Raw genomic sequence first — 105583 nt, 5'->3', positions numbered from 1 at the left:
AGCCATCCACAGATCTCTGAGCCAGAAGCAATGCAGGAAGTAGCCCCTCTGGGAGAAGGTACCTTACCTCCCCGACCCTGGTGGGAGGGGCTCAGGGAAGGAGGATGGCCCCAAGGATGTATGCTCACACCTGCTAATTTGTAGTATGACAAAGAAGTGAGGGTGGGGACCCAGGAAATGAACCTGGAACCAAGAGAGCACCCCTCCCACATACATACACACAGCTGCCTGTCTACACATATTGGTCACAGATGAGCAAGACCTAGAAGTCTCTCAGCCCAGATACAGACCGCCCCTTCCCCTCCCGGGCCCCCCCCCCCCCCCGCCCCCCGCCACAGACCAGAAAGGGGCTTCTGGGTCTCCAGCCAAATTACTCTGAACAGACTGAAGGCTGAGGTCTGAGTCCCCAGAGTCGTGGACTTTAGCCCAGAGAAGCGTATGGGTATGTTCTGTGTCTCTCCCCCCACCCCCCATCTTGCCTGTGTCCAAAGCTGACTCAGTCTGGCTCCCATGGAATTCCTGGGAAATTGGTATAGAGAGAAACAGTCTACGTGGAAGCAGGTGTAGTTTGTGTCAAATTAGGTGCGTGCCCTCCATCTGAGACAAGCTCTTCCACATTGGACTGAAGGAATCGCCCATTCCAGGGGGCCCCTCACCTGCTGGCCATGGTCTCTCCATTAAGGTATATTTGTTGGAGAATAGTCTCCATTCAGCAGCTTGCCAGATGGTAATGTGTGTGTTCAAGGCCCTGCCCACACCCCTCCCTGGACCAGTGCAGGCCGGACAGGGCAGGCTGATGGGTTCTGGAGGGCCATGAGTGCCAGTGGAGGAGCCTGCCTCACAACCCAGCCAGGCAGGCCCTAGGGCCTCACCCTCCGAGCACTTCCAGGGGTGCTGGTCCTAGTAAGAACCTGACCACACCTTTCCCTCCCTGTACTGTCTGCTGACCCAGATGTGGGGGATGGGAATCAGTTATGCAGGGGCTGACTGAGGCTCAGCCTGGAGGTAGGGGTGCGCGCCAAGAGATATGTCTCTTCTTTCTCTAGAATGTAATTTCTCAAAGGTGAGGGGACATCTTCAGTTTCTCCGAGGAGTGGCTGGGAGTGGGTCACTATTTTGATCTCATTAGACTTGTGCCTTAACTTACTTGGCAAATGCAGCCTAGTGACCACCCGGTGACCCTGGGTCTCCTTATCCCACTTCCTCCTCTGCCCCTCCCCCAGCCTCATCAGTAGGGGTGCAGAAGCGAGGGGTGCTGGGGGAAGGCGGAGGGCAGAAACGGAAGGAGACGTTTAATTTTGCGTCAACTTTTATTACCCACACTTGGTCAGGGACTTGGGTGGGCAGCCCTCCGCGCTGCTGCCCTGGTCCTGCCTCACCCACCCCGCAGGCGCAAATTCATGATCAGAGTGCACTGGGGTGTGAGTTCATACTCCCCAAGCCGGTGCTGGTCCTCCATGGGCTTCCCCTCGAAGGTCAGCCAGAACAGGTCGGCCTGCACATGCTCCTGCCGGCATATCTGCTGCTTGAGCTCAGCCACCGTCTGGGTCAGCCGGACCTCGTAGGCAATGGCGCGACCCTTGTGGTTCCTCACCAGGATGCTCAGGGGGTCCTTGCAGCTCTGCACCACCAGCAGGACCGTGCTGCCGGGGCTCAGGCCCTGGCTGAGGAGGGGAATCCCATCGCGCAGCACTGTGCCGCCAGGGTGGGTGGCCAGTCTCTGCTGGAATGCGGGCACGCCAGTTTTCTGGGCGATCTGCTGCTTCAGCTCCGACACCAGCATGTTGTCTCTCAGGGGCACCAGGAACTCGTCACCCCCCAGCATTTTCACCTTCAGGTCCCCGCCCTGTGGACATCACACAGACTTACAGACCCTGGCATCAGTCCTGGAGCCACTGCATGCATGGCATTGGCCACAGGGCAAGCTCCTAGGGGCTGGGGCTGCTGCTCTCCTCCTCACCCACCAGGAAAGGGACCCCAGGTGCTGGAGGCGAGCAAGGAGCATTTCCAGAAGAAAGGCAGCCACTCGCAACCATCCCCTCACTTCCCTTAACCCACGAAGATGCCCCTCTGTGCCAATGCCCAGGGATCTCGGGGTTAAACGCTGGGCAAAACACACTTTCCAAGACTCAGACCCTGGCGTCAGAAGGAGCTCTGTCCACCACCCCGCACGATTAGGGACCTGAGGGAGCTCTGAGCACCTCCACTTGCCTGGCACACAGTGAGTGCTCCACCCCTGGGAGACCCCAGCGATGAAATGGGAAAATCGACTGGTACAGAGCCCACCTGCCCCCACCCGGCAAACCCCCCTCACCATGGCTGTAGGCTCTGGCACCAGGTCTTCCACAGGAACAGTCGAGGAGGCTGCCTCTCAGCTTCCAGCTCCCCTGCGGCTCAGCCCTTTTATGAACCTGAGCTGTGCACGTCAGGGGGCAGTGTCGGGAAGAGAGCCTCACCAGTGGCTGAATTCAGCTTCAGTTTCAGTTTCCTTTTCCCAAGGTGTGCCCCGTGAGTGACAGAAACAAAACAGAATGACAAGGGTAAAAGCCGGGACTATCCACTTGCCCCAGCACTCAGGACCCTGCCCCTGTGTGCATTCAGAAACCCCCTAAATGTCCATCACTTCAGGTCCTTTACAAGATGCACAGAAGTCGCAATAACACGAGCTAACGATTAGAACTTTCACTTTCCATTTACCAATTTGCAAAATTAGTAAGTACGGAACACATTGCCACATTTGATTCAGAAATAACAAAAGAGTGGCAATCCAAACTACCCAGAGATAATCACCATTGGTTTCGGACAATGTTTCCTCAGATAGTTTTTTTTGTTTTGTTCTGTTTTGTTTTGTTTTTTTTTTTATAATTTTTTTTTTCAACGTTTTTTATTTATTTTTGGGACAGAGAGAGACAGAGCATGAACGGGGGAGGGGCAGAGAGAGAGGGAGACACAGAATCGGAAACAGGCTCCAGCCTCCGAGCCATCAGCCCAGAGCCTGACGCGGGGCTCGAACTCACGGACTGCGAGATCGTGACCTGGCTGAAGTCGGACGCTTAACCGACTGCGCCACCCAGGCGCCCCTGTTTTGTTTTTTTTAATGAAAGAGATGTATCTCTTATTTTCTATAAAAATGAACTAATGGTCACTATCCAGAAGGTGAAAAGATTGTTCTCAAAATGGAAGAAAATGTTTGGAAATCATATGTCAGATAAGGGTCTAGTGTCCATAATATATAAAGAATTCTTATAACTCAACCATAAAAAGGTAAGCAACTCAATTAAAAATTGGACAAATGTTTGAATAGATATTTCTCTGTAGAATATATAAATGGCCAAAACCACATGAAAACCTGCTCAACTTCATTAGCCATTAGGGAAAAGCCATTAGGGAGATTCAAATCAAAATCACAATGAGATGTTATGTCATACCCATTATCATAGCATAACTATAATAATAATAATATATTAGTATAACATAATAATAATTCAAAAAGAACAATAGGAAGTGTTGAGGAGCATGTAGAGAAATTGGAACCCTCATATTATTGCTGATGGAATATAAAATGGCCCAGCCACTGTGGAAAACAGTGTAGTCACTCCTCAAAAAGTTAAACAGGAGTTTCATATGACCCAGCAATTCCATTCCTAGGTATATGCCCAAAAGAATTGAACACAGGTGTTCAAACAAATATTGTAACCAAATGTTCATAGCACCACTATTTACAATAGACAAAAGGTAGAAACTGTGGGAACAACCAAATCCATCAACAGATGGATGCAGAAACAAAACACGATACACCCTTACAATAGAATGTTACTGAACCATAAAAAGGAATAAAGTACTGATAACTGCTACAACACGGATGAACCTTGAAAACATTATGCTAAGTGAAAGAAGACAGATACAAAAGGCCACGTATTATATGATTCTATTTATATGAAATACCCACAATAAGCAAATCCATAGGGCCCAGTAGGGATTTCCAGGCATTGGATGAGAGCAGGAACAGGGAGTGATTGCTTTATGGATATGAGGCCTCTTTTGGGGGTGATAAAATGTTTTGGAACTAGGTAGAGGTAATGGTTGCACAACGTTGTAAATATACTGACACTAAATTATACACTTTAAAATGGATACATTTTTGTTACGTGAATTTCACCTCAGAAAAACAAAGCTAAAAACACACATTGGGACACTTGGGTGGCTCAGTCTGTTAAGCTTCCCACTCGGCTCCGGTCATGATCTCAGGGTTTGTGAGTTCGAGCGCTTCGACAGGCTCTGTGCTGACAGGCTCTCTGCCCCTCCCCCGCTCACGCTGTGTCTCACTCTGTCTCTCAAAAATAAATAAATGTAAAAAAAAAAAAAAAGAAAGAAATCAGAAGATATCAATACCGTGTTTAACAATGGTCATTTGGGGGAGATGGGGGAGATTTTCACATTCTGTATTCTTTATCTCAATAAACATTTGTGGTTTTCTTTTTACAATACCAATATGACTTATGCGAGGAATGAGTCAAGATATAAACTTAAAATAATAAAAAGAAGAAAAATTAAACCCCTCTGGTTTTTGTGTGTTCACAATTTTGGAGTCCTATGAGATTTGGGAGGTGGGTGGTGAAAATGGGGAAATGAGATGGGAAAGATTTATATTCACAACATTTATTTTTCCACTCTTTTACTTTTTTTATTTCAAAAATTATTTACTTTCTTATTTACCTAAATTTTATTTATTTTGAGCTAACTTAAGCCTGCTATATGCTATTTGTATTAGCAAAAATTTGGGAACAACCTAAATATTCAACAATATGGGATTGATTAAATTCCCCTCTATACTATAATGGATTCATTATGCTATGGGAAACACATGTAGCCATTAAAAATTGTTTTGCATAAAAGTATCTATTAATATGGAAAAATGTTTATGATATACTATTTGAATGAAGCAGGTTACAAAATGGTGAGAGTAGGATGTGTTAACTTTTTTTTTTTAATTCCCTTTTCCTTATTCCTTAAAATATATTTTTAAATTTTTTAAATGTTTATTTATTTTTGAGAGAGACAGAGAGACAGAGCATGAGCGGGGGAGGGGCAGAGAGAGAAGGAGGCACAGAATCCAAGCAGGCTCCAGGCTCTGAGCAAATGTCAGCACAGAGCCTGATGCGGGGCTCGAACCCACGACTATGAAATCACAGCCTGAGCAGATGTCAGACGCTCAACCAACTGAGCCACCCAGGTGCCCCAATGTCTTCTGATTTCTTAATACTGACATAATGGCACTAGACTCTTCGTTTTCTTTTAGTTACTCCATCCCATTGTTGGGAAGCAGTTGTCTTCCTGCTTTTGATAGGAGGAACTAAATGCAAAGTCATTAAGGAAACAAACTGACAGAACCTGTCTCAGTTCCTGGGGCTGTCATAACAAACTGCCACAGACTGGGGGGCTTGAAACAATGGCAAGAAGTCTGAAATCCAGGGGGACTAAATGACCAGTATTGTCAGGCTGGTTAAAAATAATCTAATTTTATGTAGCTTACAGAAGACAGGAATCACCTGAAACACAAGGATACAAGAAATTTGAAAGTAGAAGGATGGGAAGAAACATACCACATGACTATTAACTAAAATGAAGCAGTTGTAGCCATATTAACAATTTTATTAACATATCAACAAAGAAACTTTATATGCAAAGTGTCACAGAGATACAGAAGGTAACAATAAAAGTTTGAGTTCACTGGTAAAAGAAAATAACTGTAAACTTGTATGCACCTAATAATATGGCCACAAATATATAAGTTCTAGTCTCAAACATTAATATTCTACTTATGAAATTATAATGGTCACTTATAAGGGGACCTTTAGTTAATATTTTGTCTCATTTACAAACTAACTTAAACTTCCTTAAACCTTTAAAACTTTTCAAGTCATTTAACATACTTGATTTTATTTTTAAACCCTTCACTATCTAAAAACTGCAACAATAAAAAAACCTTTCCAAGAATGTCCACAGTTCTTATCTCATAGAGGTTTTAGTCTCACAGCCCAGACTCTTCTATTAGTTGCAAATCTACCACCTTTACCTTTTATTTATTTATTTATTTATTTATTTATTTATTTTACATCCAAGCTAGCATATAGTGCCACAATGATTTCAGGAGTAGATTCCTTAATGCCTCTTACCAATTTACTCCATCCCCCCTCCCACAACCCCTCCAGTAACCCTCTGTTTGTTCTCCATATTTAAGAGTCTCTTACATTTTGTCCCCCTCCCTGTTTTTATATTATTTTTGCTTCCCTTCCCTTATGTTCATGTGTTTTGTCTCTTAAAGTCCTCATATGAGTGAAGTCATATGGTATTTGTCTTTCTCTGACTAATTTCACTTAGCATAATACCCTCTAGTTCCATCCATGTAGTTGCAAATGGCAAGATTGTATTCTTTTTGATTGCCGAGTAATACTCCATTGTATATATATCCCACATCTTCTTTATCCATTCATCCATCGATGGACATTTGGGCTCTTTCCATACTTTGGCTATTGTCGATAGTGCTGCTATAAACATTGGGGTGCATGTGTCCCTTCGAAACAGCATACCTGTATCCCTCGGATAAATACCTAGTAGTGCAATTGCTGGGTCGTAGGGTAGTTCTATTTTTAATTTTTGAGGAACCTCCATACTGTTTTCCAGAGCGGCTGCACCAGCTTGCATTCCCACCAACACCGCAAAAGAGATCCTCTTTCTCTGCATCCTCGCCAACATCCGCTGTTGCCTGAGTTATTAATGTTAGCCTTTCTCACAGGTGTGAGGTGGTATCTCATTGTGGTTTTGATTTGTATTTCCCTGGTGATGAGTGATGCTGAGCATTTTTTCATGTGTCGGTTGGCCATCTGGATGTCTTCTTTGGAGAAGTGTCTATTCATGTCTTTTGCCCATTTCTTCACTGGATTATTTGTTTTTTGGGTGTTGAGTTTGATAAGTTCTTATAGATTTTGGATACTAACCCTTTATCTGATATGTGATTTGGAAATATCTTCTCCCATTCTGTCGGTTGCCTTTTAGTTTTGTTGTTTCCTTCACTGTGCAGCGCTTTGTAGATTTTATTTTGATGAGGTCCCAGTAGTTCATTTTTGCTTTTGTTTCCCTTGCCTCCAGGGACGTGTTGAATAAGAAGTTGCTGTGGCCAAGGTCAAAAGGGTCTTTGCCTGCTTTCTCCTCGAGGATTTTGATGGCTTCCTGTCTTACATTTAGGCCTTTTCATCCATTTTGAGTTTGTTTTATTTTTGAGTTTACCTTTTAATGAGACACAACAATCTTTGCTCTCATTCAGATCTGATTCCTTTCCCCTACCTTTCCACCTGGCCAACCACTGCTCCCTGAGACGATCATCCTGGATGACGTCTGATTAGCTAAGGGCCTTTGGTCACAGCTCGAAGGTCATGCACTGTGGAATGATGAGGGTGGGCTGCCCCCACAGACCTCCCGATGGACAGATGTTGGAAGCCCAGGCACACCATGACTTGCTGAGAAAGTGGCACAGAGCTTGTTGGTCACCGTGGCTGACCAGGAAAAGTGTTGCCAGAGACACTGGGTGGGCCAAATTTCCACTTATTGTTGAAGTCTAATTAGTTGTAAATATCTGCTGGCTGAGCTCATTAAACAGGCAGCCCCTCCTTTCCGTGCTCTGAGGGAAAAGTGCCACTCTGTTTCTCCACCCGGCACTAGGAAGGCCGAGGATCCCCTGACCCGGGCCACAACCTCACTGTCCTGGACCCCATCCCTTCTCATGCAAGAGCCTCACCACCCACTCGGTGGACACATCCCTCTCCTAGCCACAGCTCCTTGTAATGGGTGTCTAGGGAAAACAGGACTCAGTGGAGGACAGAGAGTGGAAATAAAGCTGCTATCCCCACACTGACCAGCTATCCTAGAGCGACGCTCAAACAGCCCCATGTCCGGTTCTCCTCCAAACAGATTCTGGGATGGGGTGGTCGGTCCTCAGGGAAGTCAAGAGATAGTCTGCAGATGAGAAAGATTCCTTTTGCTACAGGGATGGCCCATGGGGGGTGGGGGTGGCGGAAGAGAAGTAGAAGGCGGACCTGAGAGGCAGGGGTTGTGCTAACCTGGGGAGGCAGTGACTTGGAGACGTGGTATGGGAGGAACAAGGGGGGGGCACTGGACTTAGTTCAAACCCACAGGAGCTGGTGAGGGCAAGGAAGAAGCACGCCCGCACTCTGCCCCACATGGCCCCAAGATCCAGACACACCCTGTAATCCTATGTGGCCACCTGTGTGCTAGGGACAAGTCTCCTGGGTTCTGGACCACACGAAAACAAGGCCTGGAGTCTGCAGTGTGGAGACCCAGGGCCCGCTGTGCTGGAGGTACCGTCAAGGGGAGGAGGGGCTTGGATTGTGCCCAACCGGGCTCCCTAATGTCCCTGGCCACTAAATGACACTTTCATCCCTTCACCCCAGACCCAGCAGGGAAACAGCAGGCACCTGACCAACCCAAGGCTGATGGCGAAGGACACAAAACAGAAAATCCAATGGGATGCATCTGTGGGCCCGACCTGTTCCGCACACGCTTTCGATGGAAGAGGAAGAGGTGGGAGGGGGAAGAGAAGGAAGGATCAGCCATCGTATCCTCCCTCTCCGCAGAATTCGCCTCAGGAGACAAAGCCCTGATACCCCATGAAGTCTAGCCCTTGCCCTGAGCCACACCACACAATCCTTCACTCTACCTGGTTGGGATCTGGGCCTTGGGGCCAAAGTGGGGAGGAGGAGACTCAGGTGGGATGGTTGGGGGAGAGGCCACCAGTTCTTAGTGTTAAGAAAATTATCCTCAACTTGGAAATCAGGCACAAGGATCCTTCCTATCCTTGAAGGTCTCTCTGGAGGTGCCTTTGCTGATATCCTTGAAGTTACAAGTTAATACGGTGTAGACATCCGTCCCACCAGACACAGGGGACATCAATCCCGGAGAAACACAGTCTTGCCGCCCCATGTGACATCTGCCAGTGTTGTACTGACCTGTACTCCTCCCTCAAAGCCTCTTGGAACCTGTTGGTTTCCTCTTTGGTGAGCTAAACAGACACTGGACATGGGCTCGCTCTGCATTTGCATGGGAGTCGTGTTTGCCTTTTGGGATTTTTTTGCCTTGGAAATCATATTTTGACATCAGATATCGGAAGGTATCCCTCCATTGCTCAGATGCCAGTGGAACGGTCACCACACTGATTTTGGGAAAAGACGGTATCATTGCCTGGACGTTGGGAGATACCACCTCTGTCACTCATTCATTTGGCCAACACGTCTTTACAGAGTACAAGGCTACATGCCAGGTACTACCCTGGACAAGATGGAGCTCATGTTCTAGTGTGGTGGACAGACATCACACGGGATGGGGAGGTGCAGATGGCACACGTTGTTGACAGGGATAAGCAGGAAGGAGAAAGGGCAGGAAAGGGGGGAGTGTAAGTCCTGAAGTGGGGGAGGCAGAGAGGAGATACCAAAGCGGCCTTTGAGTAAACACCTCAGGGAGGGAAGAGCTTCCCAGGCAGAGACACGGATGCTGCAAAGGCCCTGAGGCAGGAGTGTGTCTGCACATGAGCGAGGCGGTGAGGCTGGAGAGTGGATGCAGAGAAGTAGGGCATGTGGATGGCCACTGAACACACCAGGCTTTCACCATGGAGGGTCCTGGCCTGATTCCACTCAGGCCTGACAAGATCATCAGGACGGCTGCATGAAGTGAAAGACCTTGGGTCAGGAAGGGAGCTGGAGACGAATCAGGAGACCAATCAGGAGATTCTGTGAAAATCCAGGCGAAAGGTGAGGTGACACAGTCAGTGGCAGGAGAGCAAATGGCCAGAAGTGGCGTTCGGATATATCAGGGAGCTAGAGCTGCAGTAGGGCCTGATGGGCCAGCGTGGGGAGTGGACTCCCAGTGTTAAGCGTGACGGCAGAATGCTGGTCTGAGAATTCCAAGAAAGGTCCGACGCAGAGGAGGCAGGGAGCCTCAGTCAGGCCCAATCACCAGGCAGAGACACTGCCCGCCCCGGTTGTCTAAACAGAGAAATCAGTGTAAAGACTTATTCACAAGGCATCAGAAGCCTGAGGCTACACAGGAGAACATGAAGACACCTGCCAGTCAGTGCAGGTGAGAGGCTGGGCCGGAGAGAAGAGGCTGGGGCTGTGCAGGGTAGAGGCAGGTCAAAAGTAGTCCAGAGGGAGGTTGACCTCCTCACCTGTGCCCCTGTGGTCAGGGCCTCCTAGTGGGTGGGAAGTCCAGGTTGGGTGTGAAACTAAGAGCATCAGTCAAAATCCAACACCATAGGACACTATCAGGAACTTGGTTATGGGCATGTTGCGGTCGAAATGCCTATTAGACTTAAAATCAGGTAAAGGATACAGCCTGGGGTTCATGGGTAAGCCCAGGCTGTGGACACCAATTGGAGTGCCACCAGCAGGAGCCTCAGTGAGGTGTGCAAGGGAGTGGGGACACACAGAGAGAGTGAGGACTCATGGAGAAATCAGAAAGGCAGAAGGAGTGGCAGTGAGGCAGGAGGGCAATCAGGGGTTGACAGGTCTAAGAAGCAGTGAGGGATGTGTAGGCACCTCGTCACTACTAGATCAGCCACAGGGACATCCTGGTGACCTTGGTGAGCTTGGTGTCCATAGAGTCTTGGCAGACCGGGAGAGAGTTGGAGAGAAGGGAGGAGAGGAAATGGGTTCACGAGGTAGGTGGTCGCTCTGGGACCTTTGCCACAGAGCAGCAGCGGTAGATGGAAAGTGAGGTGGGGACCTGATAAGTTGATGCCGTGTGTGCTTTTCTAACCCTGAACAGCAAAATGGGAATGAATGCACAGGGAGAGGGATTGAGGGTGCAGAGAGAGGGGATGGTGCCGGGTACCAGCCTCGTGCAGGAAGCACCAGTACACGCAGAGCACGGGGCTCAACCAAAGGACGGGTGATCTGCAGGCCTGTGTGTCCTCAGCTCCATATCAGATGAGAGCCGGACAGGGCGGAGGCACTGTGGGAGAGAGACCAAAAGTGTGCTAGAGCTGTTCAGGAGCACGCTGGGGAGGGGCCAGGAAACGTAAGACGCCTGGGCAGCATCAGAGCCACGAGAGGCCCGTGGTCCAGAGTGTAAGGCAAGGCTGATCAGTGGCTCGGGGCCTCTCTGGCCACATGCAGCTACAGGATGTCAGAAGATTGACGTGACTGATAGAGAAACACGGCCACGGCATCTCACTCTTGAATCTGGCTGGCCTCGTGACCTGCTTCAGCTGATGAAATGTTGGCAGAAGTTTCACCGTGTGAGTTCTGTAGCCCAGGCCTCAAGAGACCCTGAGTTTCCGCTTCACCCTTCTGAAATGTTGGCCAAGCCACGTGAGGAAACTGGTCCGGCTTGGGCAGGATGGGGCCACGTGGCAGAGCGCCAGAAGCCCGGTGACCACAACCCCACGTGTCCATACATAGTGCCACTTGTATCCCCGCAGCCTAGCTGACCCTCAGCTGACAGCATGAGTGGGGCCCTGGGGAAGCCACCAGCACCGCCCAGATCCACCAACCGTGAGAAGGAACAAAGACACAGAGATAGCTGGGATTTAACATGGGTTATGGTTTGGCCAAGTGAATACGATGAAGCAGGAGGAGGGGGGTAGGGTTAGGGAGCAGGCACAGTGGCTGATCTGGAGAGTCCCTCTTGATACGGAGGAGGGAAAGGCCATCAGGGGGTGAGAAAGTACTAACCTGGGTCTTATCCAAGGACCGCAGATCTCGGCGGGGCTAAAGGGGAGTGGAGGGCATGAGCTGCAAGGTCGGGAACTCGTCAGAGAATGTGGGCCTTGAGGTTAGACTGTGGAGAGGCTGCGGTTGTGAGAAGGACCCTGGCCAGGGGAGCGAGTGGCCAGCTGGGAAGGTGACAGGACTGCTGAAGGGGAGGATGTACAGAAGGTTGGAGAATCCCCTGTGGATTCGGAGATCACCAGGAACTATGACAGGAGTGGTTGGGGAAAGGGACAGGGAATCAGGAGTAAAACAGGAAGGATTTTAGGGAAGCCCCCAGGCATGCAGGCAACTCCAACAAGTTAAGATCTGATGATATGAGGTTCAAATCTGGGGCTTTTGTGCTAGGAAAGAGACAGGTCTGGAAGTGCCAAAGAGGAGGCACAAGGAAGCTCACCTCTCACCAGGTGCAGCGGTCCAAGAAGAATGAACAGCAGCACCGGGGGGAGCCAGTGGGCCAGGCAGCGTCCCGTGCAGACAGAGCTCGGAGGGGCTTCTGTCACCTCCCAAATGTAGAGAGGTGTCAGTGCTCAGATTTGGGTGAAAGCATTGATAACACCCTGACCACTCAGCGGGTACTGGGGGTCAGTGCTGTCACTCACCGGGTGCTGGGGGGCGGTGCTGTCACCCAGCAGGTGCTGGGGGGCGGTGCTGTCATTCAGCGGGTGCTGGGGGGAAGTATTTGGGAGCTGAGGGAAGGTGTGTCAGTTCCAGGTCCTGTAAGGGACGAAGATGCCCCTCTGGCCACAGAAGATGAGGGTCGTCCTGGAATGTCAAACAGCGTCCGTGGCCTGTGCTCCTGGCCTCTGCCTGGGTCCTGGGCATTATGCTTCCCTCACCTCTATCTTGCATCCTGGATCCCATCAGCCCTGGCCTCTGTCACTTTACAATTCCAGCAAACACCAATAAAAGACTCAGCCCCTAACTCCCACCTTGCAGGAGAGAAACTGCAACAGTTCTAGCCTGGTCACTGGACAGCTCTGGTCCCAGCTGCCTGAGCCAATGGGCTGCTGTCTCTTGGCAGGAGAAGAGGGTACACGGGGCGGGGGGGGGGGGGGGGGCGGACAGGGGCAGGTGGTGGGTCTGTGGTGTCTCTGATGTTCTGGAATCCATGCGCCCGAGGAATGTGAGGGGCAGGGTGTAAATACAGTTGTTAACCCCATGTCAAAATTTGTGGTGGAGGGGGATGGGGGCTGTTTACCGGTAGACAGCACTTCACAGGCCCTCAAGGGACATTGGCTGAATACCGTCATGTGGAATGCTCACAGTGGCCTATGTGAGACCTCCTGCCCACAAGGCTGGAGTCCCAGGTCTGGCCTAGAAGATACCTCTGTCTTTCCCCACAAACTCCCACACTGACTATCTTGCTTTGCCCCCCCCCACCCCACTCCGCACGACCACCAGCGGGCCCCGGCGATGCCCGCTGGACCACCAGCCACCTGGGGCTTGGCCCACTTGGGCCTGGGTACAAAAGACAGACAGCTGACCTTTGATGGCTCCAAGAAGCACCTCATCAGATGGAAAGCCGGGGCTCAAAACCACTGAGCCTCTGTAAGGGTTGGAGGGGCGCCTGGGGGGCTCAGTCAGTTAAGCATCTGACTCTTGGTTTCGGCTCAGACCTTGATCTCACATGAGATCAAGGCCTGCATCGGGCTCTGTGCTGATACAGAGCCTGCTCAGGATTTTCTCTTTCTCTCTCTCTCTCTGTCCCTCTCTCGTGCACGCCCGCGAGCTCTCTCTCACTCTTTCAAAATAAATAAATAAACTTCAAAAAGTTAAGAAAGCTGAAGAAAATAGGGAATGAGGACATCGAGGAAGAGGTGGGTGGGAGGAAAGGGCCCCTCTCCCAGGGTCCAGGGCTTGGTCCATCCAGCTATCCCAGTTCCTACTACTGTAGCAAATGATCTCAAGATGTCACAGTAAACAACTGTCCTGTGAATCAAGAATTGGAACAGAGGGGGGCCTGGGGGGCTCAGTCAGGCAAACACCTGACTCCAGCTCAGGTCGTGATGACATGATTCGTGAGTCTGAGCCCCGTAGCAGGCTCTATGCTGCCAGCACAGAGCCTGCTTTGGTTCCTTTGTCCCCCTCTCTCTCTCTGCCCCTCCCCCACTTGCGCTCAGTCGCTCCCTCTCTCTCTCTCTCAAAAACAAATGAACTATTAAAAAAAGTTAAAAACAGTTGGAGCAGAGCACACAGGGCAGCTGGGAAAACATAAAGTGGGTGGCATGGCAACTTCGGGTTAGGGGTTCACTCACGTGTTTGCCGTGAGACGACTGGGCTATTGGCTACAATACCTACGCCAGGCCTTTCCATGGGACCTCTCCTTGCGGGCTTTCCATGGCACCAGTCTGTGCTTCCTTGCAGAGGCAGTCTGAGGGACAATGGCCCAGAGAGACAAGACCATACAGATAGCGGGGGTGCGGCCCTGTGGGAAAGACACAGTGAGGAAAGTGCCGTTGGGAAAGCTCTGGCCTAGAGAGGGCTCCTGGCTGGCTGGGGCTGGGAAGGCCAAGACACAGGCCCCTGGAGACCCTGGGTGGGGGCCTGCTTCCCTCTCTGGCCAGTGTCTGAGGATGAGCCTAGGGCGTGCTCAGAGTGTAGAGAGCACTGTGGGGCACATGATGAAGCTGAGGACAGGCATCCCACTGCCTCAGTCTTCCCTCTGTCCAGTTGTCTCCACCTTCCTGGGTCTCCCCTCTACCCAGTTGTCTCTCCCTGCCTCAGTCTCCCCTCTGTCCAGTTGTCTCCCCCTGCCTGGGCCTCCCCTCTACCCAGTTGTCTCCCCTGCCTGTCTCCCCTCTATCCAATTGTCTCCCCCTGCCTGGGTCTCCCCTCTACCCAGTTGTTTCCCCCTGCCTCGGTCTCCCCTCATCCAGTTGTCTCCCCCTGCCTCAGTCTCCCCTCTGTCCAGTTGTCTCCCACCTGCTCCCCTGGGGAAGTAACAACAAGGTAGCTGACATGTACCCAGTTCTCTCTACGTGCTGCGTGCTTTCAGAATAGGGTCTCATTCATCTTCCCAATAATCCTGGAATATATAGAAAGGTGACCCATTTTACAGGCGAGGATGCAGGTATAGGAAGGTAAGTCAGCCCATCTAACAACTAGTGAGAGAAAGAATGGCCAAAAACGTAGTTCTTCAGGCCTCTCCTTCCAGTCTGAATCCCCTGCCTATCTGGCCTCCACAGGAGGCTAGGGGCCTCCCAGAGCCCACCCACATCTGGTCCTGGAGGCAGCTTCCTCCATCACTCCTGGAAAGAGGAGGAGGCGCCAGTGGCCACCGAGGGCGCCCGAGGGCTTCTGTCCTCTGGAATCCTCATGACCTCCAAGTCCTCGACAGCAAGACTAGTCTGAGCCAGGCCTGTACTGACAGACCAATCTCGCTCCCAGGCTTTTCGTGCTAGCGGGGTGGGGGGGTGGGGTCCCCTTCGGAAGAACCTTGCCTGACCCCAGCAGCTTTCCAATGCCCCCTCCACTCCCACGTGCTCCTCTGAGGCCGGAAAGGGGAATGGGTAGCCTCATCTGGGTGCCCGTATGCGACTGTGTGGTGGGGAGAACTTTAGCTGCCCCCTGCCCCATCCCTGCACCCCAGGCCGACTGTGGGAGGCATCGGTAGAGGGCAGGGGCAATCTTTGCCTGGCACTACACTAGAATCAGCCTCGGAATGGGACGAAGGCCTCTGGATGGGACCCCAAAGTAGGACCCCAGGAATGGGCGTTGGGTCAGGGGGCAGCACCAACAACACTCACTATGGAGACCCATAACAGTGGAGGCAACCCTTTCCGAGCTGCCATTTGGCTCATTGCCTTGCTCAGAAAAGGCCCCTGAGGCTCTCAGATCCTTCCTGGAGCCAGAAGCCTCTGCCCGCCCCTTCCCCTCCTCCCTTGGCCTCTGTGGTCCCTTTCGAATTCTAGGGATGCCACTCCCTCACCCTGGGGCCTTGCAAAGCTGCATTCTCCCCAGAAGATCCCACCTTGACGTGAGGTGAAAAGAAAGATTTCTTCTCTCCCAGCAGGCCACCCATTTCTTTCTATCACTTCCAAAGGAATGATTATTTTGCTTGCCCTGTCATCCACCAGATTAGAAGCCCCAGGATAGGCTTCCCCCACCCCAAGGGCTGGCCAGGCCCACAGTGAGCCCCAGAAATGTCTGTGGGATGGATGGCAACACTGCCATCAGGCCACAGTGGACTGGAGACTCTGAGTACTCGAAAGAGTATAGGCCAGCAATATAATTCAAAATGAAAATAATATCACAGTACCTGGCTGGCTTGGTCAGTAGAGCCTGCGACTCTTGATCTCTGGTTTGTGAGTTTGAGCCTCGCCTTCGGTGTAGAGATTACTTAAATATAAAATCTTAAAAAACCAAAAACCAAACAAAAAACAAAAATCCAAACCAGAACAAAACCCACCAAAAAAGCCCCCAAAATGAAAACAATATGGAACAGGAAGATAAACATAGTCCTGTTTTTCCCACTATATCACTTTGAAATAGCACATTTTTTTTTAAGAGAAAGAGACAATTTTTTTAAATTTTTTTTTTAACGTTTATTTATTTTTGAGACAGAGAGAGACAGAGCATGAACGGGGGAGGGTCACAGAGAGAGGGAGACACAGAATCTGAAACAGGCTCCAGGCTCTGAGCTGTCAGCACAGAGCCCGAAGCGGGGCTCGAACCCACGGACCGTGAGATCATGACCTGAGCCGAAGTCGGACGCTTAACCGACCGAGCCACCCAGGCGCCCCAAGAGACAATTTTTTAATGTGTTATTTTAGTTTTTGAGAGACAGAAACAGAGTTTGAGCAGGGAAGGGGCAGAGAGAGAGAGAGAGAGAAGAGAATCAGAAGCAGGCTCCAGGCTCTGAGCCATCAGCACAGAGCCCCATGCGGGACTGGAACTCACCAAGGCGAGATCAGGACCTGAGCCGAAGTCAGACGGTCAACTGACTGAGCCCCCAGCACCCCTGAAATAAGCAGACTTTAGTAACTGTTCCTCATTTTTTGTGAGCCCTACTTTGCTGTTGGGTAATCTAGACGAATGTGACATCACCAGCCCCATGACCTCCCCTTGTCTGGGCTATCACCATGTACCTTCACCAGAGATATCACCTCTGATTATCTGGTGGCATCGCCAGCCTGACCAGGTGACATCCTTACATCTTCCTGCGTGACTGGTGACATCCCTCTACCTGCAGCAGCACCCTCATTGGTTCTATGTCACAATTTAAATGTCCCGTGACGCCACCCTGCCTGCCTCATGACTTTGGGCAGCGGACCTCTGTCCTGCCCAGTGGCTGGTGTTCACTGTGTCACAGGCCTTGAGGAGGTGTGCGGGCCGTGGGGACTCCGGGAGGCTAAGCGCGTGGCAGGTCAGATGAGACCCTAAGCCCTGGTGGGGACTGGCGATGGCGGAGGAAAACGGGAGGCCTGTGGACTAAGGCTCACCAATCCCGGGGCGGGCGGGGGTGGGGCGTCTGACCCATTTCCCCTGGAGAATTCTCCTTTCAGATTTCCCGCGCCGCCCACCGTGAACTCCGCGCCCCCCCGCCCCCCCGACTCCGCCCCGCCCGGGGAGGGGGGCGGGGCCCGCTGCCCGGGGCGGGCCGGAGAGGCCCGGCGCAGGCATACGGCTCCGGCCACGGCTGCAGAGGCGGGGGCAGGCGCCCTTCCCGCGTCGTCCCGGCCTAGCTGGAGGCGGGCGCGGGCAGGGCGCCTCCAGTGGCCTTTGTCGCGGGCCCGGAGCGCAGGCTTGACTGACGTTTGGCGGGGGCCGGGGGCGGGCGGCCCCGCGCGCAGCCCGCGAGTGTGCTGGGGGGAGCGGGGAGGGGGAGCGCAGCCGCTCATTGGCTGGCGCGAGCGTGGGAAAGAATGCGGAGCCGAGTTCACACGCCCTGCGGCCGCGCCGCCTTAAGTAGCCCGGCGGCCGGCGACGCTCCGCGCGGGCCCGGAGGCGCGGGGGCGCACCATGCCCGCGGAGACCTCGGGGAAGCCGAGAGCCTCGCCGCCGGCCGGAGCGCCGGCTGAGCCCCGGAGCGCGGCGGAACACCGAAAGGTGGGGACCTGCCGGGCGCGGGGTGGGGGGCGTGGGGTGGGGCGGACGCACGCGGGACTCAGCCACAGCCCGGCCCGCAGTCCTCCAAGCCGGTCATGGAGAAGCGGCGCCGAGCGCGCATCAACGAAAGCCTCGCGCAGCTCAAGACCCTCGTCTTGGATGCCTTCAGGAAGGATGTGAGTCGGGGTCGGGAGGTGGGATCGAGGGGCGGAGGGGGGGGCGGGTGCCGGGAGCCTCGGCGCGCCGCCGTGTTGCCAGCCGCCCACACCGTCCCTGTCCCCAGAGCGCCCGCCATTCGAAGCTGGAGAAAGCGGACATCCTGGAGATGACCGTGAGGCACTTGCAGAGCCTGCGACGCGTACAGGTGACAGGTGAGGCGCGGGCGGGGCGCGGGAGGGGGAGGTGACGGGAGGCGCTCAGGGCCACCGCGGCGGGAACCGACCGCCTGTCCCCTGCCGCCCCCGCAGCTGCGCTCGGCGCTGACCCCGCCATCCTGGGCAAGTACCGCGCCGGCTTCAACGAGTGTCTGGCGGAGGTGAATCGCTTCTTGGCCGGCTGCGAGGGCGTCCCGGCTGACGTGCGTTCTCGCCTGCTGGGCCACCTGGCGGCCTGCCTGCGCCAGCTGGGGCCCTCGCGCCGCCCGGTCCCCCCGGCCCAGGTCTACGGCTGCCCGCCGCTCGCGGCCTTTGACGGTCCCTTCTTCCCCCTGCCGCGCCCCGGGTCGGTCTTGGCGCTGCGGCTCCCGCCGGGCCTGACCGGGGCGCCCCTCGCCGCCCCCAGGGCTGGCCTGCAGGGCCGGGGCGCGCCCTGGAGGCCGTGGCTGCGGTGAGGAGGACTGTAGCGGAAGCTGCACCCCGTTCTAGGGCCGCGGCCTTTGCCGGGAGTGGACCAGAGAGTATTTGTTTCCAGGGCCCACGTTGAGAGAGTTTTTATCTTTTTTTGTCCTTGTGAAGAGTCTAGTCTGACGTCTCTTTCAGCGCTTAGCTGGGGGTGGGGGCGGTCTGCTGGTTACTTTGCGCTGGACTTCCGGGGCGGGACTTCGGGTGGCTCTTCCCCACAGTCTGCACCCTCGGGTCGGCCCTTCCCTTCTTCCCTTCCCGCCCCCCCCCTCCCCCCCCCCCCCCCGCCCGCCCAGCCTGGCTGGTGCGCCTGCGACGGTTCAGAGGCCAGCGACCCTCCTGGGGGGGGGGGGGGGGGTGAGAGGCCCCTCAGGAGGCTCAGGCGGCAAGGTGACAGTCATCACGTTTCCCAGAATGTATCCCAGCGTGGGAAAGCAGTTGTGCAGCGTCATTGGGCAAGATGTTTGTTTGTTTGTTTTTGTTTTTTTAAGGTACTTTACCCCACTCCCACTTCTGTGGACCTTGGAAGGTGGAGACATAGTCACACACTTGTCTTGGGCAGCTGAGCTGTGGCCAGAGCCAAAAGCTTGCCCTGAAGCTTCAGCACTGGCCTGGTCCACTTCCTACTTTGTTCTCTTGGTTCCTTCAACACAAAGCTCCCGGGACTGAGTCAGCCCCAAGGCAGCATCTGCCCAGGAGAGGGTGTCTGAGTCCTGGGGACAAGGAACTGGGGCAAGACTGGCAAAGAACACTTAGTGCCAGCGGTGGGAGGGGGAGGGGTACTCCCCCACCAGAGTGCAGTCTTGACGTGTGCCCTGGGAGGGGAGGTCTCTGCTAGTGGGAGAAGACTGGAGGGTGGTCCTGCCCATGCCTTTGTCCTGAGTACCTACTGTGTCAGCCACACAGTGCCAGGCAGTGATACTAGGCAGCATTGGACATCAGCCCTGGAGTCACTGTCCCGCGGTCCCAGGTCTTCCTGAGCTGCTGCAGGGGGCTGTGCTCCAGGTGCAACGAGGGGGTGTTCTGAGCCACATAAGCTGAGACTGGAGTGTCTCACCCTGAGCCCATCTGAGGCTGAGCCAAGATTCATTTCCCAACTGCAGCCGAGTTCATCAGACGGTTGCCTGCCTCCTGCTTGGCCAGGGCTCTTCAGGGAGAAAGGGTGGGTCACTGACAGAGGTTAGTCTGCTGCTCCTCCAGTGGCCTCCGTGGCCGTGTCGTAGGCGGGAATCACCTGGTTCTCCTGCACTCAGCCATGCTCACCTGTCAGGGACTTCCAAGTCCCCACCAAGCCTGTCATCCCTGCCCTCTGGCTGCTTTGCCCATCTCCCTGAGAGTCAAGGACCTGGGTCAGTGGTGCTAGATGGTGGCAGCCACGTGGGCCTTGGAGATACACACATTCGATGATTCTGGCCCTGGGGGAACCTCAAAGTAGTCCCTCTGTCTCGGAGCTGCAGCTCTGGCAGGGCTGTGGGGAAAGAACAGTTGAACAAGGCCTGGGAAGCCCTCTTTGGCAGGAGACCTGCCCAGGGTCTATTGCTGGAGCAGGGAGCTCAGCTTGGTTGGGGGAGGGCAGTTGCTCAGGGAGGGCCTCAGTGCAGAAGAGGGGTGGGGTGGGGATGTGAAGCCTGGTGGGGGGGAGGGCTGGAGGGTGGGTAGAGTTTGTACAAAGCAGGGGCCCACACACCCTGCAGGAAAGAGAGGGTCCTCCCTACCTGTGTGGCCAAATGAAAAAGAGCCACCTGGGGAAATCACCTGGAACTTGGGGCTGTCATGCTCTCCCTCCTCCCATAAAAGGGCAGTGGTAACTCTAGACCAGATCCCTGGTGTCCCATTTCCTGCCTGCCTTACTCCCTGTCCTTCCCACCCCCACCTGCACCCCCATGCTACCTTTACTTCCTGTTTCTGGTAATGTCTTAACGCTGTTGCCAAAGGGAGATTTGCAGCGAGGACCCTCCAAGGGTCTCTCAGGCTCTGTCGGGGACCACACACAGTTCCTCAGCCACACAGGCGCCTTCTGATCTCTGTGTCTTTGAACTCAGCCTCCTGGCTGGAATTCTCTCCCCACTTTCCCACCGGTCTCCGTGGGCTCCAGAGGCCAGGGCCATGTCTGTGTCAACCACCTTTGTCCTCACAGCTGCTTGGAATGGCTCAATTCATACTGACTTGATTCATTTGGATGGAGTCAGGAGGTTTGAGAAGAGTGTCTTTTGTTATTTTTGAGGTATAGGTGATGTACAATGTTACATTAATTTCAGGGGTACAACATAGTGGTTCAACAGTTCCATACAGCGCTCGCTGTGATTGGAGTAGCCACCGTCTGTCAGGGTACAAAGTTATTACAGTATTATTGAGCATATTCCCTGTGCTGTACTTTTCATCGTGACTTATTTATTTTACTTTATTTAACAATTTTTTTTAATTTACGAAGTTTATTTATTTTGGGAGAGAGAGAGAGCAGGGGAGGCGCAGAGAGAGAGGGAGAGAATCCCCGCAGGCTCTGCATTGCCAGCGCAGAGCCCGATGCAGGGCTCGAACCCCCGAAACAACAAGATCATGACCTAAGCCGAAGCCAAGAGTCAGACGCTTAACTGACTGAGCCACCCAGCTGCCCCAATTTAAAAAAAAAATTTAAATGTGTATTTTACTTATTGTGAGAGGGAGTGTGAGCAGGGGAGGGGCAAACATGGAGGGAAAGAGAGAATCCCAGAGCAGGCTCCTTATGGTTGGTGCAGAGCCCGATGTGGGACTCAAACTCACGAACTGCAGGATCATGATCTGAACTGACAAGAGTCAGACACTTAACCGACCGAGCCACCCAGGCACCCCGGTGACTTATTTATTATATAACTGGAAATTTGTACCTCTTAATCCCCATTGCCTGTTTCACATAGCCCCCCACCCACCTTCCCTCTGACAACCACCAGTTTGTTTCTCTGTATTTGAATCTGTTTTTTTAAAGATTTTATTTTTTAAGTAATCGCTACACCAAATATGGGGCTTGAACTCACAACCCCGAGATCAAGAGTAGCGTGCTCCGATTAAGTCAGCCAGGTGCCCCAAGAGTCTATTTTTTGATCATTTGTCTTGTTTTTTAGATTCCACCTGCAAGTGAAAGCACATGGTATTTATCTTTTTCTGTCTGACTCATTTCACTTAGCACAATACCTTCTGGGTCTATCTGTGTTGTCACAAATGGCAAGATCTCATTCTTTTTTATAGCTGAGAGGGGTGTCATTCTTGCTTAGATTCGGGAGGTCTGAGCAAGCACAGCTCAGGCTGAAGCTGGCCCCCTCCCCAGCCTGCCCCTTCTCAGCAGCTGAGGGCACCTGGTTCTCAGGAACAGCATCCTTGCCTCCAGCTGTGGAGAGCATCCCACCCCTCCCCACGCCCAGCCTGGACACCAGCCCAGTCCAGCAGACCCCCTCCAGCAGTTTCTACAAGGCCTCAGTGGGAGGAGTTATGGCCCCAGGTTTGCAGTAATCCCTCCCTCATCAGGGGTTCTCCTTCCCACACTCCCCACTCTTCCACCCATTTCTGCCCCCTCCACCCCCAGCCCCCAGATGGGCTCTTGGTTATTCCTTTGACTCCAGCCTCCTACCCACCCAGCCAGCTATTTCTGTCTCAGCGTTTGTCTTGCAGACACTTAGGAAGCACCGTCTCCTGGCCAGGCTGTGTGGTAGGAGTGGGGGAGGGGTACGGACCTCCTCCTCCTCCTGGGTCGGTTCCCTTCCATAAGCAGGCAGAGTCTCATTCAGTATCTGCGTTTCCTTCCAGCCCAGTTCCTGGCAAGGATCAAGGGTCAATAAATGTGTGCTGAATCCATATGCACAGTCAGCAGAATTGCCTGCCTCTGTGGGTGTGGGAGCCCTGTTTATCCGGGTCCCTTCTGCCTGTGGGACCAATCGATGACAGCAAATCCTAGGTTTTTGGAATTTGGAGAATCAGTCCCTATGGTGACAGAAGAACAGGTCCACGAAACTGCAGTCAGTTGGAAATTCAGAGCAGGGGAGGGGCTGGGCTGTTTGGAGCCCTGATTTGTGAGAGGTGAGGCCTTAGCTCTGGCGCCAAAGCTGCAGTGGCCGCCCTGATTGTCTCCAGGCCCCGGCAGCCTCCTCCCATCACCTGGCAAGCTCTGCCTCACTCTGACTCCAGGACCTGCTCCTTTCCAGAGGAGAAAGCTGAGCTGAAAGTTCCCACAGCTGTGTCTGGAGTCTGCTCCCCAGACTGTATCCATCCTGGGATGTACCGTGGTCAAGGAAAAAGGCCTTGGAGTCGACCACTTCCTGAAAGGCCACCGGTGGTCCCCTCCTGGTTTGCAGCCTTGTGAATGTGACCAATAAGGTCCTGCAGAAGTGACGGGATGTCTCTTTAAGGTTAGGCTGCAGGTACATCTTGTTCCGTGCCTGCCATATTCACTCTGGGGGAGGCCAGCTGTCCTTTACTGTGGAAAGGCCAACACAGTGTGGACCTGAGTGAGAGTGAGTTTAGAAGTAGGTTCTCCAGCCCCTCGAGGCTTCAGGTGAGATCCCAGCCACTTTCAACATCTTGACAACAACTTAATGAGATCCTGAGCCAGAACCACCCAGCTGAGCAGCTCCTGGACTCCTGTCTCTCAGAAACTGTGTGACATGTCGTTTTAAGCTATTATACTTTAATTTGTTATGTGGCAGTAAGTAACAATAAGTTGTACATAAAATAAATAATAGCAATAAACAGCTAACGTACCCACAGTCACCTGACAAGTCCCCCCCACCTGCCTTCCTGACCATGGAATGGTGGAAGAGGTTGGGTGGGGGTGAGGACTGGACTTTTGGGGAGAGTAACCCCAGAAATAGTCCCTACAGCTGTGGTCATAAGCAGGGGGTGGATTGATTCTGCTTTTGGCCAGTCTGGCTTTGATCTGGAAGCAGTTCCTAGCAAGCCCCGAGTGGATGGGTACAGTGACAGGTCCAGGGCCCTGCCATGGTGCTGACCAGCCACAGGCCGGGTCCACCCCTGAGGGATCCAGGTGAGACTGGGGATCGTTTCTGTGGTGTAAGTGATAGGGCACCCTGAGTCAGAGCATGGAGTTGGGGATTCACAGGCTACAGGTCTCCAGTAGATGAGGGATGCTTCATGCTAGAGCCACAGCGCGTACCACCCTGGATGGGCAGCTGGCCCTGCCCCCCCGGCACAGACCCTGTGACACTCAGGCCACACTGCGCTTCTCCCCGGTGGGGTGCCTCAATTCTTTTGGCAGCCTGGTAACCGTGGTTACCAAAAAGTACCTGGTTGCTGCTGCCTCGAAGGTGTTTCCTCCTGGTGTCCCACCTGACGCCCGCCTACCTGGTCGCTTTGGGCTCATTTCCTGGGCCTCCACAGTCAGGAGTCTTAATGTCTGTGTGGGGAGATAGGGGCTCAGCGAGGAGTAGAAAGTCAGTGTTGGACGCTTGAAGCCCTGGGCTTGGTCCTCATCAAGCCCTGACCTTAATGTAACGGAGGTTCACGCACCTGAGCCAGCAGGAACATCCTACCCAGTGGGCCAGGAGGGGGAACCTCCCTGCAGCTGTTGTGCCGGCCAGAGGCTGGTGGAGAGGAACGCTTCTCCAGCTCTGCCTCTCCCCGCACTCACGGTCCCCCCAGCATCCTTTGCCCTGTTTATTTTTTAATGTTTATTTATTGTGTGAGAGAGAGAGAGTGGGGAAGGGGCAGAGGGAGAGGGAGAATCTCAAGCAGACTCCATGCTGTCGGCGCAGAGCCTGACGGCAGGGCTCGATCCCACAAACTGTGACCTCGAACTAACAACAAAAAAAGTGCCCGGGAGCCAAAATCAAGTCGGGCGCTTAACCGGCCGAGCTAGGCCCTGCCACGCCCTGTTTAGCACGGTGAGGGGGAGCTCAGCAGCCCTGGATGTAGGGAGGTGGCAGTGTCCATCCCAGCCCCCGCGCTCACCCCCCAACTTGTGCCAAACGCTCACACCCAGAGAGCTGGGGGCTGACTGGACTCCCTTCTCATTGTTCTTTGAGGCCGCGGGCCCTGCAGTGGGTGCCCTGGACCTCAGCTCTGCTGCCAGTCTAGGGTCAGGAAAAGTGTCCCGTATGTAAGTTCTGGCCGAGCTTCTTTCTGTACATTGAGACCAGCTCTGAATGCAATGCTGGGGTGGGACAGGCCATCATCTGGCTGCGTGAGCAAGGAATTTCCTTCTCTCCTTTTCTGCTTTGGGAAAAGGGAAAGTTCCATGAATTGGCTCTAGGAGTTTGGTTTGTAAAATTAAGAGGTAAGGGTCACATGCCAGGATCTGAGCTGACCAGTCTGCCCACTTAGAGCTGGCAATCTTTGGGCAGACTTTTCCTGGAAGAGGGCCCTCACCAAAACCAGACCCCCTTTGGCACCCTGATCTCGGACTTCCAGGTTCCAGACCTATGTTTCTGTTGTGGATAAGCCACCTAGCCTGTGGTCCCCAGAGGATTAGACACCAGAGCTAACTGTTACCAAGTAGACTGGTGGCAGGAGGCCGTTGCTGACTTTCCAGAAGTCGCTGGGTGAATGCCTGCCCCTCTGAAGACAGAAACTAAGGTTCGGGTGTCTAGGCTAATGCTCTTTTGTGTGGGTGGCTCCTCCCTGGCACTAGGGTACACAGAAGGACCCCCCCCCCCCCGCAGAGGGCACACACGGGGTCCTTCCCTGGCACACAGGCACAGACAGTTGGGAGGGTGGGGCCTGAGGAGCCATGGGCTTCCCCCCAACCCCCATGAGCCTCATCACCTGCCTCCAATCTGACCTTTTCCCCAAAGGCAGCAAGGCAGCTTCCTCCTGGGTGGGGAGACCTGCCTGCCCAGCATGAGCCCCAGAACCCTGGGGAATGTCTGGGCCACCCCTGTCTGGAGCTTGGGAGGGTTGTGTGAAATGAACGAAATAGTGCTAGAATGTTCCAGTCCCCAACAAGTTCTTAGAGCTGGCAGCTGTGACTGCACGGCCTGTGGCTGCAACTGCGTGTGCACGTGTAACTGGGCTGTGGGTTTCTTGGCTGCCATCCACTGGAGTCTGGGGGGCACAGTCCCCTCAGACCTGCGATGTGATGTCGGGGGAAGTTTGGAGAAGGGAAGGTGGGGGGGGGGGGGGGAAGCAGTTACCTGCTGTTCCTAGAGCAGCACCTGCCTCTGGGCTTCCAGGGATTGTCCCGCCTAGAACTGGGCTCCACCCGGGCGGGTGACTGAGGGGGACAGACATGCAGTGCCAGAGACACACAGTCCCATGGTCAGAGCTAGAGACCGAGTTACATAGAGATAGAGACCCCTTCAGAGGTGGCCAAGGCCTTTCCCACAAACACATACAGACTCAGACCTTCTCTCCCATGTCCTTGAACTTCCTTCAGTGTGCTCTGTGTTTGGGAAGGCCACAGACGTGCATCCCACACCCACAATCTCTGGGTGGGGCACCCCCTCAAGGTCTTGTCAGCACAGGAGTGGTTCAGGGAAGGCTTCTAGCACAGACTGATACTGAATTTTATTTCTGCTGTCACTTCGTTGTGTGACCTTGGGCAAGTTACAGAATCTCACATGTAAAATAAGGTTAGTAATAGTACCTCCCTGGTAGTGCTATGTGGTTGAAGGGATTAAGTGAATAATCTGTATAATGACAGTTGTTTCCAGCAAAGATGGAGTAGCAGGGACCAGATTTACTTTCTTGCCTGAAACAACTAAAAACTGGACAAAATATATGAAATAGTAGGCTTTTCCCTCAGTAGGGTCCCTGAGAAGTGAGAAACCAGTGAAGTGAGCCCTGTGTTGCCCCAGCTGTCAGAAGACGGTGTTTAGCCCTTGACCTCAGGGAGGGGAAGCCAGGCAGAGCTTAGCAGACTTCCTGAGTCCAGGAGGCAGAGCTGACAGGGTGGGGCTGGGGGTCCACTGCTGGAGTCCTGTGACAGAGTGTCAGCAAGGAGAGAGAAGCCACGGAGGGGACTCCAGAGACATGCAGAGGGTCTCCCTGAAGGCTGATCGGATCACACTGGGAGGAAACTCCTTGAGGCCAGGAAAGGAGCCACCAGAAACGATTAGAGAGAAAAATCCTCTGAGTTTACCCAGGCTCATCTCTAGCCAGATTGGAAAAGCCCGTAATTCATAGGGCACATGGTAGAGTATTCAGAAGGACTTGTTCCAGTAGTGAGGGACAATTAGCCTTACGGTGAGTGCTGTTCCTAATAAAGTTTATGAACAAGGCCCCAGGGGATCAAGCTGTCTCCAGACAAAGCCCCAGAACAAAGCCCAGGAATATTTATTGGAACACAGAAATATCCAGCACCCAACAATTACTATTCATGATGTCTGGCAGCCAGTAAAAAATTACCAGGCATACAAGGAAGCAGGACAATATGACCCATAATAGGAGAAAAATCGATCAATTGAAGTAGAGCAGAAATGTCACAGGTAATAGAAACAGTAGACAAAGACATTAAAAGTGTTGTTACAGTGATACTTCATATGTTCAAGAAGCTACAGGAAAGACCGAAGGTTTGAGAGACCTTCATAGAAACCCACTGAGCTTCTAGACATGGGTGTGATGGCAGATTAGACATTGAGGAGGAAAATACTGGTAATAGTGAACTGCAAGTATACCCATAAAATCTATTCAAAGTGAAAGAGACTTAAAAAGTGGAAAAGAAGCAAAGACAAGAAAAGCACATTAGTTAGTTGTGGGACAACTTGAAGTGGCTTAATATACATGTAATTGGAGTCCCAGAAGGAGGAGGAAGAGGAGGCAAAACAACAACAACAACAACAAAAACACTGAGAAATAATGAATAGAATTTTTCCAATATTGATGTCAACTATAAACCCACAGATCCAAGAAGCTCATTGAAACTCAAGCCTAAGAAATTTGAAGAAAACTACGTCAAGGAGCCACATAATCAAACTGCCGCGATACGGGGATAAAACAATGGTGTCCATTCTTGCCGCTTCTGTCCGGCGGTGTAGGGAGTTCAAGCCAATTAGGCAAGGAAATGAAATAGAAGTCACCCATACTGGAAAGGAAGAAGTAAAACTGCCTGTGTTCAAGTGACATGATCTTATATGCAAAGAAATCCACTAGGAAAACTATCAAAACTAATACATGAAATAAGTGAGGTTGCAGGGTGCAAAATAGATATTTTAAAAATCAGTAGTATTTCCAAACACTGGCATCTAATACTTTTGAAAATGAAATTAAGAAATCTTTCACTAATAATAACATCAAAAAGAATAAAATACTTAGGAATATATTTAATAAAAGAAGTGCAAAACTCAGGCTTTAAAACAACAGAACATTTACTGAAAGAGAGTAAAGAAGTTCTAAATAAATGAAAAGGTATGGATCAGAAGATTAAACATTGTTCAGGTATTGATACTTCACAGGGGTGCCTGGGTGGCTTAGACAATTGAACATCTGGCCCTTGATCTCAGCTCAGGTCATGATCTCATGGTTTATGGGTTCCAAGCCGCCGCGTCAAGCTCCGTGTCTCTGCTTCTCTCTCTCTCTCTCTCTCTCTCTCTCTCTCTCTCTCTCTCGCTTTCTCAAAATACATAAACTTAAAAAAAAAGATGCTAATACTTTACAAACAGGCCTTTGGTTTTAATGCAATCTCTAACAAGGTTTTAGTTAAGATTTTTGCAGAAACAGACAAGCTGAATTTCCAAATTCATATGGAAATTTAAGCAACCCTGAATATCCAAAATGGTCTTGAAAAAGAAAAGCAAAGTTGGAGGGTTCAAACTTCCTGATTTCAAAACTTATTACAAAGCAATAATAATTAAGACAGTGTGGAACTAGCATGAGGTTAAGCATAGTGACTGGTGGAATAGAACTGAGAGTTCAGAAATAAGCCGTCATATTTACAGTCAGTTCATTTTCAACAAGAATGTCAGGACAACCTAATGTGGGAAGAGTCATTTCAACAAATGTTGGGACATCTGATCAGCCATTCCCTTCCTCACACCATACACAGAAATTAACTCAAAGCAGATACTACACATAAATGTAAGAGCTAAAACTTTCATAAAATTTTTAGAAGAAAATGATCTTGGGTGATGAAGGGCCTTAAGCAAAGCCTTTTTAGGCATGATACTAAAAGCATAAGTGACAAAAGAAAAAGGATAAATTGAACTTTGTAAAAATTAAAACTTGTGCCTCAACAGGCATTATCCAAAAAAAATTGAAAGACAGAGGAGAAAAACAATGCAAAACATGCATATAATATATAAATATGTATTAATAGGTATTATATATATATATAATATATAGATAACTCTCAACTCAATAATAAAAAGACAACCCAACTAAAAAAAAAATGGGTGAAAAATCTGAACAGACATTTCTCCAAAGATATATAAATGGCCAACAAACACCTGAAAAGCCACTCAGCATCATAGCCATCATGGAAATTTAAATCAAAACCACAATGAGATACCACTTCACACCCACCAGGTTAGGTATAATTAAAAAGGGGCGTCTGGGTGGCTCAGTCGGTTGAGTGTCTGACTCTTGATTTCAGCTCAGGTCACGAGCCCAGGGTCCTAAGATTGAGCCCTGCGTTGGGCTTTGCACTGAGCTCTGAGCCTGCCTAAAATTCTCTCTCACCCTCTGCCCTCTCCCCCACTGGTGCTCTCTCTCTCTCCCTCTCAAAAAAAAAAAAAAAAAAAAAAAAAAAAAAAAGGCTGGCCCCGTCAGTACAGCATATGACTCTTGATCTTAGGGTCATGAGTGAGAGCCCCACATTGGGTATAGAGATTATTATTTACTTATTTTTTTTTAATGTTTATGTATTTTTGAGTGAGAGAGACACACACAGAACTCCAGGCTCCAGGCTCTGAGCTGTCAGCACAGAACCCGATGCAGGGCTCGAACTCACGAACTGCGAAATCATGACCTGAGCTGAAGTCATACGCTTAACCGACTGAGCTACCTAGGTGCCCAAGATCACTGTGAAAAATAATAAAATAAAATTAAAAAAAAATTTAAAGTACAGGTGGGGGTGTTAGCAAACTTGTGGAGAAATTAGAACACTTTTACATTGTTCATAAGAATGTAAAATGGTGCAGCCATTTTATTTATTTGATATTTTCTTTTTTCAATTTATTTTTTATTTTTATGGCTCAAGCACAATTAGTTTTTTTGTTTTTTATCCACGTTAGTTAACATGCAGTATAATAATGATTTCAGGAATAGCATTTAGCGATTCATCACTTATGTATAACACCCAGTGCTCATCCTGACAAGTGCCCTCCTTAATGCCCATTCCCCTTCTAGCCCATCCCCCCACCCAGTGCCCCTCCAGCAGCCCTTAGTTTGTTCTCTGTATCTAAGAGTCTCTTATGGTTTGTCTCCCTCTCTGTTTTTATCTTATTTTTGCCTCTCTTCCCCTATATTCATGTTTTGTTTCTTAAATTCCACATATGAGTAAAATCATATATTTATCTTTCTCTGACTGACTTATTTCTGTTAGCGTAATAGTTCTAGACAGTGTCACCTAACTATAGTTACCAAATCCAGATTGATGGTTACCTTGGGAGTAGGGGAAGGAGGTATCACCAAGAGCATAGGAACCTTTAGGGGTGATGAGCATGTTCACTCTCTGGATTATGGTGATGGCTTCCTGGGCATCACAAATGTCAAAACTTAGCAAATTTTACACTCAAATATGTGCAGTTTATTGTATGTAAGTTATACCTCAATAAAACTATTTTTTAAAAAGTTAAAAGCTCATAATTTGTGTAAAGCGTTTACGACTGCTTGGCACGTGGGGTGTCTGGCTGGCTCATTTGGTAGAGCATGGGAATCTTGATCTCAGGATCTCAGCCTCGTGAGTTCAAGCCCCGTGTTGGGAGTGGAGTCTACTTAAAATAAAACTTAAAGAAAAGAGAAAGACTCCTTGGCACATAATAGCTACTCATCGAAATTGGCTTACTTTTACTGTCTCAAGTTCAAGGGCTCAAGGGGACTACATGGCTTCAGGAAAGGGAGCCTAGCGTCCCCCAAGTGTCCATTCCCTCAGACCTGGGTAAGGGCGGAAGGGCTGAGCTCTGTCTGCTTCCGGTGGAACTCTGGTGCCCTCATGTGGTCCCTGGGGGTACAGCAGGCTGCCCTCTACTTCCCTCTCCCTGCACCTTTCCCCCTGCTTGGGCCCATGCTCCCGGCTCCATGGAATGTGTGTCTGACTGCCCATCTATCCATCACTTGTTCCCCCTGGCCCAGGTCTCCACCAAGACTTAACATCCACTGTGGAACATATCCTGATGTGCTATAGAGCTCTGCCTGGTTTCCTCATCCTACAGCAGACATCCCTCCACTACCCCCCACGATGAGGTCCTCCAAGATTGGGTGGGAGAGGAGGAAAGGAAAGCCTCTGGGTAGAGCTCAGTCCTCACATGGCCTCACCCTAGTCCCCCTGCTCCCTCCCCGCAGTCTCAGAGCTGGTCTCCCTGCCTCTCCCAGGGCAGCCAGGGCAATTGTTAAAAAGCCCCTGTCCCAAACCCTCCAAACCTCCTCACCTTATGGGGCTCCAACCCCATGTGGGGCTGTGCTGCTTTGCCCCTGTAGACAGATAAACCCACACACGTGTGCCACCCAAGCCTTGACATGGCACTGGGCCAACTAGGTGTCCGCACGGAAACAAAAGTGTGGCAGGACCTCCCATCAATACCAGGTGGGTTGCAGATACAATTTGAAAGCTAAAAGGCAAAGCTTTAACAAAATATACAAGGACACCTTTATGAAGTCTTTATGACTTTGGGGCAGGCAAAGTTTCTTTAAAAGAACAGAAATGATGATACCATAAAGGAAGCTGTTGATCACTTGCACCATATTAAAATTTAAAACTGTTTACCAAAAGGCACTGTTAAGAGAGTGAGAATGTGAGACTGAGGGAAGGTATTGATAATACAGACAGCAGTGAGGAGTTCTCGTCCAGAGTGCACAAGCCCTACAAACCAGTGAGGAGAAGGCATATGAAGGTGGCACAAGCACCGGGAAGACACACCCTCAAGGGAATAGAAAGGCCAGGGGCCAAAGGGAATGTGGATTAAATGGCAGTGTGGCATGACCACGGAGCCACCAGAGCGCCGAGTGGCAGAGACGGCGGTCCGTGAGGATGCGCAGCACAGAGACGACCTGCGCGTGTCCTGCAGTCGGGGCAGATGCGCAGCCACTTGGGAAACCGTCGGGCAGTGGCTTCTGAAGCTGAACAAGCTCGCCCCCCGACCCGACCCTCTGGCCTCTCTGAGGCCAAGTACACAGGTTTTCCGAGAGAAACGTTCGGGCACGTTTGCGACTGTGAAGCGGAAACAACCCAAATCTCCTTCCACAGAAACATGATGCAGAGACGAGGCCACTGTTGGTGGTGAAACTGACCAGCACAGCCCCCGAGGTGCCTGACTCCGAATCACGTTGAGGCTCCGAGGAGGCAGACGTGAGATTGTAGAAAATACACATATTCGTTTCTGCTCCCAGTTCCGGGCCCAGAGCTACTGAAACCCTCGTAAATTCCTAAGTGATAAGAGCACCAGGACCACCTTTTGTTCTAATGAGCTGACTCCGGGTGGGCTCTGGGATAGAGATACTCACCAGAAGGACCAGCCAGGATTAGAAGCTTGGAAATTTCAGCCCCAGCAACACCCCCTCTTCCGGAGAGGGAGGGGCTGGAATTGGATTTAATGACCCATCATGCCTATGTGAGGAAGCCTCCATAAAATCCCGATCGTATGGGGTTCACAGAATTTCCATGTTGCTGAACATGTGCAGGTGTGGGGAGAGTGGCACCCAGGCCATAATTCACCCCACACATCTCTTCCATCCAGCTGTTCATCTGTACCCTTTATCATACCCTCGTACGGTAAACCGGTAAACGTAAGTAAATGTTTCCCTGACTTCCGTGAGCTGCTCTTGTAAGTTCATCAAATCCAAGGGGGAAGGGTCATGGGAAACTGGTCTGTAGCCAACAAGTTGTGGGTGACCTGGGGACCCACTACCTGTGACTAAACTCGGAAGGGGGGCGGGCAGTCTTGTGGGACTGAGCCCTTCACCTGGGGATCTCATGCTGTCTCCAGGTAGATGGTGTCAGAATTGAGTTAAGCCGTAGGACACCCAGCTGGTGTCAGAAACAGAAGTGAAGTGTGTTGTGTGGGTAGCACAGGAGACTCACAGGAGAACAGTGTGAGTAGGAAACTAGTTTTTCTTTTTACGCAGACGCGGAAAGGTTCTTGGGGCACAACTCCACTTATGTAAAGTTCACTATGGGCCAGGCTGGCCTGCACGAGGTGGCCGGGTGGCACACACCGACAGGCAGGGTCCTTTCCTACACAGTTTGTGCCCTTCCTGCACGTGTCATACATTGGCTGGCTTACTGGGAATCGAAGCGCCCCGGCCTTGCTCCCCCTGTGTGAAGCTGCCTCTCCACCATCACCCTTATGGCCTTGGCCCTCTCTGTCTCCCACCCACTGAGTCCTGTCCCTCGGGCTCTCAAAGGCCTTTTAGCCCAAGGGCCTCTCGTCAGAGAAGTCTCCAGCCCCTCCGGGGCACCCCTTCTCTCCACAATACTTCTTTCTTCCATTGTGTTGCTATGGGAGATGATCTCATCTACCTGTCTGTTTAGATGTTTGCTGTCTGGCTCCCTTACTCCCCCTTCACATCCCTTATAGCCTGGAAGCCACAAGTGTGTGTTACAATGACCTGTGTGGGATGGGCACTATCAGCCCCGAGATCAGGATGGCCTGGAGCGCAGCTAAGGGCGCTGGGTCCTAGCTCTGCCATTTGCTAGCTGTGTGGTCAGGCAGGAGTCGCTCACCCTCTCTGTGCCTCACCAGGCTCAACTCTGAAAACAGGGTCTTCTTTGTGCCCCCTCCCAGGATGGATAAGTTTTGCAAAGAGTGCTCAGGGAGGCCTGGCAGAGGAGGGGCACTCTGGAGGCCCATCTCTGAGGCACTGTTACCCCTGCCTGCCTACTCTTGGTGACTGGTTCCGCTGGGGGTGGCAGCACCAGGACCCCTTTCTTGAAGGAACAGACTCTGTTTTCCCTCCTCCTCCTTGGGCCCACCACCGGCGTCTAGGTCAGGAGAGATGCTGGTGCAGAGTAATGCACTTTCCTCCCCTGAACCCTCCCAACCCTCTCTAGAGGCCAAAGCCCATTCCCCTTCGGCATGCTGGCTACCAAGAGCCCTCAGTGGCCCCACTTGCCCCTTTGCCCCCACCGGCAGGTGCAACAGTGCTGCCTGGGAAGGGGCCAGTAACCCTCTGGAGGCCGGAGGAGAGAGGTGCACGCCTCACTCCACTATTATACACCCAGTCATCAGCGGCCCACCTCCAAAGGATCTCTAGGAACATTCTGGAAGGGTCATTTCCCCCTTTATCATCACTCAGTAACCCTCTCTATTCCACACAGACGACAGGGCAAGGCCCTAAGACCCAGACAGGCCTGGGCTGGTGGGAGGTGGGGGCGGCGCTGCTGGCAGGGGGGAGGGTTCATAGCAGGTGAGGCCACTTTAAGAGGAAAAGTCAGCCCGGGCCAAGAGTGCAGTGTGGCCTTCAGCTTGGGAAAGAGGAGGCCCGTGCAGAACTGATTGCAGGTTCGCATTCTCTGGCCGGCATCTGACCTGCCCAGGAAGGTGTCCCTCACGTAGCTGGAGGCCCCTCAAATGCCATCTATTTGTGGCCTGGACCTTGACGGCTGGCAGGAGACATGTGACCACAGGGATGGGGTATTTTTGGCAGTGGGGGTGGGGCCTGTGTGGTGAGCCCAGCACCATGCCGCTCTGGGACAGGCAGCTCGGACGCCCAGCTCCACTGCCCTGGCTGGCCACAGGGTCCCAGGTATGACACTGTTAGTCCCTTGTTCCCACCCCAAGAAGTCCGAAAGTCAGACAGCCCCAGAGGGACTTCCCCAAGGGCCAGAGAGGAGGGGACATTTCAGTGGGTCAGGAAGCCACAGTGCTCCGGTCTCAAGGAATCTTCATCTCAGCACCGGCCTGACCAGAGTGACCTCCCACCTCCCAGGGTGCGGTGGTGGCTGGCCAAAGGTCAAAGGTCACCTCCCATAGGAGGCTGAGACACTAGGGGCTCTCAGGCAGTTGGGGTCGCCTTTGTTCACAGAGATGAGGCAGACAAGGGGGCTCTGCTAGCTGGGCAGGCCTGGGTCAGGGGCGCAGACCTTGAGGATGGCTCTAGTAACCCACTGGGAGTTAGGAGGCTCATTTCTGCTCTGTGACCTCCTGCCTAGGCCAGGGGCAGAGCCAGGTGCTCCCTGGTGACCTCTGAGTGGGCTCTGGCCAGCACTAGAGTGACCTTGAACTCAGGGGAAGCCCGGAAACCTGTCCCAGCCAAGGATGGTGGAAGGTCATCCCCAAAGGCTGGTCGCTTGCTGGACGCTGCCACCCCTCCTCCGTGGCCAGCTGCCACCGTGGGCCCGTGGGGACAGGCCACAGTTGGCCATCCCCCACCTGAACTGACTCCCAGTGAGTGACCCTTGAAATGGGTTTTGCTGTATGAAGTTTACTTTGGTACCTACCGTTCTGCAGGAAGGTTGGAGAAAGTGAGGCTGACCTAGCTGCACAGAAAATGCTCAAAGATGTGACGTAAACCACTTCTGGGGACAAGAATTCAAACACAAGGAACCCTATTTTCTTAGTGTGCCTCACTATTTGATTTGCAGAATGTAACATATGTCATTACACGGTTATTATTAGGGGTCAGTTTGGAAACAGGCAAAGCGGGAGCCACGCGTTCTCTAACTCGGAGGAGAGGTCGGGTTTGACAGCAGCTCAGCTTCCCTCCGGATTCCCTTTTCTGCTCTCTTGCAGGACATAGATGGAGCGCCGGCCCCCGAGCCAAGGAGGTGGGGGGCACCCCGGGGACTGGGCAGGGTGGTGGCAGCGTATGCTGGCCTGTGTCCGGGGCCTGGGTCCGTGAAGATCCCACCTAGCCTCAGGCTGTGCTGCTCAAGCGCCTCTGCTGACCTGAAATGGAAAACTTCCAGTACAGCATCCAGCTGAGTGACCAGGACTGGGCCGAGTTTGCAGCCACGACTGAAGAGTGTGGCCTCCCGCAGGCCAGCCTGGCCTCTGCGGATGAGCTCTTGTCCAGTGACATTGACCAAGGGGACAGCAGTGGCCACAGGCCCCCTGGGCCTCCACCCCGCCTCGAGGGGCAGCCGGCTGCTGGGGGGAGGGGCTGGCCTGGTTTCAAGAAGGAGGACAAGGCCGCTGCCCGGCCACTGGTCAGCAGGTCTTGGCGTGAGCCTGTCTTGGCCCCGGGGGCTGATCAGCAGATGCCCGGCACGTCCGCACAGTCAGAAGCTTTGCCGTCCCTCGCATCTGACGCCGCCCCTCTAGGTCACAGCTCGTCGCTCCCAGGGCCGGCGTCTTCCAGAGACGAGATGCAGAGACTTCTGCAGGGGCCAGCCCCCCAGGACCCTGATCCTAGTCCCCCTGGTGAGTCTCCTCAGAGCCCCGAGTCTCCCGGCTGCACCACTGCTCCCCAGAGGCCCCCCGGCACTCCTGGAGCCGCGCCACGCAGCCCTGGCGGAAAGAAGAGGCACACGGCCGGAGCCAAGGGGGGCCGGTGCTCGAGTACTCCGGGCTCCGCTCCCACCCACCTGGGCTCCCTGCTGCCTGCTGAGGCCAGGCCCAAGGAGGACCTTGGTCTGGCTGGGTCCAGGGGGAAGGGTCTCTCGGCTGGAACAGCAGAGCAGACGCCAGGAACCGGGCAGAACGGACTGAGTCCAGAGTCTGCAGGAGCGCCTGTGCAGATGACCAGGCAAGGAACAGATTTGGGTCTGTCTACACCAGTCCCTACGACTGAGCAAGGTACAGACCCACTCAGAATGACCCCCAGAGCCGAGCCACACACCGCGTCCACACCTGCCCAGGAGACTCATCCAGATATCTCCGTAGCTAAGTCAGATGTGGCTCCGTCTACACTCGCCTCCAAGCTTCAACCTGACATGGCTCTGTCTACACCTGCCCCCAAGTCTAGACTGGACACGGACCTACCTGTGGTGGGCCCAGTGGTTAAGCCAGAGGTGGACTCATCTACGCGTGCTCTGCCTCACCTTGTTTCCAAGACCCGATCCGATGCAGGTGTGTCTACACCTGCTCCCCTCCCCCGGGCTGGGCCTGACTTGGTGGAGGTGGAGGCTGCCCCAGTGGCCAGGCTGTGTTTGAGCTCTGTTGTGTCTCCAGGAGGACACCAAGAGAAACCCAGAGGGGAGCCTTCAGCAGGTGCCCCTGGACATCACTCGGGGGAGCCCCCCCGACCAGGCTCTGTTCAAGCACCCAAGAAGAAGAGAGTGCGATTTTCCATGGCCGTGCCCAGCCCTGAGGAGCCAGGTTTGGGAGAAACCTCAGGCCCACCCTCACCAGCCACAGCCCGGCCCGCGCCTCCCAGGACAGCAGCCGGGGGCCGAGACAGGCCTGGAGGCTGGGATGCCATGGCAGTCGGGCCCCGGTCCCCCCAGCCTCGGATCCTCAAACACCTGCCTTCCCCTCCCCCCTCTGCCTCTGTGGGGTCTAGGCCCAGGCGCAGCTTTGCAGTGACCCTCCCAGAGGCCTACGAGTTCTTTTTTTGTGACACTATTGAGGAGGAGGATAAAGATGCCGTGGAGGCGGCAGAAGCTGACCAGGCGCTGGCCGGAGTACAGTGGCCGGACACGTGCGAGTTCTTCTTCCAGGACCGCCGAGCCCAGAGGTCAGGGCACTGGGGGGGGCACTCCGTGGCCCACCCCCCACAAGCTGAGCCTGTGCCAGCCTGTCCGCCTGGAGACCCCGTGCCCATCTCCATCCCCGAGGCCTATGAACACTTCCTTGGGGAGGACGTGTCGGGGGGCGTGCTAGAGCTGGCTGCCCTTCTCCAGCTGCAGGCCACAGAGCCCCCCGGGTCGGTCCCCTGGGGAGTGGGGTCTGGAGCCTCACCAGAGCCTAGCCCAGTCACAGCAGAGCAGCTCAGCCTGGCAGTCGGGCAAGCAGGTGAGTGTCGCGTGGGCCCCGGGGCTGTCCAGGTCCCGAGAACGTACTGTCCAGAGAGCTCAGCCAGGAGGGCTGCTGGGGAGGGACAGGCTAGGACCCCGGGTCATGAGCCCTTAGGGGGGCCTTAGGGATGATCCGGGAAGGATGGACTAGCTCCTGGCCATCCCAGGACACAGTCCAGGTGGGGTGGATGAGGCCAGACACCACGGCCACTCAGGAACTTGTCTCTGCACTGGCCGTCATTCTGTATCCGGGCCCAGATGACAGCAGTGCCCTGCCCCCGGCCTCTAGCACAGTAGACACCGGGACAGCTCACGCTCAGGCCTTGCTGCCTGCTGGGTCGGGCACTCAATAGACTTTCTCTCACATTTCCCTGCAAGATATTTTACAAACCAGGAAATGGTACCCCAGCGGCAAATCCTGCTGAGGTCAGCTTGACTCAACTGTGCCACACACTACCCTGTGTCCTGGGACGGGGTACTGCACGGAAGAAGTGACTCAGACAGGGTGTCTGGGACAGACGAGCCTGGGTGGAGCCGGAGCACAGAGCATGCTTCTTTTCCCTAGGAGAGCCCCGGGAGCCTCTCACCTCGTTTACCTTCAGCCAGAATGACATGTGCCTGGTGTTCGTAGCCTTTGCCACCTGGGCTGTGAGAACGTCAGACCTGCACACCCCAGACGCCTGGAAAACAGGTTCGGGGGCCCTGGGGGAGGAGGGGGCTGGTGCCCAGGATGACAGCTGGTGTCCAGTCTCGGCTGCCGGGCCAGCAGGGATGAGGGGTGCGTGGAGAGGCACAGATGTCTCCCCTGACCCACCCCTAGTTCCGCCGGCCTCCTCCTGCCCTTGGGGGGCCGGGCCGTGTGCATAGAAGACAGCGGCCAGACCGGAAGGCGGCCGGCACTCAGGAGGCTCTCTCATGCTTCTCTTGCAGTCTTGTTGGCCAACATCGGCACCATCTCTGCCATCCACTACTTCCGCCGGCAGGTGGGGCAGGGGCGCCGCAGCCGCAGCCGCAGCCGCAGCCCCAGCCCCAGCCGGTAGGATCCAGGCTCGGTCCAGGAAGACGCAGGACAAAGAAGTGGCCCCAGGGGCTCAGGACGAGGTGCTGCCTCAGGTCTTGCCCTTTGATCCCTGTGTCCTGTGGCATCTAGGAAGGAGCCAGTGTCCTCGGTCCTGGCTCCCTTGGATTCCACCCAAAGGTCTAGCCAGCGGCTGAGGCCACGGCTGTGCTCCACACCTGGAAAGAGGGAGATTCTGGAAGGCTGGGTGGGTAGGGCTGAGCCAGGAGCTGGTTAGTAAGGTGGCCAGATTAGCAAATAAAAACATAGGGTGTCCGGTGAAACTCGCATTTCGGACATGCAGTATTGGAGATTGTACTAAATTACGCGTGGCTTATCCGAAATCAAATTTGACGGGGTGTCCTATGTTTCATTTGGCGAGCTGGGGTGAGAAGCAGGACAAAGCGTTGGAAACTAGAAGGTGTCAGTGCAGCAGCAAGGCTGCAGCTGGAAATCCGGGCAGGGGGCAAGGGCGAGGAGACTGGGTGGCCTTCAGGTGGAGGGGGGTGTCCCAGAGACTATCTGCCCTGTTTACAAGTGGGCTGGGGTAGTGAAAACCTCTGAGGCCTCTTTGACCCCTGAACCCCGGGGGCGTGTGGCCAAGGCCTTCTTGGCTCCTGAGACCGTGAGCGGGAACCCATAGGGGCCTATAGGAGGGCGGCCCTAGCAGGGTGAGGGTCTGTAGGGCAGAGGCTGGAGCCCCTCCTGTGGGGAACCCTGGACGAGGCACAGGGGCAGAATATGGTGGTGTCAGGTAAAGGGACTGAACATTTGAGGTTGTCCCGGGGCTTTGAGGAGCCAGAGATGGGGCAGGAGCGCGGGTGGGAGGCTGGTGGCAGCAAAGCAACGGAGGCTACCAAGCTGGGTGCCGGGTCGGCATGTGCACAGGGTCCCCAGGACAGGGGACTTCTGGCTGCTGAGTGGAAAACGCGGGGACACGCAGCACAAATAAAATCTTTATCTTTATGTTTAGTCTCTTGTCAGTTTCTCCCAGCCGGCCGCAGTCCACTCGCATTTGCCCAGAACACCCTCCTGCCTCTGCTTGTGATGTCTCAGACTTCGCTGACCTCCTACCCTTGTGCTCTCTGACCTCACGTGCTCTGACCCTCACTAATCTTTCTCAGCCCTCTGGCCTTCACACCTACGCTGTTCTCCCACCCCCAGGTAAAGCCTGCACCAAGTGGCCTCCCCGTGTCTTCCCTGGAGGAATGGTTCAAGTTTGGTCCCTCCACGCATCCTGCTCTGATCTGTGTCTGACCTGAGCAGTGTCACCAGGCCATCTTCGGTATGAGGCCCTCTGCCTGGCCCCTCCAGAGCCCAGGGAAACTCAGAGTTCTGGAGACCCCTGCACCCTGCTGGGGTCAGACACTGACTCAGCCTTCGATGGCGTTCAGGTATTGGATGCTGGTCAGCCTGTGGCCCTACAAAGAAAGACCCAGCTCTGCTGCAGACCCCCCACTCCCGGCTTAATGCTGGCGGGTAGTCCCAAGAACCAGCCGGCCCAGGGGCCATCAGATCCACTGGATGAGCCCCCCACCAGCCTCAGGTGCTCCGCGGGGCCAGCGCTTGTGGGAAGGAGATGAAGCTTTGTCCCAGATGTTGTCACAGCTCCTGAGGGGATGGCCACCTGGTGGGGGGGACAGAGATGCATGTGCCTTCAGGAAGCAACACCCAGAGCTCCCCTCAGAAAGAGGCAAGGGCCTTCACTCACCTGAGGGAGGCGGCAGGGGGTCGGGTGAGACTTCTCTCCCAGGGGAGACCTGGGGACCCCAACCACAAGTCTGAGATCTGAGCCCTGGGGGGGACGCTTGGAGACCAGCCCACGAGTCTGCCAGATCCCACCCCTACCTTTTCCTCCCGCACCTACCCTTCCTACAGCCTCCCCCCAGCCTGCTGCTGCTTCCTGTCCTTGACCTGCCATATCTTCCCTGTTTCTGTCTGTCCTGCTCCCCCAGGGTCCCCGAGGCCACACACTGTTTCCACCTCCCCGCAGAACCCTTTGCCCAGCAGGGGTGGGTGCTGCTACTCACATGCTGAGGGGAGTCTGGGGGTGGTGGACCCTGGCCCTGGACAGAGCCTCGGTGCCGCTGAGAGGCTCGCGGCCGCAGGGCTCCCTTCTTGGAGAGCAAGTGGGGACCACAGAGCCCAGAGCTGGGGTCAGAGACAGGCACAGACACAGGGACCGAGGGGAATGCGCTCGAGGACTCAGGTCCAAGCGAGCTCTGCATCGCGCTGAGGAACTGCAAGAAAGGGGTGGTGACCTGAGGCTCTGGACCAGAACCTCGGTAGAGCCGAGGGAATCCCTGTCCCCGAAATGCCTTGGCCTCTCATCATGGCTGAGTGGACCTCAGGCTGTGGACACACCCAGCCCTGTCCGTCCCCCACAGGGAACTGACCTCATCCAGGCCCTGGACATCTGTGATCTTGTGGTAGGAGGTAGCAGGTGGTGTGTAGGGATCGGCATAGAGCGGGGACCGTGGGGCCTCCGGAAGCTGGTCTCGGGCCTCGGGGTTGCCCTCCGGGCTGTGCTTGCTCAGCTGCAGGCAAGAGGCGGGAGGGACAGGTTTCCTGAAGAGGAGGTGGCCTGAGTCCTCCCTTCTCTGAGCAAGAAGGCCTCTAGGTGGCTCCAGGGCCACCTGGGCCTGAGAAATGGAGGCCAGGGAGATGAAGGGTGGGATGGAGAACTGGGTCAGCGTGCTGGGCTCACCTTGGTCAGGTCCAAAAACAACGAGGTGGCCTGGCCAGACCCCTCAGCCCGGGCCTTGTTCCTGGGTGACCGACTGCTGCTGCTCCGTCTCAGCTCTGCCCTCTGCCTGCTGGTGCTGGTGCCGCCAGGGTTGGCCTGGTCCTGTGGGGACCAAAGACCTTCCAGAAGGTTCCCTAGGGCCCTGACCCACCCAACCCCATGAGGCTGCACAAAGTTCCCTTCAGTCTGAGTCTCCTCCCCTGGGGAACTAGGGTCCTGCTTGAAACGGGGTGCCATGGGGGTCCAGGTTCCCCAACACAAACTGTCCTCGTGACTCCCTGCCCCCTTCTTCTGCCTATCCCTCCCCACTCCCAGATGCTCACAGGCACAGGCTGGGCGGGGCAGCCTGTGGTGGACGGCACCGAGGACTCAGGGAGAGAGTGGCTGGTGTGCGTGGACGGGGGTGCTGGGCACCCTGAGCCCCAGCTGGTTCGTCCATCTGAGGAGAGCGAGCCTCGGCCACCACCCATGACCTGGACACCAGGGGGCAGGCAGAGGGGAGGTGAGACAGACAGCAGGACCCCTCTCCCTCCCCACCCACCCTTCTGCCCAGAACCTGAGAGGTGGGTGCAGCATCTGTCCTTGCTGGCCCCTCACCTGTGTGGACACCCGCAGCCCTGGGAAGCTCTCGGGGCCAGGCAGTGGGGGAGCTCCGTCCCTGTGGGAGACCGTCTGCAGGCAGAGCAGCCAGTGGCTGTAGTCCTCGTAGCTGGCACACAGCACGCGAATGGTGTTGATGAGACGGCCTAGCACACAGACACTGTGAGGGGGCCTGGCAACAGAAGCCCCCTGCAAGGCCCCACTGAAGAGCTGGGGCGCCCGGGAGGCCCACGCCCTCCCTCCCAGCCCAGGCCTCCACCCACCTTCGATGAGGAAAGAGCGGATCTGCTTCTCCTTCTCCTCCAGGTTGATGTGGATGGCGCTGAGTGGGAGCTCCCCCTGTGGGGGCAGTGATGAAAGACGGAGCCTCAGTCTGGGTGGGTGCAACCCTGTGCCTCTGCCTGGGCCCATAATTCTGTCTCACCCTCCAGAGCCGGGCTGGGCCCTCAGAGCACAGGCAGAGGGCAAGGCAGGCTGAGGCTGACATCCCTGAGGGAGGTCAGTGCTCCCCGTCTCTCCTGAGGGATACCTTTACCCCTGGACTCTGGGTGGGGCCTCCATCAGCCAATGGCAGGCACAGATGGATGCTTCTGGGGACTGGTCCCCTGGGTCACCTATTAAGACTGGGGCTAGGGTGGGAGGGATCATGCAGGAGACCCCTGTATGTTCCTCAGTGACTGAGGGTAGAAGGTTACTGTGATACACATGACAGACACACTCCAGCTCGAGAGGACCCTCACACACACACACACACACACACACACACACACACACACTGGAAAATGTCCACTCGGAGGTATAGGCCCCTCTCAGAGATACTGGGGGCCAACACAAGAGTGCCTCCCAGGAGGGGTTCTGCCCCCATGCACCCTGCCTCGGTGACGGTCCTGCTGGCGGTGGAGGATGCTCTAGGATAATAAGGGGTCGTACGCAGGGGTCCCTCCTTAGCCACATCGCAGCTGAGACCAGACTGACCAGGGCAGCGGGCCAGGTGGGTGGGGCCAGCACACTCTGTCCCAACAGGCCCCGAAATACAGGTTCCTCCGGAGCCACTGCCCTCTCCCACCCCCACACACAGGGTGTCTCCCTGGGGCAGGTCCACAGTGGGGAGGGACCCACCTTAAAGCAAAGCCCATCTGCTTCCTCAGAGAAAATGGCCAGTGACGTTGGGTACAGGACCAAGAGCCGGTCCCACTGTTCCTGCAAGGGAGTCAAAGGCAGAGGGGGGGCTCGACCAGTGTGGGCGAGGGCCTGGACCCCATTCCTCACCCCTCCCCCATCTTTTGTCCCCTCCTCCATTCCCCCTCCCATCCATCCTGTGCCCCCATGTCTTCATCCCTGTGGCCCCATCTCCTGTCACCCCTGGGTCCCCCCGCCTCCCACGCACCTGTGAAGGCAGATGCTGAAGCTTGACCCTCGAGGCACAGATGGCACTACCCACCATCTGACGCCCCGATGCTGTCCGCAGCCGGGTCAGTCTGCGCTGTAGAGTCCAGGGCAGCTCGTCCTCAGGGAGGCCCTAGCGGAGGGGGGTCAGGGGCAGGCAGAGGGTGTGGGCGCAGGGGGGATGGAAAGGGGGGTGGGGGTTCCTGGCACTCACCTGCGGGGGCGATGAGTGGCAGTGCTGCAGCCCTCCCACGAGGGCCATCTGCTTTTCCAGGTGGTACAGCCAGCGGCCCAGCTCAGCCTGGCTGGAGCAGAGCACGAGAAGGGGAGCAGGCAGCGGGCCTGGGGGTGGAGGAGTGGAGTGGGCTGGGCCAGCAGCCCACAGGATAGGCCCTGCCCGAGGGATCCATGGGCACCCCAAGGCCTGGAACAGGAGGAGCCTGTGACACCATCTGGGACCATCGGCCACTAACAGGGCCACATTCACAGCCCTGGAGGTCCCCTACCCGCTACCTTGCACCCCTGCCCAGCAAATGCTCATGGGCACGCTGGAGGAAAAGCCAGGATCCCCCAGTGCACTCAGGGTCCCTCCATTGTTCTGAAGCTCAGCCAGACCGAGGTCCCTGAGCAGCCCCAGCTAGAGGTCCCTCCTGGGGGCCAGGTCCACTCATGCCCCCCACACACCTGTGATCTGGAAGGCATGCTCTCTGGATCCCTCGAGCGGGCAGACACTCAGCTCCACCAGTGGTAACAGCCCCTGCCAGAGCACGTGGGGGAGAGGAGGGCTGGGGGACCCCGAGTGGGACGTGGACACCCGCCTCCCAGGAGGCTGCTCTCTTCCTCTACCCCTAGCCTCCGCCCTTTGCCTGTTTCCCCGCACCTGGAAGGTGAGTCCTTTGGAACCATGGGCCTGGAAGTACAGGTAAGAGGGGAACAGCTCCAGGAAGCAGTCGCTGATGTCCTGGGGGAGAGCAGGGCTGCCGGTGTGACGGGCTGGGGGTCAGGCCCCGGGCTGGTACCCGAGCACCCCTGCCCCCTCCCCGCTCGGCCCGGCCTGACCCCACCTGGCTGTGCTGGAATCGCAGCTGGACCTTGGCATAGTGTATAACCTTGCCCAGATTCCTCACAGGCACCCTCCGCCGCCCCTTCTTGAACACACTCAGGAACGGCTGCTCTAGATTTTCTCGCTGGCTCTCCAAATCTGGGATGTCCTGTGGGGAGCAGAGCTCAGGGGAGGGGGCCTGACCTGGGACCAGCTGCCCCGCCCATACACACCCCTACAGTTACACAATACAAAGGTTAGGAACACACACACACACCATCGCTCATAGGTACAGAACCGTACACACACTCACAGCTTCTTAACGTGGAAATAGTGGGAAGATACACACACGAGCGAACACTGCCTGCCAGTCATAAAATTACATGGCCCGGTGGTAGAGACAGCGAAGTCTGAACTCAGCGGAGATCCAACCCTCATTTTAGACATTTCCTCAGCTGCATACCCTCGTGTCAGTTACTCAGCCTCCAAAGACTTGTCGGTCAGAGGGGTTTGGGGGCATCTGACGGAGACGGTGCTCGAAACACTCCCATGCTTGTAGTGTTGGCTGTAAATGTTTAATACCTGGTTCTACAAAGTGGGGGAGGCGATTTCGATGTAAATACTCCCACCGTGGCCCATTTCAAACTACCAGCATGTCAGTGACTGGGGAGCCGGAAAAAGATGCATCAGATCAGCCCTTGAGAGTCTGTGCCGACAGCTTTGGCACACCACAGCGGGCCCCTTCACCTCACCCACAGAGAAGCCCAAGGTCCTGGAAATGGCTCAAAGGGTCCCCTGTGATCTGCCGCCTCCTGTAGTCCTATTCTCTCATATCAGGCACAGGCTGCCTCAGGGCCTTTGTACTTGCTGTCCCTCTGCCTGGACTACTCAGGCCAACTCTCTTCTCACCCATCAGGATTTGGCTCAGATATCACCTTCTCTAGGAGATCGCTTCTGGGTAACTTTGTAACCTTCCCTGATCCCTCTGCACACCTTTCCTCCTTTACTTTTCTCCTTAATGCCACCACATCTGACTTATCATATCTTTTACTTGTTATCTGGCTCTGTCACAGGGATGGGAATATCAAGAGAATGGGGTCTTTGTCTATTTTGCCCACTGCTGTATCCCCAGGGCCTAGGCCAGGCCTGGGATGCGCTGGAGGTTCAATGCCTGTCTGTTGAGGGGAGGGGTTGTCAGTGCCCACACACACTTAGCTGATTCTGGCACACAGGGGATCCTCTGTAGTCGGGGGCGTTAATCATCAGATTGGGAGTCGGATAGGGATGGGTGTTGACCTGACACCCTGGCTGGAAGGGCTGAGGTCTAGGGGCTCAGGGGCGAGTTGGGGCCATGCTTCATTTGGGTGCTAGCAGGGGCCATCTCAAAGGCTGCTGAGTCCTGGCCAAGCTAAGCCACCCCTTGGGCAAGCCCAGGAATGTGAACAGGCTCACGGCTTCCTGGCCTCCCTGACTCTGGGTGGGGCCTCCTGTACCCACACCCAGTGTGGCGAACAGCTCAGGGATGGGACCCATGAAAATTAGGCCATGGAGCAGGAAGGGCCACACAGCTGTCCCTGTGGCCCGGGCCCAGCCTTAGGGCCCAGGGAGGAGTTAGCTCATAGCTGTGGCAAGGTTGGTTCACTTGTAGGTTCAACCTGCCTGGTCCCCTTTCCTGCTATGTCCTGCCAAAAGAGGACCACCAGGGCCACCACACCTCACGTGACTCCACCAGGGTCACATGATGCGACCACACGGAGGGACTCCAGCCCAGCCCAGCCAGAGCCTGGACAGAGTGCCCTGCCCACTTCTCTGAGGCAGCATGGTTTCTCAAGCCAGCACTTTGCCTGCGGAGAGCCCTGGGACCACAGAGGGCAAGAGAGGGGACAGGGGTGGGCTTCCCAGCCTGAGAGGAACACGTTGGAAAGGTGAGCTCTGGAAGCCCACACCAGCTGCTAGGCCTCAAAGGGGCAGTGCGAGGACAGAGGGATGCAGGGCGTGGGCCCTGGCCCAGAGTCACAAATGTTACTGCTTCTATGTCTCCCAAGAAATTGGAGGCTCATTTCCCTCATGTGCCGGGGTTTCTGCACATAGCAGAGCCTCACCCCCACCCGGTGCTATCCAAGCTGGGGAAGAGGGCTTGGGGGTCTCTCCCCACTCAGCTAACCCTTAGCCTCAAGGAGGTGGGCAGGGTGAGAGGGGGTGGAATTCAGTTCAGAGGCGGGCCTAGCACACGGGAGCCACATCCCTGCTGTGTGGCCTTGGCGGGGGGGGGGGGGGGGGGGGGGGGGGGGGCGGGGCACAGTGGGCTGCTGTGGAATGAGGCAGCAGTGGATGCCGAGATACCCCCTGGGAGAAACAGGTCCAGAGTAGGTGAGAGGCTGGCTCCCTGTTCACCTAAAGCCTCTTCCTCTCAGAGTAATGACAGAGGGTGGGGGTTCACAGCCACACCACCACCGTGACACCCGCGCCCACGCGGCGACATAGATACATGTGCTTGGTCCATCTCGAATATGCCTGGACATGCTGTCCCGCGCCCAAGTCCTGGGGGTGGGCAGACACCACAGGTACGGTTCTGAGCGGACAGCCTGACCTTGGGGCCCCCTCCCGCGTAGCAGAGAGACTCCTGGAGGCCCCGCCTGTGGCCCGCCCCTGCCCGGTGCTCCCTCGCCCCACTGACTCAGTGTCTCTCAGTTTCGCTCTCCACTCAGACTTTCGGCCGCACGAGCTCCCTAGGGTGGGGCAGCGTCTGCTTCCTCACCTCACTCGGGATCTGACTCCCCCCAGGCTGAGGGGGTAAGACCCTGGGCCGAGCGAAGATAGGACAGGCACACACAGCCACACGGAGACCACCGCCACCGCACCCCTGTGAGCTGGGACACGCCCACCCGCCTGCTCACCGTCCCAGGGACGTAGTAGAAGATCTTGTCAGCAGTGGCGTCCCCGTCAGGACCGGCCTCGGTGCCAAACAGGCCAGCCAGCTTCCTTGCGCCATCCTCTCTGGGGACAAGTGAAGTGGGGCTCACAGCCTGGCCCCAGAGGCAGACTGAGGGACACCCTGTGACCTAGTGGCCGAGGCTGAGCTCCCCCCTCCCCCGCCCTCACCTATTTCCCTTCAGCGAGGGCTTTCTGGAGAAGGAGGCCCGGAGCCTCCTAGGGGCCTGAGGGACGCAGTGGCTGTTCCCCATGGGCGGCGGGAGTGGCGTGCCCCAGTGGAACAGGTCGACCGGTCTGTGTCCCTCGGTACTGAGCCTCACGTCCCGCCTCCCAGGCGGGGCTCTGGGAAGTCTTGCCCTATACCTAAGGGCCGGACGAGGGTGGAGCCTTTCTGGGAGGGACCCACCCTTCCCTGGGCCCAAGCCTTTCAGCTCTCTGCCCTGGTCCTCCACACACACAGGCTAGGCTGGAGTTGGGGTGGGGGTAGGGGTGTGGGGGGTGGGAAGAGTCTTCTCCCGGGGTCCAGCCAAGAGAACCCACCTTGGCCTCCAGTCTGTACAGCAGTCGCCTCGAAGGCCTGGTTTATGAGTATGTGGCCTGCCAACACTCAGGTTGGGGTTGCCTGGGGCTGGAGCTCCGTGAGCCCAAGGATCGCCCCCTCTCTCCCCTGCCTGATACAACCCCTCCCCACTGAGAGCACACATCCTGTTTCCACCCAAATGCCATTGAGTCACCACTGACTAAGGGGGTGTGTGCTTACTCTCAGCTGCTGAAACAGGAGTGTGCAACTTTAGGGAAGGGGAAGCCAGGACCCCCCCCAACCTCTCCGTCCCTGGCCAATGCCCAGAAAAGGAGGCCACAAACCTCCTGGGTGTCCCCAGGACCATCGTGGTGAGGCAGGGGTAATGCTGTGTACACCCACCCCCCTCTCCAGAGCCTGGGATGATGAGATGGGACCATGAAGGCCTCTCCGGACCGTGCGGACAGCAAACCACACTCCTGGCCGGGTGCTTGTCCACAACATCGCCTCCCTGTCCCACCTGGATGTGACGACGCGGCCTCAAAGCCCCCAGCTGCCAGCGCAGAGCCTCCCCCAGCCGCACGCCTGTCCCCGCGCCCTCCCGGTCATTCCAGGCAGGACCCCAAAGGGTGGAGATGTACGCTCAGCCTCAAGCCCACAGAGCCCCAGAAACATGTTTATTGTTCAAGTTGGCTCATATTGCTGTGTGGGGTCTGTGGCACGCTTGTGCTCAGCTCAGTGCAGGATCCAGAAAAGACACCATGCCCACGAGAAGGAAGCCTGCTGCTTCATGACTTCCTTGGGAGTGTGCCTGGCTGGGCATGGTAGGGGTGGTGTGCAAAGCCCAGGCTGGAAGGGTCTGCACCTGCGCAGAAAGCCCCCACCCCACTAACCCTGGCCTGCTGCTCTGCATCTGCCCCTCAGTCCATCTAGGTCTGCAGAGTCTGAGTTCACCCCTGACCCATCTCTCCCTGGTGCCCCCAGTGGGGCCGCAGGACTCAGGGGAAGGCAGCTTGGTCCCAGAGACACAGGACACTTCAAGGGGAAACTGTAAACTGGTGGGTGCTGCGCTGCTCATCGATCAATAAACAATGAATAAACCAACCATTAAGTAAATAAACGGTACACACACAAACACTGAGGAACGAACACAGAAATGGACAGCCTCGACGCAGAGAGACATGGACACACAGGGCAGGACTTTCCCGGTGGGGGTCGAGCACCCCGCCCCCGACACACGAGGCGCTGGGGCCACCCCTTGGGGCTTAAGGCATGTGGGAGGCCGCGGGGCCGGGTCTCTGTGCAATCCGCGCGGCGGCTCAGAGGCTGGTGGACGACACGGACAGCGTGGGTGAAGAGGGCGGCGGGAAGTTGAGCAGCTCGAGCACCGCCGCGCCCACGCTGCTGCGCCGCGTGAACATGCAGGACGCGGCCACCCACTTGTTGGTCCTCGGGTTATACTTCTCGATGGAGTTGAGGCTGGAGCTGCCATCGTTGCCCCCCACCGCGTACAGCCAGCCGTCCATGGCCACTAGGTCGTGGGTGCTCCTAGAGGCGTGGGGGTGGGGTCGGGGTGGTGAGCCTTGGGGGTGGGGCCAGGGAAGAGCTTCTGGGGGCGGGACCAGGAGAAGAGCTTCTGGGGGCGGAGCCAGGGGAGGCGCTTCTGGGGGCGGGGCCAGGAAGGCGCTTCTGGGGGCGGGACGGGGCGGGGGTGGGGAAGAAGCTTCTGGGGGCGGGACCAGGGAGGCGCTTCTGGGGGCGGGACCAGAGGAAGAGCTTCTGGGGGCGGGACCAGAGGAAGAGCTTCTGGGGGCGGAGCCAGGGGAGGAGCTTCTGGGGGCGGGGCCAGGAAGGCGCTTCTGGGGGCGGGACGGGGCGGGGGGGGGGGGGGGGGGGGGTGGGGAAGAAGCTTCTGGGGGCGGGACCAGGGAGGCGCTTCTGGGGTGGGACCAGGGGCGGAACTTCTGGGGGCGGGGACCTGGAGCTGGCAGAGGGGGCGGGGGTACAGATGGGAGGGGTCGGCACACCCCACAGGGGTGAGGCCCTAAGACCTATCTGCCAGGCGCTGGTAGGTGGTGGTGACGACCCCCGGGCTGTGGAGGAGGGGCGAGCGCACCTTCGGATGTTCATGGGTGCTACACTCTCCCAGGCACCCGCCTTAGGGCTGTATCTCTCCACAGAGTTGAGGCAGCTGGTGCCATCATTGCCGCCGGCCACGTAGACAGCCCCCTCCAGCACGGCCACCCCTGCTGAGCTTCGTCGGCTCAACATGGAAGCCACGGGCGTCCACGCGTTTACCTGTGGTTGAGGAAAGTGGCTGGGGGCAGACCCACCACAAGCGCAGACCCCTACTCCGGGGCAGGGTATCTGTGCGAAAGGGATGGGATGCAGAGGGTTGACCCTGGTCATGGGTGACCAGAGCGATGACCTCAAATAGCTCTTAGAAAGGGAAATCAATGTGAGGGTTCGTACCTGGGGCTCATACTTCTCCACAGTTGCCAGGTGCGATGAGCTGTCGTAACCACCCACCGCGTACAAGTTCCCATCTGCAGAGAGTCAACATACCCACGGCGTGCTTGCTACTTGTGGGGTCCTCAGGGTGGGGGCAGGTAGGGGTGGGGGTGTGGGCACTACACAAAGCAGGCTCTGTCACCCACCAAGCATGGCCACACGCACGTATCGCCTCCGGGTGCTCATGGCAGCGATGGACGTCCATGTTCCCGTCAGAGGGTCATAGCGCTCAGCACTGTGGACACCAGGTCTGCTACTGACCTTGAGCAGTGGCAGAAAGGCTGCCCTGGTTCCAGGACCTGCCCTCCCCTACGGAATGACTACAGTCCCATGCTGGGCAGTCACAGAGACTGACCCCAGAATCCCACTGCAGCAAGAAGCAGGCCTTCTGGGTGGGCATGAGCCACTGGCCGGCTGCCTGAAAGACCCTGGGCAAGTGTCCACGTGGGCCCAGCCCCTGGGCTGCTGGGAAGAACTTGAGAGGAAAAGAAAGGGCAGCTGGGCTGGTGCAGATGCAGAAGCCCAGGGCACCGGGTGACTCGAGTTAGGTGGGATCCCTCTTTGCTCCCCTCAGGCATGACTTCTGCAATCCTGATGCAGCCACACCTACAGCCAAACCAACCCCAAGAGGCCACCCGGCCCTGACCCCGGCCACTACCTGTTGAGGCAGGAGGCCCCATCGTAGCCACCAGCTGCATACAGGAGCCCATGCAGGGCGGCCACACCCAGGCAGCTGCGCCTTGTGCCCATGGACACCTCAGGCTGCCAGGTGTTGGTCACGGGGTCGTACGACTCTACGGTGGCCAGGTCTGAAGTCCCATCGTAACTAGGGGAGGGGTCCGTTGCCGGTCAGGATTGGCCCAGCGGGTATATGCTGAGCCCCTGACCCCAGACCAGCCTCCACACTTACCCACCCACGGCATACAGCCGGTTCCCAACTGCTGCCACGCCCACCCGGGCCCGGCGCGTGGACATGGAGGCCACCACGTGCCAGCGGTCAGTGCGTGTGTCGTATGCTTCACAGTCCCCGTGGATGGCGAACAGGCTCCCTCCACCTAGGGATGGGGAGGTGACAGGGCAGGACAAGGGGCCCCAGGGAGGCAATGGGCTGGGGGTCTCTAGCATAGGTCAAGGTCAAGAGTATGGGGGCTTGAAGCGTGGGTGGGGGTGAGGATTGGTGAGCGGGTCACACCACTCGGGGTCCTCCGTAGGCTGACAAGAGGAGCCGGTGTGGGGTGGCTGCAGGATGTGACCAATATAACGTGGGGTAGGCTTGCACTGGCTTACAGATAGAAGGCATAGGTCAGGGATGGGAGGGGAGAAGGAGGTGATGTGGGGGGCGTGGAAACCAGGGGACACGATAGGTGAACATACCCACAGCAAAGAGCACAGGGCCAGCACCCTCACAGCGCCGGGGCCGCGTACGGCTGGTGCCCAGAACGCCCCTCTGCTCAGGCAGCAGGTGGAACTTGAGGGCCTCAATGAGCAGGTCCTTGCAGTCAGGGTGGTGCCTCACCAGGCTCTCGGCATCCACATGGCCCAGCAGGAAGTCCCGGCTCAGCAGGGGCAGGCGCACACACTTCATCAGCTGGGGGGTGCAGGGGGTGCCATGGTCAGGGGGCAGGCCCCAGCGAAGAGACTCACTCTCAGACACCCTGGACCCTTCCTGAAACACGTGCCTGCATCACTCCTGTGAAGTGTCTCTGGACACGGCAGAGCCCAGGTGCACCCAGGCCCTCAGCCACTGTGCAGCCCCTCCCGGGTACGCTGGGCCCCCCCAGGCGCTGGCCTCACCCTTGGGACATGCTGTCTCCGAGAGTCCACGTCATGCTTGACCCAGCTCAGGACGGCACGGTAGACGTCCTCCTCCGAAGGCACGTTCAGGCTGTCGCTGGAGACCAGTTCCAGCACCTGGGGGTGGGGACCCTCAGACCTGAGATCTGGGGAGGGTCTTGGGGGCCCATGGAGCCCTGAAGGTGCCTGGGAGGGAGAGTCTGATAGGGAGCCCAGAGTTCCTATGAGAAGGGGCCAAGCAAGGTCAGGAGCCACAGATTTGGTTCCTGGGGACCTAGGCCCAGAGCAGTCCTGGGGATGTGGAACCAGGGACTAGAGGTTGTAGGCAGGGGTGTGGTCAGGGCAGGATGGGATCAGAAGTCAAAGGTTGAACGCTTAGGTGGGTCAGAAAATGGGGATGAGGTTGTGGGGCTTGGTCAGGGGATGGGTCGTGAGCCTGGAGCGTGGGTCATGGGTTGGGAATAAGGGTTGGGGGCGGGGGGAGGGGGGCAAAGGGCCAGGTCTTAAGGGCCAAGATGAAGGGAGCCAGGGGCCTAAGGACGGGGTCTGGGGTCCAGGGTCTAGGGACTGGGTCAGGGTCGAGGCTGTATGCCAGCTGGCACGTTACCTGCTTTAGTGGCAACAGCATGAACTCCTCAGTCTTGGCCACATCCACGAAGTGCTGCAGCACGTACCTGTGTGCTGCCTTGAGCAGGTCACCGCAGGAATGTGTGTCAGCAAAGCCCCGGATGCCCAGGCAGTTGGAGGGGTCGAGCTGACTCAGCAGGAACTTGCAGCAGGCGTCACGGACGCCATTCAGCTGCAGGAGGCTGGCAGCTGGGAGCAGAGTCTGTGGGGTGAGATGAGAGAGAGCCAGGGGAAGAGGGGCGGAGAAACGGGACGTGAGGCACTGAGGGACAGGGAGAGGCACGAGAAGACACCGGGAGCTGAGGCACGAGGCCCAGGAGAGGTGCCGTGAGTTGTGAGATGAGGCACCCTCACCTGTACGTTGCCCTCGCCCACGACGATCTCGGCAGTGTATGCAAACTGCACCAGCTGGTCCAAGGCCTGAGGGTCAATGTCGTGCAGTGTCACGTGCGTCTGGCGGCTCTCACTCATCTCATCTGTGGGGACAGCGGGTCAGGCCGGTCCCTGCCCTGTGAGATCTGCGGAGCCCCCCAAGTGCCCAGACTGGATGTGGTGGTACTTGCTTGTGAACATGGCGTGGAAGTAGGGGCTGCAGGAGGCTAGCACCACCTTGTGTGCTCGGATCTCCTTGGCTGCCACGTGCAGGACGATGTCACACAGGAGGCCACGCTGCCTCATGCGGCTCATGGCCACGAAGGCGTCGTGATAGTGCCGTTTGGAGTTGTGGGACACAGTGTGGCCCTCACGGCTCAGCAGCTGCATTGCACCCTCCATGGGGGCCGTGGGCCGGGCCTGCCGAGGACGTGCACGCTCTGCCTCTGGGCTGCAGGTGGGTAGTGCCAGGTCAGGGTGCACTCTGCAGGGAGTTGTCCACCCACCCCTGAAACCTCAGGCAGGGCCAGGACACCCAGGAGGTCACCCCTCCGTCCAGCAGCCCGTACCTGGCTTCCATCAAGGACCACCCTCCTCAACTTTTCCTCACGTACGGGGAGCCTCCCTGGAGTCCAGCAAAACTGCCCTGTCCCTGTTCCTAGCGTGAGGTTCAGTCACGCACCTGATGTCGACTGTCGGGCCTATACGGCTTCCTCTGCTGGGACCCTCCTGGCACCGCACTCCCCCCTGCCCAGGTGTACCCATAAGAACCAGGACCCCCTCTGCCTGTGACTCTCCCAAGAACCAGGCTTCCTCTGCCCTCCTTGGGACCAGGTTCTCCTCTGTCTGTGACCGGCCACCGTTCCTGTTTCCCATGAGTCCAGTGTCCTCCGCACGAGCTGGGCACACAGGACGTGCATGAAGCGAAACTGGCTAATGCTGTATGACAGCTCTGAAGAAGACCCCTATGCCCACCATCAGGCCTGACCTCACTTGACCCTCCGAAGCGGCTCCACCCGCCCCTCTCCCCACCCCCCCCCCCAACACGCATCCTGCAGACAAGCCGCCTGAGTCTAAAGAGCGCAGCCAGAATTCAAGGGCGGCGGGAGAGGACAGAGCCTCCGGGAAGCAGCCACCTCTGGACGTCCTGTCCCAGGTCTCTGTGTGCGCGATAAACGGAGGAGGAGTTGTACCCTCCACCGGCCGGCCGAGTCTGCGGGGCGCAGAGGCCGCCTCCTCCGGGCAGCCTGCCAGGGTCGGCGCGCGCCCCTCCTTGTCTCCTTCCCGGACCCACTCAGCCCCAGGTCTGGCTTACGGTCCCCAGACCCTCGGCCCACTCACGCCGGCGGCTGCGGCGGCGGTGGCGGCGGCGGCGCCTCCGGCCCGGGCCCCGGACTGCCGTGCTCCGGGCTTTGTGTCCTGCCAGCCGGGCGCTCGCTGCGCGGCTGCATGGTCTCGGCCGCCGGACCCGCCGCGATCCGCGGAGAACGCACAGATGCACGGACGCACTGACGGCTGGAGGGCTGCTAGGCGGTGGCGGCCGGCTCAGCTTCCCTCGGTCCCGCCGCCTGCCCGCAGCCGCTGTTTCTCGGCGCCGCCCGCTCCGCCTCCCGCGCAGCCCGCGTCTTTGGGGACTGAACGAGGCACTCTAATCCTCCCAATGTCTGGGCTCTCTGCCTGCCTCCTCCTCCAGGAAGCCCCCTGGGCCCCGCCCGCCGCCTGTCTAGGAGAAGCCTCACCGACCATCATCCATCCCCGCCAATTCATTCAAGAAGCCCCGCCCCCGTAAGCACCCTGGACCCGAAGCTTGGAAGGCCCTGCTGCCCCTGGGGCCTGAGGCAGCCCAGGACCACATCCTCCCTGACCCTTTGTGACCCCACGCAGACCACTTTGCCTGTCTGGCCTTTGCTGAGTTCGCTCCATGAACTCCTACAAGTACCAGGCCTTGAACTGGGTGGGGCGGGGTAGGGTGTGGTAGGACAGGGGTGCATGGCCTGGGGGACCTGGCAGGAGCCACGACTGCTCCCAAGAAGGCTGTGGGATCTGGCTGTCCAGGCCCACAGAGCCTTGCCTTTAGGTAGATGGGTGGAGGGAAAGAGGGCACAAGCTGGCCTTCCATCTCCTTTCTTCTCCAGGCAAGGCAAACTTCCAGCCTCTGGGCCTTTGTACCTGCCGTACCGAAGACAGGGCAGAGGAAAAGTGGCCGTTCATGCCCAGCCCCGTATGTGGACTAGGGCTAGTGTATTCATAGGCAAGTTCCCGGCAGAAGACTCACTGGACTGAAGTACAGGCACAATACTTTAAGGAAGATTTGGCCAAACGGACTTCAGTAAGGGCTCTGGGATCTGTCCATTGCCCACCCCCCGCTCCCGCCCCGTGATGTGGCCTGTCCAGTGAAATTGTAATGACTCTCATCATTCTCATCCTCGTTTGATCCGGATGAGACTTGCCTGTCTCTCAGTGTTTTTTTTTTTTGGTTGTTGTTTTTTTTGGCGAACTGCCCATCCAAGGCATTGCCTTTTCAACTAGACCGTTTTTCCTACTAGGTTGTTGGGTTTTTATTATTGATTTGTAAAAGCTTGTTGCATAGAAGTCCTCTCTGTCAAGTGTTTCCATCTGGATGCATTTTGTCCACTGTCAGTGCATTGACATCTCACAGGCACGTGCCATGGAGCTCTAGGGAGGCTGCGGGCAGGGCTGGGAGAGGTTGCCCCAGGTCCCGGCCTCTCTTCCCTCAGACAGGTACCGCTATTACTGTCTCCTAGAACCAGGAAGGGCACAGATTTGTGAGCAGCAGGTCAGGATTCTATCATATGCAGTTCTGCCCGATTTTCGAGAGCTACGGCCCCTCACTCAGTGATGTGTGCGGGACCCATGACTGAACCAGGCCTGCGCCATTAGCCCCAATTCCGCCGGCCACCGTGGGAGCCCGGAGCCAGGAGGATGTGAATGCGCCCTTCCGCCTGGATGCCTCCGGAGCCACCGCTGGAGAAACTTAGAGCCACCGGTGGGGCGCGGAGGGGCGGTATTGGGGGCGGGGCCCGCCTGGAGGAAGTGCGGCTAACGCACGGCATTCTGGAGCCGGAAGTCGGGCGCACGCTGAGGTTTGGCGGTAATGGCGGTGGTGCGGGGCACCAAGCGGTAAGTTGAGGCTCTGAGGATCGGTTCGGCTTTCCAGGGGACCCTTATATTCACAGCGGCTCTCCTTGAGCTTAAACGCGTTCCTGGTGCAGCAAGGCTGGGGCAAACCGGCCTGGCAGGGAGTCCTGATCCAGATGTCGTAACCCGCAGGCGGCTGGCGGAGCTGACGGTGGACGAGTTCTTGGCTTCGGGCTTTGATTCTGAGTCTGAATCGGATCCCGAAGGAGCCCCAGAAGCGGAGACGTGGGCGGCGTGTGGAGCCGACCGGAGTCTGGATAAGCCAGGCGGAAGCCCCTCGTCCAGGTGAGGGGAGCGTTTCCCGCGGGACGTCTGTAAAGCCAGACCCTCTTCACCGTCCTGGCCCACCCGTCACGTGTATGCTGACCAGTCCTGGGGCCTGAGGATCGCTGGCCCCTTCCCCAGACCCTTCGCCTTACTCATTCTTTCTTCCCGTGTTTGCTGAGGTTGTGTTCTGTGACAAACGTACATTGGTGAATAATAGGCCCTTTTCTGGTGTAGAGGAGCTCGCTCAGTCTCGGGTGATTCACGACGTGTGGTATGTGAGAAGAAATGAGTGCGGCAAACAGGAAAAATAGAAGGGGTAGAGAAATGGGGAGCGTGTTGGGCACCAGCTGTTGCTGTGTTTACTGGAGAAGGCCCTTTGAAGAGCTGGTAATTGGACAGAGACTTGGGGGAGTACGCCACGCAGGCGGGAAGAATGCTTTGGTATTTCATGCAGCAGGAACAGCCAGGCTCCTGAAGTGGGAGCGGGTCTGACACAGAGGTGAGTGTGTATGGAGGAGCGAGGGGGAGAGTAGTAGGAGGTGAACCAGGAGAGATGATAACGGGGTCAGGTTTTGTAGACAGTTTATAAGACATGCGCTAAAATGGGAAGTCATCTCAGGGTTTTGAGCTGTGAAGTCACGTCCTGTGACATGCAATTCAGGAGTCACTTGGGTTGCTGTGTTGAGAGTAGGTTGGAGGTGGTGGGTGTGGAGATAGGGAGAGACCACTGTGGTAATTGGGAGAATTGAGAGATGGTGTTGGGTTTTTTTTTTTTAATTTTTTTTTTTAACGTTTATTTATTTTTGAGACAGAGAGAGACAGAGCGTGAACAGGGGAGGGGCAGAGAGAGAGGGAGACACAGAGTCTGAAACAGGCTTCAGGCTCAGAGCTGTCAGCACAGAGCCCGACGCGGGGCTCGAACTCACGGACCGTGAGATCATGATCTGAGCCGGAGTCGGACGCTTCAGCGACCAAGCCACCCAGGTGCCCCGAGATGGTGCTGGTTTAACTAGGAGGCATGAGAGGCTCTGAAGGGCTTTTGCCAATTCGGTCTCATGGCACATTGCATGCTGGGTATGAGAGACAGAGGCTGTCTTTCACCTGAGTGCCTGTAAAGGTAGAGTTACCCGCAGCTGAGGTGGAGCAGAGTGCTGGCAGAGCAAGTTTGGGGGAAACCACAAGTGCGGTGTCGTATGTGGGTTTGAAATGCAGGTGTTGAGGCAGTTGGCTATGCGAGTGTGGAGTCTGGGGGAGAGAGGAATCTGCTGAAAACTTAACTGCTGGAAATCCCCTACCTTGGTTGTGGGTAGCTGTTGTGGAGAGAGCAGATCACGCCCTGTAGCTTCCCTGTGGAGGCTGGCGAGCTTGCAGTGTGGAGGACAAGAAGCCTTACCCCACGTCCCGTACTCCCCAGTCCTGTGGGCTATGCCTGTCCTGTGGACTTGACGACCCCTGCCTTCTCAGTCGGCGTAAAGGTCGTGCGTCTGAGCATAAGGACCAGCTCTCTCGGCTGAAGGACAAAGACCCGGAGTTCTACAAGTTCCTGCAGGAGAATGACCAGAGCTTGTTGAACTTCAGTGATTCGGACAGCACCGAGGACGAGGAGGAGCAGCTGCACGCTCTGCCCGACACGTTGGAAGTGAGGGCTTAGGCAGAGTTGGTGGGGGCAGGGGCACACTTATGGCCTCTGCATCCTGCTCCAGCCTGGTCCTCTGTGTCTGGTGCAGGAAGCAAGTGGGGAGGAGGAAGATTCGGATGAGGATGAGGTCCCCAGAGGACTGAAGGGGAAGAAAAGGGATTCTGCTCCTGTGACCCTAGCCATGGTTGAGAGGTGGAAGCAGGCAGCAATGGTGAGAAGTGGCATGGCGTGGGCAGCTGGACACCCCCCACCCCTTTAGGAGTCTGCCCTTGACTCATTTTAGTTACCTGGGTCTGTGGCAGACGGGAGGAGCCCCTTCTCTGAGCACCCACACTGGGGTCCTCTTCTGCACCAGACCCTCATGTGAAGGATGTCGCATGGTTCTGCCTTTCTGCTAAGAGGCTCCAGGATTGCATTCTCCCCTTCGGTCAGAGATTCTAGGGGCTCTTTCTGCTCTCTTCCACTCAGTGTCTCTCTCGGGCTCCCTGTTCCCTGAAGTCTGTCGTGGGTTAGGACATAGTCTCTGCCTTTGTCAGGAGCTAGAGCCCTTCCTCCAAGGGTTTTACGTTGGTTTCTGCAGAGATAGGAAAGGACAGAAGGGAGAACCCTAGAAACCACCTGGTGCAGGCCACCATCCAGATCTGGGACCTTCAGCCTCTCCCCTGAGCCAGGCTCCCTGCCCTTCCAGGAAGATTCTGGACTCTGGTTTTTTGTTGTTTTCCCTGCACGTGGCTCAGCAACACTGCCTCCACCTCTGCTCCGTGTCTCAGAATGTGGGCGAGGGGTACCTTTCTGTCACAGCATGTTTCTGGAGCTCTGGTTGCCTATTGCTCTGTCCAACACCGCTGACCGCTTCCCCAACGTTCTGGGTCCTCTTATCCCTAATTTAGCAGCACCTTACTCCGAAGCTGTTCCATGAAGTTGTGCAGGCATTCCGAGCTGCTGTGGTCACCACCCAAGGAGACCAGGAAGGTGCTGAAGTCAGCAAATTCCAGGTCACGGACAGTGCTGGTGAGCTGGGGTGAGGGGACCTGGGATGCAGGCTCTCTGTTCTGTCTTCTGTCCTGTGAGCGGTATCTGTGGTCCCCTCATTGCAGTGTTCAACGCCCTGGTCACCTTCTGCATTAGAGATCTTTTTGGTTGTCTCCAGAAGCTACTGTTTGGGAAAGCCCCCAAGGACAACAGCAGGTGAAAGGGAAGAGGGGAGGTAGGGGGGGTGTGGTCAGGACCGCGCACTGGGGAAGGCAGAGGCCTTGTGATCTGGCAGTCCCCCTCTCGACCCAACCAGCACAGAGGGATGCCGAAGACGGAACCAGGCCCTTTGCCGGGCTCCTGGGAGAGGCTGGGCGGGGCCGGTTGGGTGGCTTTGTCCTTCCTCCTTTCTGTTTTCCTTCTGAAAAGGTACATTCTCTGCCCACAGTTCCTCGGGGGGCCCAGAGTGTGTGCTTGGCTTTGCACCACTGGTTTCTTAGGTCAGGATTCTCCCCCTTTCACTCTTTTTTTCCTCTTCAAGTGAATATCTCATCCACTCTTCTGCTGTTTGCTCTGGGGATGGTGTGTGTATCTGTAGGTAGGGGCCTCACTGAGGAAGCTGACAGGTGATGGTGGAGGGGATAGCCTTTGAGCGAGTGGGCAGCAAACACACGTATCGTGAGCGCTGCTGGCATCGGCCAGGCACAGACTCTTGTGCGAAGGGGGCCGCTGCACTGGGAGAGCAGTCACCGTGAAGGGTGGGGGGCTTTGGGGGGAGGTGTGCGGTGCGGGGGGGGTTCGCTCAAGATGGGGTGGGCTTGGTCTCTCTGCAGGGTGCTGCAGCCGTCCAGTAGCCCGCTGTGGGGGAAGCTCCGGCTGGACGTCAAGGTCTACCTGAGCTCAGTCGTACAGGTGCAGTTCCAGCGGGGAGGGGGCCTCCTGTATCCCGCGAGGCCTGGCTGAAGCCGGTGGTGCAGTCCTTCCTTGTGTCCCAGACGTGAGTGGGTCTGGGGCCCCGCTGACCCTCCTGCTTCCCCAGCTGGTGGCCTGCGTGACGGAGGCGACAGCAGCGGCGGCCGTGCTCCAGCACGTCAGCAGTTCCGTGCCATACTACTTGGCCTTTCCCAAGCAGTGCCGCGTGCTACTCAAGGTACCCGGCTCTCTCCCTTTGGCACCGTGATCGGAGGCGCGTGTGGCCACCCCTCCAGCGTGCCCCGCCCCCAGCCAGAGTGGGGGTGGCATCTGCACCCGCCCCCCACCCTACGCCCTGCTGGGATTCTGTTTCGGTCAGCTCTCTGCCCTTGGTGCCGCAGGCACTTGTCAGCTGACAAGAGCTGTAGCAAGACGAGCTCTTCTTGTGTTCTAACGTGCCTTTCTGCTTAACCGACGGAGCCACCCAGGTGCCCCGTAACGTGCCTTTCTGGACGCGTGCCTAACAACAAAGCTGTGTTTCTGTGGTACAGCCTTCTTGGGGAGCCTCTGTTACCTTTCACGTTTTTGTTACTTTTTCACTGAGGTGTAACCGTAGCTCTATCCTGAGGTGCTTAGGGAAGGGCTGTCTCCTAGCAGTGGCCACAGGGGCCTCTGGCTGGGCTTGGGGAGGCTGGGGCAGGCAGTGATGTCTCTCCTTCTGCAGAGGATGGTGATTCTGTGGAGCACAGGTGAAGAGACGTTGCGCGTACTGGCGTTCCTGGTCCTCGTCAGGGTCTGTCGGCACAAGAAGGCTGTCTTCCTGAGTCCTATCCTCAAGGTAGTGTGGACCCCCGGCTCCTGCCTCTGATGCCCCCCAGTCTGTGTCCATTAGAGTCTGGGTTGAAAGTCTTGGCCTGAGGTCTGGGCGGCTGCCTTTGTGGTCAGCTCCTCTTGCTGAGGCTGTGGCTCTGGGCTGACCCGGGCCATCACTGCAGTTCTCTCCCTAGGAAGTGGGGGACAGTGACAGGGATGGGAGCTCTTGGTCCCCTGGGGCTCCACATACACTGCTCTGCACAGCTCTCCCCTCAGCAGATGAGGACATCGGGTGTGGAGAGGGACAGGGACCCTGCTGCTTGGCTGCACGCCTGGGGTGATGTGTCCCGCACAGTGACCCTCTAGAAACCCCTGCGTGGGCCTGGCCTGTAGCTGCAGCTTTTCTAGCCCCTCCTTCCCAGTCCCTCCGTGGTCTCCTTGCCTCTTCCTGCAGTTATTCGCGCTGCGTTTTCCTTGGCACCGCGCCCTCCCTATAAGTCTCCTGTTCCGTGCGCGGCAGACTTTGTGTGTGAGATTGGTGGGTACACGTGTGTGGCAGCTGAGCAGCAGAGGGCCCAAGGAGCGTGTGCCACGTAGGGGGAGGGGTCTGCAGCAGACGTGGCCAGCCGTGGCTCCCACTGAGGAAAGGCCCGGGTGTCTGGCAGCGGCTTGGAGCTGGGTAGCGGGTGCACAGTGCCCTGGAAGCTCGGGTGGCCCTGACTGGGATCTTTCTGGCAGCAAATGTACATCACCTACGTGAGGAACTGCAAGTTTACCTCCCCCGGCACCCTGCCCTTCATCAACTTCATGCAGCGGACCCTGACCGAGTTGCTTGCCCTGGACACTGGCATCGCCTACCAGCATGCCTTCCTCTACATTCGCCAGCTCGCCATCCACCTGCGCAATGCCATGACCACACGCAAGAAAGTGCGTGGTTGGGCTTATGGGGTGGGGGTTGGCATGTCCGGGGTCGGGCCCCACCCCACCGTATACTTAGGGCTCCACAGCTGAGGGGCTGGGACCTCCTTGGAAGCCTCCGTATTCCTGTGTAGCCCTGGGGAGAGACATCCCAGTGTCTCGGAGGGCTCAGGGCCCTTGCCGGGGGGGGGGGGGGGGCTTGGGGAACAGGTGGAGGGTGCGGGCAGCTCTGAGGGTGGGTCGGGGAGGGGGTGGGGTAGGTGGTCGCTGCGGCTGCTGGCTGGGACCCCGTGGGTGAGGGAGGGCTGGACCCTTCTGGGACCCCTGGGCTGACTTGGAAACAAACTTCACTCTGTGCCCAGGAGACCTACCAGTCAGTGTACAACTGGCAGTTCGTGCACTGTCTCTACCTGTGGTGTCGTGCCCTCAGCACTGTGTACCCCAGCGAAGCCCTGCAGCCCTTGATCTACCCCCTCTCGCAAGTGGTAATTGGCTGCATCAAGTGAGTGACGGATGGGCGGGGTCACCCTGAGGGCCAAAGGAGGTCAGGGCCAGGGTATGTGGGCTGTTACGGGGGTCAGGGTTGTACAGACTGTCTTTGGACAAGGTCATGGGAGGCTGGTTTAGAGGAGAGGGTTACACAGGGAGGCATCCTGGAGGGTCAGGAGGAGCTAGTTCTCCAAGGGTATGAGCCATCCCTGGGCCCTGGGGTCTGTTACTTGGCAGCACCTGTGGAAGGACGGGGGGGGGGGGTTGGCGCCATCTGTGGCCCAGAGGCCAGCATGGGAGAATGCCCCAGATTCATGCATTCTGGGAGATGCTGGGTAGAAGGGACTATGTGCGGTTTGAAGGGAGTTTGGGTGTCTGTCTTACCATGGGGTTCTTGGGCAGCGGGTCTAGTACAACGCGCCACATTTCAGTTGTGACCGTTGAGCTTCGGTTTCTGGGGGCAGAGAATGGAGGAGCCGCGTGCGCCCAGGTGGCTGCCTTTGTTAGCCAGGAGGGGTCGCCCCTGTGCTCCTGAAGGAGGAGACTTGAAAGCAGGGAGCTGGGAAGAAAGAAAGCTTTGAATGAACCATCTCCCGCTGCTCTCCTCCTGCATTAAAGTGAAATAAAGTTAAAAGCCGCGTGGGATGTTCTCTCACCCGATAATTGAGTGAGGAGGCAGGTCCTTAAGACCCGGATTTTAGTCGGGGACTTTTGGTCTGCCCTGTTCTGTCTGGAAGAATCAGAGCAGGTGTGGCCCCTGACCCTGACAGAAGTGACCAAGAGGGGCCCTTCCTGAGGTTCGAGCCCCATGGATAGAAACAGGTCATGGGGAGCCAGGCTGGGATGGTGAGGCTAGGGCCTCTGCTCACTCCTGCCTTTCCATGCTCCCAGGCTGGTTCCCACTGCCCGCTTCTACCCCCTGCGCATGCACTGCGTGCGTGCTCTGACCCTGCTCTCGGAGAGCACCGGCACCTTCATCCCAGTGCTGCCCTTCATACTGGAGGTGAGAGGGTGCCCGTCGCTTGGGGTGGGAGGGGGCAACACAGTGCCTCTGTGGTCTGCTTGGAGGCGCTCCTTGCTGCGCACAGACCGCCTATCCCGAGATGCAGTGTAACCCTCCTGAGTGCTGGTGTTCTCCTCTGTAGAGGAGGTTTTATGAGGACATTGCTCTGTGCAGTGCCTTGCTCCCTGCCCCAGCTGGGGTGTGTGTTGGCAGGCGAGTGGCAGGGAGAACAAGGACAGCTGCTCTGCAGGGCTGGCCTGAGGGTGCTGGTTTTAGGACACGCTTGAGTCTATTCCAGTGGGCAGGAGAGCTGGGCTGGAACCCTAGATCTGATTCCAAAGCTGCGTTTCTTTTTGCACGCTCCTTTGTGTATGCGTGTGTCTTTGCGTGTCTGTGTGGATCTGTGTGCATGCTTGCATGCCCCGGGGGTTAGGCCCCACCCCACCTTATACTTAGGACTTCACATCTCCCTACTAGAGAGGCCCTTAGTGCCACCTGCTGGATGGGCCGGATTAGTGGCTCAATGTGGCCAGAGCTGTGGTCTGCACCGGTTTACCAAAGTAGGGGAGAGAAGGGAGCCCCTGGGGTTTCTCTTCTGATTTCGTGTTTTCTTTTTGCACAGCCCTTGTACTGATCCCTGCGTCAGCATGCCATAGCTGTACTGGCATGTCCTTTTTACATCCACAGGTGCAGGCCTGTCCTTTCCAGAGAAAATAAGTCACAGAGGCAGAAGGAAAGCTCTTTGCACCCAGGGCGTTTTTGCCCTTGCCTCCCTGGGTGGGTGGGAAGGGGTGCTGAGAGCAGCCCCTGCTCCACCTCAGGCTGAGCCAGGCTAGAGAAAGGGCAGTGCTCCCCTAGGGAAACCTGTTACTAGCACAGTCATGGGTGCTTTTTATCTGGAGCTGTGCTGAGCTCAGCTGTGAAGCATCATCCTCTGCTCTGTGGTATCTTCAGCATCGGCCACCCACCCCCCTCAGGACAACATCCTGGATCACCCCTGCGCGAGGGTGGTGAGGAGGGGCCAGGCATGGCTCCTGCTCCGCTATCCCAGGACAGCCCGCAGCCTTCGGACACGGGGAGGACTTCCCTGAGAGGCAGAGGCCGATGGGCACAGCCTGTGGTCTCTGTGGAGGATGAGGAGTTATGAGCTCCTCAGGCCCTTGCTGAGACCCTCTGGCCATTGGCATATCACTCCCAGGATGCAGCCTTGGGGTTGGGACCAGGCCTTGGGAATGCAGTCATGGGTGAGGACGTTGCAGTGTCAGTGACCCTGTACAGAAAGGACCTTTCTTTTGTTTCCAGACACTGGTTCTTAGGGCTTCTGGGTCTGGTTTTAGGAGAGGGTCGGTAGCAGTGTGCACGGGTGTGCTTCTGATCCTGCCCCCGTTGGCCAGAATCCCGCTCTGCAATGAAGTGATGCCCTTGGAGGCTGGAGCTCTGGAAGGGAGGGGGTCTCTGGGGCCACAGGACTGGCACTGCATGTGGCTACCTCTCCCTGGTTTTGGGGCCTCTAAGGATGTGGGGTACAGATGGGGGGGGGTGGGATACAGTGGGGCATGAGGCACAGCAGGCCGAGCTGAAGTGGCTTTTGGGACAGGTTTTCCAGCAGGTCGACTTCAATAAGAGGCCAGGGCGCATGAGCTCCAAGCCCATCAACTTCACTGTGATCCTCAAGCTGTCCAAGGTCAACCTACAGGAGAAGGCATACCGGGTAAGGCTGGCCTCCAGGCCTCCTGTGGAGACGCTTGGGAAAATACCTTGGGCGGGGTCATAGCAGGATGTTCTAGGGCACCGAGGTCAGCGTACGGGGTGACTGGAGTCCAGTTAGTGTGGACGGGAGGGGGCTTGCTGCCCTCCAGTTTGTGTGGGCCTTCGTGGGTCTCTTGCGGGGGAGGTTGTGCTCCTTGGCCTCAGCCATATTGAGCCAGAGTGTGGCTTCCGGGGAGGCTGTGGAGGCACGTCCTCCGATTTCCACCCTGATAGCAAGCAGGCGTGAAGAGGGCTGTGTTCCCATCTCCCCTGACGTTCTCCTTTCTTCTCTGCTGCCTCAGGATGGTCTGGTGGAGCAGCTGTACGACCTCACCCTGGAGTACCTGCACAGCCAGGCCCAGAGCATTGCCTTCCCCGAACTGGCGCTGCCCGCTGTGCTGCAGGTGTGTGCCAGCCGTCCGGCTCCCTCTTCCTTTCCCAGATGCCTTGATGGCGTGCTTCGTAGCAGACTAGGCTGTCTTCACGGGCTCAGCTTCCCATTGACACAGGGGCCAGAAGGAGGCACCCTTGTCACAGCCACACAGGGTCAGTGGCAGAGCCTAACCTGCTGCGGGGTTTCATGTTGGCGCTGCCTCATCATAGGTAGCACGAACATAGGGGTGTGGGGTCCTGAGGGGTGGGGTTGGCGCAGGCGAGTTAACGGGGACCCTCGGACTTGCTAGCTCCTCCCCAGGCCTGTCACAGCCCAGGGACCAGACCGACCAAGAATTCTCTTCTAGGAGTAGTCCTGGTGGAGCGGGCTGGACCCGGCCCCCCAGCCCTGGGTCAGGCTGGTCTCCTGACTGTATACTTTCCCAAATGGTCCTGCATGCGGGTTTGGGGCAGGAGGAAGTCCCGGTCAGCCTCAGCACCAACCCTGCCTCAGTTTTCCTTCAGGTGACACAAGGGTGGGGTTGGAGTCCTTTCTCTCACAAGTCCCTTCTGGGCCTGTCAGAGGTCCATTTGCTCTCAGCCCAGGTGTTTGCCATCTCAAGGAGGCAGGGGCCTTTCACGGGAAGGGCCAGGTCCTGTCCCTGATTCTGGTGGGCAGAGTCAGCTCCCCCAGCTGTAGGCCTGCTTGGTGAGTAGGGGTGGGCTGCCCACACCCGAACTGCTCCTGGTTCCGAGGCCCATCCGGACACATGTGGCCGTGTAGGCAAGGCTTTATTTCTGGACTCCAGGTCCCAGAATCATGGTCTAGAACATGGGTCAGCAAACTGTTCTGGCAGAGAGAGCTAAATGGTATTTCAGGCTTTACAGTCATGTGGTTTCTCACAACTGCTCAGGTCTCCTCTTTGAAGTACAAAAAATCCGCAGAAATGCCTAAGTGAAGGAGTGTGGATGTGTATCAATACAGCTTTATTTACACAGACAGGCTGAGGGTGGGATGTGACCTGGAGGGTAGATCCATGCCGCCTGTTCCTCTGCCCGGCCCGTAGGGTGGGCCGTCTGCTGTCCAGCCCCCACAGGGCCCAGGCAACAGGGTCATGTGGCACCACGCCGCGGCCCCCACCCCACACCAACGTAACTGCCCCGTTCCCCAACTGTGTGCGCTAGGGCTGTGAGACACATGTTTCCTGCTCCCCCATCGCCTCCCGTGGTCATGTGTGATCCCGGCAGATCATGGTCTGTGCCTGGACCTAGGCTGAGCACCGCGCCCCCCCCGCCCCTCCCCCCTTCCTTTTGCAGTTGAAATCCTTCCTCCGGGAATGCAAGGTGGCCAACTACTGTCGGCAGCTACGCCAGCTGCTAGAGAAGGTGCAGGAGAACGCTGAGTATATCTGCAGTCGCCGCCAGAGGGCCTCCTTCGGTGTGGCTGACCAGCATGCAGTGGTCAGTTGGGAGCTGGTGTCTGGGTGGGTGGGGTGGGCAGCACTGCCTGAGGGCACTGGTCAGTGTAGGGCTGGGGTTTGGAGGTTTCCCCAGGGTGGACATGATCCTGAACCTCTCCCCATAGGACACCTGGGAGAAGCAGACCCGAGAAGAGGGGACACCTCTCACCAAGTACTATAGCCAGTGGCGGAAGCTGAGAGAGCGAGAGATCCAGCTGGAGATCAGTGGCAAAGAGCGGGTATGTCTGCAGAGGAGGTTCGGAGCGGGGATGTGGGCATGACCACCTGGTTTGTTCTGAGACCAGGGTCTAGCACCCTGGCTCTGACTTTAAGACCAGAGTGGGGAAGGGGGCTTGTGGGAGGAAATAGTCTCAGGGACGATGTCACCAGGACGGTTGGGGCCTGTTCCCAGCTGCAGCCTGTCCTGGGGCTGCTCTGGAGGGGCAGACATCATGCATTACTGGGTGACCAGGGGGCTTCTCTCATGACCTCCAGGAGGAGGTCCTTACCCCTTGTCAGGCCTGACTGGGCTGGGGATTTGGGGGGAATAAGTGGCCAGACTGACCTTGTTTCTCAGGCCAGCCTGTGGACACCAGGAGGGCAGGCAGGGAGGGGCAGGAGGAGCTGTGCCGGTGGGTGTGGCATGGTGTGACTTGAGGGGACAGTTTCGTGCTGAGTGGCATGCCTGTGACTGTATCCCTGTCCTGGTATCATGGGTCTGCAATCCCATGACGTGATGGCTAAAGACGTGGAGACACAAAGGTGGCGGGGGTGGGGGGGGCTATAGCTGGGCCTTCAGCCAGTGGATGTAACTATGCTTTTGATGGTACTTAGTGGCCAGTGTGCGTGGCTGGGGCCCCCTCACCTGCCTGGCAGGGTGGCTGTCCAGGAGTCCTACCCAGTGATGCCTACCAAGTTGGCCAAGCAGAGTCTGTGTGGGGACGGGTTGGGAGGCAAGGCCTGAAGGGAAATGGAAAAGGGAATAGGATGCCGGGTTTGGGTAAAGTCTGTCTTTGGGAATGGGAGGGAAGGACAGTAGCTGCGGTCAGGGCTCTTGCTGCATGACGCATGATGTGACCCAGCTGTGGCTGTGAGCTAAGCCTTGAGGTGGAGGGTGGGGCCCAGGGCTGAGACATGGTGGGTTGGGGATTGGGCCAGGTGGGTTCTCTCATGGCCACCAGACCACCCTCACCACTCTGGCTTTGGGTCTTTGCAGCTGGAAGACTTGAACTTCCCAGAGATAAAGCGGCGGAAAGTGGGAGGCAATAAGAATGAAGACAGAGTGGAATTTAAGGACCTCTTTGATCGGGACAGTGACGAGGAAGACAGTACCGTGGATTTCTCAGAGAGAGGTAGGGGCCTGGACTCCTGAGCCTGAGCTCCCTGTGGGGAAGGGGTAGGTGGCCCTGGAAGGCTTCCTGACACATCCCATGGAACCAGAAGAGGGTGCCTGTTTCCCCTGGCTGCTCACGTTTGCGGTGCCCCTTCTCCTACCACTTCACTTGCTTTGAGGTGAGGGCCTCCCAGAGTTGGGACACGTGTCCCAAGACCTTATTCCCTCACCTGTACTATTGGCTGGACACTTCTGAATCCTTTCCACCTGTACGAAGGGGGCCTGAGGGAAGGGTGGGTGGGTGCGGGGTTGTGAGCCTGGCCCACACTCCTACATTAGCTGTCCCCAGTATGTATTTGCTGGTGGGCTTACTCCCATGGGCTCTTCTTGGTCCCCAGGGATGCCTGGGTCCCCGAGAGCTTGGCAGAGGGTAGAGGAGGAAAAGGAGGAGGAGGATGGCAGCCTTAGCAACCAAGAGGAAATCAGCAATGCCAAGGGTGAGTGATTCCTGGGAGTGAGGGGTGGTGCTGTGGCCCTTTGAACCTGTCTGTTCAGGAACCCAAGGCTGTCGTGGGCGTCACTTCGTCGGTGGGTGGGTGGGGCCATTGGGTGGGAGAATGGCTCTAAGTTGGGCTCACACCCCTCCTTGAGGTTGCCACACCAGCTGCTCCGTTCCCGCTGGCTCTGGCAGCCAGTAACAGTGGCACCAATAAATTAATTAGGGCTGTGATTAATTAGCGATGAGTAATCTCCAAGGCTGGCTTCTTCCTGATAAAGCAGAATTTATGTAGCCTCGGTCTCTCCCTGCAGATGGAGACCCAGACACAGAGGCGGGGCTGCACCTCGGGGAGCTGTGGCGGCTGGCCCAGGGACCAGAGGATGAGTTGGAGGAACTACAGCTCTCTGAGGAGGATTGAGGGCTGCCGGCCTGGGGCGGGGCCTGCGGGGACTGCCGTGCAGTGTTCCCACCTTACCAGGCAGCCAGGCTTGTGTCTTCTTGGTCGGTGCTGAGACCCGAGGCCAGGGCCTGCGCAGTGCGGGGGAGGGCAGTAGATGGTGGACTGGGCTTTATTTTCACAACACGAAAGACCAGAAAGTACCGAGCCCTGTGCAGATCCCTGGAGTGGCGGCTGTGGGGATGGAAACCAGCACCATGGAGCCTGCCCACACTGCATACCGCACTGCTGGGTTAGATCCATCAGCCCCGTGAGGGAAGCTGGTCTGGAGTGGGACTCTGCCCTGACCTCTCACCCGATGGCAGGATGCTGAGAATCTCGCAGACAACTGTCCCGGTTCCAGAGAGAGCCAGCAGGCATGGCCAAGGCCAGTGTGGCATGATGTGCCTTCTCCGCCTCCTCTGTCATTCTTTGGTTTGTCTGCAGGTACCCAGGATGCAGAGTCCCTGTGCCTGGGCTCAGGTTTGGGTCCCCAGGCTGTCTGCACCTGACTCTACTCCCAGAAAGTTTCAGAAACTCTTTTCCTTTGATGTCATGTTTTCCTTTAAAAAAATCTTTGTTTTTGCATCCAAAACCAAAAAGAAGAGAAGCTGTGGAGTGGGTCCTTTGTATCAGAGCTGCTGGCACCGAAGGGCTTAGGGATTAGGGTGGTCCACCCACCAGGTTAGCACAGAGGCTGGGAGGGGTCTGCAGGCCCTGGGAGTAGAGCCACAGTTCCATTCTCTTGCTTGGGCGAGGCTCTCCCAGCAGGGGGGTGCCCCCCACCATAGGGGGAAGGGGCCAATGCTGGGGACAGGGCCTGCTCTCCAGAGGTGAGCTCCCGCTCTGGGGCCCGTAGTGTTGGTGGCTGCAGTGGCAAAGCCACAGGGAAGCTGGCCATGTAGAAGACTCGGCCCAGGCGCTTGGCCACCTGCGGAGAGATGGGCCTGGGTGGGGGGGCCTTCTGGGTTGCTGGCCTGCAGCCACAAAGAGCCTCAGCGCTGACCCACCATTGTGTGGAGACTGCTGCCCCCAGCTGGCACTCACCTGGGCCCGGATCTTGAGAGCAGGCCCGAGCTTCAGCCCCATGGTGGTCAGGAGGTGCTCCTCTGTCAGCAGGGGCAAGGTCTCCCCGTCGATCCCCTGTTCTCTGAAGACCTGGGGGCGGGCAGAGGTCCAGGCCTGAGTGCTGGGACCAGTGCCCGCCCACCCCGCTGAGTCCCTCCAGCCCACCAAATACTGAGTGTCTGGGGTTGCCTCAAGGCTCTCCAGCGAGAGCAGGGCCAAGGGAAGCTGCTGGCACGGTGTGTCAGAAAAGCTTGCAAATGGAAGGAAGGTCTGTGTGTTGAGCGTGTACGTGCCAGTGTTGGAGGCAGAGGCACTGACGCGGCACAGGGCAGGGGGAAGCATGCAACGGCATCCCCCTCCTCCCCACACACTGTTGTTGAGGAGGGGAGATGGGGAGGGGCGGGGAGAGGCGCTCGGAACCATCTGAGGAAGGTGTCCCCCCACCCCCCTCACCGGTGCATATTCTCCACAGCCAGAAAGGCCCCCCACAAAGCTGCAGACATCGTCCACTGTCCACTTGCTGAGGTCCTCAGGGGCTGTGGTCTCCTCCCCATCCATGAAGAGTCCCCCCATGGTGCCTGGGTTGGGGGGGGGGGTGGTATTACTAGGACTATGGCCAGCTCTTTCCTAGGCTCCCACCCCTGTCTGCTGACCTTTGCCCAAAATGTTCAGAGATGTTGGACTGAACACTAAAAAGGATTTTTCTTCCCACGGACACCCTCCCTAAGACCCAGGGCGTGGTGGGGGGAGGGGGCGCAGAAGGGGAGCTAGGATTCTTTCCACCCCTGGAGGGATCTAAAGCGTGGAGAGGGGATGCCCACCTGTGTGGAAGTAGGGGCTGACGGCGTAGGGTAAGCCCAGGGGCAGTGGAGGGGGCAGCATGGACCCTGAGAGAAGCCCCTTCCCCTCAGGGCTGGCCCCTCCGGTTGGGGCTTGGCCCAGGGTGGGGCCCTGGCCCCCGGCGGCCACCATCTCAGGGTCCTCTCCTTCTGAATCCTTTGGGGGCTCATCCTCAGAGCCATCTTGTGCCCAGAGCCCAGCCCCCGTGGTCTCCTTGGACTCACTGGAGTGGGCTGAGGCAGGGCTGGGTCCCCCCTTCCGAGGGGCTCGGCGGACAGGCTCCCGGGGAGGGGTGGGTGGGCCGGGGCCCGGGGGTCCCTGGGGGGGCAGGGCCAGCAGCGGCGCGGAGCTGTGTCTCAGCACCAGCATGGCCCCGCGCCGCTGCAACTCCTCGGCGCCGTCGGCGGGGCGCAGGGTGGCTTCCGGCGCCAGCAGCTGCGGCCGGTGCGCGCTCTCCAGCTCCTTCTGACGCAGCAGCTCTGCCGACATCTCCAGTCTGGACCGGGAAAAGCAGACAGTAGTGTGGGTCATGTGGCTCGGCAGGGCCACCTCCTCCTCACCGGTCGCCACGGCACCTACCGGGCCAGGTTCTGCTTCCGCAGGAGCTCCTGCTGCCGGGCGAGCATCTCCGCCTGGGCAGGGGGCAGGAAGCCGTAACCTGGTGGGAAGGGGACAGACCACGAGGCCAGGTGGCCGAGTGGTCTAGGGCCGCCCAAGCCCACCTGGTCCGTCCTTGGCTTCGGCAGGGGCGAGGGTAGGTACTACGGAAGCCCTCGTGGAAACCGGGTCGGTCATAGGCAAACCCGGGTGCACCCACACCAACGGCCTCCCGGCGTGCGCGCTCACGAGCCCCTTAGGACAGGGTCGCGCACCCGCCTACTCCTCACCTGGGGTCTGGCACAGGGCCGAGGGCACCCCCAAAAAGGGAGGCCGAAGGTGGGGGCCCAGGGCGATGTGAGGGGCATTCTGGGGCGACAGCAAGGGGGGCGGCTGCGACAGTTCCCTGTGGACGACGGGGCGGTAAGAGTGCGCGCCGCAGGCCCCGGCCCCGCGCGCCCCCTCTATTCGCGTAACTGCCCTGCTCCCCACCCCCCCACCCCCCCGCCCCCCCGCCGCCGCCGCCGCCGCCGCCTCTACTAATTGCCGGCCCCGCGGGCGGTCGATGCACCGCTCGTTACGGCTCCGGGTCGCGCGCCGCCCCCGCCCCCGGCTGGCGGCGCCAATTAATCTCGGCGGCGGCGCGGAGGCGCTGACCCGGCGGGCGGCGGCGACTGCAGCGGTAATTACCGCGCGGGGCGCGCCGGGCCCCCGCCTCCCCGCTCCCCATGGACCCTGGGCGGCTAGGGGGGCGGGGGCGCAATTAGCTGCAATCCTGGAGGCGGTGGAGGCAGCTGCAGATAGCGCTCCGTTGGGGGGGCGGTGCGGGGGGCTGGGGGCTCGGCGTTGTTGGGGGTTGTACCCCGGGGCCCGGCTGGAGACCACCGAGAGCCGCCACAGCCCTTCCCGCCCCCTAGCTCGCTCACCCCTTGGCCTCTGCAGGTGGACGGAGGGCGGGGGGGGGGGGGGGGGGGGGGCGAGGGCTCCCTTCCCCAGCTCTCGGCTGATTTCAAGGTTTCCAGGCCTCGCACTGCTCCCATCTTCTGCCTTCCGCCCCCTCCACACCCTCCTCTCCACGGACTCCCCCAATCTGCCTCTAGCCCCCACACCTACCTGTTGGGGGAGCAAAGCCCTCAGCTGTTTCTGGAGCACCTGGATTCAGCCAGTCCCACAGTTGCTCAACGGAAAGTGCCATCACCCTTAGCACCCTGGCCAGAGCAGGGGTCACCCCCCCCCCCCCCCACACACACATTCTATTCCAGGAGTGTTCTAGGCCTCTGACCAACTCGGGGGTCAGACCATGAACCTAGGGCCAGCACACTGCCTGGCACACGTTCTGTACCAACATGGCTGCGTGTGACTGTGGCGGGGGAGGAGAGTGTGTGCACGATTGAGGGCAGATGCAGGCTGTGGACGTGACCTGCAGAAACCAGGTGCTAGGTGTATCTGAGAAGCCAGCGAAGAGAATATGGGGCCTTTTCTGATGTGGGCACCCAGTACCTCTCTGAGAAGGATGGGGTGCCAGCTGGCACGGTGCCCTCTCGGTGCTGAGCCAGGCCCTGCTTTCGGCGCTGACCTGCCGTGGATGAGGGTAAGTGGACTTCCAGGCCACTGGGGCTCCTCACAGATGCTGCTGCCACCTCTTGCCGGACCCTCAGGAGATCTGGGGGGGTTGGGGTGGGTGGGGATGGTCAGTGGTGGTCTAGAGGCCAGACTCCCCCAGGGCTGGGGAACATAGGACACTGGCCAAGGACACCAAGGAGACCAGGTGCTGATGAGAGCATGTCCTCAGAGCGACCTTGCCGTTTGGTCCTGGGGACAGAAAGATGAACAGAAGGCCACAGGGCAGGGGAGACCAAACCCTTAACAGCGCGGCTAGCTTTGTATGGCGCTGGGAGTGGGGGTTGGGAGGCACCCACCTGTATTGAGAGAGGGGCAGGTTAGCATTGAAAGCGATGTGGGGATGCCAGTAACCAAGATGCAGTGGGAGGGAGGGGAAGGCCTCCCTTTCAGGGGATTCTGTGGCCTCTGAATGTTGATATTGACAGGAGTTCAGAGGTTATGGAGATCAAGGCTGCAGGGGGCCTTGAGGGATGGTGTTGTGCAAAGACCCAAGAGTGAGGGATCCTCAGGCAGGCCTGCTCCTGGAGGCGTGGGGATGGGTCTCCAGCCCCGGACAGACGATGCCCAGGTGACTTCCTTCCCGGTAACACTCCGTGCACACTCGAGGAGTCTAGCCCTCTGCTCCGCATCCGGGTCCCTCCATCCTGCTCGGCCGGGCCTCTGAGTCTTCCCCCACTCCCACTGTCACCCTTCCCCCCCCCACCCCCCCCCTCCCCCCCCCGCCCTGCGCAGCCCCAACCGTGGCCGCCGCCGCCGCCGCCTGTTTATAAATTAATTACCCGAAAAGCGGAGGTGGGCCCTGCCCGGGCCGGGTGCCAGCCCGCAGAGCCCAGCCGGCGCGGCCGCCTGCATCGATCCCAGCGGGGCCCCTCGCCCCCGCGCCCGCCCGACGGCCTCGGTTATTTACAGTCGGCTCCGCGGCGGGGGCGGCGGCGCAGGGCCATGATTGACAGCCCGGCTCCCGGTGCTGCTCCCCGGTGGCCGGCGCCCCCTCCCCCGCGCAGGCCAGCCGAGCGGGCCCCAGGCAGGGCAGGGAAAGCAATTAAAAAGGAAGATTTTTAAATTATTAACATTTGGTGAATTATTCAGGCTCTCGGTGCCTGACTGCCCTGGGGGACAGTGCCTTGTGTAAGGAGAAATCCTGCCCCCTTTCCCAGCACCCCTCACCCACCTCCAGCCAGAAAAGCCAAGCTAGCGGCAGCACCGGGGGCTGGGGTCTGCCAGGCCAAGGTGCAGCTGGTCCGGGTGCCAGATGGTGGGTGGGTGAGGTGTGTCCATGAGAGGCAGGAAGGACAGATGGACAGAGCACAGGGTGGGGAACCGGGTGGGGCAGGGTCCCCGCCTCCAGCTGGAGCTTCTCCTGAGCACCAGTGAGGTCCTGGTAGCCACATCCCAACTGCAGCCCATCCTGCCTTCTGGATGTCCTAGCCTGACTACTCCCCTCCTCTTGGCCCCTCCCACCTAGAGACCCAGGCTGACCCCCAGGTGAGGTGGCTAGCACAATCTCACACATGGCCCTGACAGCTGGAGTAGGAAGGACTACAGCATATAGACCCAGGGACAAAGAGAAGCTGCATGTACTGGAGAGAAGCAGGTGGGCCTGGTTCAGTCCCCACCTCCCACTCTCACCGGGGTTCACCTCAGACTCTGTTTTCTGTGTCTGTGAAATGACAGTGCTTGCGTGTCACAAGTGAGGCATGGGTCTGCTAGACAGTCTGGGAGACAGTGGGGTATGCAGGTGGGGGATCCCCCACATCTGCCCAGGCAAGTGGCTGCCTGGGCAGAAGGGGAGGAGAGTGACTCCTCATTGCCCACCTACAAGGGGCCTGTAGGGACCGAGGGGCCTACAGACCCACATCCAGACCCAGATTTGGTCTTAGCAGCCAAAGACCCCAGGGCCTCTTTTCACACTGAGCAGAGGCCTCCAGGGACAGTTAGAGCCTAGCACATGTGGGTAGACACTTGGTGGGGGATCGTGCCACGGGGAGGGGGCACATACCGTGGCTGGGGAGGCCCAGGTGGTAGAGACGCTGCGGGTCCTCAAAGGTGCCGGCCTCACTCAGGGCAGACACAAGCCGGCGGTAGTGATCCTCAGGGGCCATGCTGGGCCCTAGTTCTGGCAGCAACAGAGTCTCTGTGTTGGGAGGAGCATAAGGTAAAGGGATTCTCCTTCAGATACCACCATGGGAGAGAAGCAGAACCTCCCCTCTTAGACCCTGCTGTGGGGCTGATTTTGCCTCGGCAGGGTCTAAGTTACCCCCTCCCTCCTCTGGGACCTGTCCCTCCACCTTGAAGTTGAGTTCCCACCTTGGGGTGGCTTGCTTCGTGCCTTCTTCTCCAGTGGGCACTCACTGCTGACGTGGGGGGTGCGGCCTGGCCTCTTGCCCAACAGGTCACCTGGGGGAGGGTAGAGTGAGCCCCACCCTGCGTCTCAGGGCTTGGAGGGGATGGAGGCTGGGAAGGCCAGGGGCAGGGAGGGACCCAGCCCAGGCCTCGGTCCCCGCCAACCTCAGCTCAGAGCCTAGCACACGTGGGTAGGGGATCGTGCCACGGGGAGGGGGCACGTACCATGGCTGGGGAGGCCCAGGTGGTAGAGATGCTGGGGAACCAAATCCATCATTGCTCAGGTGCCCTTGGATCCTGGCCAGGTCAAAGCCTTTCCCAGCCCAGGCTCCCAAAGGACATCTTGCCAGACTTTGGACAGGTCAAGGGACAGTTCTGATCCTGGGCTTTGGGGTATGTGTGTATGTGACAGGAGGTTTGTGGTAACAGCCCAGGTGCCAACTCAGGACCCCACAGGCACCCTGCTGCCCCTACCCAGCCAGATTAGTCTCCTGTACAAAGTAATGGTCCCTCCTGGTCATTCTGCTAAAGGGAAATGGAAGGCTTTGGTTTAGACTGGAAGCCACTTTACCTCCCCTATCCTCTACCTGCTCAGGGAAGTCCCTAGGCAGCAGGCCCCCAAGGCCACCTTGAAGCCCCCAAGGTCAGGCACACCTGCCACACCAACTCCTGGGTACCTCCACCAAGGCCACACCCCTCACTGCCCTCAGAAGGCCTGAGCCAGCACCCTGGCCTTTCCGGCCACACACCTGCCTACCTGCCCAGCTGGGCTCTGAGCTCCTGAGGGCGCCCCTGAGCGGTCTCACCTGCTCTACACAGCCTGGCCGTAGTAGTGGGGGGAGGGGCAGCCCCACTTCTCTCCCGAAGGCCTCTCTCAGGTCCTGCATCTAAAACATACTCATCTGTCTCCCCAAGGCAGCACCTTTCCATCCCAGGCCCTAATCCCTCCTTCCTGAGCTCAGGGCCTGGGGTGGGGGTCTCTGCTGAACAGCTCAGCAGATGCCCTGCTCTCCTGGGACCACCCCAGTGCTGGCCTCCAGGCCAGATCCTGTGCTCTGGCCCCCTCTCTGACCTGAGAGGCCGCCTGGGTGGGTGGGGTGAGGGGGCTACCCGCTCTGTGAACCAGGCCTGCCATGACACCTCAGCAAGGCAGGCTTCCCAGAAGCCTAATTCCCAGAGCCTAATTCCTTTCTCTTATTCCCTTAATCTGTCATTTTTATCAGGCCGGGGAAGTGCGGCAGCAGTGAGAGGCCGATCAATCTCCACTTTACAGCTGACAGAATGGTGCTAATAACTTATTGATCTCAGCCACCTCGCTGCCATTGGCCTGGGCTCGGCAGCCCAACCCCTGCCCTGGGAGACGAGGTCCTCGCTGCTTGGTTGAAGGGTCCCCACCTCAGTGACCTGGCAGGACAGGTAGGGGGCACAACCAGCATGAGGGCCAGCCCCCAACAGCCTTGGGGCCTCAGGGCAGGAGGGCCACAACATCCAGCTGTGCTGGGCCTGGAAGTGGCTTTGGGCTGGGTCCACACCGCATCCTGCATACACCCCTTCTGGGTTTAGCAAAGAACCCGGCACCCTCACTTCCCTGAGTTCTGTTTCCCATTTTCCACAGTGGAACCTCCCCTTCCCCTTTCTCTTGGGGGATGAAGGCTCCCCTCTGTCTGGGGGAGGTGCTGCTGGAGGCAGAAGGGCCCACAGTGAGACTCAGCCCCGGGACTACAGTAAGATCCCGCCATGGAGATCTGGGGGCCCACCAGTCCCTGATGAGGGCCACACTCACTCATAGACCCACATACACAGTTGTAAGATGCCAGCACGGACCCCAGCTGAGCCCCTCACAGTCCTCCGCGGCCCTTCCTGTCTAGGATCCAGGGAAGGACCAGGGCCGGGGTTGTGGGAATAAGATTGACAAGCGGCTCCCGGAGAAGCAAGAGGAGGTGACGGCAGGCAAATGTCTCCACCCAAGGGCCCACAGGCACAAGTGGAAGCCAATGGGGGACTGCAGCCCCGAGGAGAGGGCAAACTCTGACAAAACCTGGGCACGGCGCACACATGTGACACTCCATGCAGAGCACCTGTGACCCCTGACACGCTTGTACGCCCATCTCAGCGTAAAGTGAGAGTGAGGACACAGGTGTGTGGCATGGTGACACCCAGACACGGGGTGTGAGCTGGGTGCGGGGCCACGCGAAGGCCCCAGGCATGCAGCCCCAGCTGGGAGCAGGGCACGCATGCACACTCGTGCTGTGTGCCGTGGGGAGGTCTCCATGTGTACGGGCAGCATGGGGAGGGCCTGCTGGCTTAGAATATCTCAATCACTGTGTGGCTCCCGCAGCTCCGCCCGATCGATGGGGCAATTAGATTTTATCAGCTGCCTGCTCAGCCGCCTCCAACAAGGCTCCAGAAGCAGCCCCCTCACACCCACCCCACAAAGGCCTTCCCAGGCACAGGCACGCCTGGGGGCACTAATGGGGGATGACCGTCTTCTTCCCGGCCTTTCTGAGAGCTGTAGCCACTGCCGGAAACTTCCCTGCCCGGGGTCCGTAGGACTGCAAGGGACCCCTGCCAGCTCCTCTTACCTCCCCTTTAGCCGAAGCTCAGCCATGCCCCATTCTCTGCAGCAAAGCCCTGTGGCCAAGTCCCCTCTGGCCTACTCCTCTGTTGGGGGAGGGGCGCGGTGTCCCCCAGCTGCCCCCTCCTTCTGAGCTCCTGTTGCCCCCAGGAGCCGTCCCTCTGAGATGACCCTCTGAGATGACCCCAGGAGCTTCTGAGCTAGCACTCTCCTGCCTCACCCCTGCAGAGATGCCCCCTCTCTTAGGCGATGGACCCCCTTCCTCCAGGCGCCTGTGCTCCATGGGGTCGGTGGGCACTTTCATGCATGTAGAGCGTGTCCCTGCCCTCAAGTGAGCCATTCACGATGTGCATTTCTGAGCCTCTGTGAGGCCTGCACATCCGTGACTGTCCTCCCGCTTCTGCTCCTATGGGAAGGGGGTGGCAGTGGCCTTGGCCACTCCAAGCCCACCCCAGAAGCAGCCACGGTGGAGCCACACTGCCTGTGCCTCCTGTCTGCCCAGCTGGCCGGGATTAACACAATTACCATCACATGGAGCCCCAGGGGACAGCCGGCCTTGCCACCTCCCGCCTCCGCTGGCCTCCCTGGCTGTCAGCCAAGGCTGCTGGGGGTGGCGGCATCCAGAGCTGCTGAGCAGAGACACTGGGAGGGCGGCAGGGCAGGCTGTCCCCAGGCTGAGCTGCAGTGGCCCTGGCAGCCCTGTTCTCTCCCCCCCACCCCCCCAGCTCCTCACCTGCAGCTCCCAGGCCGATCTCCACACCACCTCTCTGGAATTCACAGCGGCTCTGATGCTCGGGCATAACGAGGTGGCGGCTACGATGGACGCTGGATATGAGGGTGGGCAGGTCACTGTCCTGGCTGTTGTGAAGCAAGACAGCGAGGGTAAGACCCCAAGAGGCCGTGTGCCCAGTGCTGGGTACAGCAAATGCCTGACTGAGCTCGAGTGTGGGCACGCATAGAGCCTGAGGACAACACAGAAGTGCAAGGCCTCCTACACACCTCTCTGTGGCCTGTGACAGCACACATGTGGGCATCCCCACGGCCGGTCCCAGGGGAAACATCTAGTGGGTGTGACCTATCCAGTCCCACCCAAGACCACTAGGACCTGCCAAGTGTCTACCTGGCACGGGACCTTACACTCAGGCCCCACCATGGTCCCCAGGGAGGGTGTGTACAGAGCTCAGGAGCCCAGCTCAGTTTTGCCATGCTCTCCCCAGAGTGACCAGAGCAATCACCAGGCAAGGGGCGGGGGGGGGGGGGGGGGGGGCGGGGTCTGCTCATGAGAAGGTGCCCAGAGAGGACACTGTCATACATGCACATATCACTTATCTAGCACTTAACTACTGTGCTTCACTAAGGAAGTTGCACGCGCTCTTTCAACTAAAACTTGTAACCACTCACAGACCCTCAATTTCTTCAAATAAGGAAACCAAGATTCAGACCAAAGTCCTGCAGCCAATGAGGTGTGTGCGCACACAGGGACACATGTACACTCACACAAAGGGCCTAAAGAGCATGCACCTACAGACACACACAGACACACAGACATACAACATGAATGGGGAGCCTGGTCCTCCCGTGTGTTCAGGACACTCTGCTCTCCCCAAGGCTCCCAGCTAAGAGCCTCAGCCACCAGGCATGTGCGGGCCTGGAATAAGCATGTATTTAACTCTTTTGTTTCCTCATTTCTCTTCCTGCTAAATCAGCTCAATCCTACAGCACAGAGTCCCAGAGAAAACAAGGAGTGAGAAGATCTCAGTGCGACTGTGTGTGTAAATGGCCCCATTTGCTGTTGATGTTCTTGGCACGGGGAAGGGTCACCCGCCATCTCCCAGATACAGCCTAGAGCAACAGGAAGTCAAGACAGAACAGGAGAGGAGCAGGGAGGGCCCTTGGCGCCCCACCCTCCCCAGGACCATCGTTCCCTGGCCCACCTGTACCAGAGCAGCCTCCCAGCTGGGCCCCTGCTAGAGGGCCTCCACGGAGTGACCTGGGAACCGACCCTAAACCTCATTAAGTAGCCCCCAGCCCCCCTGGCCTGGGCGGCTGGAGTAGGCTAATCCAGGCTGGCCCCTAAGCAGATCAGTTTCAGCCCCCAAAGACTCCAGGGCTGGGCTCTAGAGCCTTCTGGGAGGCCCAGATGTGGGTTCTCTCCCCACCCCCACCACCTCTCCCAGGAGGAGAGAAGGGCCCCCCCACGCACACAGGAGTGCAGGTGGGGTGGGAGTAAGTACTTTATGGGATTAATTGGCAGCAATTCTCATCCCTCTATCATCCTCATCAATGCGAAGGTGTTGAGGAGAGAACTGCTGTCCTCAGCACTAGGGAGGGGGTGAGGGGGTGTCTCGAGACGCCTCCGAGTTCTCCCCTGAGGGTCCAATTCTGGTGTCCCCAGGGCTCCTACAGGAAGTGAACCAACTACCCGCAGACCGGATAGGTGAGGAAAGAGCCCATCAGTTTGTTCCCCATGAACCCTTAGTCCAGCACCCACACAGCGTCCTTGGACTGTACCCTCGCGCCCCCCCCCCCCCCCCCCCCCCCCACTATGGCCATCAGTTCTTTTACTGACAGGTCAGTTATTCAGGCACTCAGGTGCTGTGGCACGGTGGAAGTGAGGCCTAGTGGGAACCAGAACACTGCCGCCCACCCCACCTCTGCTCTCTGCCTTGGGGGTTTATCCCACAGGGCCCAAGACAGCCTGGAAAACATGTTCTGGTCATCTGGCCACTCACTGAACAAATATGCCAGGTTTTATATAAAGAACTACAAAGAAACAGCAGGCTGAAAATGCGTAAGCCTTGCATTTGGCATCCCAAGTACGAGGTTCCCGTGGCCATGGAAACACCCTCTGCTGCGTCCTGCTGTGCACAAGGGACAAAGCCCATGAGGGACTTGGGAGGCTCTCTGTGGCACCATGGAGTGGGGCTGTGTGTCAGAAGGTGAGGGGGAGAGCTTGAGTGACAGAAGGGGCTACACGGAGGAGGGTATGCTGGAGGATGAGGGAGAAGGGTCTTGCCCCTTGGAGCCCAACTCCCTCTGAGGGGCACCCTGGGCTCCTCCAGGCTCCCTCAGCGACCGTCATACCGTCCAGTCCTTGCCCATATCCTAGCCAACTCAGGGGCCTCAGGAGGGCAGGGACCATATCTTCTGCCTGCTGCCTGGGGTGCATGGCCCCTGAGGTGGGAGTTTCAAGCAGGCAGGCCAATGGATGGAGAGAGACAGACAAACGGAGAGTGAGAGATGAGGACGTTCGAGCAGACAGGCACTATCGAGTGGACGGATGCAGAGATCGAAAGGATGAGAATAGCAGAGGGACGAACGGACAGAGCCTAGAGAACAGACAGGAGACAAGGACAGACAGACAGACGGGGCCAAAAGGAGCCAGGAAGAGACAAAGACAGAGCCGGGGAGGGGGCAGTGTGAGGCAGCTGGGCTGTGTGCCTGGCCAGAGGCCGAGGGGCCGTATCAGCAGGGAGTGGGCGGATGGGCCGTAAGTCCTTTTGACCATGCTCTGCCCCTGCCCCCAGACTGCAATCTCCCCTCTGGTAAAATCCAGAAAGTCATCCCAGCCACCTCTGGGAGCTTGTGCAAGAGTGAAGGACCCCACATGCCCTTGGACTTGGCCCCTTACCAGGGGCCCCCTGCGTCTGGACACCTGGGACCTTCTCTCACTTTACAAGGCTGGGGTGGATGAGGAGGGGGCTGCAGGCAGGAGGAGTCATTCTAGGAATGCAGGAGCCTCCCTTGGGTTCCCTATAAGCTTCGCTGACAAATTTATCCTGTAGCTTCCCAAGTAAAAGGCTCATAAAATGTCATCAATGTTCATGACGGTTCATAAAAATGAACAGTTGAGTGGGCAACTTCAGAATGAGGTGGAAATAAGTTTGAAGGTGTTTTCGTTGTAATCCGGCTCTAGGACCCAAACATTTTCAGAGATGTAACTAAGAACACATATGGCACAGGGCCAGGCTGGGGGTGGGGAGTGCAAGCCCCTAAGCTGCTGGGCTGGCCCCTTCCTGTGTCCTCCCTGGAAGCCCCAGGGTAAGACTTGACCCCGCTGACCAGAAACCACAGCCTGGGCTGCATCCACAGACTGACCATCCTCTGCCCCTCTGGAACCTGGAACTTGGGCCTTCTCAATGTCCCCCAACCTCCTCATCAGGTCCCCTCATTTTCTCTCCTTACTGAGTCTTGGGTTTGCAGCCCCCCTGCCCTCCACCCTGCTTCTACAGCCTGCAGTGCCGTGTACTGGAGCAAACCTCCAACCTCCTGGGCAGGGCCTCCAAGAAGGACCCCATCGAAACACTCCGTCAGTCCTCTGCTCAAGAACTTCTGGTGGCTCCTCACTGCCTGGAGGACCCTGTCCTACAGCCTCAGCATCCAAAGTTCTTTAGCATTCAATTGAGTCAGAGCTGCCAGTTCCCCCCAAGCCCCCACCCCCATCCCACACATCCCCTTGCCTTGTTCTTCCATACCTTTGCAGACTTCCTCTTTCCCTAGTAAACGCCTATGCATCCTGTAAGATCCCATGTACACACCACCATTCTCACCTCCTGGTGGGTCTTTGGGAGGGTGAGAGGGAGAGGTCACGGCCTCACCTTTGGGCAGATCGACTCAAATGGCCAGTCCCATGTGGGAAGGGGAGTGCACTCTGGCTCCAGGATTGGGCTGCCCAGCACCCATGCCTGTGCTGCTGTCAAGGCCCGGGCACAAGTCGACAGACAGACCACAGGGTAAGGAGGGGAGGAAGGGAGGGAGCTAGAGAGATCTAGCAGCAGACCCAGGGGACATGGGGCAACAGGTCTCCGTCCTGCCCATGCACAGGGTATGGGGAGAAGCCTGGCCCAGACCCGAACCCTACCTGCAGGACGTCTCTCGGAAGGAGATGTTCACGTCCCAGTGGGTGTGGACTCTGCAAGGAGAGAAGCAGAGGGTCAAAGTGGCCTCTAGGACCTAGTACGTGAACAGCAGGGCATGGGTATGGCATAGCCCTCATCTGCCCCAGAGCGCTGGCCCCAAGGGAACTGGGCTGGCTCAGCTTTGTCTCCTGTGCCGTCTGGTACCAGCTCAACCAGCCGGTGGCTGACATCAGGGTAGAAGCATGGGGTGGGAGCCAGTTCCTGGTCTCACGGAACAAAGAAACTGGGAAGGACGGAATCGAGGCTGCCATACCTCTGCCTCTTGGTGCAGTGAACCCAGAAGAGCTGCCACGTTGTGCAGAGGGGGCAGGGCAGCCTAAGGCTTCTTCTGCCCAGCAGCCATATGACTGAACCCAAACTGCTTGTTGTTAGAGCTGCTTCGGCCAGGCTGGAACTAGGGCACGGAGCAAGCCCCCTGACTGCCGCTAGCACCAATGGTTCAGTGTCAGCCCAGGTGGGTGCAGCTCCCTGGGTCCCAGGTGCTACCAGTCCGCCTCTTGAAAGTGAGCACCGCACCCCGTAGGTAGGAGGGATGCCAGAACAACAGTACGACAGTCAAGTAAGGAAACAGCTCTGCCCTGTGCCTGTGTCCTCACCCACAGCAGTGCTCCCAGAAAGACCCTCAGGCTGAAGGAGGGTGGTTGGAAGCCTGTGTGGGCGTGTCAACTTAGCCAGCGGGGGTATGGGGGCTGGGAAGTGGGGGTGTTGGGGGTTTGGGAGGGTTATTTGAGGGTAGGAGAAATTGGAACATGTTAAAAGACTAGGCGAGAAGAGAAAAGGCCTCGAGGATCTGGGGATGTGTGACATGTGCTGGATGGACAGACAGATGGACAGACAGACAGATGGAGGGATGAAGAGGTGAGTGGACAGAGGGAGGTGCCTCTGCCAGGAGGGGAGAGGGTGGGAAGTCAGGAATAGTGACCCTCAAGGCTGGAAGGGACGGTGAGAAGCCAGGGGAGCCGCTGCTTGCCAAGGAGAATGAGCACGAGCGTTTTAGGGGCTGCTCCCAGAGAGGGGCTGCTCAGCCTCCTCCTCTCTGCCTGGCTGTGGTGGCGCCAGGCCATCCCTTCCTGGGTCTCCCTGACTGCCCTCCTCCTAGAGCCGCTGGCCCAGCCTCCTTCCTCCCCCCCACAGAACCACGTCGGCCCCTCCCTCCGGGTGGGTTCTCACTACGGTCCCGTGGCATGGAGGAGTTCAGGCTATTTCAGCTTCGGCAGATACCAAGACAAGAAAATCCAAACTTGGGCCCTGTCCTGAGGTCCAAGGGCCCTCACCCTGGCCTGGCTTTCAGCTGCCTGGAGGCCCCAGTCTTGATGTCCCTCCCTCACCACCACAGCCGGAGCCCATGTGCCCTCCCCACCCGGTCATCGGTAAAAGTACCTTCTCTTCATGATACGGACATGTGGGGTGTCCTCCTGCTTCAAGCCTGGCCGCTGCCCGTAGGCGGGGCCATTCCCATCGCTGTCACCATCACTGGCTGAGAAGCTGGTGGTCAGCTCCTTCTTTAGGACCCGCGCAGTGGGGAGGGCAACCGTCCTCTTGTCTGCCAGCCGCCCCCGGTTCTGGGAAGGGAGGGAGCAGAGGAAGGTTAGGCTAAATCAGGACCCTCAGCCTCCTGGGCAGCTTGCACCCCAGGCCCAACCTTCGGGCAGGGCCCGGGTGACAGAAGCCCTCACAGCAACCACTAAGATCAAATAGGGACCATCAAAGGCCCTGCTAAGGTGCTTCTAGCCTGCAGTGCAGGCCCCAGCGTCCACATGAGCCCCGGTGGCCACAGGCGAAGACAGGAGCAGAGAGCTGAGGCCTGGGTCAGCGACCCCTCCAGACCACCTTCCTTGCTCCATGCCACCCTGGAGGGGGGTGAGGCGAAGGGCTGTGGGCCCTGGCCAGGCTGCTCGTGACACATGCCTTGTCCAGACTCCATACTCCAGCCTCGCCCCCTCCACAGGCGATCGGCCCGAGTGTGGGGATGTCCACCTGGAGGCCAGCCCCAGCTTTCCTGGCGCCAGGGAGCCCCAAGAGGCCGTGAGAGCCCCCACAGCAGAGGTCTGTGTTCTGCCACTTGTTCAATGTGCCGTTACCACTGTCTGCATGTGTTTGCCGGACAATCCCACACAGCTCCCGTGTGAACCCCCAACCGATGCCGGGTCCTTTTTCTGTTCTGCTAGTGCCATGCCAGGTCCAGTTCAAGGGCAGTGTGAAGCCTGAGTCTGGGGCCTGAGCCTGCTGACCCCTTGCAAACTGCAGTCCTGGGGTTCGCAGGTCACCTGGTGGGGAGGCCTTACCAGCCCAGACCCTTTGACCCAGCCTCTGGGGGCCCAGCCTCTCCCCTGCCCCTCTCGGGGCCCAGCCTCTGGGTCAGAAACAGAGATTCAGTATCTCTCACAATACCTACTTCTCCCCACCCGGCCCCCATGTTGCGAGTATGTGGATGCATGTGTGTGCCGTACGCTGGGAGATCAGAGCAGGAGGCATTTGCACAGACGTGGAGGCCAGTCCGCACTGAGCTTGTCCACGCTGAGCATGCTCACACACCAGCGGGACAGGCAAGGTCCCTATATACCACCGCTCCCTCCAGTGTCTTTAGGTCCTGCCGCCCCAGTGGAAGAAAAAAGTTATTGATTATTTTCTGGTGGGCAGGAAGCTTTTTCTTATTTAATAACGGGTTGCTGTTTCCGGGAGGTGGCAGGGACCTTGGGATTATCTAATTCTCTCTCATCCTTTCAGTTACTGAGGCCTCCTCAGACACCCTCTTCCCTGTTGCCAGGACAATGCCACCATACCCGGGGGCCCGAGGAGGAAGGTGTGAAGGAGGGTCTTGCCTCACCAGTGTCATCCTGGACCTAATGGACAGCTGTGCAGCCACCACAGTAGTCCTGTCCTCCAGAGTCCTTCTCTTCAGACCCAGCCCACTCAAGTCTCTTCTCTTCAGACCCAGCCCACTCAAGCTCCAGATTTGGGCTGTGGTGCCGAGAGCCAGGGAGCCCTGGTCTTCTCCCCCTCCTCAACTGGGTCTGGGGACCACAATTAGCCCCGTCCCCAGACTCCAGGAGCCAGTCTCCATAAGCCAGCCCTTATGAATCCATTTGGGACACCCTCATGTTCCTCTCTGCAACACACTCAATGAGATATACGGGACAGCATTGGGGTGGGTGGGGCAGTGGAGTCTGAGGGTAGGCCTGAAAGATGAAAGGGCCTGCTTTGTGGCCCCTTCTGAGACCCTGGCCTTGGCCCTGTGCTCTATTGGAAATAGCAGAGAGTGGGTGAGGCTGTAGGTGTGACCGCCTGTCTGGTCCCCGCGCCTCTCTGTGCCAGCTAGTGGGCTCCAGGGGGAAGTGTTTTCAACAGCCCCTGGCCTGGCTGAAGTGTGCACTGCTGGGAAGTCCCCTCAGCCCTGCCCTTCTCTAGCCTATTGTAGCCCAAGCACCTGGACCTCCTCTCCTTTCTGCTTTAGTTAAACTATTCCCTCGAGAAGAAAAGGAAATGCACTTCCCTCTGCTTCTCATCTGTAAGACAAGGAAGAGGAGAGGGAAATGACAGCAGTAAGACTGCCTCCTGGGACGGAGCCTGACCAGCTGTGCTGGCCTGGAGTGGCTCCTGTGAAGGGGAACTGAGGAAGAGGGACCAGGGCCCCAGCCAAGGACAGAGAACATACGTGCCTCCCAGGCACACCCAAGACCTCAACCCGTGCTCAGCAGCACAGATTTGAAAGCTGGGTGCCCAGCCTCTGCCCCTCGCCAAGCACTGGCCCCTCAGAGTGCAAGCGTGGGTGCATGAAAGCCAGCTTGCATGGCTGCACGATTCCTGCGCCACATGCACACCCACATTCTGCCCCTGGAGTATCTGTGGCTCTGAAGTGTGTACGTACCTTTGGGCCTGGCTGTGGGGGGGTGTAGAGCAAGACAGTCTCTATGTGGCTAAGGTGGATGCTAGAAAGACAAGGAAGTCTGTGGAGCTCCTTCCTAAGGGTGAGGTACAGCGACAGGCTTGGGAGGGACCAGGTTCAGGAGAAGCAGGCCCAGGTCTGAGGCATCCCTCCTGTAGGGCAGTGACCTGGGAGCCCCAGACAAGTAGGCAGTTCTAGGCTGGGCCTCATCCCTGCCCGACCTACCCACCCACCCTGCCCCCAATCCAAGCAGTGTCCTGGGGAAACTGATACTGGGCTCAGGCCACCTGTACCCCACACTCTTGGGAGAGATCTCTGGAAGAGTGGGTTGGGAGAGGCTGGTCCCCTCCGACCCAAAGAGAAACTCCAGGCCAGCCTGGAAGGTGCCCAGAGGACTCTTCTCCAGTACCAGCTCCTTGGAAAGGTGCATATGTGGGGAAGGAACTCAGTCTCTTGCCTCAGGCAGGAACCGTGGTGGTGGGCAGGAGGCCGGCTGCCTGTGCAACAGACTCTGGCGATAAGCCCGTGTCAGGCACGTGAGTGGGACAGGTACACAGGGGAGGTGTGGCCGTATCCCCCTTCCCCTGTCCAATCTGTGCATCTGATCTGGTGTCTGTCTTCACAGGGGTGTCTGTGGCTTCCCAGCTCGCCCAGCTTAGCTACCTCCGGGGTCCACAAGGGAACCAAGACGTCCCTTTCTCCTTCCTACTTCTAGCCCAAAGCAAAGAAGCCGAAGGTGGGTGTCTTGGGTCCTCTCTCACCACCTCCTGTGAGAGGGTGCTGCTGATGGTGCCAGGAACAGCGGCGTAACCCTAACTGCCACCAAGGGCCAGGGCCCTAAGTGGCTCTCCCCCAGAAGCTCAAAACTGGTTCCTCTCAAGAGACAATTTCCTCTTCAGATCAACCCTCCAACTACCGCTGCCTGGAGGACATGTGACATGGAAGACAGTGCTTCAGGGGCAGGCACAGCACCCCGATCTCTGCTGCTCCCCTAGGCCAATGAGGGGGTCGTATATGTCTGCGCTGGGTTGGGGACCCCACATCAGCCTCCAACCCCAGTTCTTGACACTAAAGGCCCACACTGCTCAGATTCTGCCCCTAATTGGGTTGTATCTTCAGACTCTCCTGGACATCCAGAGCCTTGCCCAGCAGGGGTCTAGCTCTTGGCATCCCAGAGACACATGTTAGTCACAGCTAAGCTGTGACCACCCCAGAATGCACATCCAGGCCAGCCAACACTGTTACATCCCAGAACAAGTTTTACCCCGGGACCAGCCTCTTTCCCAACCTGGGCCAGCTGACACAGTGGGACCCCCCCCCCCCCCCGACATGTGACAGGGCAGGATCCCCAGGCCACAGCTGGATGACATGCCCAGGGAGGACACCTTCACACCCTGTCCCCAGGACCTCAGGAGAAGCAGCTCCAAGGCTCCCCAAGGAGTGGCTCCAAGATAGGCGTGATCAGGCCCTGCATCCAAAGGGGAGAGGGCTCCCCCAGGATTCCCACCCAAAGCAAAGTCTCCCCTGTTTGCTCTTCAGGGGCTCCCTCCTGCACACTGGCACGGACTCTGGATCCTAGAAAACAGGCACAAGCTCTGCAGGGGAGAAAGAAGATCCCAAAGCCCCAACTTTTCTCCCACATCTCACCACTGGGGAGGATATTCGACAGCCTGGACAGTCGCAGATCGGAGGGTGCACCTGCAGAATCCCCTTGGACATAAGCGTCTTCAGACTTTTTCCTGTGAGGAGGGCCGAGGCAGAACCGGTGAGAGAGCAGGGCTGGGCACAGGTAGAGTCGACTCACGCAGGAACGCTTTCGGGGCGCAGTAAACTGCGAGGCCCGCTCCCCCTCCCCGCACGTGTGTGAACAACCACCTCAGGCCAACTTCCGAACCCACCCCGAGGCCCTGCCGCCCACCCCACCCTCGCGGACGCCACGGGGATCTGCGGAGCTCAGAAACTCTAGTTCCCGGCGAGCGCCCTCCCCTGACCAAAAGCCGCCTCCTCCCCGCCCCCTGCGTCCTAACCCTCTCCAAGCCTGTCTGCGGGGACTGGGAACCGGGCCCAGGAAGGTCGATCCAGCGCGCAGGTGAACGGCGCCGCCAGGACCCGGGACCGCGCGTGACCCCGCAGCGGGAAGAGGGCAGCCACAGCTGAGCCGCGAACCCCAAAGCCCAGCGCGACCGGGTCCCTAACTTTCTAACGACCCCCGACCCCCGCGCCTGGCGCTCACCGCGCCTCCCCTGCTTGCCTGCTCAGGCGCCCGCACCTCGCGCGCTCGGAGCCAGACTCCTGAATTCTCCAAGCAGGCTGCTACCAGCCCCGCTGCCTTTCCAGCTCCGCGCGCGCCCCCGCCCCGACGCGCGCCCCCGCGGCCCCCACCTGCCTGCGCCACCCACACACCTTCCCCTTCCCTCCACCAAGTCCCACCGGCAGCCCGGCCGCATGTGTGTCCCTCGACTCCCGCCGGATCCTGGGGGCTCACCGACCAGGGAGGGAAGTGTGTCCCGCCCAGCCGGTCTCCCGCAATTTCCCGAGTTCCCGTAAACTTCCCCTGAGCCACAATGCCCAGGAATCCCGCAAAGACCTTCCGAGTGGGAGGAGGGGCCGGCTTGCGTGCAGTTGGGAGCCCAGAGCACCGCGGCCCAAGCTGGGGTGACGGTGGAGGCCGAGGGAGCTCTGCCTCGGTCCACCAAGGCGACCGTGCTGCGGAGGTGGGGGGGGGGGGGGGGGGAGGGGGCGCCGGGGGTGGGAGGGCTGGCGGGGGAGTGTCCCTGCTGCAGCCCCGGAGCCGCAGCGCCCTCTCTGGGCGGAGACGGAGTCTCCCAGGTGGCAGAATGAGGGGGTCCCGACCCAGGGGTCCTCGGGGAGCGTAGAGGAGGGACGGTGGCGGCCGCACCTTTGTGGCGGATGCTGCGCTTCCAGTCCTTGGCCGTCTCCCGGCCGCTGACGAACTGGAACTCGTTGGGTGTGAGCCACTCCCCGCGGTGGCGGATGGACGGACCTTTGCTGCCCTGGCAGAGTTTGCGCACGTAAAGTAGCGCGCGGTTGGCGCCGCACTCCACCTCGATGCACGGCTCGCCGTTGTCGAGCAGCGGCTGGAAATCCGGTGCTGCGGCCGCAGTGGCGGAGAAGCGCTCGAGGGCCAGGGGGTCCCGGGGCAGGTGGAGGTACGGGGCGGCCTCGTGTAGGCTCAGGTAGGCGCGCGGCGAGCGGAGTGACGGAGCCAACAGCGCCTCGTAGCCGGCGGTCGCGGCGGGTAGCGAGGCGGCCGGGGGCAGGGCGGCCGAGGCTGGCAGTGGTGTCAGGTAGCCTGGGAGCGGCGGCAGTGGTAGTGCGGCCAGGGTCGGACGGAAGGCGGCCAGAGCCAGGGCCAGGTCCTCGCGGCCTGGGAGCTCCTTCTTGACCGCCGGCATGGCGGGCCGGTGGCCCTGCAGCCCGGCTCTCCGCCGCCGGCGCAACTTGCTTGGGCCCGGGCTGGAGTTGGAGCTCGAGGGCCGGGGGCCCAGGAGTCGCCTGGCCGCGCGCCCGCCCTATCCGCTACTGCACCCCAGCACCTGCCGCCGCGCCGCCCGCCGGGCCACCTCGGACCGCTTCCCGGCCGGCTGGCGGGGCCTCGGCTGCCCGAGTCATGGTGCCGCGGGAGCTGCTATCGATCTCCTATCGCGCTCCGGAGCGCCAGGGCTCCACAGGGCGCCGGGCCACCTGCGCCCGCGCCCCGTGAGGCGGCCCCGCGCCCCGCTCGCCGGACTGCCCGCGGGGCCCAGCCTGGCAGTGGAGTCGGGAAGTCTGCGGCCGTTCGCCCCGCCCCGCCCGGGGGTCCCAGGCCCAGGTCCCGCCTCGCCGCCTCGCCGCCCCGCCGCCCCGGCCGCGCACCCGCGTACACTGGCGCGCGCCCGCCCGCCCGCCCGGCGGGGACTTGGGAGACTCCCGCCGCCGCCTCCGCCGCCGCCGCCACAACTTGGCCCATTTAAACGGCCCCGGCGCGGCGGGCGGGCGGGCGCGGGCTCCGGCAGGGGGTGCGTGACGGCCGACTGGGCTCACGCGGCTGGCGGCGGGGGGTGGCGGGACGGGGCTGCACGCACCCTTGCCTCATTCCCGAGTGGACGAGGATAGGAGAAAGGGAGTCCCGGGTGTGCGAAGGGGCGTATGCCAGCGAGAAGCTGCGCGCACCTACCGCGCCATTGTTGAGGGAGTCACTAGGCGCAGCTGGAGTCCGGGACTGCACCGGGGCGGGGGGGGGGGGGGGGGGCAAAACCCGGAGTGGGCTCCTAGCCGATGGGGGATCGGTGATCTGGGACTGCCTGCTTGCGTGGCGGCTCTGGGTAGGAGTGTTGGCACAGGGGCGGTGGGTGGTGGGCATTACTGTCGGGCGTGGGTGGTCTCCTCTGCATCTGCAGGGCGTGAGGCTGTGGGTTTGTGGCGTGTGGCCTCAGCAGATGTGTTGGGGAGGCTTCATGCTCTGTGAGTAACAACAATTCTGTCAGTTATTGCCACCTTACTATGCGCTTTACATGCCTTAGTTCACTTGATCATCTCAGTGAGTTTTCCTCATGGTTTCATTTATAGATGAGGAAGGTGAGACACAGAGAGGTCAAGTAACTCTCTTGATGTCACACAGCTGCTTTAAATCCAGGCCGTCTGACACCAGGACAGACAATATCTGAGCCACGTTGTGGGGCAGGAAGGTGGGCTGAGCCCAGTCTGAGTGAGGGTTGGGGGATGCGGGGAAGAGGAGGGGCCAATGAATGTGGGATTGTGCACTTGAGAACATTTCTGTTCCCTATTAGGAGCCGGTCTGGGGAAGAGGAACCCGCTACATCCATGTCCACTTTGGTGTCCTGAGGTAGCAGGTCTGGACTGAGGGTAGCTTCTCCCGCCCGTCTCCCTGCACAGCAGCATGGCAGCTTGCAGCAGGAGCATTAGGAGAAGAAACAGAAACCCACTAGCAGCTGCTGAGACAGGGTTGTCTTTCCCTGGTGTGTTATTTTGGACAAGCTAGAAAGTAGCCTCAGATCCAAACCCAGCACGTAGGCAGCACCCCCCCCTCCCCCCGCCAGCCCTGTGAGATGCGTTTGGCAGGGTGTCCAGAAAATGTCGGACCCTAGAGGCACATTCACCTTTGGTGGCCCTTGTCTTGCTCTCAGGTGTGGTGCCTCCGTCTCTAATAGATGCAGGAGGCTGTTGCTGCCCAAGAGCCATGGCCCACGGAGCAGCCATCATGTTAATCTGTGGTCATGGCACCGTGTGGAGAGGCTATCAGGACTCAGAGGGGGCCAACTGTCGTGTCTGACCACAGCCCTGACACTGCTTTCAAAAGATGGTTTCCTCCACTCGCTTCTTCTCATGTTTGTCTGCACCTGTTCACGGATCCTTAGGCCTCCTAACCCCTGACCTTTAAACTAAGGTTTGGGGAGGGAAGCCTAGTGAAGTATGTCTCTAGATGTGAGAAGGTACCATGTAGCCTGCGGAGGGAGCCTCCCTTCCTTTCTGCAGGAGCACCCCTCACTCACCCCTGGCCTCTTTCATCCTGAACAGGCCCACAGTGGGGAAGGAGGGGCATAGAAGGCCCCAACCTTGGCTTTCAGGAGCAGGATCCAGCTGGCAAGGTATGGGGGCTAACCTAGCTCACCCAACCTAACCTCCATGCTACTGTCTTGCCCCACCTCTCTTTGGAGGACCAAGGTGCCTTCCTGAAAAGACCATGACTGGGGTCAAAGTTCCCTGCAGAACCCCTTCTCCTCCAAGGGCCACTCCCTGACTCCCAGGAGACCCCCTTCCAGGGGCTGTCCAGGACTTTGGCTAATCAGTTCACCCCTACCCCCACCCCTACCTGTTTCCCCCTCTTCATGGGAAATAGACCTCTCTGCCCACAGGGTCAGAGCCACTTTCCCACAGGGATCAGACGTCCTTAGTCCTGGACATTATACTCCTTCCACAAGGATCTGCTCACTTCTTCCCTCCTATCCACCTCTGTCCTGGTTTGGCATCTGGGGCCCCGTGTGCTCCTCTGCACTTCTGACTGAGCCAGAGGTCAGACGGACAGAATTTTGGCTCTAGAATCACCCCTCGCCTCGCGTTCTGGCCTGGCGGCACCCCGGGGAACACTGGTGGGCTAGACGGCCAAAGCCCCTCCTCCGACCCGCAGAGGCCCCGCCCCCTCCCCTTCCTCCGGGCCTCCGCGGCGCCCTCGCTCCTCGCGGTACCCCCTCTGGGGGCCCTCCGCCGCTGGGCCGAGGCCGGAGCCGCGGCCGCCACCGCCGCCGCCACCGCCGCCGCCGCCGCCGCCAGGGAGGGGGAGGGGGGGGGTCATAAATAACCCTTGGGGCGGCTCGGCCTGAGCAGCGCAGACTGTGACCCGAGACGTCTCCGGGGAACGCGGGGCAGCCCGTAGACCTTGCTGCCCCCAACCCGGGGCTCGGCCAGCCATGACCGCCTCCTCTGGCGCTATCTGACCCTGTCCACAACTGGCGTTCCTGCCAGAAGCGTCCCTCCCTTCCTGGAGTGCCTACCTACCCTCATCCCCAGACTGCTCCCCCTAAAGCCCCCTTTTCAGCCATTCCTTCACCAAGCAATCATTTATTGAGCACCAGATGTGGAACCCAGGGAAGAGAGATGGGTGAGGTTGGAGGAAAAGAGACGCAGAGGAGACCTGCTCCCTCAGCCTTAGTCTTCCTGAGCTCATCTAGGGCGGCTGTCGGGGCGGGAGAGCAGGCCCAGACATGCCAGACACAGGAAGGCATGTAGGGCCAGATCACACAGGTGTGGGCACAGCTGACGCAGCTGTGAGGAAACGCATCCATGGGTACACATCCGTGTGCCCAAAGCCACCAACAGATGCAGGCATTCGCAAGAGCTCATGCCTATACGCTTCCATATGCACGCACAGCAGCTCCCCAAGCTGCACACACAGCACAGAGGCTGACACCCTCACCACAAACATGCACAGACAGTATGTGTGTTAACTTACATCCAAGATCAAAGACACCACCAACACCTGTGCAAAAGCATACATAGACACACAGGCCTGCAGCATGAGCACCAGATGGATATAGCCGTCGTACCCAAGACAGCATGTCTGGAGCAAGGGTCTGCTGGCTGGCAGCAGTGTTCCACTCGGAAGAGTTAGCCTGGGAGGTCAGAGGTCAGTGGCGAATCAGCTAGGGCTCCTTTACACTCCCTGCTAGAGTGGTCAGAGCTTCCAGGAATGTGTCTGTTCCCAGCCGCAGGTCAGACACAGGAGGGGCTGCCCTGCTAAGACTTGCCTTGCCTTCGGCCCGCCGTGAGCTGGCTGCAGGCCGTGCCTCAGGAGTAGACATGTTTCCGAGGCCAGCCTGTTCACTGACCTTAACTGATGCTATATAAAGGAGTAGAGAGATAGGGCTTAGGGTCAACCCTACATTCCCCTGTGGGTTCACGGACTCGGGGCACCCACAAGGCACACGCTGCCAGAGCATTGGTAACATATACCATGATATTCACCTGCTGCATCACGCATAAGCAGACACACACACACACACACACACACACACACACACACACAGTGACCCCAGGCAAAAACACAGTGACACAGGTGAGCTTGACACACCACAGGCTGCACTGGATACACTCGGAAGCCATACAGAGGGAGTTGTTGGTCTGGCAACATGAATGGGAGTCCTGGCTACCACCGGCTCTGCAAGCCAAGTTCCTCTGCAGGAGGAGTGAGGACACCCACTCACTGGCATCACCGGGGACAGAGAGCAGCACCTGCCTCAGGCAGCCTGTCACGTGCTGTGGCCCCTCTTGGGCCTGGGTTGTGCTGGAGTTAGCCTGACACAGGTGGTAAAGGTGGCAGACCCTTCAGCGGCCTGAGAGTTGGGCCCTCCTAGCCAGCCACCGAACGACCCAGCCTTCTCTGCCCTTCTCAGGACCTTACTTTCTCCATCTGAAAATGAGATAGGGGTTCAAAATCTGTGGGGTCCTTTGGCCGGAGCAGGGCAGTCAGGGTGAAATGTGGCTACAGGTGCCCTGGTCAGCACGGTGAGGCAGGCCTAGCACACTCTTGATGCTTTCTCCATAAATGGGCCCAAAGTCCAGGAGCTGGGGGATGGGTTCACCCCAAGGTAGGGCCAAGCAAAGGGCAGGAATAGAGTCTTCTAGGGCCCCCGGAGACAGAAGAATCTGTCCCAATGAATGAGCACGTGGGCTGGTTCCACCCCTTTCTGTCCCTGCAAACGTCACCTGGTCTGCTGCCTGGACATGGCCTGGGGCGGGAAGGGGGTCGAGGGGACCCCTGGCTGCAGCTGTTGTCCTGCTGTGTGTCCATGAGGTTGCGGTCCTTATCCCTCATGGCACAAGCCGCTGCAGCACCGTAATCTTTCAGATGTCAGGTCAGGGAGATGACCAGAGTGGAGTGGCAGAGCTATCAGAGTGGTGCTGCACGCAGACTCAGTTCCAGTCCCATTACACCCCCACGTCTCGGGAGTGTGCCAGCAGGGGCTGATCGTGAGGGAAGAGCAGACCCTTACCCGAGAGCGTAGGGTTACCCATGGGCTCACATGTGTCTATGCTGTGTGCTTATGCGTGAGTGTGCTTTCCTCCTCCTGTGACCACAGTCCTGCTGCTCACGCTCAGTGCAGATCCCACGTGAAGGCCTCGGGGACCCATGCTCCTCCTTGTGGGCGTGTAGGCCCTGGAGGGTCAATCCCAGCTGTGCTGGTCACATGTTCACTCTTGGCCTGCTCACCTGTTTTGGCCTGGGAAGACCTGTGAGCATTCGGAACCTACCACGGTCCTGATAGAGACGCTAGGATGTGCCACCCTCAGTCACAGGGCAGCAGTCAGGCCTCTGGGGGGAGGAGTGGGCTCAGGTAGGCCTCTGCCAGGACTGTTAGTGGAAGTTGAAGGAGAAAGGACGTTCAGGCGGGGACCCTCGGCACAGAAATCCTGGAGGAAGAGGGAAGCTGGAGGTAAGGGGCCAGTTGGTGGAGGGCTAGGAGGGTGGGTGGCTGGAAGGTACTGCCCCCAGGCCCAGCTCTGAGAGACTCCCAGCCTCCACAGCGAGCCCAGACTGGCCCTGGAAGGGACTGTTTATGTTGGGCTTCCTGTTGAATGTGAGCTCCCTGCGAGCAGGACTTTTGTTTGTTTTCTGACATACCCACCACGCGTCAGCATTTGAGGCTTGTTTACAGGGCTCCACCCTGGTGTGGCCCCCTCCGCCCGGCTTGGCCTCCCTGGCCTGAGGCAGCCCCAGGCCTGCTAACCTCTTCTCCCGGCACCTGCCCACTGCGCTTCTGCCCAGGCAGGACTCTGAATACCTTCCTATCCCCAGAAGCTTCTTAAGGTTTGGCCACAGGCATTGTCTTCTTCAGAGAGAGCGAAAACTCCCAAGCCTGGGGAATCTCTTGGCCCGGCCTCATCTACCATGCTCCAGCAGGGTTGCAACTCTGTGCCTGCCTACCCTGGGAGGAGGGGTGGGTTATCTGGGCGTACTTCACGCACAGTTCCACCATCAGGGTCACCCAGACGACCAACAGTCACCTTGTCATCATTGATTTGTCACATCAGGGGTTTTCAGAAGTAGCATGCTGAGGTGGTCAGTGAGTTTTACTGGTTCACAACTGCAGCCCAGGCTGGCTTTCTGAGGCGATGACTTAGCCCGACCCCATCCAAGGCCCAGTCCTCCTTGCAAGGGTTGGTTGAGTTGGTGATATGCCTGCTGAGTGCAGTGATGTCGTTGTGGGTGCCCGTCTGGGTATGAGGGTTCCTTTATTACTGCAACTGTCCACGTCTTCCACCGGGTCATTTCATCTTCCGCGTTGCTGTCTGTGGTTTCACAACAGAGTAGCTCTGCACATTTTGCCATGAGAGTGGGAACTCTGTGATGTCCGACCCTTTGAAGTTCTGCACGGTGCCCCAGGTGCAGCCCCAGAAGTGTGTTGGACTGAAGAGCACAGCCTGGTGTGGGCTGAGACACTGAGCAGAACCCGCCTGCGGAGGCCGGACCCACACCTGCCGTGGGCAGGGGAAGGGCAGCGATCCCAGGGTTCTGTCCAAGGCCACAGCTTGGCTCTTTCTCCAGGGCGTTTAACAAAGTCCCAGGTTGGTCCTGGGGGCCTTCCCACCTGTAGACTGGCCAGGCTGCTTGGAGGCCCATGGAAAGTGGGAGCGGAAGAGACACCTGGCAGGACTGAGGCCGGTCTGAGGGGGTTTTCCCTCTGCGTAGAGGAGGGTAGGCATCCCCAGATGTGGAGTCCTCGTGCCCTGCTCAGAACAAAGGAGCCTGACCTTTCATGCTCTGTGTACATGCAGATGCTAACAGATGTCAGCGTGCTGCAGACTCCTTCCAGCAGAACAGATAGACCGTTCTTTCCGACTGGGAGGCCTTGCAAAAACCTGAGTTTGCCACATGTTAGCAGTTGAGTAACTGTGTGTCTGAGTCCAGCAGGTGTGTGTGGGCTCCCGGGCTCCTGGGGCTTCAGAGACAGGATGGGGTGATTCATGACTGGTGAGGGGCAAAGCCAGGACTTGGGCTGGGTCATCCCATCTTCCAGCCGGGAACATGGCCCTCAGCAAACTTGTCAGCTTCTGCATAATGCCTTGTTTGGCATCAACACATTGGGATTTTTCTTGGTGCTTCTAGTTGACGCCTTGCTATGTATTAGATGAGCTGCACTCATGGCCCGGAGACCCTCCTCTCAGCTCAGCCTCCCCTCTCATTCCTTCCTTCAGGACCCTCTTCTGCCTCACCCACCCCTCAAGCATAGGATGGGTGGGGGGATGGATTGATGGGTGAACGAGTGTATGATGGGTGAAAGGGTAAGTGGGTTAGGCTTCCACTCTAGGCACCCTTCTCTTTCATATGTACTTCTTTACAGGTTATGGAATCTGAAAGTCTATCTTCAGTCCAGACGCTCAAGAGTCTGTAGCCTGCCATATGCATCCACCCCATGGTCCCCTGGGTCCCTTTTCCACCATCATGCTGTCATGCCTACCTCTCTTGCAGTCACTGAGCTGGCACTACACTCCTCCCCATGAGCCAAGCAGCTAGCTTCATCTATGCTCCCTTCTAGATTCCTCTCACTGCTGAATACCTAACCTGGCCCCTCTCACCTATCATATTTCTCTGATACTCCCAGACTCTGCCTGCACTCACCCAGTGCCTGATGGGCACATCTGGCCAACTTTTTCTCCAGGGGCTCCTTTGGGAATAGTCCAGGACCCCTGGCCTCCAGGCCTTGCCTCTTCCCCAGGGCCCAACTTCCTGTTTCCTTGTCTCCCCTCAGTGTCTCTGAGTGAGGCTGAGTTGTTTCCTCTGCCCGGGGAGTGCCACTCCCTAGAATCACTAACCAATGGCCCCGTTACCACCCGTGTAGCACCTTTTGTATTTGGGAGTCCTTTCCTCCATTGAAAAGTTTTAAATTATAACTTACAACTCTATTGGTATAAAGATAAATATAGCCCATGATGGATTAATTCTTCAATACTCGTTGTTATTATATTATTTTTTCATTCTGGTTTTAAGGGAAATTAAAACTAAAATGTTTTGTGGTCTCTAATAGTATCAGGGGTCCAGGTTCTGTGCTTCCCTCACCTGGTGGTAATGTTGGCCCTGCCTCCACCTACTCATCTTTAAGACTCACAGCAGCACCCCCTCCTCCAAGAAGCCTCCTAGGAGTACACTCCATTCCTGTCAGGGTCCCTTGTACCCCAGGACACCAGCACATACCCTGGCGCCACAGATTTACTCCTGTGCTGCTGAGGCCCTGGGCAGATGAGGGTGTTCAGAGGGGCCAGGTGAAGTCCCCTTGGGGATGCTGATTTGGGTGACCTCACCTAGAAGCAATCATGGCTGGCTGGTGCAGAGGCTGGGCTGGAAGTATCAGTAGCAGAGAGAGGTGGTATTGGCAGAGACTGAGATTTGGAAGCAAGACTTGACCTCTAGAGAGGGGCGGGCGAGGCCAGCAGATATTATTCCCAGTTCCGGGTGGCAGGATCCCAGACCCAGGGTGGCCCGTAGCTGCCAAGACCTTCCTGAGTCCGCCTGTGGGGACTCTGGACAGGTTGTGTCTGTACCTGCAGGTAGAGCCGGACCAGGCTACCACATCTCTGGAGGCAGGGGCTTGACTTCCCTCTTTCTGCCCCCCTCCCCCCCCCCCCCCGCAGCCATTTGGCCCCCAGAATTCCCAGGCAAGTCCTGCTTCCCCCAACCCCCAAACCCCACTCTGGCTCTGGCTGGGTTCCCAAAGGTCCACCAGGGAGGGAGGGGCACAGACATATGCATGCCTGGGTGCACACCGGGTCTCTGTCTTGACCCCTGAGTGCCCAGCCTGGGGACTCATAGTGGCTGCTCAGTCTGGTGCTCTGGGGATGGGGATCTAAGGGCAGTTACAGACCAGGTCCAGGGGATGCCTCGGTTCCCGGTGCCTGCCCATGACGACAGGAAAGACTGATCCCTGGGCACCACCAGGCTACTCTGAACAGCACAGGAGGGTTCCAGAGCAGAGGACTCACCCCTCCCCCCCAATTCTGGCGCCTGCAGCACTGAAGCCAAGACCAATAAAACACCCACCTCACAGGAGACAGCTTTATCTTGTTGATCGGAAGTCTGCCAGCCCAATTTATGATGGAACATAAGCTCTCCAAATCTGAATTTATGCGCTGTAGTATAACGAGAGGTCAATGGGATTAAAAGTGGGCTCGTGAGAGAGCCACAGGCGGCTCACTCCTCCGTGCTGCCACAGAAACCTCACGGCCTGAGTCTCTGAGTCCCAAGGGAGGACAGCCCAGCCCAGCACCAGGACAGGAAAAAGGAAGGCAGGGGAGAGACCAGCCTGAGTAGGGGGAAGAGGATGGGAGGCAGGCAGGAGCAGCAGGGGGAGCAGGGCACAGGGCTGGGGCCACTGATGGCCCAGGCCAGCAATGTCTGATGAGGCAAACACCGGGGGAGAAGGATAAAGAGAGGGAGGGAGCAGAGGTTGTCAGGCAGGAACAGGGGTGCTTTCTCTCACTGCCAAGCCCTGGGCTAGCCCCTGGCCCCGAGAACAGGTAGGAGATGGCCCTGAGGCAGGTTGAAGGACAGAGTTCTGACCCTGGCTCAGGGGGCACGGTGCCTAATGAGGCTGAAGTGGGCACACTTCAGTCACCCCACCTCTCCGTCCCTTCCTTGACACCCTCTGTCTTCACATCCCCTTGGGTTCCGGGTGAGGGTGAAGGAGTGGTGTGCTCTGTCCAGGTGGGGGTCTGAGCACCCATCCAGCGTGAGGCTGGCTTTCTGAGCTCAGACTAGACCCTGACTTCAGAATTTGTGCAAATAAACGAAATGAAAAGTGCTGGCAGTCCTGATCTGATTACGGAGTCATTCATTCTTTGGTCGTTAATAATTTGTGCAATAAAGGATTGCGGCCGCTCAGCGTGAGGAGGAGGCTGTGGCCCAGCCTTCCCTTGGCGCCGGGGCCGCGGGAGCTGGAAACATAAATTATTAGTTTCTTATCGCTCAGCCTGCCATCGCTCATGCTGCCAGGGGCCTAGCAGGAGCCAGCGGCAGTTCCACTGCCTGCCTTGGCCTGGCTCTCAGCTGCTGCTTGTTGTGGAGACTCTGGGTGCGGACCCTCGTTGTCCCTCGCTGGTGGGACCCTGGAGCCTCCGTGTGGGCCGAGGGGCTGCAGCTGGCATGGAGGCCAATTCTGGAGCTAGGGGAACTTTGGGGTTTCGGCGCTTGTGCCCTGAGCCTCAGACTCTCCCTCTCTGTAAGTGAAGCCAAAGCACTGGAGGCTGGGAAAGCAACCACGCGCTCCTGGCCCATGGCACGAGCTCAAGAAGGGCAGCGGTCATTATGAGCAACACAACAGAGGCCCACAGACGGCTCCCCCTACCGACCGCCCCCCCACCCCCCACCGCCGCCCCAGATCAGGGGAAAGGAAAGGTCTGCGTCTGGGTGTGTGTCAGCTCCTCTGAGTATGTCTCTGCCTTCCTGGGTGGGACTCAGAGCAAGCCCCTGTACCTGAGTGTCATACCTGCGGACTTGGCATTTGCTCCCTGGCTCTTTTTGTTTTCCTGCGTCCAGCATTGGCAGGCGGGCACTGAGCAAATAGTCTAGGCGAGGGTGCTGATGGAGGCACCCGGCGCCCAAGCTGCAGAAGGCTGGGGCCTGTTGGGGAGGCTGGGAGATCATGCTGCGCCCCTGGGCTGTGCGTCTGTACCCCCAGATGGAGCTGCTGAGGTGTGCAGAGGAGGGGGGCTGAACGCGAAGGCTGCAGATGAGTGTTCCGGCCCAAGTGGTGATTAAGGCAATTATGGTAATTACAGAAATGAGCACCCTCAGGCAGGGCTCCCAGCCTGCCCACTGCCGTTCCCTGTCTCCACTCACAATCTGGGGAGGCCGAGGCGAGGTTGGGAAATTGGGGTGGGGGGGGCTCTGCCCTGGACTCCACATATCCTGGATGGAGGGTGCAGACAGAATCCGGCTGCGAATCTGGGTGCGGGCACTGACATCTGCCTCCTACCAGCTACTGGTATCGGACCTGAACTCTGATGTGCCTCCTGCCTTGGCTTGCATCCTGGGGGACTGGGGTTATACCCTAAGGCTACCTTGAACCCGCCAGGTTGGTGAGACCTGGTGGCTGGAGGTGTGCTGCACAGAGTGCCTGAGGCTGCAAGCCCAGGGACCTGCACCCACCCCTTCCTGGCTTCATGGCCTTGGGGAGACCTCTAACCTCTCTGAGTCTCAATCTGTAAAATGGGAATGAGAATGAAACAAGACAATTAATATATACTGAGCACCAGCTGTGCCCCAGGCATCCTGAGTCTGCGTACAGTGGGATGGAGATGAGGCCTCCCGGGAGCCGGGCCTGCCGGGCGGCCACCTGCAGGATCTGGGTCTGAGCCCAAGTCCCCCTGGCAGAGATGCTACTGTGGCCACATCCAAGAAGTCTGCCCTCTTCCCAGAACTGACCTCTTCTGGGAAGCCCCAGAAGGTCCCCACTAAACACAGTCTGTCTTCTGCCTTCTTGGACACCTGGAGACAGCTGTAGTGGGCCTCTTCATGCCCTTGTGTGCTCACTCTGCCAACCCCACCATTTCTGGGTCAGCATCACGTGACTGACTTTCCTTCTCATGGGTCGTGTTTTCCTGCTTCCTGCCCGGTGATTTTTAGTTGGGTGACCAGGATTGTGAACTTTGATGGGTGCTGAATATTTTCATGAATATTCTTGTACTTTGCTCTGGACATCAGGAAGTCATTGAGAGGAAGTTTGGTTCCTCTAGGTCTTGCGTTTAAGCTTTGCTGGGAGGACCAGAGCAGCGTTTGGTCTAGGGCTAATTTTGTCCTGCTTTGAGTTGAGGTCTTCCGGACTGGCCCCTGGACCGAGCACTCTTCACAGCCCCGTGTGAGCTCCGGGCAGGACTTGCTGTGACCCTCTCGCTGGTTTTCCTGGCACGTTCAAGCACGTTCCTCACGCTCTGCAGATCTCTAGGACTCCCCTCTCCCGTGCTGCCTCCTGCAAACTCTAGCTGCCTTAGCTTCCCGGGACTCCCAGCTCCTTCTCTCCCCTCGTGGGGACCCCTGAGCCTGCCGGGTCCCCTCCCTGCACTACAGCTGGAAATGCTCTGGGAAGTGAGCTGGGCCTCTCAGGGGCTCCCTCTTCATCACATGATACCCAGTGTCTTGAAGGCCATGTTTTCTGTATTTGTCTGGTATTTGAGGTTTTTTTTTGCTTTTTTTTTTTTTTCTGGCAGGAGGGTAAGTTTGGCTGCTCTGTCTTATCCATCTGCCTGTCCCATGAGTGTGCCTACGATGTGCTCCGTACCTGGTGCAGGACCTGGCATATAGGAAGCTCTCAGTGAATGTTTTCTGAGCATGCCTGAGCTCTTTATGTGACCCAGTTCTGTGGCCCATACAACCTGCAGCACACCAGACCCCTGGCCCCATCACTTGCTGACCCAATCACAGCCTGGTAAAGCTGGGTCATCCTGAACTTCAGCCCAGGAAAGGGGCATCAGAGGGGATTCCACGGTCAGGGGCCTGGGAGCCACAGCTCCCTGAAGCACTCCCATCGTGGTACCCACTGGCCACTTCCACCTCCAGGACCTTGGGCCAATCCCTGCTGCCTGGGGTGACTAGCAGCTTTGCTGTGGGGACCAGGAGGACAGGGAAAGAGGGAATGGGCCACAGCACAGGAACTGTGAAGGTTCACCCCATGCCTGGAGCAACAAGAGCTGGGAGTGGGGGCTGAGTCCACTCTGGGGAGAGCGTGATGGACCCTGGGCCAGGAATCCATCCCTCAGCAGGGAGGGCCTCATCACCAGTGCCCTAGGATGCTGTCACTGGGGGAGGAAATTCCATCTCGCTAAGTCCCTGGGAATGGAGAGAAGCCTTAAAGATGCTGGGTTTTCTTTATTGCCTGGAAATGGTATCTGTGGACTGTATGAACAGCAGCTTCGGTCATAAACACACACACATGTGCCATGCAAGGCTGTGCATTTGCTAACATGCGTGTACACACGAGACACAGGCAGGAGTGGACATTTCCTGAAACTGAGGTGGGTTCAGATCTTGGCCGATCGCTACCCAGGGACTCCAAGGACAGGGTGTCTCTGACATGGGGAGCTCGGAGTGGGGGAACTCTTTGCAGCTGGCCCTCTAGCTGAAGAAGCAACCTGGGGCATGGTACCCGGAAGAGGTGGACAGCTAACCTGCAGGCAGACAGGGGCCTTGACTTCGACCTTCGCAGACAGATGGGCAGACAGCATCAGGAACGGGGTATTCCAGAGCAGTGTGGAGGGACAGAAAGGAGGGGAGTGAGGGCACCATCTACCTGAGTCTTGGATTTGAACTGGGCTCTGTTTCTTCTGTTTGGGGGACAGGTTGGATCCAAAGGCTCCTATGAGCCAGGCATTCTTTGAGTGACAGGTGAACCTCTTTCTCAGAGAGAGAACCTGGGCCCAGTCCCGAATGCCACCCACCTTCGGCACAGCCAGCATCAGGGTAGAGCATCCGGGAACCCCATGTCAGAGGCTTCCACGGGGAAAGGATGCTGCCACCAGCTACCCCAGGGGAGCTTGGAGACCAGTGTTACTCCTGGGAGGTGACCTCTGTCCCCACAAGGCACTATTCTCAAAGGCAGTGAGTTTGGGAAGCTCAGTGCCCAAATAGCAGGCACCACAGACACTCTACACAGCCATTTTCCTCCCCGGCCCCGAGCTGTCTCTGACGAGCCCCCTCCTTCTCGTCCCACGCTCGCTCCCCTTTTAGAGTCTTGCCTTGCCCCCGCCCCATGCCTGGCCTTGTGGGCAGCCCGCTTAGGGTACTGTTGTCTCTCCACCGACCTCTCCTGTACGGCCCAGAGTGTCTGACCTGTCATTTCTCGACTCATTAACTCCACGGCTCCACTGCCTGCAAGATGAACACACATTTATTATTTATCCCTGGTTTGTTTCATCAGCACTGAGTCGGACTCTGTGCCTGTCACAGTGTTGCCCACCTAGGCACAAAGGTGAACGGTTCACACAGCCCTTTCTTCCTGGTGCAGGAGACAGAAAAGGGGCTACCTGAAGCTGGTGGGACCATCCACATTCCAGGACAGCACTTTGACACCAGTCCCCTCTGTCCGATTCTACTTGTCCTTCCATGCTAATTTCAAGTGCTGTGTCCTCTTTGAAGCTTCCTAGAGCTCTCTGGTCAGAGTGAGACCATTGTCCCTTGAACATCTGAGCACACTTCCCTGCATTTCCAGAACTCTGACTCTGGATCTGGCTGGCACAGGAATCTGATATTCCTACCTGATCTGTCAGCCCCAGAGGGGTCCCATCTCTACTCCAGGGGCCAGTCAGCTCTCAGGAGGCCTTGGAAATAAGTGTCACAATGACTCAGCAGTTCACAAGCATAATCTCAAGTGCCCTTAGAGCAACCTGTGTGGTCGGTGCTCTTTCCACCTTCTTTTATAGATGACAGCTGGCAGGTGGTGGAATAGCTTTGAGATCTGGGCCTCTGGACCTCTGTGCTCTACCAAAGGAGCCCACAGCTGCTCTGGGCCACGGTGTGCCCCTGAGGTCATCATTTTGATTATTAATTAACCCCTTAGTCATCAGCAAAGGACTTCTCACGAATTCCTGGGCTGAAAGAAGAAGAAAGCAGGGGATCCAGTAGGATCCAGAGGAGCCATTGGATATCATTCTGCTGCCTGGGACTGGTACTGAGAGTTGCCTGACCTCTAGCTGTCTCAAGGTCCAGAGGCTCCAGTTAGGATGGGCAAGGGCTCATCTGACACCTGAAGCTGTTGGAGGCTTCTTTGCTGTGCTCACCTGCAGCTACATGGCCACTGGTCGTCCTGCCTGTATGCTCATGAGCTGCCTGCTTCCTCCCCTCAGCACCAGGCAAAGCTCCTAGACACCCAGACCCTCCTCCTGTCTGCCCTAGCACCCTACTCCGTGGCTCACCACAGTCTTCTGATCCCTCCAGGCCCTTCATCTGGGGATATAGCCTTTCCTATCTGTGGCCTTGC

General features: G+C 57.7%; 7 protein-coding genes and 3 long non-coding RNA genes across 18 annotated transcripts; 5 read left to right on the top strand and 5 right to left on the bottom strand.

Moving 5' to 3' along the window:
- Positions 1 to 1291: 1291 nt before the first annotated feature.
- On the bottom strand, positions 1292 to 2398 carry ISG15 (ISG15 ubiquitin like modifier). The gene is made up of 2 exons (XM_042951184.1): positions 2315 to 2398; positions 1292 to 1846 (listed from the first exon to the last, which is right to left on the bottom strand). The coding sequence occupies exons 1-2, from the start codon at positions 2315 to 2317 to the stop codon at positions 1376 to 1378; spliced, it is 474 nt and encodes a 157-aa protein (XP_042807118.1). The 5' UTR covers positions 2318 to 2398; the 3' UTR covers positions 1292 to 1375.
- An 11587-nt stretch (positions 2399 to 13985) lies between these two features.
- On the bottom strand, positions 13986 to 16083 carry LOC122227047. The gene is made up of 3 exons (XR_006205872.1): positions 16042 to 16083; positions 14748 to 14808; positions 13986 to 14208 (listed from the first exon to the last, which is right to left on the bottom strand). It is a non-coding gene; the product is annotated as an uncharacterized LOC122227047 (long non-coding RNA).
- A 945-nt stretch (positions 16084 to 17028) lies between these two features.
- Positions 17029 to 18779, top strand: HES4 (hes family bHLH transcription factor 4). The gene is made up of 5 exons (XM_042951012.1): positions 17029 to 17148; positions 17692 to 17831; positions 17912 to 18007; positions 18115 to 18202; positions 18299 to 18779. The coding sequence occupies exons 1-5, from the start codon at positions 17037 to 17039 to the stop codon at positions 18658 to 18660; spliced, it is 798 nt and encodes a 265-aa protein (XP_042806946.1). The 5' UTR covers positions 17029 to 17036; the 3' UTR covers positions 18661 to 18779.
- A 15424-nt stretch (positions 18780 to 34203) lies between these two features.
- PERM1 (PPARGC1 and ESRR induced regulator, muscle 1) lies at positions 34204 to 39420 on the top strand. Of its 2 annotated transcripts, XM_042951011.1 has the most exons (4): positions 34204 to 34489; positions 35476 to 37638; positions 38206 to 38331; positions 38571 to 39420. In XM_042951011.1, exons 2-4 carry the CDS (start codon positions 35637 to 35639, stop codon positions 38678 to 38680), a joined length of 2238 nt encoding a protein of 745 aa, XP_042806945.1. In that variant the 5' UTR covers positions 34204 to 34489; positions 35476 to 35636; the 3' UTR covers positions 38681 to 39420. The 2 variants fall into 2 exon arrangements, with proteins under 2 accessions (XP_042806945.1, XP_042806944.1); XM_042951010.1 differs by having other exon boundaries at positions 34204 to 37638.
- Positions 39421 to 39766: 346 nt separating this feature from the next.
- PLEKHN1 (pleckstrin homology domain containing N1) lies at positions 39767 to 47726 on the bottom strand. Its single transcript, XM_042951013.1, has 16 exons — positions 47574 to 47726; positions 47369 to 47468; positions 44494 to 44640; positions 44310 to 44390; positions 44114 to 44186; positions 43644 to 43771; positions 43431 to 43562; positions 43163 to 43243; positions 42307 to 42382; positions 42041 to 42189; positions 41767 to 41916; positions 41405 to 41545; positions 41094 to 41234; positions 40728 to 40937; positions 40409 to 40457; positions 39767 to 40324 (listed from the first exon to the last, which is right to left on the bottom strand). Exons 1-16 carry the CDS (start codon positions 47654 to 47656, stop codon positions 40209 to 40211), a joined length of 1857 nt encoding a protein of 618 aa, XP_042806947.1. The 5' UTR covers positions 47657 to 47726; the 3' UTR covers positions 39767 to 40208.
- An 867-nt stretch (positions 47727 to 48593) lies between these two features.
- Positions 48594 to 54777, bottom strand: KLHL17 (kelch like family member 17). The gene is made up of 12 exons (XM_042951146.1): positions 54571 to 54777; positions 53421 to 53680; positions 53212 to 53333; positions 52838 to 53059; positions 52231 to 52347; positions 51811 to 52024; positions 51347 to 51491; positions 51095 to 51262; positions 50583 to 50671; positions 50398 to 50471; positions 50042 to 50223; positions 48594 to 49473 (listed from the first exon to the last, which is right to left on the bottom strand). Exons 1-12 carry the CDS (start codon positions 54678 to 54680, stop codon positions 49245 to 49247), a joined length of 1932 nt encoding a protein of 643 aa, XP_042807080.1. The 5' UTR covers positions 54681 to 54777; the 3' UTR covers positions 48594 to 49244.
- Positions 54778 to 56313: 1536 nt separating this feature from the next.
- On the top strand, positions 56314 to 69293 carry NOC2L (NOC2 like nucleolar associated transcriptional repressor). Of its 2 annotated transcripts, none has more exons than XM_042951100.1 (19): positions 56314 to 56370; positions 56521 to 56673; positions 58120 to 58294; positions 58383 to 58505; positions 59188 to 59305; positions 59392 to 59482; positions 60100 to 60178; positions 60306 to 60416; positions 60903 to 61016; positions 61730 to 61918; positions 62272 to 62411; positions 63290 to 63401; positions 64999 to 65112; positions 65453 to 65554; positions 66840 to 66983; positions 67108 to 67221; positions 68199 to 68334; positions 68714 to 68812; positions 69126 to 69293. In XM_042951100.1, the coding sequence occupies exons 1-19, from the start codon at positions 56345 to 56347 to the stop codon at positions 69230 to 69232; spliced, it is 2247 nt and encodes a 748-aa protein (XP_042807034.1). In that variant the 5' UTR covers positions 56314 to 56344; the 3' UTR covers positions 69233 to 69293. The 2 variants fall into 2 exon arrangements, with proteins under 2 accessions (XP_042807034.1, XP_042807033.1); XM_042951099.1 differs by having other exon boundaries at positions 59185 to 59305.
- On the bottom strand, positions 68266 to 90869 carry SAMD11 (sterile alpha motif domain containing 11). 6 transcript variants are annotated; one of them, XM_042951092.1, is made up of 16 exons: positions 90001 to 90869; positions 88749 to 88840; positions 84596 to 84777; positions 83158 to 83208; positions 79030 to 79154; positions 75686 to 75775; positions 75378 to 75512; positions 73256 to 73418; positions 72046 to 72161; positions 71738 to 71816; positions 71140 to 71654; positions 70772 to 70896; positions 70298 to 70408; positions 69567 to 69691; positions 69290 to 69445; positions 68266 to 69119 (listed from the first exon to the last, which is right to left on the bottom strand). In XM_042951092.1, exons 1-16 carry the CDS (start codon positions 90515 to 90517, stop codon positions 69050 to 69052), a joined length of 2652 nt encoding a protein of 883 aa, XP_042807026.1. In that variant the 5' UTR covers positions 90518 to 90869; the 3' UTR covers positions 68266 to 69049. The 6 variants fall into 6 exon arrangements, with proteins under 6 accessions (XP_042807026.1, XP_042807030.1, XP_042807031.1 ...); XM_042951096.1 differs by having other exon boundaries at positions 71383 to 71654; XM_042951097.1 differs by having other exon boundaries at positions 71522 to 71654; positions 71738 to 71790.
- On the top strand, positions 72755 to 80807 carry LOC122227000. 2 transcript variants are annotated; one of them, XR_006205838.1, is made up of 6 exons: positions 72755 to 73346; positions 74844 to 74972; positions 76945 to 77137; positions 77691 to 77858; positions 79022 to 79178; positions 80003 to 80807. It is a non-coding gene; the product is annotated as an uncharacterized LOC122227000 (long non-coding RNA). The 2 variants fall into 2 exon arrangements; XR_006205839.1 differs by lacking the exon at positions 74844 to 74972.
- Positions 90870 to 91894: 1025 nt separating the features above from the next.
- Positions 91895 to 97516, top strand: LOC122227001. Its single transcript, XR_006205841.1, has 3 exons — positions 91895 to 91954; positions 92640 to 92710; positions 97395 to 97516. It is a non-coding gene; the product is annotated as an uncharacterized LOC122227001 (long non-coding RNA).
- The last annotated feature ends 8067 nt before the right edge of the window (positions 97517 to 105583 follow it).

This window comes from Panthera leo, chromosome C1, assembly GCF_018350215.1.
Source record: "Panthera leo isolate Ple1 chromosome C1, P.leo_Ple1_pat1.1, whole genome shotgun sequence".
NCBI classification, from domain to species: domain Eukaryota; kingdom Metazoa; phylum Chordata; class Mammalia; order Carnivora; family Felidae; genus Panthera; species Panthera leo.
The sequence above is the reverse complement of the archived record's forward strand: the minus strand, read 5'-3'. Positions and strand labels throughout refer to the sequence as shown.

Excerpts from the sequence above, each read along its gene's own strand:
- HES4 (XM_042951012.1), top strand. The coding sequence starts at position 17,037 with ATGACTTTGGGCAGCGGACCTCTGTCCTGCCCAGTGGCTGGTGTTCAC. Across the intron at positions 17,832-17,911 it reads GCGCGGCGGAACACCGAAAG|TCCTCCAAGCCGGTCATGGA; the intron begins GTGGGGACCTGC and ends CCCGGCCCGCAG. Across the intron at positions 18,008-18,114 it reads TGGATGCCTTCAGGAAGGAT|AGCGCCCGCCATTCGAAGCT; the intron begins GTGAGTCGGGGT and ends CCCTGTCCCCAG.
- PERM1 (XM_042951011.1), top strand. The coding sequence starts at position 35,637 with ATGGAAAACTTCCAGTACAGCATCCAGCTGAGTGACCAGGACTGGGCC. Across the intron at positions 37,639-38,205 it reads CCTGGCAGTCGGGCAAGCAG|GAGAGCCCCGGGAGCCTCTC; the intron begins GTGAGTGTCGCG and ends TCTTTTCCCTAG. Across the intron at positions 38,332-38,570 it reads CCCAGACGCCTGGAAAACAG|TCTTGTTGGCCAACATCGGC; the intron begins GTTCGGGGGCCC and ends CTTCTCTTGCAG.
- PLEKHN1 (XM_042951013.1), bottom strand. The coding sequence starts at position 47,656 with ATGGGGAACAGCCACTGCGTCCCTCAGGCCCCTAGGAGGCTCCGGGCC. Across the intron at positions 44,187-44,309 it reads CCAAAGGACTCACCTTCCAG|GGGCTGTTACCACTGGTGGA; the intron begins GTGCGGGGAAAC and ends GTGCTCTGGCAG. Across the intron at positions 42,190-42,306 it reads CCGCTCTTTCCTCATCGAAG|GCCGTCTCATCAACACCATT; the intron begins GTGGGTGGAGGC and ends TCTGTGTGCTAG.
- KLHL17 (XM_042951146.1), bottom strand. The coding sequence starts at position 54,680 with ATGCAGCCGCGCAGCGAGCGCCCGGCTGGCAGGACACAAAGCCCGGAG. Across the intron at positions 52,025-52,230 it reads GGAGACAGCATGTCCCAAGG|CTGATGAAGTGTGTGCGCCT; the intron begins GTGAGGCCAGCG and ends TGCACCCCCCAG. Across the intron at positions 50,672-51,094 it reads GGGGCCTCCTGCCTCAACAG|TGCTGAGCGCTATGACCCTC; the intron begins GTAGTGGCCGGG and ends TGGTGTCCACAG.
- NOC2L (XM_042951099.1), top strand. The coding sequence starts at position 56,345 with ATGGCGGTGGTGCGGGGCACCAAGCG. Across the intron at positions 60,179-60,305 it reads ACCTGAGCTCAGTCGTACAG|CTGGTGGCCTGCGTGACGGA; the intron begins GTGCAGTTCCAG and ends CTGCTTCCCCAG. Across the intron at positions 60,417-60,902 it reads AGTGCCGCGTGCTACTCAAG|AGGATGGTGATTCTGTGGAG; the intron begins GTACCCGGCTCT and ends CTCCTTCTGCAG.
- SAMD11 (XM_042951092.1), bottom strand. The coding sequence starts at position 90,517 with ATGCCGGCGGTCAAGAAGGAGCTCCCAGGCCGCGAGGACCTGGCCCTG. Across the intron at positions 88,841-90,000 it reads GCGCAGCATCCGCCACAAAG|GAAAAAGTCTGAAGACGCTT; the intron begins GTGCGGCCGCCA and ends CCCTCCTCACAG. Across the intron at positions 69,692-70,297 it reads CTCTCAAGATCCGGGCCCAG|ACAAACCAAAGAATGACAGA; the intron begins GTGAGTGCCAGC and ends GGGTACCTGCAG.